The sequence below is a fragment of the Amblyomma mixtum genome, chromosome 7, assembly GCF_055824585.1.
Source record: "Amblyomma mixtum isolate Tamu chromosome 7, ASM5582458v1, whole genome shotgun sequence".
Taxonomy (NCBI): Eukaryota; Metazoa; Arthropoda; class Arachnida; order Ixodida; family Ixodidae; genus Amblyomma; species Amblyomma mixtum.
The window spans coordinates 85,625,700-85,734,526 of NC_143018.1; the positions used below are offsets into that span (position 1 = coordinate 85,625,700).

General features: G+C 46.7%; 1 protein-coding gene across 5 annotated transcripts; it reads left to right on the plus strand.

Moving 5' to 3' along the window:
- The first annotated feature begins 3,249 nt into the window (after window positions 1-3,249).
- On the plus strand, window positions 3,250-93,817 carry LOC149336700 (uncharacterized). Of its 5 annotated transcripts, none has more exons than XM_089553052.1 (28): window positions 3,253-3,695; window positions 20,447-20,496; window positions 22,368-22,524; window positions 24,283-24,414; window positions 25,647-25,690; window positions 27,053-27,200; window positions 31,047-31,184; window positions 33,220-33,275; window positions 35,504-35,669; window positions 43,293-43,424; window positions 48,026-48,075; window positions 49,614-49,761; window positions 51,822-51,953; window positions 56,001-56,050; window positions 57,586-57,733; window positions 58,813-58,938; window positions 60,848-60,897; window positions 62,462-62,609; window positions 64,517-64,566; window positions 67,150-67,297; window positions 68,532-68,581; window positions 70,644-70,782; window positions 73,478-73,545; window positions 75,690-75,866; window positions 77,385-77,631; window positions 79,614-79,782; window positions 86,514-86,624; window positions 92,615-93,817. In XM_089553052.1, exons 1-28 carry the CDS (start codon window positions 3,569-3,571, stop codon window positions 93,651-93,653), a joined length of 4,200 nt encoding a protein of 1,399 aa, XP_089409178.1. In that variant the 5' UTR covers window positions 3,253-3,568; the 3' UTR covers window positions 93,654-93,817. The 5 variants fall into 5 exon arrangements, with proteins under 5 accessions (XP_089409182.1, XP_089409178.1, XP_089409179.1 ...); XM_089553053.1 differs by having other exon boundaries at window positions 43,308-43,424; XM_089553054.1 differs by having other exon boundaries at window positions 22,383-22,524.
- The last annotated feature ends 15,010 nt before the right edge of the window (window positions 93,818-108,827 follow it).

Sequence of the window (108,827 nt, forward strand, 5' to 3'; positions counted from 1 at the left end):
GAGAAAGAGTGGCCGTAATGAAGAAACTGAAAATTTTATTTGAGGAACGGAGTAACTGTCTCACCTATCTTGATGGACACCCGTTAAAAATTCACGGGCCACTTGACGATCTGAAGTGCGCGAGGCGAAAGCCTTTCCAAGCCACTTTGGCCGCACGACCGTTGGCACACACGAGGCGGCTATGGGGAGACTTGGTTCGGCTAGCCACGACTAATTGGGTCATGACTAATTCCATGACTTACTAGTAATGATTGGTTGTTGACTAACTAGTCATCATTGGTTAATGACTAACTAGTCATCATTGGTTAATGACTAACTAGTCATGTCTGGTTCATGACTGGCTAGTCATGACTACCCATCCATGGCAAACCAGTCATGACTAACCAGTCATTAACCAGTCCTAACTACGCACGACTGGTTGATGCCTAACTGGTCATGAACTAGTCTTGACTGCTTAATGACTAAATAGTCATGACTACTCAGGCATTAGTCATGGTTAGTCATGACTAACGATTCATGATTCATGACTAACCATTCATGACTAACATTCATAATTAATTGGCTCATGACGGACCCATGACTTAGCAGTCATGATTGGTTATTGACTGACTCGTTATGATTGTCTAATGACTAACTAGTCATGACTAGTTAATTAACGATGACTGGTTAATGACTAGCTAGTCATAACTAATTAGTTGATGACTAACTAGTCATGACTAACCAGCCACGAAAAAACAGTAATGACTAGTCATGACTAACCAGTCAATAACCAGTCATAACTAGTCATGACTAGTTGGGGATTAACTAGTCATGACTAACCAATCATGGCTAACTAGTCATGACTCATGAGTGATTAATGACTAATGATTATCCACTCATGTCTGTTTAGTCATCACTAGTTAGTCATTAACCAGTCATGACTAACTGGTCATGTGTAGTGATGACTAACCAGTCATTAGTCATTAATCACTTATAACTAGTTAGTCATGATTAGTTAGTCATCACTAGTTAGACATTAACCAGTCATGACCAGTTATGACTGGTTAATGACTGGTTAGTCATGACTAGTCATGACTGTTTTCTCGTGGCTGGTTAGTCATGACTAGCTAGTCATTAACCAAACATGACTATTCCATCATTAACCAATCATGAGTAGTCAGTTATCAACTAATTAGTTATGACTAGCTAGTCATTAACCAGTCATAAATAAACTAGTCATTGTCTGGTTAATGACTAGCTAGTCATGACTAACTAGCCACGACGAACCAGCCATAGCTAGTCATGACTAAGCAGTCATAACTAGTCATGACTGGTTTATGACTAACTAGTCATCACTAACCAATCATGACTAACGTGTCATGAGTGATTAATGTCTAATGACTTACCAGGCATTAACCAGTCACAACTAGTCATGACTGGTTAATGTCTAACTAGTCATGACTAACCAATCATGACTAACTAGTCATGAGTGATTAATGTCTAATGACTAACCAGGCATTAACCAGTCATAACTAGTCATGACTGGTTCATGTCTAACTAGCCATGACTAACCAATCATGACTAACTAGTCATGAGTGATTGATTACTAATGACTAACCAGTCATGAGTGATTAATGACTAATTACTAACCAGTCATGACTGGTTAGTCATTAGTCATTAATCACTCATGACTAGTTAGTAATGGTTGGCTAGTCATGACTAGTTAGTCATTAACCAGTCATGGCTAGTTATGACTGGTTAATGCATGGTTAGTCATGACTGGTTTTTCGTGGCTGGTTAGTCATGACTAGCTAGTCATTAACCAAATATGACTAGTACAAATGCCAAATGAGTGGTTAATGGCTTCAAATGCCAAATCCCTGGTTCGATTAACAGCCTCGACACTGTTTTTTTAAGTAGTGACGCCGAAACGCGGACACATCTGCCGACATGGCTGCCGACACGCCTGCTAACGACAGTATTAGTCATTAAAGGCTTTCGCCTTAATGCTAATTAACTGCTAATTAATGACGCTTAAGCTTCGCCTTTAGGAGTGGAACGAGTCAGCGTGTTGTAGCGCTGCCAGGGAGTCCACGGAACGCCACCACACGTTCGGCGCGATGCATTGCCCTTTGAACGCCACGGTTTTTGATGAAAGGAAACGGAGCAGTAATTTTCTCTCATCTCGGTGGACACCCGAACCGCATCGTACAGAAAGGGAGGAAGTAGGAGTGAAAAAAGAAAAAGAAAGAGGGGGCCGTAAGAAACTGAAAATTCTATTCGAGGAAAGGAAGTTGAGCAGTAACTGTCTCACATATCTCGTGGACGCCCGTCAAAATGCGGACACATCTGCCGACAAGCTTGCTAATGGCAGTATGAGGCGTTAAAGGAGCTAGACTATAACTACATTAGAACTTTTATGCTGCACGAAGCGCTAAATCGCATGCCACCACCTCGAACAGTCTGGGACAAACGGCTGATCAGCAATGTTCATGTGAAGATTCGTAAAGGCGTGGAATGGTTGGTACATAGGTCGGCGGTTCGAATCCCTACCGCGAGCTACGCTGCAACTTAAATAGTAGGGTTATGCTGCACGAGACGCCGAACCGCATGACTCCATCCACAACATTATGCGGCAAATGGTTGGCCCACAAGTTTTACACGACTGTTAGGACTAAGCTGCCAGACTTAGAAACCTGCCACACACGCTCGCGCACGCACGCACGCACGCACGCACACACACACACACGGACGCGCACGCACACACACACACACACACACACACACACACGCACGCGCGCACGCACACACACACACACACACACACACACACACACACACACACACACACACACACACACACACACACACACACACACACACACACACACACACACACACACACACAATCGATGGAGGCGAAATTCTGGAGGCCCGTGTACTGCGACATGTCAGTGCACGCTAAGAACCCCAGGTGGTCAAAATTTCCGGAGCTCTGCACTACAGCGTCCTCCATAGTGAGTCGCTTTGGGACGTTAAAACTCTCCTAAACAAAACCAAACAACTTTCTATGGCTATGCAACGGAATCTACAAGCGTGAGACGCCGCCTTCCACAAGCACGCTCTTCGCACGTTTCCACGAGCCAAAGACGCGGGCCTGTTCGTTGTCGGCACACGCTCCCAACTTCATTGCATACCCACAGAAAGCTGTCCACGAGTTACAGTATACCTCCCCCCCCCACCCTCCCCCGACGGATTCATTGTGGTAGCGTCCAAGCTCCTCTCAAGCCAATGACCACGAGCGGACGCGCCCTCTTCTCTTTGCTGGCAAGCGGCGCGTTTTGGTGCGGAGCATTTTGACGAGGTATCAGCGTTCGCCTTGGAAACCGACAGCCTGTCACATCGCACGCGCTGCAACGCTTTGCGACTGGCGTATTGGTTCAGTGTGGACAAAGGAACTGGTGCGGTAAGCCAGCCGTGACGCCGAGCAGTTAGTGTGAGGCTTTTGGAGGGCGAGCTGGTACAGTGCGTGGGCGAAGAGCGAAGTTCAGTTTCGGACGGGGATTTCCCACCATTTCTGCTGTTCGAAATGAACATGCAAGGAATATTAGCGCAGCGGCCTGCGTACTTCTCTGAAGAAACGTGGCGCAGATTCTCACCGCACATGAAGAAGCGCTTCTTCAACGTCGAGAATTGCGTTCCGAGGGCAACAAATGGTGAGTCTGCGCATGTGTACTTGTAATTCTTACTGCGCGTTAGTTCAATATTACTGTTTCTCACGGTTGCAAGAAGGCGTGATTGTATAACTGCTTTGCAGGACGCCGTGCGGATAATTCCGTGTAGGCACCATCGGGAATCTAATTATTTTTTGCAAGCGTGAGTCCGCATAGGTCGCCCTCTAAACAAAACCTCATCGCGGGGTGTCGATCAGCGGTAACAAAATGCGATGTCTAAGCGCTCAGGATAACGAAAAAAAAAAGCGCCTTTCTTTTGTAGAACGGGTAATATTCTTTGCGCACACCTCGTCACTATATTACGCGGTGGGAAAATTTTTAAAAGAAACTTTTTAAAAATACAACGAATGCCCATACCTTAATGCGACGAATCTGAGCGCTAGCTGTTTTAAAGCGCACCTCTACGGCGCCCATTTCTGCGTTTCGCGGCGTCGCCGTCGCCTTCGCCGTTCCGTTGTAACCAGCAGTTGACACCGTAGTCGCGCTTTAAAGACCAATGGAGCGGGAGCTTGGATAGGAAAGGCGCATAACTGCCCTCTTGGAACAGGGGACACCTCAATCGTGCTTTAAGCTACGTGTCGGTAGTGACGTGCGCTCCGCCCGTTGGCATTGACAAAGTTGTGCCATTTTAAGGAAAGGAAGTGCACATAATTAGATCCTTGGGTCAGTGGACGACTGAATCACGCTTATTGGTACTCGCTGAAGGCATTGACAGCGTTGTGCAGAAACGCGGCGCTGCAGTCATAGGCCTTCGGCGTTAATTGTGTTCATTGGCGTTGGCGTTAACGTTTCCCGCTCCGATCATTTTAAGGAGAGGAAATGCACCTGAGAGGTACGTGGGGTGATGAGATAGAAATGTGACTGCAGGCATTGACAACGTTGAGCCAGAAACGCGGCGCTGAAGCCATAGGCCGTTCGCGTTCATCGTGTTCCGTGGCGTCGGTGTTAACGTTTTACACTCCCGATCATTTTAAGGTGAAAGCTTTTAATGCCTCATACTGTCGTTAGCAGCCGTGTCGGCAGATGTGTCCGCGTTTGGACGGGTGTTCACCGAGATATGTGAGACAATTACTGCGTAACATCCTTTCCTCAAATACAATTTTCATTTGCTTAAGGCTCCCTTTCTCTATCTTCTTTCACTCCCACTGCCTCCCTTCTTGTATGGTGTGGTTCAGGTGTCCACCGAGATCACAGAGAATTATTGCACCATTTCCTTTCCTCGAAAAGCGTTGCGTTCAAAGGGCAAGGTATCGCGCCGAACGCGTGGTGGCGTTCCGTGGACTCCCTGGCAGCGCTACAACACGCTGTCGCGTTCCACTCCTAAAGGCGAAGCTTAAGCGTCATTAATGAGCTGCTAATTAGGATTAATTATTAATCAGTGATTAGCCAATAATTAGCAATGTGTCATTAGTTCATCAATTGTGTGTGACGTCATGCAGCCTTGACGTCACCTGTGCCACATACTCAAAGTGGTGCGGAAAACGCTTTCGCCCCTATGCACTTTAGACGAAGTGCCCCCTGAATTTTAAGGCGAAAGCCTTTAATGCCTCATACTGTCGTTAGCAGCCGTCTCGACCGCCCTGTCGTCAGATGTGTCCGCGTTTTGACGGGTGTCCACCGAGATATGTGAGACAGTTACTGCGTAATTTCCTTTCCTGAAATACAATTTTCAGTTTCTTCATTACGGCCCCTCTTTCTTCTTTCACTCCCACTTCCTCCCTTCCTGTACGGTGCGGTTAAGGTGTCCACCCAGATGAGAGAGAATTACTGCGCCATTTCCTTTTCTCAAAAAGCTTTGTGTTCAAAGGGCAAGGCATCGCTCCGAACGCGTGGCGGCGTTCCGTGGACTCCCTGGCAGCGCTACAACACGCTGTGGCGTTCCACTCCTGAAGGCGAAGCTTAAGTCATTAATGAGCAGTCAATTAGTACTAATTATTTTTCAGTAATTACTCATTAATTAGTAATTTGTCATTACTTAAATTGTGTGTGACGTGATCCAGTGGTGACGTCACCAGTGCCACATAGGCAAAGTGGCGCGGAAGACGCGTTCGCCTCTGCGCACTTTAGACAGTCAAAGTGTCCCCTGAATTTTTTTATGGAAAGGAAGTGCGCACAACTGGCTCCATGGGTCAGTGGACGCTTGAATCGCTCATATAGTACGTGGGGTGATGAGAGATGTGGGCTCCATGCGTTAGCGCTGACAACGGTGAGCGAACTCTCGCGATCAACCATTAACTGCCACCTGCCTGGGTGGCAGGGTGGGTGGGGACTTGTGTCGATATAAAGACAAACAGGAATTTCTTACCACTTATACGGGCGAATATGCCGTTCCTCTCGCTCGTAACGCCTCCCAAAGCAGTGGCAAGCTCACGAAATAAGTGCTTAGAACTCGTATTTGTTTGTTTGTCTGTTTACTGGGGTTTAACGTCCCAAAGCAACTCAGGTTTATGAGGGACGCTGTAGTGAAGGGCTCCGGAAATTTCGACCACCTGGGGTTCTTTAACGTGCACTGACATCGCACAGTACACGAGCCTCTAGAATTTCGCCTTCATCGAAATTCGGCCGCCGCTGCCGGGATCGAACCGCGTTTGGTCCCGGCCGCGGCGGCCGAATTTCGATGGAGGCGAAATTCTAGAGGTCCGTGTGCTGTGCGATGTCAGTGCACGTTAAAGAACCCCAGGTGGTAGAAATTTCCGGAGCCCTTCACTACGGCGTCCCTAATAGCCTGAGTTGCTTCGAGACGTTAAACCCAGTAAACAAACAAACAAACAAACAAACAAACAAACAAACAAACAAACAAACAAACAAAGACGAGTTCTAAGCACTTATTTCGCGAGATTGCCACAGCCGTGGGAGGCAGAACCAATCACCGGTGTAGCAAGTCGGGCCATCCATTTATTTCTCCGACCACAAAGCTTCCTTCCTGACAACCAAGAACTGTTAGTGGAGTGTTTCTTGAAAAGGGAATATGCGCGAAAAATAAGTTGTCTGTAGTTGTGTACATGCATGCCTTGATCGAATTCTTTGCCTCGCATTATCGAGAAACTCAAACAGCTGATCAACTGCGCCTAAATTCCGCATTAGGAAGTAATGTAATCGTCGGCAATTTTTTGCATGCGGAGTTGTCCGTCTTTGTGAAATGCTGAATTTTATTGTATTGCATCATTTTTCCTTGATCGAACCTTGTGGTATTCACGCACCTACCTTCCTTGCTTTGCGTCTCAAGCATGTACTTCGAGGTCCTGGCGTACGTTTCCCAACGGAGCCGAGTTTGTTACTTTCCGCGCTTTGAACGCTGCAAGCCAACGGACCGCCTGTTAACCAACTGTCTTCGCAGAAACTCCAGCCTGTGTACGTTGCTTATGCGCAGCGTCCGGAGCTGAGGTCCTTGGAAAGTCTGTACGCTCGTTCCGTGAATTCAGTTCTAATCCACTTATTTCGTGCCACGCAGCAGCGCGCTCCGTACCATGCGCCGCTCTGCTGTTCACTCCGCCGGCACCTGTGACGGGCGTTAATACCTCGCGACGTCTCGATCCGGCCTCGGCTGTAATCTCCATGCCTTCTCTCCATGAATGCTAGCACCGGGGAGAGAAAACAGGGGGGAGTGCCACGTAGAGCGGTAAATTGGTTTTGAAGCGAAAAGCTTCACTGGGCTCGTCAACACCGTGTCTGGCGTGCGCAGTGATCAATTTTAGCCACAACTGCGCATGCGCGAAACCGAGCGACGTCATGCGGAGCGCAGGTGGCTGCTGCTGCCGCAGCCGTCGTAGCCGCCGCGCGCGGACTCCGTCGTCTGAGCGTCGCCGCTTCTCCTCGCCACCGCTTTAAGGCCGACCCACATGGAGCGAACAGACGCTGCGAATTTGATGCGGCGCGGCGGAACGCCGACGCGCTGGCGCCGTGCTGCTCCACATACGGGGAAAAACAGGCGACCGCCGCCAGACCGCAGCCGTCTCGATTTCAGTGTTGCTGACCACGGGATGGCCTTAATCTTAGTAAACTGCAACAAAAAACGATTTTTAAACGTACTATAAAGCCATTGTTTATTAGATGGCGGCAAAGGAAACAAATTATTTATATTTGTCTCAATTTTATCAATTTTATCTTCATTATCAGACCGTAGGCTAGAGTAGGCGCTCACACTTGTAGAGTAGGCGCTCACACGAGCGGATCCGAAGCGGATCCGCTCACCGCAAAAACTAGTACAGAGGGCAAAACGCTTGTCTAGAACGTTATTGGCGTGTTTCAGGTTAACGCTCGATATCTAGCGATAGTATTTGGTTAAAAGTTGTTTTGATGTAAGCATGTGCATTTAAACTCATACGATTTCACCGTCATTTTGTTCCTTCCTGGTCGCGGCGGCTTTGGGAGCTGCGGAGCACACAGTTCGGTCGTTCCAGACAAGCGTTTTGCCCTCTGTCATCATCATCATCATCATCAGCCTGACTACACCCACTGCAGGGCAAAGGCCTCTCCCATGTCTCTCCAATTAACCCTGTCCTTTGTCAGTTGCCGCCACTGTATCCCAGCAAACTTCTTAATCTCATCCGCCCACCTAACTTTCTGCCGTCCCCTGCTACGTTTGCCTTCTCTTGGAATCCACTCCGTTACCCTTAAGGACCAGCGGTTATCCTGCCTTCGCATTACATGCCCTGCCCAAGCCAATTTCTTCCTCTTGATTTCAACTAAGATGTCATTAGCCCGCGTTTGTTCCCTCACCCACTCCGCCCGCTTTCGATCTCTTAACGTTACGCCTATCATTTTCCTTTCCATAGCTCGCTGCGTTGTTCTTAACTTAAGCTGAACCCTTTTCGTTAGCCTCCACGTTTCTGCCACTCCACTCCACTCCAGACGGTCCAACACGCTTTCACGCAGTGGAGAGGGGCGTACCACAGGGAGCGGTGCTCAGCCCTCTCTTGTTCAATATTGTCCTTATTCACATAACAAGAAACCTTCCGCGAGGGGTCCGCATAACAATTTATGCTGATGATATCTGCATCTGGACCGCATCACGTTCGCGCTATATTACCCAGCAACGTCTTCAGCGAGCGCTATTGCACGTTTCGATGTACCTGGCTTCCAGAGGTCTCCGTCTATCGCCAGAAAAGAGTGTTGCAATGGCGTTTACAAGAAAAACGATGACCCGATATCCGCTGCTCCTAGGCGGACGATCGCTGCCATATCTACGATCTCAGCGATTCCTGGGTGTTGTAATCGACTACAATCTGTCATGGTCACCTCAGATCAAAAAACTCCGCCAGAGGATTACTGCAGCATCGCAAGTGTTCAGGTTCATGGCGGGAACAAGGTGGGGTAGCAACTGCCGATCAATGCTTCTGCTTGAAAAAGCCTACGTTGAAGGAACCTTGCGCTACTGTCTACCAGTGCTTCAAAGATTATCTACATCTAGCAATAAGACTCTCAATGCCGCACGGAACAACTGCCTGCGAATATGTCTTGGCCTCCCAAAAGGTTCCTCTGCGTCAGGAACAGTAGCGGAGGCAGGATGTCTCCCACTAGAGGTGATTTCCGCCCAGGAAACTATGCGTACCCATCTCCGCCATGTCCTGCAAGGGAAGAAACACTTCCTACACCGTGTCCATCTAACTCACAGCAACTCTAGCTTTGGCCAGGCAGTACATCTCCTGCCCGTCCCTACTATTAATCAGCCACAGAAACTACTACCTCTGGCCTTTCCTCCATGGACACTCTCTCCTCTAAAGGTGAAGATGTCTGTTCCAGGTGTGAATGCAAAGAGCCGCATGCCACAGGCAGCGCTTCTGCAAACTACTCTCGCCTACTTAACGGAGGAATATACGCAGCACATCCATATCTTCACCGATGGTTCAACTACTAAAGAAACCTCTTCTTGTGGCCTTTATGTGCCCTCAACAAACCATGCCCTTTCATACCGGCTGCAGCGGAGGACATCCTCTACGACAGCTGAGCTTCACGGCATTAAGGAAGCTGTTTCTTACATCCTGCGCCGAACCGCCGGCCGTTGGGTTATCTTCACCGATTCAAAAGCATCTCTGCAGATCCTGGCCAACCTGCTGAAGAAAACGAATCACCAGCCAGTTTCCCTCGACATCGGGTATATACATCATTTAGCTATTGCCGCAGGCCACTGCATAACATTTCAGTGGGTACCTGCTCACTGTGGCATTCTGGCTAATGAAAAAGCAGATGAAGCGGCCCGTAAGGGCCATCAACATCGGAGATACATTCGAACTTTTTTCACGAAATCGGATGCGTCCCAAATGGCTAAAAGTTTTGCTTACGAAGAAACGTATCGGCTTTAGAGTTTGCCGACAGATCAGTACCAATTTCTTCACTCAATCGACCCACATCTTAGATCAAGACTCTCACCCAGAATTCCTCGACAACTGGAAACACTTTATCACCGACTTCGTCTGAATTCTGCATATACAAACGGCTTGCGATACCGTTTTGGACAAACGAACAGTCCGCATTGTGACAATTGTGCCTCTATAGAAACTGTGGAACATATCCTACTTGTGTGCCCTGCGTATGCTAACGAGCGTGCGTACTATGAACATTGCATGCAGAAGCTCTGCCCAGTGCCCCTAACAATGGACAAAGTTTTAGGTCCCTTAGCCTGCTTCAGGCAACAGAGACTTGCAATGAACTTTCTTTTTACATATTTAAAAGACATTGGACATCTTGATAAGCTCTAAATTCACTTGCACGTTACCTTCATGCATTCTTCATGCAGTGAACTTCGTCAGCCCATTTGTCGGACTATGCGCTCCATCATTCCATAGGTTACATCAATGCTCGCCATTGCATCCTTAGTACCCATTTCATGGCCGCATTTTATCTTCGGTTTTTTTTTTACCTCTTCCACGCTGCTCTCCTTCTGTCCTTTTCTCCCAAATTCCCCTTCCTACGCAGAGTAGCATGCCAGCGATTTTTAAACGCCGGCTAAATTCTCTGCATTTCATTAAAGAGTCTCTCTCTCTCTCTCTCCGGTAGGATACAGCTGTTGTATACTTTTCTCTTCAGGGATATTGGTAAGCTACCATTCATGATCTGAAAGAACCTGCCATATGCGCTCCACCCCATTGTTATTCTTCTAGTTATTTCCCTCTCATTATCCGGATCTGCGGTCACTACCTGCTCTAAGTAGACATATTCTCTTACTACTTCCAGCACCTCGCTACCAATGGCGAACTGCTGTTCCCTTGCTAGGCTGTTGAACATTACTTTGGTTTTCTGCATGTTAATTCTTAGCCCCACCGTTCTGCTCTGCCTGTATAACTGATTGATCATGCTTTGCAGTTCTTGTCCTGCGTGGCTTAGCAAGGCAATGTCATCAGCGAATCGCAAATTACTCAGGTATTCTCCATTAACTCTTATCCCCAACTATTCCCATTCCAGTCTCCGGCATACCTCCTGTAAGCAGGCAGTGAAGAGCATTGGCGAGATCGTGTCTCCCTGCCTGACACCTTTCCGTATTGGAATTTTATTGCTGACTTTATGGAGAACTATAGTAGCTGTGCAATCGTTATAAATATCTTCCAATATTTTCACATAGCACTCTTCTACACCCTGATTCCGCAATGCCTGCATGACAGCTGAGGTTTCCACTGAGTCAAATGCTTTCTCGTAATCAATGAAGGCTATATGTAGGGGTTGGTTATATTCTGCGCATTTCTCTATCACCTGATTGATAGTGTGAATGTGATCTATTGTCGAGTATCCTTTACGAAAGCCAGCCTGATCATTTGGTTGACTAAAGTCCAAGGTTGTCCTGACTCTATTAGCGATTAGCTCTCTGTACCTGTTCTCATCTGTCGACGCGCGGGCGAGGCGGAATCGCCGCGCCGCTGCTGTTTCTCGCTTTTCTACACCACGTCGCCGCTTGCGGCGTACCGCAAGCGGCGTACACAGATACAGTGAGAAAAGAACATAAATTTACTGTGTCTACGTACCATAAGCGTATGCATGCTTACGTACGCTAAACGCAGGCGCAGTCCCACTTTTAGTTCAGCGTATGCTAGCAGAGACGCAAAAATAAACTCAGCATATAGTGGCGCCATCTGGTTCTCAGGACAGGAACCATTACTGTAAACAAACCGACTCTCCTCCTAGAAGTGGGAGAACTGTCACTCTAAATAAAAATAGAAACCAAATTTATCCCTTATACCTTTTCTTATAGGCAAGGTGAGACGAAGCGAAATACCGGTGCTCCATTTACGGCCACTGAACGCTCTGAAAAAGGCTGCAACAACGAGAATTCAGTCCAAAGCGAGGGGTCTGGCTCTGAGGGGCGCCGCCATGTTTGTTGCCGCGCGCGGGCGGAAGCTAGATGAGGGAAGAGAGCGCCCTCATTGGTCCGCGCTGACAGCTCGCATTCGCCGCTTTCGGTGAGCGGCTGACCGCCGGGCGAACATATCTAGCACTACTTGGTCGGCGGCGAACGGCCGCCGGCGGCCAAGCGGCCGCCGCCGGGCGGCCGTTCGCAGGTTTTTCGCGAGGAAATCGCTCCATGTGGGTCGGGATTTAAACCCTTCGCCGCTGCCGCGCGGTCGCCGCCGCCGTTGCAAGAGGAGAAGGTTCTTTCGCGAGGCGTTGCGAGAACACGTGAGCGGCGGCGGCGACCATAGAAGAGGTGGCCATCCTCGCCACCGTGCGCAGCCGCAGCCGTGCGCAGTGCACATTTGAAAGGCTGGGTATATAAGGCGGTGGTGGTGTAAAACATTTATTTGTACTATATACAAAGGTATTGCTTGGACCGTGCCTGAAGGGCCCGGCCCTCACAATCACTAGGAGGGATCCCTAGTCCGGGACCCCTGTGGCCTCCGCGGCGGCCCGGGCTCTTGTCAACAGGGCTCGTTGGTCCTGGAGAGTTGAGCAGGCGAGCAGTGCAGCCGAGCAGTGCAGCCTCCCAGTCCTCTCGGGTGGGGGTGGGGGTGGAGTGGGAAAGCAGGATTCGCCGGGCATGCCCACACCATGTGATACGTGCCCGCAAACACTTCCCCACAGTGTGGACACTCGCCCGAAAAGGCCGAATTGAAATGTTTGAGCACTGCCGGGCACAGTACCGTGTTGGTGTAGAGGCGAAGTAGCCAACGCTCCTCTGACTTATTGAGGCCTTTACAGGGGGGTGGGCATCGGCCGTGAGCGTTTTGATACAGGAGAGAGATCTCCCGAAAAGTAATAGCCGGATTAAAATCAGTAGCCGGATCAGGCGGCGAGAGAGGCGATCTTAACCTTAGAAGAGGCGCGACGAATCGCAGCCACGGCCGCTTATGTTTTTATTGCAAAAACAATACTACTCGCACTTTCAAGCCTTCCCGTGACCCGGCCGCAGTTACGTTTCACCTTTAGCGGAGTGAATATGGGCGACCAATTCGCTCCTTTACATAGCCAGGCTGCAGTTACGCCGCGCCGCGCACCTGTGGCGCTACTGCCGCTGTGACGTCATACCAGCTGTAGATTATGGGCGACCAACTCGCTCCTTCAGAGAGCCCGGCTGCAGTTATGGTGTGTGTTTGCCGCGCTGCGCACCTGTGGCGCTACTTCCGCTGTGACGTCATACTAGCTGTAGATTATAATAGGTTTTCTTTCTCTCAGTCGCAATAACATCAAAAACAAAATACAAAAAATTACGAGGAACTTTAGCGGCTAAAGTGGTGAAAGGCGAAAACCTGAGGGCTGCATTCTGCTACGCGATTGTTCACTGCACATTTTGTTTGTGCATTAATTAACTGCCAATTAATGACGCTTAAGCTTCGCCTTTAGGAGTGGAACGCGACAGCGTGTTGTAGCGCTGCCAGGGAGTCCACGGAACGCCACCACCCGTTCGGCGCGATGCGCAGCCCTTTGAACGCAACTCTTTTTGAGGAAAGGAAATTACGCTGTACTTCTCTGTCATCTCGGTGGACACCCGAACCACACCGTACAGGAAGGGAGGAAGTGGGAGTGAAAGAAGAGGGGCCGTAATGAAGGAAATGAAAATTGTATTTGAGGAAAGGAAATTACGCATTAACTGTCTCACATATCTCAGTAGACACTAGTCGAAAATTGTATTTGAGGTAAGGAAGTTGCGCAGTAACTGTCTCACATATTTCGGCGGACAGCCGTCAAAATTCGGGCGCGGTGACGTCACAATTTGGACCAATCTTAAACGCGGACAAATACGCTTTGCTCGTCGGTAAATTGGTTTTGGAGGAAAGGAAATGTATCTGTCTCTTATATCCCAGTGGACACCAAAACCTCGCCGTAACGGGAAGGGAGGAAGATGGGAGTGAACGAAGACACCGTATTCACTAGACGCACCTTTGTTCATTCCAAACCATCGAGCTGGCATGGCGGAGTGGTAGCGTGCTCGATTCGCACTCCGGAGACCGGGGTTCGATTCCCAAGCTCGGCCAATTTCTTACTCGGTTTTATTTATTTATCTGGTCTGACTAGAAAGGTTAGACTAATTGGTTAAGTAAGAAGTTAACTAAACTCAGTCAAACTTACTTCGAGCATCACTATACGATCCCTTTAATTGGTTGCATGGTTAGTAATTTAATGGTTTAATTAGTAATGGTTAGTAAGTAAAATTGGCTAGTAGCCAAAGTACAATTGGCCCCGTTTGAAATTCGCGCACGGTGACGCCACGACCGTTTCGACCAATTGAAAAGCGTGACATTTCTGTCGACAGCTCCTGCTTACAACGATGAGGCATTAAAGGCTTTGGCCTTAAAAAAATTACCGAAGACGCTTTGAGTCGTCGCGTAACCTGTAGACGCGGCTGACGCGGCGCACCGCGTTCAAAGACGCTTTCAGTCGTCACGCAGCGGCGGCCGGTAGCCACGCGTGACCTGTAGACGCGGCGCACTGCGTTCTTTCAGTTGGAGGCGCTGCGCTTTTGTTTTCGCAACCTACCAGGCTTAACCAAAGCTAAGCCCCTGCCAATTTCTATCTTTTATCTCTCAACGCTTTTCTATCTGCACGTGGCAACGGTGCTGGCTCGGCTTGAGCCAGTCGGCAGGCCCGTGCACTTTCCTTTTCATCCTTCTCTCAGCAAAAACAACGACACAACAGCACCATTTCGCAGAATAACTAATCGCTATCATCGTGATCAGTCAAATTAGTTTTGAAACACTAAAAATAGAAACATAAAAATAAAACAAGGTGTAAGTAAATTACAACCACCAAAGCGTCCGACTTCTGCGAGCAATTTTATGAGCATACACCCACTGGTACAACCGAAGCTGTCTAGGCGGCGCAGCACTCGCTAGCCGGAGCCCCAGAACCAGCGCGACAGCCCTGCCGCTCTACTGGTTGTTCGATGCTCTCTAGGCGGCGCAGCAGTCGCTACGCGGAGCCCCGGAACCAGCGCGACTGCTCTGCCGCTCTACCGGTTGTTCTACCAGCTTCGGTCGTTTCGCCGGCTGCACAGCGTCAGCTCCTGCCACATTTGCGGAGTGTTTTGTAGTTCACCGTGTCATATCGTTCGTCGTGTCATCATCGTTCGCCGTGTGATCATCGTTGCTGTGTCATCTCCTGTGTCGCCAGTCTCACCTCCTAACCGAACTCAGATATGGCCACGTTTCATAGCACAGAACAAGACCCCATTGTGCAGTGCCCGCTCGACCCTAGACACAAGTGCAGACTGAGCAGGTTATGCATTCACCTGTCCAAGTGTAAGAAGAACAAGCCTGCTAATGTCATCTCGCCCAACTCAGCGTTCCAGGTTGTGTTGTCTTCGGCGTTGCAGAGCCACACGCTCGAATGTCCAGGAAGGCCTGGACCCACGGTTTCCACACGCCCTGAGCACAACGACCCGCCGCCGCCACCACCGCCGCCACCATCGCGCACCGGGCCTGCGGAGCCAACCAGTCTTCTTGGCCTACAGAGAGAGAGAAACTGTATTGTGAGAGGAATTCGGGGCACGCCCCAGGGTCCCCGCACTACCCCACGGACTCCCGGCCAGTCTTCTGGGCTGCGGCTGCCCGCAGACGCCATTCTCAGCCTTGCGCAAAGGATCGCCATGCTGGGTCGTGGTAGGGCGACGCTGTAAATTGAAAAGGTCGGGGGGAACTACTTCATTAAAAACAATTTGTTTCTGGGCTACAATCGTTTATTCAAATGATTCGACGACGCACAATGTCTCCATTCCTGTACACTTAGTTTCTTCCATGCAATCTCGGCTGTGCGTGCCACATACAATTCTGAGGATGCTTCTGTTGGTTAATTAGACAGCTTCCAGGTATGACAAGATTGAATGCCATGGAAAGCGCGCGCTGTCATCCACTCTTCCTCTTTTAACTCGTAAGAAAAATTCAAGGGGCACTTCGCTGGCCTTAAAGTGCGGTGAGGCGAAAGCCTTAAGCGCGGTGTTGCTGCTTGTGTCACTGATGTTTGGTTAAACTCATTTTGTTGCAACCTTCACGCGTGAATAGGTTTATAGCGAAAGCAATACTACGCTCATGAACAACAGCCTTTCGCGCAGCGGCGGCCGGTAGCCACGTCCGACATTTAGAATCACCTCTGACGTCATACCAAGGTGAGAGATTGGCTACCAAAGTCGAGTCGTCGCGCAGCGGCGGCCGTTAGCCATGCGTGACATTTAGAATGACCTCTGACGTCATGCCATGCCTAGTGACGTCATACCAAGGTGAGAGATGGGCTATCAAGTCGAGTCGTCGGGCACCGGCGGCCGGTAGCCACGCGTGACCTGTAGACGCGGCGCACTGCGTTCCTTCTGTTTTGCTTTCGCAACCTACCAGGCTTAACCAAGGCTAAGCCCCGAAAAGTTTTCAGCCAGCGTCCGCTTCGGCGGACGCGGTTGGTGCTGAGAGGCGCGTCTTTCCTTTTCTTTTTCCTCTGATCTTTTAACTCTCCTCTATCTGCACGTGGCAGCGCTATTGGCTATTGGCTCGGCTGGAGCCAGTTGGATGCCCGTGCAATTTCCTTTTCATCCTTCTCTCAGTCGCAACAACAGGCGCAGACACTTGCCATGGAAGGAGAAGAAGCAACAGTCGGACTGCGCAGAAACAGCGATCCAGAGGTGGTAGCTTGGGAGTTGGCTGAAAAGCAGCGATAGCTTTTCGCTTATCCAGGCTTAACCTTCGCTAAGCCACAGCAAATTTTTAAGCATGAAATGCTTTTAGCTCCCATTGTCGGCAGTGTGGTGATGTCAGGCCGAGACCGAGAGCCAACATCCGGGCACTGAAACGAGAGCATCCGGGCACCGTACGAGATTTAACGAGACTCTCTAAGCCCTACGACAGCACCGGCATACAAGCGCCGGTAGCTTCGCGCCGAACGGGTGGAGGCGTTCCTCCCTTCCTGTACGGTGCGGTTCGGGTGTCCACCGAGATGACAGTACTACTGCTTAATTTCCTTTCCTCGAAAAGCGTCAAGCATTGTAAAGAGACGATGTAGCAACTAGGCGGGAACAACGCTTCTTTTAAATAGTCGCGTTCAAAGGGCAAGGCGTCGCGCCGAACGCGTGGTGGCGTTCCGTGGACTGCCCGGCAGCGCTGCTACACGCTGTCGCGTTCCACTCCTAAAGGCGAAACTTAAGCGTCATTAATTTGCAGTTAATTATTATCTAGTTATTGATTAGTAATTAGTCACTAATTAGTAATGTGTCATTACTTCGTCATCAATTAGGTGGGATGTGATGATGATGATGATAACTTTTATTTCCACCGATGTAGGAGGCCCCCTACTCCCCGTCCCTGGCACGCAGGTCTAGGGGACGGGGGACGGGACCTCCGCGACTAAAGACTGGCGAAGATACATTGTCTCTTCGCGGCTTCAGCCGCCAGGCGGAAAGCTCGTTTCTGGTCGGCGGGGACCTCGCTTCGCAGAAGGGCCTCCCAGGCTTCTCTACTCTTAATATTGTCCTCAGCACCCGGGGATCCAGGGCATTGCCAAATTATATGATCGAGGGTCCCCCTCGCTCCGCAGGTCTTACATTTGTCATCTTTTTTATCGCCTAAAGTGGTTTGAAATAACCAGACAGGGTTAACGAAATTTCCGGCCTGTAATCGTCGCCAGGCGATGGCCTCTGTATTGGTTAAGTTTGGATCTGGTGGTGGCATTAGACGCCTGCCTAACCTGTAGTGCACGGCGATTTCCGCGTATGTTTGCAAACGTTCGTCCATCCCCTGGGGGTCGGGTGGCTCTACAGTTACCCGGAAGTAGAGATCTCGGGCTAACATGTGGGCCGCCTCGTTACCGGGGACGGATGTGTGTGCTGGGACCCAAATTAAGGTGATCTTGCGATCAATTTTGGCTGCGGACAGAATTCGAGCCGTTTCTGGCGAGACCCTGCCCTTTCCGATGTTGCAGATTGCTGTTTTGCTGTCACTAAGAATCAAACTAGCCTTGGTTCCGGCGCAAGCAAGCGCTATTGCGACCTCCTCGGCCGTATCTATGTTTCTACTCCTAATAGAGGCGGCGGCGACTGGTGCACCTCGGCCGTCGACTACTGAGGCGACCGCCGCCCCCGACCTGCCACTCGCTGCGTCCACGTAGGCGACCTCATTTGCCCTGAAGTTCCCGGCCCTTTTAACCAGCGCCTCCGCCCTCTTTTCCCGTCTTTCCCTGTGATGTTCTCGGTGCATGTTGCGGGGGAGGGGGGGAACGATGATATTCTCGCGACATTGTGGCGGTAGGGCGACCTTGTCGCATATGCCCCTATCTACTTTTCGGCCGACCCACTCTAAGATGGTAAAAGCTTTCGCCTCTACGCATTTTAGACAGTTTCGAACGCTCTACATATACATTCTTGTCAGGCCTGCGTTTCGTCGTGTCCGCGTGCGCTTCGTGTTATGCCCGTAAACATTTCATGCTTACTCTACTCTCGGTTATGGGAGAGGCAGAGATTTTATTTTTTTGAGGAAAGGAAATGGCGCAGTATCTGTCTCGCATATCTCGGTGGACACCCGAACCGCGCCGTAAGGGAAAGGACGAAGGCGGGAATGAAAGAAGAAAGAGGTACCGTTGTAGAGGAAAGAGGTGCCGTAGTGGAAGCCTCCTTGGCTGGCATCGCCGAGCACACGGGCGCCTTTTGCGTTCCGCCTCCATCGAAACGCGGCCGCTGTTTTCAACTCGGCAGACGCTCCCTTCGCCTTAGCACTCGCTGTCAACAGAACGCGTCTGCGCTGCCCGCAGTAGTGTTGCCTGCACGTGGTTTTAAGGCGAAAGCCTTTCGTGCCCCATACTGTCGTTAGCAGCCGTGTCGGCTGATGAGTTCGCGTTTTGACGGGTGTCCACCGAGATATGCGAGACAATTACTACGCAATTTCCTTTCCTCAAATACAATTTTCAGTTTCTACATTACGGCCCCTCTTTCTTCTTTCACTCCTTCCGCCCTGCCGCGGTGGCTGAGTGGTTACGGCGCTCGGCTGCTGGCCCGAAAGACGCGGGTTCGATCCCGGCCGCGGCGGCTGAATTTCGATGAAGGCGAAATTCCAGAGGCCTGTGTGCTGTGCGATGTCAGTGCACGTTAAAGAACCCCAGGTGGTCGAAATTTCCCGAGCCCTCCACTACGGCGTCCCTCATAGCCTGAGTCACTTTGGGACATTAAACCCCACCAAATCAAATCAAACCACTCCCACTTCCTCCCTTCCTCTACAAATGAATGACGGGTGTCCACCGAGATGTGAGGCAGTTAGACAGTTACTGCGTCATTTGCTTGCCTCGAATACAATTTTCGGCTGGTGCCCACCGAGATATGCGAGACATTTACTGCGTGATTTCCTTTCCTCAAATACAATTTTCAGTTTCTACATTACAGCCCCTCTTTCTCTTTCTTCTTTCACTTCCACTTCATCTCTTCCTGTAAGGTGAGGTTCAGGTGTCCACCGAGATGTGTGAGAGAGTTAATGCGCCATTTCCTTTCCTCAAAAAGCGTTGCGTTCAAAGCATCGCACCGAACGGGTGGTGGCGTTCCGTGGACTCCTAAAGGCGAAGCTCAAGCGCAATTAATTAGCAATTAATTAGTATTTAGTCATTAATCACTAATTTGTCATTAATTAGTAATTTGACATTACTTCGTCGTGAATTGTGTGACGTCATACAGTGGTGACGTCACCAGTGCCACATAGGTAAAGTGGTTCGGAAAGCGCTTTCGCCTGTACGCACTTTAGGCAGTCAAAGTGCCCCCTGAATTTTTCAAGTCATACATTTGTCAAGAGCTGCGATAAATATGCTCCTATTGTTGACGACGTACTGTCCCTCTCTCGCGCATTAGACCACTCGGCCATCAAACAAGCGCAGAGCAACACGCCTTCCTTTATTTTTTCATGCCGACTACTTTCGTACCTTTCGCAGCGTTGCACTTTATGTACGAAACGAAGTATAGAAATGGACTTGAACGATTCCGTCGCTATGGTCGCGAAATAATTATTTTGTCTCAAAAAGCCTATTTCTTAAAATTGCTTAACGACTTCTAGTGAGCACACTCCATAGGCCAGCCTCTATCAAACATCATCTCTTCGGCCTATAACAGTTGAGCGTTTGGAAGGCTTCTGCGTAGTATCTGAGAAATACTCAGTTTTTCTCTTCTTGCATCACCTGTGCTGCCGTTGCGAGAGACCATGAATATCAGAGAGAAGAGCGGACTTTGTGCAAAGCTCTGCTTTGTGCAAAGTACTGTTGGGTTGGCCGGGCAGTGCTTGACTCCTAACTCTATAAATTCCACATTTAGAAAAGAGCGCCTGCTACTTTCATAAGTGTGCACTCACATTTTGTTTCAGAGTTGCTCATTCCAACCAGCCAGACATATGAGGAACTCAAGCCCTCTCAGGTACGCACCATGGTTTGCCCACGAGCGCTCGTATCGTCTTGTGCCTGTCACGCGTAGTGTTAACAATTAATAATAATTAGAGTCTAATAATGTTCTACTTTCCGAGGCAGCAGTGTGACCTGTTAAGACACGCTATGCGAGTGGGAGGAGATCCTGGTTTACATCAGTCGTTCGTCGTTATTGTCACGTAGAGAAATTTGAGAATGCTTGCAGTTCCCATATTACATGCATCCATATCTGGCGGTCACACCAGGACTCAATGGCGGCAACTTGCTCTCGGCATGTTGGCACCGCAGCGACTGTGGCACAGTTTCACTAGCGTTTTTTTTTATTGCAATTAATGAGCGGAATCCTACCATCTGCAGTTAAAGGTCGGCTTTCTTTTTATGGTGACAAAGTGACAGCGATGGCCAGTGCGTTCTCTGGACTAAGCTGCACTAGCGCCTGAGTCTTATACTGGACGTCAGACTTAGGAGGGAGGCGGCGTTTTCGAGAATAATCAGCTAGGCGACTGCGATGTGCGAAGGACACGAAAAGCTCACAGGCAAGGTGTGGTAATAAGTCATGCGTTATCGACGCTCTATATTTGCCCAAGCTTCCGTCACTTTCTGGGAGTATTTTTTTTTTGTACAAGGACCGTACTCTCTGAGTGAATCTTTCTTTATACTGTGAGGAATCGTCCGATCTTCCATTCGTGGTCTCATCATCATAATCAGCCTGACTACGCCCACTGCAGGGCAAAGGCCACTCCCATGTCTCTCCAATTAACCCTGTCCTTTGCCAGCTATGGCCACTGCGTCCCCAAGGGTGGCCTATTAGTCGTTATTTACACGGTTCATGCTCCAACCATATCAAGTATACTCTTTCAGTCGAAACGATAGGAAGAAAGCATCATGATCAAACTGAATTACTGTGCTATTTTATATTGTGCTGTAATTTACTATGGTCAGAGAGAAAGAAAGAGCTTCAAAGAAAGCACTAAGTGTTGAGGATAAACAGCGCGATAGTCACCAAGGCCAGGTTGTCCATCAGTTGGTCAGATAATAACCAGGCGTGCCTGGCATGGGGAGCGAACTACGGATAATACGGAAATTTCATGCATACAGGGCAGGATAAATGGAAGTGCTTCAGATTAACGTATGGTTGGGGAAAACTGGGACATGCGGGAGAAAGATTGGTCACTCAGATGCTCTCTTTGGCACCGAAGGTTATCGATGAACAAACACTAGGGTATGAAATTTTATTTTCATACAGTGCTACGTCGCGATTCCACCATAAAATGAAAAAAAAAAGTTATCAAGAATGGACTGTGAACTCAACGAAGGTAGAATAATCTAATGCATCTTTTTTTCAGCTCCGTGAAGCTTTCCGGTTTATGCGGAATGAAAACATGTTATCAGGCAATCGAGATATTGGCAGTACTTGTGCACTTAGCCCCCCCCCCCCCCCCCACCCTCCTCCTTCACTCTTATGAATACAATATATCCAAGATGTGTGTGAGAATGTTTTTGGGTGACTTGGGTAAAGAATGCCGTCAAGCATCACACTGAGTTCCTAGTGCTCCCCTCATTTTAAGCAGTCCAAATAACAGGTTTGCGTGTCGCTTCAAAGCCCCCTGGGCCCACTCAGAATTCATTTTCTCTCCCTGAACTTAAAACGGCGTAAAGACCTGGTACGAGGCCACAACCAGGAACTTGTCGGTACTTAGGGTCCAAAGCCATCTGCTCCGGAAAGCTTGGGAATGCGCTGGTGGCCAGACAACTTTCTGGAAGTTCATTAACGTTGCTGAGCTCGCTCCACTTATGGCATCGCACCACTTTGTAGGTTATCAGCTTTGAGCTGGAGCACTAACTTTCCCCCATTCTATGCAGACCCATCAATTCCAGGCGCTCAATGCTGCAGCGAAGAATCGCAGCGAAAGAGCCGCAGCACCTTTTGTGCCGCTGGTCCCGCGGGTGTGTCCTGGGAATGGAATCCCGTATCCGGCAATGGCACCATCCTCACGAGAAGCGTGGCGCATCGAGGAACGTGAGTATTTGCACGTGTTATGTTAGGCTGGGAGAGATGCGTGCGTTGTGCAGTGAATATTGGCGTTCGGAAGGCAGTCATTGGAAGAAGCAGTGCCTTTGGGGCTGTAGCTCTTTTCCCTAAAATTTCTTTTCAATGTTGAGGGCAAACACTTTCGTTCTTTCCATCAAAGATTTCGCGATGAACCCGCACTATGATGTCCGGCCATATGACGTTCTAATGCGAGATAACTGCGTAAAGCTGGCGCATTTAAAGTGATGATCCGCCGCGGTGGCTCAGGGGTTATGGTACTCGGCTGCTGACCCGAAAGACGCGGGTTAGATCCCGGCCGCGGCGGTTGAATTTATTTGGAGGAGAAATTCCTGAGACCCGTGTACTGGGAGATGTAAGTGCACGTTTAAGAACCCCAGGTGGTCGAAATTTTCGGAGCCCTTCACTACGGCGTCTCTCATAGCCTGAGTCGGTTTAGGACGTTAAACCCCATAAATCAAACCAAACCATTTAAAGTGATGAGCTTGCAGTGGCTGATAACCTGACTGAAGCAAAGTGGCTTGTTGAGTGGATAACCGTAGGAGGCTAACGCTTTCTTTAAGGTACACGAATCACGAGGAGATTTGCTTTTTTTAAAGAACTACATGTGACCAAGATTGGAATAAGCGGCACCAATCGTTGGTACAGATGTGATGTCCTTTTTATGTCCTGTGACTTATTGAAAGTGACCCACAACGGTACCTGCTGTTTTTTTTTATTGTTATTCCATGTATCTTTTCCGTTTGCGATATATACCAGTATGTATATATCGCCTAATACACGTGCTATCTGCTTACGCCTGCTTACGCCTAATACACGTGTCACAAGAACAAAACATGAAAAACATCTATCTGAATATGGATACCACAGTGATGCATTCAAATTTTCATACTTCCCGCATGTAATCCGTGAGTGGAATATGTTGCCTTCTGAAATTGTAAGCCAGCTCACTCCTGAAGCATTCGTGTCGAAGGTAGGAAACCACTTTCAAAACGGTTAACATTGTCACCATGTGTCATTTACCATGTTTCTTTCTATGAGAGTGAAAAGTTCCTTCTCTGCAGTCTTTTATTGTGTACTTTTTCATGCATATGTGCACCCAATCCTGTTACGGCCTCAAAGAGAGGCCAACAGTATGTAATAAATAAAATAAATAAATAAATGTAGCTGCCGCAGACGTCAGAGGAGAGATTTCGGTTGTGGATGTGCGCTTGGAATTTGGCTGCTTCAAATGCAGCAATAACCGCGGCAGGATGCTTCAGATGAGCGCCAATTTCGTTTCGAGGAAGTTTACAAAGGTAGAGCGCGGGCGAACAAAGGCGCGCTGAACACATATTGGCGAAGGCTACTTGTGGAATACTTTAAACCTGCAGGCTTCTGCCCCGAGAACCGCAACCTTCAAATTTCTCGCGCATTTCATAACTGCTAAATCCGTAATTCGGACTACAGAAACAGCAACAATGCCGAAACAATGAAAGCCTCACTAAGTAACATGATCTTCTAGAGGCCTATGTACTGTGCGACGTCAGTGCATGTTAAAGAACCCCGGTTGGTCGAAATTTCCGGACTACGGCGTACCTCATAGCCTGAGTCTCTTTGCGATGCTAAACACCCAAAACCACTAAACCAAAAAAATATTTTCGTTGAAAAGAAAACCACCCATGTACCTTGACCAGGCGAATTGCGAATGGGCCTCATTATTCCTCCTATCCTATCATCTGCTCCTAGGAGATGTCACCAATGGAAGAATCAAGAGAGAGCCACTCTATTTCACTGACGATGCGTATCGCACACTCCCACAAGACATGAAAAATCTGTGCTTGAACACCAATGGGCATTACGACCTAACAGAAGGCTCGGGTAAGCCTGGCCCCATGGTAAATGTTAGCAGCTATGAATTATTGCTAGTGGATACCGGACTCTCGAGTTGTGTAAGCGCAACTACTTCTTTGGGCATAGTTGCTAGATTTGCTGCATTTGGAGGCGAAAACTAGGCCTCAAGAACAAGCAACATTTTGGTGGTGCGCATTCTAGCGGCACATAACCACTCGTACACGGAAACAAAAGCAGGTACCCTAGACTTTATCATGGCTATTTTTGAAACGCAGTGTTATTGATTGCCTCTCTACGGGCGTTTTAGAACAGGATGTTTAGGCGCAGTGGGTTTCGTGAAGGAATGTTTATGGTGCGTTATGGCTAGTGGGCATGTGCAGTGATCAACTGTCCTTGAGGCATATCAGTAGTAAGCCGACGGAACGTGATCGCCTCCAGATCCCCTTTAGGCAGTGCACTTCGTCTCACGAGACGACTGTCGCATTTCGCAAACGGCGCATAGAAAGAGAAGTGGCAACACCAGTGTAATGTGCTTCCGCGATGATAATAACGAGGTGGTAATCAGAAAAGCTGGTTGAAAGACGAAGAATCTGGCAATAAACTGCTATTCACAAGAGACTGGTATACAAAGAGAAGGATTCTAGCCACGGTGCCTTTTCCTCAGCCCTTGGAATTTCTGGACGAACAACTCATGGCCCTTTCCTCAAACATGGGATGGGTTATCAATTGTGTGGAGTTGCCTTGATGTGTTTAGGCGAAAAAAAAAACGGGGATTGAGAGGCTGGTGGAGCAGCAGTATTTATAGTTTTGCCGCACAGAGCTCTGTGACTCGACTGCTGATGAAAAGGGGGGAGACAGGAATGTCGGTCGCTACTTGTGCTTGGTCGAGCTCTTTTATGTTGGGCTGTATTTGTGCACGAAGCCAAGAGGGAGACGGTGTGGAATATTCTCTGCTTTTATTTAATGCTGTTCCTACAGTTTCTTTCGCAAGTGTAGTTTCTGACGCCATTATCCGTGTTTAGCGTATTGATCAGCTTGCAGGATGCGAGGAAGAGAAAGTGTTTTCATTTATCCTTCATGCTACCCTGCTGTTGTGAGTGAACGCGAGGTTGACCGAGCCAAGCAGTGTTTGAGTAAGAGTCTGTTCGAGTTTGGCGGTAATTGGGTGGTTAAGAGCATGGAAGCATTCAAAATTAAAAAAAAAGAATGTGTCTTGTTTTCATCCCATAAGAGTCATATGCTTTCATATTTTGTTCCAGTGTCAGGTGCTGCTCACTTTCCGGAACACAGAAGACCCGGTCAGGTGAGTTTTACATTTACCTCTCACATTGCCTTGGTGCGGCACCGCATGTGCGATCTTTGTCATCCTAGTTTATGTTAATTACACAAACAGAATAATTACCAGCACCTGCATAATGAATGGTCAGTCTCGGCTGCGGCATACAGTGCCCTGGGCCCACTTTCCCTCTTTGCGCTGATTTCATGTACAGTGAAGTTTGTGCACAATCACTTGACATTTTTGCTGCATCGAATCATGGCCATGTCGGCCTGGGTTGATGATTTTCGGCCCTAGACGCAGTAGCCGCTCAGGCATCGTGGCGGGGACATGCGTTCTCTGCTGCAGTTGTATATTCCGGCTACTGAAAGCCAACGCCGAATCCTATTACAACGACGCATTAGCTCTGTAGGAACTTGGGGCAAAACAGCGCTCTTGACAGTGAATTATACCAACACTGAAGACACACGTGTTTGCTTGCTGTCAAAATAGCTTTTGTGTTCGCCTTAATTATGTAAAGGACGTGGCTCCGGAGGAGAGGTACGCATGATATGCCGTGCTTTACCAAAGTCTTACGAGGAACATGGCTCGCGTTTAACCGGCAGTGCAAAGGACTGCGGCACTGCATCGAGCAGTATTTTGACTAAAAATGGGCGGATATTTTCGAGCACATTTTTCTTCTCAGATAAGCGCTGTCTTCGTAGCCATGCTTCGATACACAGCTCTCATTCTGCGAGGTATCGTTCCCGCACATCACATGTGGTCTCCTAGGATCACAGTACTGCAAACAGGCATTTTCTCCGCCACCCCATAAAAAGCACACTGGTTTACAAAGTAGAGTGAGAGTAAACGAGGCTTACCGCGACAGTATATCTGTGGCTGACTCCGTATTCTTCTTATCGACAGAAGTTTTGTTTATAGCAAAAAGAGTTTGTTTTTACTCCTAAAATAATTTTAGTACAGCAGTTAGTAGATGAAATGCTAAACAAGATGCTGTAAATTTCTGGCCGCTATTTTTATTCATTGCTGAGAAAAATGCACCATAATAGGCCCCAGAATACAAGTGAAAGATGTGGTTTACCCTGTCCTCCAGTGTCCCCTCCATTTTTCCACTATGCCTCAACCTGAAACGCTGGTGCACGATCCCCTCCCTGGTATTCAAAGACAGCTGGGTAATAGGCTACGCGGCTGAAGAAACTTCGAAGAATACTTCAGATCATTTAGCAACTGAGATCTTCGACCATTTATCGTTTTGGTGACGAGGACCCTAGAAGAGCAGCATGCCTCGCTGTGAGCGTTCATCTTGAGCGATCGGTATTCTGGGTCCGTCGAAACAAGACCTCAGAAAATTGTTTCCCACTGCTCCCTGTACAAGTGCATCATTTTCAGGCCTTTCAAGCTGCTATGGGAAACTGGAGCAATATCCCGAACGGGGAATCCACCTCGTTTGTTCCGATCCCGTGGTTTGGTCCCGGAAACAGAGGACGTCATCAGCCTCAAGAGCCAGCCTGCCGAGGATTCTGGCAGGACGTGAAACGTGAGTTTATGTGCCACACCAACATGAATTTGGAACAACTACGCAAATTGTGAAGAAAATATTGCCACTGAGATCGCAGCTGTTCCAAAAATATACCTGCGTACATAAATGGCGCGGAACAACAAAAAACAAGACTGAGACCGGCGCTCAAAGTGTGCGCTAAAGTGAGAAAGATGTCACTGATTTCAACGCTTCAAGAGGCCTTATTCCTTTCCACTGGGCGCCGCTGCAGCGAGTAGGGGTCAGTGAAAAACGTCCTTCTACGGGAAAGCTGGAAAGATGGACGCCCTCTAAATTAGGCTATGACCCTCTTATGCAGCGTAATGTGGTTGCCTCTTCAAGCGCACATTTGACCAGGCTATGGTTGTGAATTCTGCAGATTCTTTCATTTACACTTGTCAGCTTTTGTTCGACCAAATTCTTACCCATCGCCTTTCATAACCACGGAAGGGGATGACACACTGACGTCCAATGCACAAATCTTTCTGTTGACACAGTAAATTTCTCTGTCGTGGCCAGTGGAAACAGCGAAGCTTGCAGCGGCAAGCGCGAACTTCGTGACAGGAACCAAACTCCTAAACACCTCTGAACACAGATAGAAGCGCGGTCACCCTCCAATACCAGATCACATTTGTTCTTGTGAAAAAACATTTAAATTAACGCCGCCGTGGTGTCTCAGTCGTTATGGTGTCAGTGGCGTGACGTGAAAATATTCGTCAGAAGGTGCTCATTACACGGCACATCTCAAAGCAAGTGCACTCAGTGCAGACCCTGTAGCTTTGTAGCATGTCACCCTGTGGTTATTAAGGCAAAAGCTTGTCGACAGAAGGCTATCAGCAGAAGCTTGTCAGTGCGCAGGTGTCACGATTTTGATGGGTGTCCACCGAGATATGTGAGACAGTTACTGTCTAATTTACTTTCCTCAAATACAGTTTTCATTTTCTTCATTAAGGCCCCACTTTCTCTCTCTTCTTTCACTTCCACTTCCTCCCTACCTCTACAAACCGATGTCCACCAAGTTATGTGAGACAGTTACTGCGTAATCTGCTTTCCTCAAGTACAATTTTCATTTTCTTCATTACGGCCCCTCTTCTTTCACTCGCACTTCCTCCCGGAAAGGAGGCCGCCAACCTTTTAGCCCGAGGTTCTTTAAACCGGGCTCAGGTGGCCTCGGATCGGGGATTCATGAAGGAGCGCATGCACTCATTCAGCGAGCTGGCGTGAGGCTCTTTAGGCCTGCGTCCTACAGACAGACTGCGAGCTGACGCAGGCCTACAGAGCCTCACGCCAGCTCTACCCCCCGCCGCACCCCTCTCTAGATAACAAACAAGCAACACTCTGGCGCAGACTACAGGCACACTCTCTCCCCTCACCCCTTATCCTAGCCCACTATCATCCCTCCTTCCCCAATCCGGCATGCGCGCTATGCCCAGAACCCTTCGCCTTCTCCCTCCACATCCTTTCCCTCTGCCCGGCGGACCCTCCCCCGCGGGACCTAGAGAACCTCAAGACCTGGGAGGACTGGGAGACCGTGCTGCGCTCGGAGGACCCGGCCGTGCAGACCATCGCCACCGGCCGGGCTGCCAGTGTTATGGACCTTAGGAACATAAACACTTGAGTGCAGTGGGGTCGTGCGGGGACCCTGGGCCGTGCCCCGATTTCCTTGTACAATAAAGTTTTTCCTCTCTCTCTCTCTCTCTCTCCGACTTCCTCCCTTCCGCTACAAACTGGTGACGGGTGTCCACCAAGATATGTGAGACAGTTACGGTATAATTTCCTTTCCTCAAATACAATTTTCATTTTCGTCATTACGGCCCCTCTTTCTTCTTTCACTCCCACTTCCTCCCTCCCTCTACAAACATATATGTGAGACAGTTACCGCTTAATTTCCTTTCCTCAAATACTGTTTTCATTTTCTTCATCACAGTCCCTCTTTCTCTTCTTGCACTCCAACTTCCTCCCCTCCCACTTTCTCCCTTCCTCTACAAACGGATGTCGAGACAGTTTCTACCTAATTTCCTTTCCTCAAAAAGATATGTGAGACAGTTACTGCATAACTTCCTTTCCTGAAATATAAGTTTCATAAGGGAGGAAGTGGGAGTTAGGGGTGTAATGGAGGAAATGTTTTGGTTTATTAGGGTTTAAAGTTCCAAAGCGACTCAGACTATGAGGGACGCCGTAGTGAAGGGCTTCGGAAATTTCGACCACCTGGGGTTCTTTACCGTGTACTGTGCGATGTCAGTGCACGTTAAAGAAACCCCAGGTGGTCGGAATTTCCGGAAGCCTTCACTACGGCGTCCCTCATAGTCTGAGTCGCGTAGGGACGTGAAACCCTAATAAACCATAAACCATTTTCTTCATTACGCCCCACTTTCTCTTTTTTTAACTCCCACTTCTGCCCTTCCTCTCCAAAGGATGATGGGTGTCCACCAAGATATGTGTGAGACAGTTACTGTGTAATTTCCTTTCCTCAAATACAATTTTCATTTTATTCACTAGGGCCCCTCTTTCTCTCTCTTCTTTCACTCCCACTTCCTCCCTTCCTGTACAAACAGATATGTGAGACAGTGCTTAATTTCCTTTCCTCAAATACAGTTTTCATTTTCTTCATTGCAGCCCATCTTTCTCTTCTTTCACTCCCACTTCCTCCCTTCCTCTAAAAACGGGTGATGGGTGTCCACCAAGATATGGGAGAGAGTTACTGTGTAATTTCCTTTTCTCAAATAAAATTTTCATTTTATTCATTACGGCCCCTCTTTCTTGTTTCACTCCCACTTACTTTGTTTTTTCCTTCCCCTCCCCTCCCAATTCCTCCTTTCCTCTACAAAGGGATGATGGGTGTTCACCGAGATATGTGTGACAGTTACTGCGTAGTTTGCTTTCCTCAAATACGGTTTTCATTTTCTCCATCACAGCCCCTCTTTTTCTTTTTTGACTCCCACTTCCTCCTGCTACAAACAGATGACAGGGCGAGATATGTGAGACAGTTGCTGCCTAATTTCCTTTCCTACAATACAGTTCTCATTTTCTTCATTACGTCCCCTCTTATTCTTTCTTCTTTCACTCCCACTTCCTGCCTCCCCCCTCCCAGTTCCTCCCTTACTCTACAACCGGATGACAGGTGTCCACCAAGATATGTGAGACAGTTACTGCATAATTTGCTTTCCACAAATACATTTTCATTTTCTTCATTAGGGCCCTACTTTCTCTTCCTTCTTCCACTCGCACTTCCTCCCTTCCTCTACAACCGGGTGCCGGGTGTCTACCAAGATATGTGAGACAGTTCCTGTGTAATTTCCTTTCCTCAAACGGAGTTTTCATTTTCTTCATTACATCCCCTTTTTCTCTTTCTTCTTTCGCTCCCACTTCTTCCCTTCCTGTATGGTGTGGACTCCCTGGCAGCACTACACCGTGCGGTCGCGGTCCACTGCTAGAGAAAAAGCTTAAGCGTCATGAATTAGCAGGTAATTGGTAATTAGTCATTGATTAGTAAATTGTAGTGATTGGTCAATAATTATGTGTGGAATCAGCAGTTAATTGGTAATTAGTCATTAATTTAGGTAATTTGTAGTAATTAGGCGTGACGTCATCCAGTGGGGACATCACCAGTGCCACAGAGGCAGTCAAAGTGGTACGCAAAACACTTTCGCCTCTATGCACCTTAGACAGTCAAGGCGCCCCCTGAATTTTTCCACGGTTCCACTCTTGCCACGTGCCCTCACTATTCAAAGCAGAGCTGGTTCGACCAGACGAGAGTGGCACTCTTTCATGTGGGCATTTCTGATTTGTAATGAAGCGCATGGTGCAGTGTGCCATAATGTTTCCTCGATGATCCGCCTTCTCTAGCACCTCTGCTGCCAGGAACAACGGCCGACGGAAAATTCTGCTGGAAGCCTACGTACGAGACGGGGAGCCAGCCCTCGAATGACATGAGGATGCGCTACTTGAACGCAACGGAACATGGCAACCTGACGGGAAACTCAGGCAAGTCCGCCCCTATGTATACTTTAGCACCTGTAAATGGTTACTTCGAATCGCTCAAATTCAGTAAGTGAAAACCGTGTGCCGGTTTTCATACGTTGAGGTTAAAATCAGCCGTCCAGCAAAACCACTATTTTTTTTCTGGGCTCTTGTGCTAGAGTGATTTTCACATGCTCAAAAATTCTCAAAAAAATTATTTTTGAGGGTGACACCCTTAGTGAAACAGATTTTACAGATAGTATAAGATTTCACTATATTGGCAGTCTTGCATTTTTTTTCTGTTAATGTTATTGCTATCATCAGAAGCCTTCCCCATCAGTTTTCTATGGCGGTTTTAAATTTTCGATGCGATCGATGGAAGCACTTTTTTTTGCTACGTATCAGAACAATGGATTATTACCTTCAATATTTTTGTAACAGTATTTTACAATTTTCTGAATTTTTGTCCGAGAATGTTGGACATGGTTGGGAACGCTGCGTTGGGAAGGTCGCTGCTACTCCAGCACTGACCACGCATAGAAGAATAACTATGTGTACTGCATTCCTGAGGTGATGCTAGATACAATGATGATATTGTTTCGAAGTCTGCGCAAAGTCAACACTTTTGTACCCGTGGTGAACTCTGCATGGCTGTGTAGTCAATGTTAGCAAGAAAGGAAATGGGCCTTTTTCTCCTGAGGACTGGAGAAGCAAAGTGCAGGTGCAGTCACTTGACAGAATACAGCCCTGAAGAAAACGGGGACGAGGCCATCAAGTGCACTCTAAAGAATTGACAGCTCTGTAGCGTTTATTATTGAACAACCCCGCAATAATAGGATTACGCGGCTGGAGAACAAGGGGCAGTAGAGGCACGGCGAGTGAAGGAGAAGAATGTTATATACAGGAATTCACCTGTACATTGTCGGCCCACTCCTAGTTTCCTGGCTGTACTACTTTAGCGCCGTGACGCTGCTCAGGGCAATGATCTGTCTCCTTCCCGTTTAGGCAATCCTTGGCTGCAGAGCCACAGAAAGTTGACCGCTGTTATAGAATGAAGTTCTGCGGTGTAACTTTCGCTACTTCCTTCGTTATGTTGGCTTAGTGTTCAAAGGACCTGATTCTTGGACGGGATTTTGTTTGGTGATATGGTGCGGTCACTGACCTCCGAGGACTCACAGTGACATGGCAGACCAAGCAATATGCATGAAACGAAAAGACTGAGCTCAAACGGGCAACGTCATTTTGTACAGTATGTTGTACCTGATGATATGTAGAGGTTCTCAACATTACCTAGAGGCAGAGGTCACACTACCGTTTGGTCTACGCGAGTTTCTTGAAGAGGTACTTTATTAACTGCAGGAATGCTGGGAAGACTAGGTTTCTTATCTGGCTTCGCGAGTGTTAGGCCGAAAACGTGCATTCTGCCTCGGATGCGGTATACATGTGGCAGCTTTGCTGCGATACTACCCCCTTGGGCACAGAAGAGATTTCTTCAAACGTGCCTTTTTCACTTTGATAAATTCAAAGCAAGTACTAGTTAGGTGTGAGACTGGTAAGGAAGCTTTCACAGCATTTATTTCAGGTTTTCTAAGAGAACAGTCGGATTGTCGCTGCTGAATCTACACTTCATGCCCAACAATAGCCAAGCTAAGTACGATACCTCATCTTCCCGGCATTACTGGGCCTCTCCGTGGTGAATGAAGTGTGCCACCAGCTTTCACTCTAGGTAATATCGAGAAACTCTGCGCTTAGAAGATCCCTACGACTTGCCTTGGTGCGTGCAAAATAGTACTAGATTAGCAAAGAAAATGCACATTAAGGAAATTATTTGCCATTCTAGAGGTACTGGCAACTGGGTCTGGACCTTTTTCACCCTAAAATCCCCTCTCGCCACTGTCAGAAAATTTGGGCTCTTCGATGTCGAGCGGAGCGATGTCGAGCGACTTCCGTCTAGCGTGCGGACAAGTTTATTACGCAGCTGGAGATCATTTTACTTCTTGTTAAGCGAATGCGCAGTTTTCATCGCTCCTGACTAAGCACACTCATTTTTTCCTTCCAGGACCCGGCACTATACGCAGAGAACTGGAGCCTATTATCGAACTCAAGCCAAGTCAGGTAAGGAACACATTTCATTCTTTATGGAAGTCCTTGCGCTGTTCTTATAAACGTGAATAAAATTCAGAGGCTATAGTCTATTTTCCTGCAAAAAGATCACAGTGGGCTTTGAGGTGCTGCACCAAACTAATTGGTATTTCTAGCTGTACGGAAGTTTGATTACACGCGCACTTTTCAAATCGCCTTCTTTGGAATGCGATCGCACCTTGTCGAGGTTATATTAAAGTGAGAGTGTAAGCTTTGAAAGGCACTTTCAATGGTCGCAAAGGTTGTGGTGTCAGAGCATTACATCGTAAATTTCAGATCTGAGGCTCTCCTGCTGGCTGGTCGATCTAATGGCATGCATTAGATTAAGCGCGGGTGTTTCCGAGGCAGTGGAATCTGTTGTTAAGCGATGAAGGCAGGCAAGGTCCACTTTGCCCAGAAAACTTTCATAACCGGCAAGCAGAGTTACTACATCACTACATGCTGTTGCAGCTACTCTGCACGCAATTGGTTAAAGCATGAGGGTATGTTTTGGTCACTTAGAAGTATGTTCACAGTATCTGTTCCCTACACCATTTTCTTATGTGGATAATGCACCATCTGTGGCAATTTCGTCTCATAACGCTGTTAACTTCGGTGGTGGATGAGGCTCCTGTGCCGCCTACGGTGCCATATCAGTTACACCAGTTACAGAGATGGAGATCAATAAAGCCAAGGCGACCCTTAGGGTAATGTGGATGCAGGCACATATTTCATGTGACATTCGAGGTTTGAAGAAATAGATATTCTGGAATTTGCAGGTTTTATGGTCTTCAACATGCATTCTTTCAAAACGAAGATCTAAATCGAGGTGAGGAAATAATTTTTCTCTCTGTCATAACTAGGGCCCGGAAATTTAGGCATTTGCCTAAAAATGCCTATAAATGCCTAAACGAGGGATTTTTGAACTTGCCTGCCTTTTTGTCATTTTTTAGGAAACTCTACTTATTTAACCGCAATTTTTGCCTATAAATGCCTTAATCCGGCACTTCAGTCCTCGGTGCCGTTTTTCAATAATGAGACATCTGTCCATGTATGGTGAAAGGCGCACGCCGATGCACGTACAAAAGGCGCGGGTCTCGCCGAACGTTTTTCTCGAATTGTAACTTGAACGTAGTGTTTATCTTGAAGTGTAGCAAGAGGCGAGTTTTGAAACAGACCTGACATACATTGATGCAATCTTCTCAACATTAACGGAAAGAATGACAAAGTTGGGAAAGGCTAGACTCTCAATGGATGAATCGTTGAAGGTAGTGACAGAAGTACCAGCAGCACTTCGGGGACTGGAAGGAAAGGGTGCTACTGCTTCTACGAATATGCAACAATTGGCAGAAAAAAATAGATGCCTAGAAACAATTTCCCAAATCAGAGTCTTTCTACGCGGAGACGATACGGCCACATCGCCTGAAGGCCTAAGCCTTTATCAACTATCATCTTCTAGGTTCGCGCCACTAAGTTCATGCGATGTCAAAAGAAGCCTTTTAAAGTACAAAACTATGCTTAGCGAAAACCCAAGGAGCTTGAAGTTCGAAAACCTGAGAATGCGCTTTATTGCTTCAGTTGAGGACTCCGTACGCTCCGTGCTTGACTTACAAATCCTGTACTTCTGAATAAAAAGTATTATTCAAAGCGCCTATTTTTGCTTTATAGAGCCTATTTTAATGTTTTTTAGAGCCTAGATGCCTGCCTATTTCGGGGTTCTTTTGTGCCTAAATTTCCGGGCCCTAGTCATAACTTCAGGTTGATTGTCCATAGATCGGCTGTATACCAGAGGAATAATTTTTTAGGATAGCGGTCTCGGTGTAGTTGCTGATACTGTTCCAGAACACTGCTATAAAGCCAGTGTGCCTAGGAACGCCTGTGTAACTTCAGATTGTTAAGAATAAACAACCTTATTCCGGAATCGAACGCTGCATAGGAAGCGGGCCGCGTTGTTCTTCTTTACATTGATTTTAAAATTTGGCCATGGGTATACCTGAGAGCAATTGCCTGCAGGAGATTTTAAGAAATTTTGGCTTTCATGCAAAATACCGGGCCACCTCAAGAAAATACCTCTTAGAAAAACAAGTGGGCAAAATGTCCTTGTTGCTTTGGGTATGGAATACTCTGCACCACCCTGTGAGCGTTAAGCTTACAGGAGTCGGTATCTACATATCTTGGAAAGAAAACAGGAGCCAATAATTTTCGGGTGTTTTTTTTTGCAGGAGCAATTATTCCAGGCAGCCCAAGCCTCCCCGAGGAGCTGGAGCAGTAGTGTATCGGGCATTTCCACTAGTCAGTTTTCTGAAGGGCAGCGCGTGGCTCCCGGAAACGAAAGTCCCGATGCGGAAGAAGAAACTTCCTGCCCGGGACGATCGCGCGAAGAGAGAGGTGAGTGCACTCGACATAATGACTCCGTACTTGTACAGATGAGCGTGTAGTGATGACAATGCTGTCTATTAAACGCTCGATAGTTGCATCAGGAAACGTTACGAGGCCCTGTATACAGCATCTGCTTTTTGTCAGGAAGTCATTGGGAAGACCCGTTCCCAGGAATTCGCCACAACAGTCTAGTTGCATTCATAATGAGCTGTATCCCCGAAAGTAACACCTGTAAACTGAGGCGCTACACACCCACTGTTGCTGTGTGATACACTGTAGTAACTGTTCGGTCAATTTCACCTTCATTTCAGACAGACGCGTCCTTGACATATGTAAGTAGTAAAAGCTACACTCTTAAAAGATTGCTTCAAAGTGCACAGCCTCTGTGTTCTAAGCATAACACATTACTTGGCACCTCGTATGCAGCGAAAGCACATGTCTTCAAAAGTATGTTCCCTTCCCGATGAAGAGTAGCTTGCCAGTGATATTTAAACGCCGGCTTAATTCTGTTTTGTAGTTATAGCTACACTATGCCAACCGTTCCGCCATCTGCGCGCATGCGCGGAGTGATGTCATAGCCCGCAGCTAGTATGCGCGCTACGCGCATCGCGGCTGCGCCGATAGTGGTGCAGACGCCGCCCGCCTCGTCAGTTGTGCGCATGCGCGGAGTGACGTCAGAGCACGCAGCTGGTGTGCGTGCCGCGCGCCTACCTTATGCTAGCATTTAGAGCCTTCAGCGTGGTGGCGCCGGCGAAACCGAGGGAGGGAGGAGTGGAGAGGGGGAGAGAGTGAATCCCATGTCCAGGTACAAACGCGGGTTCGATCCCGGCCGTGGCTGTCGAATTTCGATGGAAGCAAAATTCTAGAGGCCTGCGTACTGTACTGTGCGATGTCAGTGCACGTTAAAAACCCCAGGTCGGCGAAATTTCTGGAGCCCTTCACTACAGCATCCATCACAGCCTGAGTCTCTTTAGGACATTAAACCCCACAAACCTAAACCGGTATCTGCCTTGCACTTCTAACCAATATTTTTAGGGTGTCTGCAACTTTTAATGCAACATATACTTAAAAGTTACCCTTCTCGGGCTTTCAACATAATTTGCTTTTAAATATGGCACAGTGTCCCTCCTTTGACCCTTTTTAGTAAATGGAATGTATTACTTAGTTAGTTTTGAGCAGTATGTATATCCGTGAGCTCGTCTCATTGGTGATCATGCTGCGTTATTATCTGATCTCTCTGGTCTCTAATCATAACTCAACAATTTGGACGGGCTAATTTACAAAAGGTGTTTGTAAAGAAAAAGAGTATCACGAGACGTTCACCTGTGTGGTTATTCCGGCCACAGTGATAGTTTGCAATTATTACGAGCCGTAAAATGATGGTTTAGGTTTGGTTTATCAGGGTTTCAAGTCCCGAAGCAGCTCAGGCTATGAGGGACGCCGTAGTGAAGGGCTCCGGAATTTTCTACCACCTGGGGTTCTTTAAAGTGCACTCACATCGCACAGTACACAGACCTCTAGAATTTCGCCTTCATCGAAATACAGCCGCCGCGGCCAAGATCGAACCCGCGTCTTTCGGGTCAGGAGCCGAGCACCGTAACCACTGAGGCACCTCGGCGGAGCGAGCCGTAAGATGAGTCTTATAGCAGTGGGCAGATGGAGTGTTCATTGAGGTATATATACGGCTAATTTTTTCGATGCGCGCAAACTAACATCATGTTCGGGAATTCGTGCATGCGCGCTGTGGCCGCCGTACAGCTTGCACGGCCAATTTTTTTTTCATTTCATTTATTTGCCTTAAAGGCCCCTTTCGGGGTATTACATAAGGGGTGGGGTAATCAAAAATTGTTACATTTTTTCATGATGACATATGAAGTTCAATGTTGGCGTTGAAGAGTGATGGGCAGGTGATAGCAGCAGCGGAGTGGGAGAGGCCGTTCCAGTCTGACGCGGCTCGTGGAAAGGAGGTGGAAAAGGTTACGGTACGGGCACGTGGACGAGTAACTTGCAGGGGATGACCAGTGCGATGTGATATGCGCGGCGGAGGTGCGCAGATGTATGGTTCATGGCCAAGTGAGCTGTAATAAAATTTATGAAAAAGAGATAGGGTTGCGACGCGACGACGGCAAGAAAGACTTCGTAAGTTGGACAGTGATTTCAGGGATGACACACTGACTTCGTATGAATATTGGGAGTGAATGAAACGGGCGGCGCGATTTTGCACGGCTTCAAGTGCATCGGTTAGATATGCTTGATGGGGGCTCCAAAGGGGGGATGCGTATTCTAGTTTTGGTCTTACCAATGATGTGTAAGCGAGTAATTTGACCTCTTTTGTTGCGTGGCGTAAATGGCGCTTCAGGTATCCAAGGGTTCTGTTTGCAGATGAAATAACATTAGTAACATGTTCCCGCCAAGTTAAATCATGACACACAGTGATACCTAAGTATTTATATGAATGAATGTGCTCTATTGGATTGTTAGAAATTCTATAGGAAAAGGACAACGGATTAAGTCTGCGGTGAAACGAAATAAGCTTGCATTTGTTAGGGTTAAGTGTCATTAGCCAATCATCGCACCATTTTTCAATGCGGTTAAGATCATCCTGAAGGGCTTTTTGGTCGGAAGTGTTAGTTATTGAGTGGTAGATAACGCAATAGTCGGCAAATAAAGGGATATTGCGTGATAGATGTTCTGGCAAATCATTTATGTATATTAAGAAGAAAAGAGGACCTAGGACCGAGCCCTGAGGTACGCCTGAGGTTACGGGGGCAGAAGGAGATGACTGGTTGTTAACATCAACTGACTGAAAGCGACACGTTAGAAATGCTTCAATCCATTTTAAGATGTTAGGATGCAAGTTCAGCTGCGAAAGTTTTAGCATCAAACGTCGATGGGAAACTTTGTCGAATGCTTTAGCAAAGTCTAAAAAAATTGCGTCAGTCTGGATATTCAAGTCGAGGTTCGCATGCAGATCGTGAAGAAAGAGTGCTAATTGTGTGTTACAGGAATAGTTTTTGCGAAATCCATGTTGTGCAGGATGATAGAATTTGTTACCATCCAGGAACTGCATGATTTCAGAGTAGATGATATGCTCCATGATTTTACACGGTACACTTGTGAGCGAGATAGGACGATAATTTAATGGTGAATTTTTGTTACCGGATTTGTAGACTGGAACGACCTTTCCCTTCTTCCAATCATCAGGTATGGTGCCTGTGGAGAGTGACTGAGCAAACAGTAACAATAAATATTCGGCAGGAATGCACTTTGTGTTCTTTAAAAGTTTAGAATTTATTTCGTCAATGCCTGCTGCAGATGAATGTTTAATTTTATCTATTAAGAACATTATTCCATTAGCAGAAACATTGGTTACAGGCATGGTGTGCGGAATGGTTGTAGGCAGAATAGGTAAGGGCGCATCAGGCTCTCTTGTGAAGACAGAGGAAAAAGCAGCTGAAAAGATATTAGCACATTCAGTATCGCTTAATGGTTCCCCTGAATCTTTACTCAGGGTAACTGAATGCGTATTACTAGGGTTTATAATTTGCCAGAACTTTTTTGTGTTACTTTTTAGGATTCTCGACAAGTCGTCGTGATAAAAGTGTTGCTTAGCGTTTTTGACAGCTGATAAATACGAGCTCTCGGCGGCATAATATTTGTCCCATAAGCAGGTGCTGGGATTGGCTTTAGCTGCGCGGAATAGGCGTTTCTTTTTATTTTCGAGTTTTTTCAGTGATTTCGTGAACCAAGGCTGGTTTCGAGTGTCATGAAAAGTAGTCTTCGGGATGTATTTGGCAATACGGAAGTGAACAGAACACGTGCGCATCGCTAAGACGTTTGTTTAAGGCCTCTCCTTCTCCGCTCCTGACTCTCACTGTCGCAAACAAATCCGGCATATCGTGGGCTCTCGGAGAAAACGCGCACATGTCACTAGCACTGCATCATTATTCCCTTACTTTCTCCTCCGCTCTATGCTCCAGCCTCTTTCTACTCCTCCTAAAGCCTCAACTCCTTGCCCTCCTTCTACCGGTCACCATCGGGATGAATGATGCTTGCCTGATGTGAGGGCCAACACCTTGAGATTTGTAAACATAAATACCCCCGAAAGCAGAAGGTTTGACAGCCGTCGCCGTAGCTCAGCGGTAGAGCACCGGACGCGTAATTCGGAGGTCGTGGGTTCGGATCCCACCGGTGGCACGTGGTTGTTTTTTCTTCTTTTCTAATCAATTAGCTTTAAGCGACAACATATCCAGTAATATTCTAAATTGATGAACACCACAAAATAAAAAAAAGAATTAAAAATTCTCTCTGCCCCTTGGTTTCTGTGGCTGTTGGCTTCTCTCATATTTTTAACGAGCCCCTCATTCCCTTTTCCTTGTCTGCTTAATTGCTTAACGAGGGCCTCGCTTCTGGCAGCCTTTTGATGCCTTAGGAAGCATAAGAGGGTTCTCACACAGCTTCCACTCTCGCCGTTCGATGACGTTCTACGTCACATCAGCGGTAACTCAGGACGTGCTACTTCCGCCGCTTAAGAGCGTGGGTGGCGCTGGTGAACACTCTCAAGGTTAGGTTATTTGTAAACATAAATATCCCCGAAAGCAGAAGGTTTGGCAGCCGTCGCCGTAGCTCAGCGGTAGAGCACCGGACGCGTAATTCGGAGGTCGTGGGTTCGGATCCCACCGGTGGCACGTGGTTGTTTTTTCTTCTTTTCTAATCAATTAGCTTTAAGCGACAACATATCCAGTAATATTCTAAATTGATGAACACCACAAAATAAAAAAAGAATTAAAAATTCTCTCTGCCCCTTGGTTTCTGTGGCTGTTGGCTTCTCTCATATTTTTAACGAGCCCCTCATTCCCTTTTCCTTGTCTGCTTAATTGCTTAACGAGGGCCTCGCTTCTGGCAGCCTTTTGATGCCTTAGGAAGCATAAGAGGGTTCTCACACAGCTTCCACTCTCGCCGTTCGATGACGTTCTACGTCACATCAGCGGTAACTCAGGACGTGCTACTTCCGCCGCTTAAGAGCGTGGGTGGCGCTGGTGAACACTCTCAAGGTTAGGTTATTTGTAAACATAAATATCCCCGAAAGCAGAAGGTTTGGCAGCCGTCGCCGTAGCTCAGCGGTAGAGCACCGGACGCGTAATTCGGAGGTCGTGGGTTCGGATCCCACCGGTGGCACGTGGTTGTTTTTTCTTCTTTTCTAATCAATTAGCTTTAAGCGACAACATATCCAGTAATATTCTAAATTGATGAACACCACAAAATAAAAAAAGAATTAAAAATTCTCTCTGCCCCTTGGTTTCTGTGGCTGTTGGCTTCTCTCATATTTTTAACGAGCCCCTCATTCCCTTTTCCTTGTCTGCTTAATTGCTTAACGAGGGCCTCGCTTCTGGCAGCCTTTTGATGCCTTAGGAAGCATAAGAGGGTTCTCACACAGCTTCCACTCTCGCCGTTCGATGACGTTCTACGTCACATCAGCGGTAACTCAGGACGTGCTACTTCCGCCGCTTAAGAGCGTGGGTGGCGCTGGTGAACACTCTCAAGGTTAGGTTATTTGTAAACATAAATATCCCCGAAAGCAGAAGGTTTGGCAGCCGTCGCCGTAGCTCAGCGGTAGAGCACCGGACGCGTAATTCGGAGGTCGTGGGTTCGGATCCCACCGGTGGCACGTGGTTGTTTTTTCTTCTTTTCTAATCAATTAGCTTTAAGCGACAACATATCCAGTAATATTCTAAATTGATGAACACCACAAAATAAAAAAAGAATTAAAAATTCTCTCTGCCCCTTGGTTTCTGTGGCTGTTGGCTTCTCTCATATTTTTAACGAGCCCCTCATTCCCTTTTCCTTGTCTGCTTAATTGCTTAACGAGGGCCTCGCTTCTGGCAGCCTTTTGATGCCTTAGGAAGCATAAGAGGGTTCTCACACAGCTTCCACTCTCGCCGTTCGATGACGTTCTACGTCACATCAGCGGTAACTCAGGACGTGCTACTTCCGCCGCTTAAGAGCGTGGGTGGCGCTGGTGAACACTCCCAAGGTTAGGTTATTTGTAAACATAAATATCCCCGAAAGCAGAAGGTTTGGCAGCCGTCGCCGTAGCTCAGCGGTAGAGCACCGGACGCGTAATTCGGAGGTCGTGGGTTCGGATCCCACCGGCGGCATGTGGTTGTTTTTTCTGCTTTTCTAATCAATTAGCTTTAAGTGATAACATATCCAGTAATATTATAAATTGATCAACACCACAAAATAAAAAAAAGAATTAAAAATCCCCTGTGCCCCTTGGTTTCTGTGGCTGTTGGCTTCTCTCATATTTATAACGAGCCCCTCATTCCCTCTTCCTTGTCTGCTTAATCTCTGTCAGATCTCATTCTGAGCCTCTTTGCACAATAAATAATCCGGAACTATTCATCGTCAATGTCCGTCAGTACTATTATATTCGTGATATTTATGTATATATTCGTAAGCGTTGTAACCATCACCATCATCGCTGTTGGCTGCTTCCCAGAAAAACTGCCCCTAGCAGCTCGCGGTGTGAGCAAAAGGGGCTGAAGGACACTTACTTTCTCTCATCCTCTCCATACCTCCTCGCTTGGTTGCGTACGCCGTGAGCGCATGAGGATTGTTACGGACATGCAATACGCATTAGGTATGTAAAAGACTACACTCGGTTTCTATAAGCAGGGTAAGTGCTTGAGAGGTCGAGGTGAACAGATCCAGCACCAGGTTTCAACTCTATTTAATCTAAACTGCGAATGGCTCCAGAAGCCAGCACCAGCAATGTGGCGTAGAGCTAGTGGTGCCTTTGTGGCGCCGGTAGAGGTACCGCTTTAGTCAAAAATTTAGAGCTCATGGAATTCGCTTATAATATCTGCATAGGGGCTTTTGTAGCGTGCATGGAAGTTCTGATTTTCAGAAGAGGGAGGTTGAGAATTTCTCTTCGCTTCAACAGCTCTGGTGATGGATAACAATCAACAAGGCATGCATTAGAAACGAACTTCTTTAGCTGTACACAGCGCACAAATGGTATACTTTGCTTTATCTCTGAATGTTTGCATCGTTGCAGCTAGATCACATTCACGCCATTTACGCCCCACATTTTTGTGTTCGACAACAACAGCCTTACAGGTGATTGGTGTGAGCGTTACCAGGACATACGCCCTAGGGTGTGCATGATTTCGCGGTTCCCAGTTAAAGTGGTGCACCAATTTGCACCAGGCGTTCACTGGGTAGGATTTCCACAGCTGAAACGGCTGGCCTCCATTCGTAACCTCCTCTCCTCGGAGAATCCCTTACCATGCCGGTGTCGACCACATTAAGGGATCTGTCATGCGAACTGGTGCCTGTTCAAGCATTGGGTCCTTTCATGGTGATATATGCGCACACGCATGCCCTATGCGAACTATGCTGCGTTCGCATGGATATTCTACAAAGAGTCCGGTGGCTCGGACTCTGCACTGCTTCACTGGAACAGAATTGTCTCACTGTTGCCTGTGAAGCTGGGGCTGCCACGCAAAAACGGCATGACTTATCATGATGGCGCGTATCGCGCATGCATTTTTTGTAATTTAAGAAAATGCTTATTCGCGTGTATGACTTTCATCAATGCCTTACCTTTGCTATTCCTTTTGTTACCAGAAACGAGCACTGAAGAACACAGTCGCTGGAAGCCTGCGTACTTCTCGGACGAAACATGGCGTCAACTCTCGGATGACATGAAGATGCGCTACCTAAATGTCGAGAAGGATCGAATCTTAACAGAAAACAAAGGTAAACCTGTTCTCATTTTAAAAGTTAGCATGTGCTGATTATAATTTCCCATCGCTACTAAAAGCTCAGTTGCGTTAGCACGCAACTGATTCGTCAAGAGCTTTATCGAAATCTACGTATCAAATCTATGTAAAATCAGGCGTTCAATGGTAGCATCATTTTTCTTGTGGGATGGATAAACATCAAATTTCTTGCACGCCAGAACAAAAACTGTAGAGCAATTGACTGCGCTTATACCTCTTCAAATGCGTTGCTTGTGGTTTTGTATGCTTCTGCTGACGGGAAGCTAGGGCTGGGCACTCGGCTTGGAGAGGCTATGTGAGCAGGCATTGTATGCTCCGAAAACTGCTTATGCCGCAAAAGTGTGCAAGGATATCCGGCGACCCGAAATGGTTTGGTTTGGTTTATGGGGTTTAACGTCCCAAAGCAACTAAGGCTATGAGAGACGCCGTAGTGGAGGGCTCCGGAAATTTCGACCACCTGGGGTTCTTTAACGCCAGGTAGTCGAAATTTCCGGAGCCCTCCACTACGGCGTCTCTCATGCGGGCGCTGGCTGTGGCCCAGTGGCTCAGAATCTTGTGTGCTAAGGTTGTAAGCAGTATGACACGTTTCTCTGTCGTCACTCCTGCCAGCCAGGAATAGCAGTGATGTAGGAAGCATTAGGGAAAGTCCGAATTGTGGATTTGACATGCTCAAAATGCGGCGGGCAATGCCTTTCTACATTAATACATAGTTTTAGCTTTGGGCTTGTGTACTAGCTTGGACGTATACTGAACGAGCTTGATTCCTGGGTCGGCTTGCACGAAACAAATAAGGCCGGCTTATTTCCAGTCTAATCTTATTCGCGGTCTAAAAGCTCTCTCGGTTTTGAAGAAAGGAAAGGCGCGGTTCATTTTGTCAGTGGACACCTCAAATGCACCACGAACTCCGACTGAAAGTTCGGTAACTCAATGTTTTAGTCGGAGTTCGTGGTGCATTTGAGGTGTCCACTGACAAAATGAACCAGCTATGCGCCTTTCCTTTCTTCAAAACCGAGAGAGCTTTTAGACCGCGAATAAGATTAGACTGGAAATAAGCCGGTCTTATTTGTTTCGCGCAAGCCGACCCTGGTGCACACGCGAAATGAGCGGGTTGCGAGACGCATCTGCCACTGCTCAAACGTTGGTGGTACGTTTCTTAACTAGTATTGTGTGTACAGTCTCTATCAAAAGTAACCAGGCTGCATGATTTGCTTCTAGCTTGTACAGTGGAGCCCTTACAGCTTCCCCCAAGCTGAAATGGTCGTTAAAGGTAAAAACTGGGGGTCTCGTTACCTTCCAACACCTTTCGATCTTTAGGAAAGCCACAAGGGCTCCACTATACAAGTTAGAAGCAAACCATGCAGCCTGGTTACTTTTCGACAAAGACGGTACGTGCCTTTATTATACTATGCACATGCACGCTGGCTTCAGAGTGTCTTCATTTGTCTTCTGAAATGTGCTTACAGTGAGCGCGCTTTGCTTCTTTTAATTGGAACTTTTTATTGCTAAGCAAATCATTTATATGGGCAAGTTCTGTGTCGAAGTCCCATAAGGCAAATTTATTGCGCTTTGGCATGTCCGATCCAATGACTTCGTCATAACATAATTCTTAGTAATTAGGACGCTGGAAGCGCCGTATGAACACTGTAGGCAACGATGTAAAAGCCTTAATGGTTATTTGCTCTTTTCTTTCTTAATTAGTACCTCTTTCAAATTACACGCACTCATTAGCATACCTAAGGAGGCACACTGACTAGACCATGTGCAACGCCCGAAAACTCACAAGCTCTTCCCTTAAGCGAGTATAGTGAGCGTGCCTCAATTGCTTGGAGATAGCATATCTGACTCGCAATCTGTGGGGCATGAGTTCATTTTCTAGTATATTACCACAGTTTTATTAAGGCATAATCATTTTACTTGATATCCCAACGTGCCATGATGATTTTTCAGGAAAGCTAGCGCCTCATAGTCACAATTGAACGACGGTTTTCAATTGCGCAGTTTAGTGTATGGTGTTACAAAGGTGTGGACAAATCCTAAATTACTGTGACAGCACGCACAGTTTTTCTTCTGAATGTCCGCTCTAATGCTGTCGCTTTAATAGCTCCACTTTCCTTTATTTCTACTTGTTTAGTCTCAGCGGTATTCTAACTTGCTTATGCTCAAGTGACGAGAGTGACTTAGCAAGCACTAAAATGAGGTGCTTAAAAAGAGAAGGATAAGAAAAAACGTTAATACCAGGCCTTTCGCCTTAAAGACAGAAATGCATTCATATTTAGTTTAGAGCGAAAAGACCATGATATTCCGACCAAAGTGACTTGAGAACTCACCTTTCACGGCTCTCATGGCACCCTGACGGGATGGGGTGAGAGAGGTGCTATTCCCAGTGATAGAAGGCAGCCTTCAGATTTGTTTACATTACTTGGTGTTTGTGTATATGCCAAGGGTCTAAAATTTCTAGGTGCAGTGGGGTTGGGCTCGGCGTTGTGGCCCTCGAATTCTCAAAAGCTATGCACAACAAGCTTTATTTAGAGCAGCACTCTTGTGTTAGTGCGAGGATTAAATATCCTTGATGGAACCTTCTTCTATCTTTGTCTCGGTCTCAGACGTCGGAACTTTTCTCATCCTATCGCAAGAAGATCTGTAACTTTGCTGAAGTAATGCTCGCAGTCAAGGACAATGGTCGCGTGACTTTGTCCGCCGGAAGAATGATGTGTTCTCCGTCCGGAAATCTCGAAGAGCGCCAACCATTTTATGCGAAGCATACTACTTTAGCTACCACTTCAGCCCTTCACCGTGGTTATGCGCCTCCAAATCACGTGATACATGACGTCACACCGCGTGACACGATGACGTCACGGCAGTAGAGAAACGGGGGCCCACCTCGCGCCGTCGCTGTGGTTGTGCGCCTCCAAATTACGCGACACGATGATGCTTCGCATTCTCCAGGCTTAACCACGTTAAGCCTCAGCCATTTTGTTTTTCGTTACAAGCTATGTTCACAGCAGCGCGGTAATATTGATGCAACGCCAATCACAATCAGCCGCACTCGTCTCGTGAGCTACGTTCCTCCCTCCTACATGACTGCAACAATATACTGCAAGAGCGGCCACGTTCTGGTTATGTTGGAATCGTGGCCCTGGACCAAGACGGCAGTCTCTCAAGGCGAAATTTTTTTTCATACTAGGGTATTGCCAAGGCTAGTACGAATCTCGCAGAGTTTTGAGAAGCATTGAGCATCCCAGCACCACAAGCTGATTTGGCTAGACAATCAAGACAAGCCAAAATGCAGGAAGCTTCCTTCCTCATGAGCCAGCCACACATCTGTGGAGCAGTTACCTCGAATCCCTAACTTTTACTCTAATACAACGGTTTGAGGATTTGTGTGAATGCATGGGTGATTCCAAGCCTCTTATGTATGCTAGGCAGTGGGTAGCCATAATGTGCTAGCTTATGAGCACCCAATCATCTGCAAGAGAAAAAACAAGGAAATGACCCACAAAATTCTAGTTGTGAGGTATGCTGAACAGTTGGATGGTAGGTAGCCTGTTACTATCAAGCAGATAGCAGCTCTAGTCGACAGTTGACGTCATGCTAGCGCGCATATCCGCATTTTGCGTAATTACCTAAATCGGCAGAAATTTGAAAACGAAAGCCTTTAATGCCTCATACTGTCGTGACCAAGTCGTGTTAGCAAATGTGTTTCGGCGTCGCTACTTAAAATAACAACCAGTGTCGAGGCTGGGAATCTAGCCAGGGCCTTTGGCATTTGAAGTGGAGACGCTACCACTCCGTAACAAGGGCTCAGGGTTTCAACATGAATAAAGGCGCACCTAGTGAATGAATGGGTTTCATAAATAAAGTAACCGAAATGAAAAAAATAAAATCAAACAAAACTGGAAAAAATAAAAATAAAATAAAAAAAACCTACAATCCGTAAGGCAAGGCTTTCGCATTGCAGCACTTTAGACAGCCAAAGTGCCCTCTGAATTTTTTTTTTCTCTCGTCATAATGTCATTGGGGGTTTCAAAGAGTACTTTCCATGAACGCAGTAGAACGGCATTATTTCTGATATGAACACGAGGCGTTGAATTAGGTCTGCCATTTTAAAGGACGCCTTTGATTTGCCCGGCTCCTGTTGCGGGCTTGACGTATTTCATGGTATGCTCCGTTCGTAATAATTGTTAGACGCCAAAGCCAAGAAAGTACGAAGTACTTCAGAGCTCGTCCCTAAAAGGCAGCTTACAATGTGTCTCATCACGTCATCCCCCGACAAGCCTGTGAATTATAAGCTTTGTGAGGGGCCCTTCGGGTATCAGGCAAAGAACCTTTTTATGCTTGTTTCACCATTGTGCTGTCACTGAACCAAAGTGAAGGGAGCTTCAGCACAGGATTGCTAGCTTATCTTCTGTTAAGCGATTGATTCCCTATCTAGAAGCATTCGTGTGTCAACTTGTCTGTGCGCCAGCTTTGTGTACAGCTGCCATTTTCAGTCATGCGGTATGCAGCAAGGTTACCTTAGGAAAGCCATTTTCCTGTCTTCTCTGCCCACGTTTTATATGCACTCATACTTTGTTCTAGGTTTTCGCGCTGCAAACGGGCAACTTGCAGCTAGACTGAAGCCTTCTCAGGTGAGGACCTCACCCAATTCTTCTACTGCTTTGTGGCAATGTCACATATGCGATCTTTATCAAGGGCTAGCATTCCCTCTTTAAAGCGTTTTATGAGCCACACCAGCATCACTAACAGTCTGTGATTTATTAGCCGGCACAAAATTTTAGTAAATGGAAAGTTTAGTTCATCCTGCATCGAAACGCCGCTGCTAGTGTGTTCGTTGTTAGGCTCGACATCTGGATGTGTTAGGCACTGAGGCATCACCGCGGGTGCGTCAGCATGCGATACTTCACTGCAACAGCTCTACATTGTGACCATTTAAATCCAAACGGAAGGTGCTTTTGAGGGCGACAGACCTGCGAGGGAGTTTCTTAAAGTTCTTAAAGAAAAAACACTTTGCCGGCATATTAACTCGCCATGGATAACTCCTTCCTGCTCATGACACCCAAACATTCTTGTCACCTGAGCCTTAATGAGGGTTATGTGCTCGGGAAAGCTTGGCGCTGCCGCGAATATGCGTGTGATCTCCATTGAAGTGGTCAAGGTGCTTGGTGGACGGGGCCCGTTTATCAGAGGCAGGACATTGATCTTTGTGGGTGAATGCTATTCGCCCAGCTTTTATTTGCCTCATCTTAGGGTTGGTGTCTAGTGAGCTTAGCGATGGTGTCTTTTCTTCCCATGCAAGCCTCTTAGTTTCTCAGACATCCATTCTACACGTCATGTTTGAGTTGCAGACTTAGAATACTGTAAGTCGCGGTGATGGCTGCTGCTCGTCTATCGTTGCATATGAAACTGTTTATGAGCATAAGGAGAGCAAAAAAACGGCAACATCACTTCATTTTCAGCACGTGACTGGATTTATTTAACCAGGACTCATCTTACGGCTGTGTTATTTGAGATGAAAAGACCCCGTTACGAGAATACGTCAAGCTTAAAAACTGTATGTAAATATTCAGCGGGTAAAGAAATGTTTGCAGGCGGGTGCTGTCAAAAATAAATTATAAGCGTAGCCCTTGGTCTTTCCGCTGTACATAAACTTCCATATGTAAGTGCACACTTTCATGCAGGCATTCTCTATTCTTGTTTGTGCTGTATTTAAACAGATGACTTTGCAGACCGTAAACGTTAAAAGTATGTGGCGAATTCAGGGGTTGCTTTGCAGATAGGAGACCAGGTATTAATTCTGCGCATGATGCTCACACTCTACGAACTTTATACAGTCATAGGACTAGACCTTATCATGAGTGCAAAGCTGAGGTGTAAACTCGGCAAGCTCTGGTTTATCGCGGCCGTCTGTATTACCATGAGGTAGCGTGGAAAATAGCAGCTCAGAGGAATATAGAAAGTGTTGGTTACAAGTCATTTGACAGGAAAAGCTGCGAGAGGTACTGGTAACCTATTAAGAGTCTGAAATGTTGTAAGCTTTAGTGCAGTGACCACTGTAGTACTACATTTTCGTTCGAGACCGTGGTTTTCTGAGATCACATTTGTGCTTCTTGAATGCAAACCCTGGACGACAATGTCCACCAATTATCTGCATTTGAACGGCATTCAGGCACTCCAAGCTCCTGCAAAGCAGGAGCAGAAAATCGTGCCTGCCAGTGCAGCCTCCGGACATCCAGTATCGTGCAGTACTGACCAACATGGAAGCCGAGGTCATGCAGAAAAACCAACTTCCAAAAAAGAATGGCTTCAGAACGGAGGTGAGTAGCAGTGACCTGGGGAGCGTATAGGCTTTAACGATTTAACGTCACAAAGCGACTCGGGCTTCTACGGACGCTGTAGTGGAGGGCCGCGGAAATTTCGACCACCAGGTGTTTTTTAACTTGCACTGACATTGCACAGTACACGGGCCTCTAGAAGGTTGCCTCCATCGAAATCCGACTGCCGAGGCCGGGATCGAACCCCTTTAGGGGCTGATTCATGGGGGGACGCTTGCTTTGCTTTTCTTGTCCTCTCTTGTGTCTCCTCGCTTGCTTGTGTGCGGTGAAAGTGCATAAGGTATGTTACGGACATGCACTGTGCATAGGTATGCAAGGAGCTACAATTTGTTCCTATAAGTAGGGCGAGGGCCTTGACAGTAGAGGGGAACAAGCTCTGCACCCAATTCCACCTGCATTTAATTTGAAGAGGGGATGGCTCTAGGAGCCGATGCCAGCAATGCGGCGTAGAGCTAAGGGTGGCAATGTGGCACCGGTCGAAGAACAACCTTTGTCAAAAGTTTATAGCCTATGAGGTATGTTGACAATCTCTTTGAGGGGCTGTTGTAGAATCCATATAAGTCCTAATTTTCAGAAGAGTGACGTCGAGAATTCCTCTTACCTTCAAGAGCTGCGGTGATGCACAGCAATCCACACGACATGCATCAGAAGCGAACTTCTTTAGCTGTGCACATTGCACAAATGGTATACTTTATCTCAAAACTTTATCTCAGAATTTGTGCACCACTGCAACTATATCCAGTTGAGGTCATTTTTGCTCCACATTTTCGTGTTCCGACAGCAGCCACCTCAAAAAAGATGACTGGTGCGAGCATTAGCCGGATGTACACCCTAGGGTTTGCGTGGTTTCGGTGTTCGCAGATATTGTAGTGCTCCGATTTTCGCCTCCTTTTTGAAAACCAAACGTTGACACACTAGGTGCAGACTCCCGGGGTTTTCTGAAAAATTGGAGGTGACACTCAAGCTCTGTCTTGAGGGTATGACATGATAGCGTTCACCGGCACATCATTCTCAACAAACCTGATGCCAGGAACGCCAGCGTCGTACGAACGGCCAGCGAGCCCATTCGAACGGGCCGCAAGCTTCGTGGTGAATGCGCCTTGGATGTGCGCTGGATTGTTCGCCGCTCACCGCGTGATTCCTGCGTCCCAGCACGGCCCCACTGCGCCCGAACGAGACGAGCGGGAGGCGCTGCCGTCGCACGCTATCTTTTGGGGCAGTGGCGTCCATTGCGAGGAGGAGGAGGGAGTTGTTTTAATGGGCGCCGCCTTATGGCGCTACGTGTGCGCCAAGCGAAGAGGAAAAGTAGCGGAAATACACTTTGTTACTCCCTTAACTGCGACTTCCGTAATTTCCATGCTCATGATTACTAATATACACCACAATACATGTCTCTAAAGCGCCCTTCTAAGACAACACAGTATTCACTAGACGCGCCTTTGTTCATTCCAAACCATCGAGCTTTCGTGGGGGAGTGGTTAGTGCGCTCGTCTCGCACTCCGGAGGCCCTGGTTCGATTCCTCAACTCGACCAATTTCCTACTTGGTTTTATTTATTAATGCTTCTGGGATTTTTCACTCATGGCTAACGCCGCCAGTGACGACACCAACTTTTCTGCGACATTGGGCCCTCAACGCTATCACGGTCAAACGGCTCGCCTCCATTCATCATCTTCTCTCTTGGGAACCCCTTACGGTGGTGGCGTCGAAATCTCCATAGCAGGAACTGTCATGTGAGCTCGTGCCCTGCTCAAGCATTCTCTCCTTTAATGCCGACTTATGCGCACTCGCTATCTCACGCGAACAATGCTGCGCTCTCATGAATATTCTACGGAGACTCGCTCTCGGACTCTACACTGCTTCACTGCATGCAGCGGCATCGCTTCACTCTTGCCTGGCAGCACTCGCTTCTCAGGCAACAGTGGCACGGGCTGTCATCAGGGCTGCCATTGCACGTGCATTTTTTGTAATGTAAGAAAATACTTATTCTCATGTGTGACTGTTTTCCCATTGCCCTACCTTTTCTGTTCGTTTTGTTGCCAGAAATGGCTGCCGACGGATACTATCCCCGGAAGCCTGCATTCTTCTCAGAGGAAACATGGCGTCAACTCTCGGATGACATGAAGATGCGCTACATAAACCTCGTGAAGAATGGAGTCTTAACAGAAAACAAAGGTAAACCTGTCTTATGATAAAAGTTAGCATGGGCTAATTATAATTTTTCATCGCTGCTAAAAGCTCAGTTGTGTTAGCACGTAACTGATTCGTCAAGAGCTTTATCCAGATCTATGTACCAAATCTATGTAAAATCAGGCGTCCAATGGTAGCATCATTTTTCTTGCAGGATGGATTAACACCTAATTTCTTGCACTCCGTAAGAAAAACTGTACAGCAGTTGACTGCGTTTATACCTCTTGGAATGCGTTCCGTTTGGTTCTGTATGCCTGTGCTGACAGGAAGCTTGTGCGACGCACTCGGCTTGGAGATGCTATGCGAGCAGGCATTGTATGCTCCGAAAACTGCTTACGCCACAAATTGCGCAAGGAGATCTGGTAACCTGAATTGCTGGTGCTAGTTGCGGCTGGGTGGCTCGGAATCTTGTGTGCTAAGGTTGTAAGCAGGATGAAATGTCTCTCTGTCATCACTTCTGCCTACCATGAGTAGCGGTGATGTAGGAAGCATTAGTGGCAGTACGAATCGAAGTGGGGAGCAAGAGGTGGCAGAGGAAGGAGACTGGGGTATTGAACATGCTCGAAGCACAGCGGGCAATCGCCTTTCTCTATTAATACAGAGTTTTAGCATTGGGCTGGCGTACTCTATATCGGGCGAGCTGGATGCCTGCTTCACATGCGAAATACATGGGTACTTCCATGGGCGTCTCGTGAGTTACGACCTTCCCGTTGGTTTCCCTCCTAAACGGCTGCAACAACGCGCTGCAAGGGCGGCCACATTCTGGTTACGGTGAAATTGCGGCCCTGGACCAGGATGGCAGTCTCGCAAGGAACGAATTCTTTTCATGTAGGGTATTGACAAAACTAGTAAGAATCTCGCAAAGTTTTAAGAAGCATTCAGCATCCCATCACCACAAGCTGATTTGTCAAGATAATCAAGACAAGCCAAAATGCAGCGAGCTTCCTTCCTTATGAGCCAGCCACACAGCTGCGGAGCAGTTGTCTCGAACCCATAAGTTTCATTGAAATACAATATTTTTGAGATGGAGCTGTGTGATTGCGCGCGTGATTCCAGGCCACTTATGCTAGGCAGTGGGTAGCCATAATGTGCTAGTTTATGAGCACCCAATCATGTGCAACAGAAAAAACAAGGAAATGACCCACAAAATACTAGTTTTTAGGTATTCTGAACAGTTGCTTGCAGGCTTGCATCTACATGTCGTGAATACTGGCGCTTTTACTTCGCGTTCTACTACCACATAGACCGACGGTAGCGACTTCGGACTTCTGCATTAAGTGAATACCGCCTTCAGATCACGGTCAACGTTTTTTCATAGTATGTCACTCTCTGTCATTACTAGTGGCTTTGAGATAAGGATTGCTCGTACTTTTTTGCATTCAAGTTGCATATTCACAATTGCTATTGATGATCCCTGGAGAGGCTCGTCAATCTTTTGGTACCGTTAACACTAGGAGCGACATAACTCGTGAACGGCCGAGTTTATAGTGGCCGAGTTCGAAGCCCTACCGTGTGAGGCCACCACACATAAAAAGCACCGCTCTTCACGATTGTCGCTTATCAAAGACCGTGTGTGCAGCAGCGGAACAAGAAAGTGACGGCGAAATCACATTCACAGGGGCAATGGAAAAGTGATCATACAAAAACCAAAATGTACAACCACAATTGCTAATGCAGAGTTGTGCTCTCACCACGTATGATCACGCGCGAGGCTTTATTTTACATTTATCTATGACATGAAACTCGCCACAAGGGCCCTAAGTGAAAGAGCTGCTTCAACAACGTCTAGCCGCTCATTGCATCGAGTCGGCAGTGGCCTCTATACGCTGGACAAGATCCCAGGATCTGGAGCTCACGAGGTTTCATTATAAGTAAGACCACAAGAAGACTGCACATTTTTTTAAGGCCACTGACTTCTGTACTGGCAACTCGTCGATTATCTATATTATTATTTTTTTCCGTGCAGCTTCTTTGATAAGAGCAGTAAATTACGGAGGACATTTCTCTCTACTTGCGTCCTTTGAAGACATAAGACAACGCATACACTAAGCTGATCGCTATTCGCTAAAAAGCAGCGCAGTTTTGAGCCCTATGAGTTATATGCTGCCCTCGTAATTCAAAAAGTCCTTGGTTCAGTACCCCGCACCTTCGAAAGAATTGTTAAGTGCACTAGCACTTATAGTGGCCATTTTGTGCATTAAGCCATTACGTGTTTATTGGTTTGTCTGTCTGTCTGGAGCCGGTTTTGTGACAGGCTGCTCACCTGCCCAGCGGGTGGCAGGCAGCATGCCCACTGTGTCAGATGGCAGCCCGTTTATTCGTGAGAGGCGGCTCAGGAAGAGCCCAGCAAGCCAAAAACCTCTCAGAGACGTCTAGCTAGACGTCTCTGAGAGGTTTTTGGTTTGTGGGACCAACCTGGGTCACAATCCAAACCGAAGGGCCCAAACTCCCACAGATGGCAACACCTGCCATAGCACCTGCCCACCGGATAACTTACTTGCAAAGGTGTAGCTGTACGTAACCAGGCTAGAACATCAGACACTAATTAGGCGGCACGGCCCTTAAGCGCACCGGGCTAACCGCAATGAGCACCAGCGGCTAGGAGGAAAACGTGATTCGAATTATGCTTGCACAGTAGCGAAACAGAAGAAGTTAGGGTTGTAATTAAGTGGTACCCTGTTCTATACCGAGTAGGTCGTAGCTCCAATCGAGAATTAACATCATGCTGGTGCACATATCCACATTTGGCCTAATTACTTAAATCGACTGGCATTTTTTTGCTTTGCTGATGATGTCGTTGGGGATTTCGTGAGCCACTTTCCCTGAGCGCAGACGACGAAGCTGTGTTTCGTTGTTTCCAAAGGTATGAAATACAGTCGCCGCATGTGACTTGGCCAATGCCCCGCAGTGGGTATCCGCCATAATCTTGAGGACAACAGCAATTTCATAGCTTGCAGGTCTTGACCATTGTACTACTATTGTCAACACTCGATATACTGACACTTGGTCTCTACCACAGTTTAAGACCAATTGCAGACTACAATCCTTGGCTCATAACCTTCCGTTTTTTCTTAACAAATATTAGGACATTACAAGATTTACTCCAAAACAATTGAAAAGTTACCTTGTGCAAATTCAAATCTGTATCCCTCCATGAGTAGTTACTTTAGATAATAGGTTATTATCCAAATCTTAACGAACTGTTTCATATTACAGAACTGTATCTACTGTGTTTAATATTGACAAACCCTTTCTTAGCTTCTTTCTATTGTGTTCTACTGGTGTATGCATATATAAGCTTTTTTTGATGTCCGCTTTTATATTCATGAATTATTCATTCGTTTCTGTTTGCTGCTGCCATGCCATTCTTTGGTTTCTTGGGCCTTTGTCAAGCTGTTTGTACACCTTTTAGCCGAGGCAACCATCCAGTGGGAAGAAAATAAATTTGATTTGATTTGATTTTATTTGAAGAAGTCATGTAAGGCTTTCGCCCTAAAAGAACTTCGTGTCTATGGGCAGTGGCACAGGATTATTTCTGGTTTGAACACGACGCATTGCGTTTAGTCTGCCACTTTAAAAGGACACCTTTTAATTTGCCCGACTGTTGTTGCTGGCTTGACGTATTACATGGCATCCTCCATTTGTAATTAATGCTGGTCACTAAAGCGGATAAAGTACGGAGAACACCAGCGCTCTTCTCTAAAGGGCCTCTTAGCCCTCAACAGGCCTGTAATTAAAAGCTTTATAGGGGCCCTTCGGGTGCCAGGCAAACCCTTTTTTATGCTTGTTTTGCCGTTGTAATCTTACTGAACCAAAGTGAACGGAGCTTGAGCGCGACATATCTAGCTCATCTTCTGTTAAGCGATTGATTCCCTATCTAGAAGCATTCGTGTGTCGACTTGTCTGTGTGCCAATTTTGTGTTGCGTTGCCGTTCTTAGTCATGAGTGACCAACTATCCTGCAAGCTTACCTTCGGAAAGAGATTTGCCATCTTCTCTGCCACATTTCATATGCGCTCACACTTTGTTCTAGGTTTTCGCGCTGCAGACAGGCAACTTGCAGCTAGACTGAAGCACTCTCAGGTGAGGACCCCATCCAATTCTCCAATTGCTTTGTGGCAACGTCGCATATGCATTCCTTATTACAGTGGTTAGCATTCACGGTTTATATATTTCCCTGAGCAACAACAACATAACTAACCGTTTGTGATTCATTAGTCAGCAGAAAATTTTAGTAAATAGAAAATTTATATTCATCCTGCATAGAAGTGCTGCTGCTAGTATGTTCGTTGTTAGGGTCGACATCTGGATGTGTTAGGCGATGAGGCATCACCACGTGTGTGTCAGCACGCGATCAATCACTCCCGCAGCTCTACACTGCGGCCACTGAAACCGCATGGAAGGTGCTTTTGAGAGCGACGGGTCTGTGAGAGGCTTTCCTAAAAAGAAAACGCTTTGTCGGCATTTCAACTCGCGGCGGATAACTCGCTCATAGTGTCCAAACATTACTGTTCTTGTCGCCTGAACGTTGTGATGGTCATGTGATCAGGAGGGCTTCGCATTTCCGTGAATATGTGTGTTATCTTGTTGAAGTGACAAAGGTGTCTGGTGCCCGAGGCTCACTCCTCAGAGGCAAGACACTGATCTTTTTGAGTGCATGCTACTGCTATAGCTTTTATTTGCTCCACGATGGGGGAGCCTGAAGCCCTTTTCCTTTTGTGAGGAGCTTTGTGTTGGTGTCCTTTCTTCCCATGCAACCTTACTTTGTGAGCCATCCATGCTACGCATCATATCTGTTTAGGGGGCTTAGCATACTGTAAACGTTACGTGATAGATGTTGTTCGTTTATTCTTAAGTGTGAAGCACACACTTTAAGAGCACAAGAGAAGCAAGACAACCGCTATACCACCCAGTTTCCTCCTGGTGACAGAATTAATGTAGCAAAGACTAATGTAGGGACGGTACTTGAGAAGAAAACTTTCCCGTTTATATGCTACTTCAAGATTAAAAACTATGTAAGTATCCTGCAAAAAAGAAATTGTGGTGAGCACTGGCATGGAAATTAACTTAGTCCTTCTTCTTCCTGCTCTAGGTGGACTTTAGTATATTACTACTAGCAGCTGCATTCCAGCATTCACTTCCTAGTTGCTGCTGTATTTAAACAGAACATTTAGAGAGAGCATCAAAGTTAAAAGTAGATGATCGCTTTACAGGATGGTTCGCGCATAGCCGCCAACTTTACCGAGACCTGGGATTCGTTCTTTGCGTGATGCTCATGCTCTAGGCGTTTTATTCATTGAAGGGACCAGGAGCTACCATCAGTGCCAAGCGAAGGTGTAAACTCTGAAAGTTCTTGTTTATCGCGGGCATCTCTATCACCATGAGGTATCGTAAACATAGCCGCGCAGAGGGATGCAGAAAATGACGTGACGAGACAAGGTGCGATAGGCACTGCGAACCGATTAAGAGTCTGCAATGTTGTTAGCTTCAGAGCAGTAGCCCCTGTAGTACTACATTCTTATTCGAGAGCCCGATTTTCAGCACTCATATTTCGGTTCCTTGGTTGCAAGCTTCGCTCAGTAATATTCACCTAATATCTGTATTTAAACTGCATTCAGGAATTCCAAGCTGCTCCAGAGAAGGGGCAGAAAAACGTTCTTGCCAGTGCAGCCAATGGACATCCAGTATCGTGCAGCGCTGGCCAACGCGGAATGCCAGGTCATGCGGAAGAACCAACCTGCAAAAAAGAATGGCGCGACGAAACAGGTGAGTCGCAGTGACCTGAGAAGGTATAGGTTTTGTGAAGTTTAATGTCCCAAACGGGCTCGGTCTTCGAGGGACGTCGTAGTGGAGGGCTCTGGTAATTTTGACCCTCGGGTTCTTAACGTGCTCTGACGTCTTACAGTACATGGTCCTCTAAAAATTCGCCTTAATCGAAATTCGACCGCCGGAGCCGGGATCGAACCCGCGCCTTTCGGGTCAGCAGCCGTGCGCTATAACATGTGAATCACCGCAGCGGCGGAAAAAGTGGTCCATTCATGGGGCACTTGCTTTCTCTTGTCTTTTCTGCGTCTCCTAGCTTGGTTGTGTGCAGAAAAAGTGCAATAGAGTGTTATGGACATGTACCTCGCATTAGGTATGTAGAAGGTTACACTCTGTTCTATAAGTAGGGCAAGTACCCCAACCCGACGGTAGGGGGGAACAAGCCCTGTGGCGAATTCCACCCGCATTTAATCTGAAGGACGAATGGCTCAAGGAGCCGGTGTCAGCAATACAGTGCACAGCTAAGGGTGGCGATGTGGTGCCGGTAGAAGTACAGCCTTTATCAAAAGTTGAGTCCATGAGGTTTGCTAGTAATCTCTTTAGAGGGGCTTTTGTAGCATCCGTAGGGGTACTAATTTTCAGAAGGGTGATGCCGATCATTCCTCTTACCTTCAAGAGCTCAGGTAATACATAACAATCTGCACAGCATGCACGCTCACGGGAACCCCTTACGGTACTCGCGTCGAAATCTCCATAGCGGGAACTATCATGTGAGCTCGTGCCCTGTTCATGCATTGTTTCCTTTCATAGCTATATATGCACACAAGCGTATCCCATGTCAACAATGCCGCGTTCGCACGGATATTCTACGGAGACTCGCGCTCAGACTCTACATTGCTTTACTACACCACCATTGCTTCACTCTTGCCTGGCAGCCCCAGCCTCTCAGGCAACAGCGGCATGGCTTATCATCGGGGCCGCCATTGTGCGCGTAATTTTTGTAATGCAAGAAAATACTTATTCTCAAGTTTGACAGTTTTTTCACTTTCTACCTTTTCTGTTACTTTTGTTACCCCAAACAGCCACCAAAGAAAACTGTCCCCGGAAGCCTGCATACTTCTCAGAAGAAACATGCCGTCAACTCTCGGATGACACAAACAAGCGCTGCGTGAACGTGGAGAACGATGGAGTACTAAAGGAAAACAAAGGTAAGCCTGTACTCATGTTAAAAGTCAGCATGTCTCAGTTTTAATTATTGACCGCTACTGAGAGATAAGTTCCGTTAGCCTGCAGCTGATTCATTGAGAGCTGCATCCAAATTTATGTACCTCGTGTTTGAAAATCAAGCGTCATGTGGAAGCACCATTTTTCTTGTGAGAGTACACCAGCATAATATTTCTTGCAGGTGAGAACAAAATTGTAAGGGCAAATGACTGCGTTTCGTCCTTTTGAAATGCGTTTGATTTGGTATTGTTTGCTTATGAAGATGAGAAGCCAGGGCATGCAATCGGCTTGGCGATCCTTTGTGACCAGTCATGTGCATAGTCCAAAAACTGGCCATGCTATAAATGTGTGTATGGAGACCCGGGGACGTGAGTTGCTAACACTGGCTGTGCCTTGGTGGCTTGGCATCTCGTTGGCTAAACTAAGCAGGACAAAATGTCTTCCGGCCACCATAGCTGCCAGCCGAGAATTTCTTTGAAGTGGGAAGCACTAAGGAAGGTCCGGAGCGGATAGGCGAGGAGAGCAAGAGAAGGCAGAGGGGGGGGGGGGGGGGGGGGAGTTAGAGATTTTGCCTGCTTTAATACTAACGAGTAATCGCCTTCCTCCGCGAGTGCAGAATTTATCATTTCGGAAGGCGTACTAGCTTTGAAGTATACCGAAAGGTCTGGGTGCCTGGTGCCCATGCAAAATGTGTTCGGACATGCATCTTGTTGGACATGCTTGTTCTCAATCACTTTTGATGATCCCTGGATAGGCTCAATAATCTTTTTACATCAGTAGCAGTAGGAGCGACATAATTGGTAAACAGCAGCTTGTGAAGCGTCAGCATGTAGAACGTCGGCGAAGCCTCCACGCTTCAGAAGCAACACAAACCTACCCCCACCAGGAGGCCTCCACCAACCAAAGCCCATACAGCAGCTGAAAAGAAAAGCGATGGCGAAAGCAATGCCAAACACAGAATGGGAAGTGATCACCGAAAAAGTGAAATTCACAGCCACAACTGGTAGCCTAGATTTGTGCCGTTATGTCGCATGGTCACCCGGCAGGCATTTTTATACTTATGAAATTAATTTCACCGCTCTGCACCTCAAACATTACAGCTACTCGAACCAGGTCTCGCCGTTCAGTATACCATGGTACCGAGACAGCAATGGTATCTGTGTGCTGGGCAAGATCCCAGGATCGATGGCTGACCAGGTTGCATAACGGTTTTGACCAGAAATAGGCTGTTATTTTTTCTAATGCCCGTGATTTCTATGTGACCAACTTTCCACACTCTCCTGGTCGATTAGATATGTTATCAGTTTCTCGTTGTAGCTTTCGCAGACAAGGGCAGAAAAATTAACTCCGTGGGCAGTGGAAGGGCATTACTTGTCTGGAATACAAGTTGCCGCATTTTGTTTGCTGCTGAAAAAGGGTACCTGTTGATTTGCCCTGTTGTAATTACTGGTTGGAGGTATTTGATGGCGTGCTCCGTGTGTAATTAATCTGGACGCCAGCGCGGAGAAAGTCCCAGGTGCTCCAGAGCTCTTGCCTAAAGGGCAGACTACAATTTTGCTCATAACTTCATCACCCAACAGCCCTGTGAATTCTAAGCTTTATGAGGAGCTTTTCGGATGCTAGGCCAACAACCTTCTTTGTGCTTTTTTTCGCTGCTGCGCTGTCACTGAGCCGTGCCGGGTGGTGGTGGAGCTCTGCTGCACTGCTAGCTTATGTGTTAAGCGGTTGATTCCCTATCTAGAAGCATTCATGTGTCAATTTATCTGTGTCGTTTTTGCGTTGCGCTGCACTTTTTAATTGCACATAATCAACTCTCCGGCAAGCTTTCCAGAACAAAAATAGCTTTCCTATTTGTACTGCCCACGTTTTATATGCGCTCAAACTTTGTTCTAGGCTCGGGCACTGCAGACAGGCGACTTACAGCGACAGTGAGGCCTTTTCAGGTGAGCGCCTATTCCCTTGTCATGATGTCGCATATGCAATCCTTATCATGATTGGTTGCATTCGCTGTTTAAATATTTATTTTGAGCTACACCGGTGCCATTGGGTGTAAGGAACAACAGCATATTGGAGAACCCCACATTTAGACTAACCGCCTGTCATTCATTACACGTCACGAAATATTAATAGTACAGGTGAAATTGCTACTCATCCTCCATCGAAATGACATTGCTAGCACCACAGCGGTTGTGTCAGAATGCTTTAATTCACAGTCACAGCGCTCCACTCTGGCCACTGAAACCAGATCGAAGGGGAATTTGAGAGCGACAGACTTGCAAGGGATGTTCCTAAAGCGAAAACGCATTGTCAGCATATTAACTCACCATGGATGACTCAGGCCTGCTCATGGAGGCCAAAGATTACTGTTCTTGTCGCTTGAGCGTTATGAGGGTCATATGCTCAGGAGGGCTTGTTGCTTCTGCGAATGTGTGTGATTTCTGTCAAAATGATCTAGGTGTTTGAATAACGGGGTCCGCTTATCAGAGGAATGACACAGATCTTTGTGAGCGCACGCTATTGCCAGAAGCCTGTATTTGCCCCATGGCGAGTGAAGTTCGAAGCACATTTCTCTGTTTGAGGAACTTAGTGTTGGTGTCCTTTCTTCCCATGGAACCTTCTTAGTTTCTGAGGCACCCATCCTACACCCCATATTTGTGTTGCAGGCTCAGAATACTGCAAATGGCGGTGAAAACTGCTGTTTTGTTGGTTTACCTTCGCATGTGAAGCACACTGTTTGATAGCATAAGGAGAGCAAAAGAACCGCAATACCAATTTGCGTCCTGCTGGTGATGAAATTTGTTTAACGAGGACACATGTCGCGGCTGTGTTACTTAAGAAGAAAACGTCCCCGTTTTGTGAATTCTTCAACCTTCAAAAATATACAAGTGTCCTTCGAAGAAAAAAAAATTTCCCGAGAGCACTGGCGAGGAGCATCATCAACTTAATCCTTCCTCTTCCAGCTTTAGGTGGACTTTAATATATCACTACAAATACCTATATGCAGGCGTTATCTTTCTAGTTTCTGCTGTGTTTAAACAGAACACCTAGAGCATAAACTTTAAAAGTACGTGAGTAGCTTACAGAGTGCTTTCCGCATAGCCACTAAATCTGACGAGACCCGGGATTCGTTCTTTGCTTGATGCTCCCGCTCTAGGTGCTTTATTTTATACATTGAGGAGACCAGACCTCGCCATCAGTGCCAAGAGGAAGTGCAAACTCCGAAAGCTCTTGTTTATCGTGGGCGCCTGTATCGCCATGAAGTACTGTGGAAAATAGTCGCACAGAGGTATATAGAAAGTGTTGGGTACAAGTCACGTGACGGGAAAAGCTGCTGGAGGTACTGGAAACCAATTACTCGTCTGAAATGTTGTAAACCTTAGTGCAGCGATCCCTGTAGTAGTACAGTTTCATTCGAGATCGTGGTTTTATGCGATCGTGTTTTCGTTCCTTGAATGCAAACCACGGAAAATAATGTCCACCAATTATGTGCATTTGAACTGCATTCAGGCATTCCAAGGCCCTGCAAAGCAGGAGCAGAAAAGCGTGCCCGCCAGTGCAGCCAGCAAACGTTCAGGATCACGGAGAACTCGCAAACACAGACGCTCTGGGCAAAAGAAAGAACCAACCTCAAAAAATGAATGGCGTCACGAGGCAGGTGAGTCGTAGTGTCTTGGGAAGCATATATGTTTTATGAGGTTTAACGTCTGAAAGCGACTCGGGCTTCAAGGGACGCCGTAGTGGAGGGCTCAGGTAATTTCAACCCCCTGGGGTTCTTTAACGGGCACGAGCCTCTAGCATTTCAGTCCCATTGAAATGTGACCGCCGCAGCTGAGATCGAACACGCGTCTTTCGAGCCAGCACACCGTGAATAAGTTTTAGGCCTTAAACACCACCCTTGTATTACTTCACGAAACCTCACACTCATTGCATCTTATTAACCTGAGTTGACCGTTAACCTTGTGTTTGGCGCTGTTTGCCCTGAAGTGCCATTGGGCCATTAAAACCCACCATCATCATCAGCCAAGCACAATAACCACGGAGCCACCACGGCGGCTTGGAAAGCGGATAGCTGGGTAGGTAGGAACGTTAATAGTTTTTTAGACGGCGGTTATGAGAGCAGGAGTGGCGTACGGAGATGTGAGTGCTGCATTTTTGTTTTGGAGCGTCAGCTCTAAACAAAAGCGTTAGCACTGACAACGTTGTGGCAGACACGCGACCCTGCAGCAATAGGTCGCAGTGTTCATTGGGTGAGCAAACTCGTGATCAACCATAAATTTGCCACATGCCAGGGTGTCAAGGTGGGCGCACTGACTATACAGTGTCTCACTAGCTTTCACTTGCATAGCCAGCCAGGGTTAGCTGAGCTAAGCCGCAGCCATTTTTCTGTTTTCACATGTAAGCAGTAATGATATTGGCTTCACAAGCGTCAAATTTGGTAAGCTTATCTGCTGTATGGGAAGCCGTGCGATGAAATAATGGCCTGTGTGGCCGAAAACTAATCATTGAGAGGAAATGCCATTCCCTTGAGGTGAAACTCCGTGGCAGGAAACCGTTCTGCAACAAAAGAAGACGACATGCACATGTCACTCATAGATTCTCACTGAAACGAGATAGCAGTTTTTTTCTTCACGCTGCAGAGAGACACACGTCGTAGAAGCTGGTGTCGTAGAAGATGACCCGTCCTTACTCTTACGTCTCTTCGCCTGAAGGTGCCATTGCTGTAGCATTAATCATTACAATGCTAAAATGTATTGTTTTTATAACTATTCATACGCACTTTCAATTTGCAATGAGGCGTTCAAAAGCGGTAACAGGTGTCTAAGATTTACTACAAGTTCTTGCGAGCTTTTTGCTCAAGTGACGCATTCGAAGACGACGGGCGGTGTTGTTTGCCCTGTTTTGGAGCAAGGGAATGAGCCCAGTTGAAAAAACGCCTACGTCCTCGTAGTGGAAACGGCCCGAATATGGTCCCTAGTGTTCATTAGCATGCGCTGGCATCGCTTAGCACATGAAAAACATGCGGTGGTGACAGCGATAGAAAAGGAGCTAGGGTGCGTGCTCCTCTTCATTTACACGAAGACACTGCACCAGTAATGCATGTTTGTTCTCTGTGTTCATGAGGTCCCCCTTCTGCAACATTAGGCTCCACAGTTCTTGAGTATGCAAGTGTACTATATTATGCCTGCCTTACCTCCAGCACCACCTCCACCTGCTTCTCATAGCATCTGTAAGCGTCCCCGGTGGCTCAGTGTACTGCATTCCGATGTAGAATACGAGGACGCGGCAATAAATCTGCACTACTAGAACACCGGGGAAAACCGAACAATTTTATCCCATCCTCAGCTGTCACTAGACACTGGACGGGCGGACGGACGGTAGAAGCGTCCTCTTTGGAATGGGGGGTGTTTCTACCAGATTTTATGGGCGTGGCGTTTGAGAGAGGTTCTGCCCGCTTGGTTGGTCACTGGTTGATACTGTACCTGGAAGGATTCAGCATTTTTAGGATGACAGTCTCCTCTTTTCGTTGAACCTCATTCATGTGCATTCATACTATTGTTCCAGATGTGCCCAATGACAAGCCAGAGACTGTGGCGCAGGATGACAGCAGTTCGGTAAGGACTACAGTCTACCCTCCTATCGCCTTGCTGTGGCATTATGTTGCAGGCGCATGCCTGGCCATCAGAGATAATGGGTAATTGGTAAATAATTTTGCGGTTGAGAAAAGCAGAAAACGCACGTCTTAAGTTTCCTTAAGACGCGTGAATAAAAACTGAGAGAGTATTTTCGGTATAAAGCGCTGCCACGGGGACAAACATATCACTTCCTCCGTTTAGACTGTAAACTAGGCCTCAATTGTAAGCTTAGTGACTTTGTGCTCAAGGAGGCGGTTTCCGTAATAGTTGCTTATATACCATATTTACTGGTATAATAGACCCATTTTTTCCCATATAAATATTTGAAAATTTTGGGGGTGCGTTTATTACATGGGGCAAAATATTCTGAAAAAAACAATAAAAGCAATAAAAGGTGATTGAAGCTTTCTCATTATGTTGCAGGCGCATTCCTAGCCGTCAGAGATAATGGGTAATTAGTAAAGTTAAATCATTTTTGGGTTGAGAAAGCAAAAAGCTATGAGGCACGATACGTGAGTTGAATAATACGACAAAGAATGCCTAAGTAACTACCGTCCAATAACTATATTGCCTTTCTTTAGTAAAATAATAGAAAAGTTAATTGTTAATCGCATAATGAACTACCTCATTAAATTCCAGCTGTTAGCAGATCAGCAATTTGGATTCCGGCCTAATTACTCCACAGAACTAGCTTTAATCGAATTCACAGACAGTATTAAGCAATATATTGATAATGGGTTGTTTGCCGGTGCTGTTTTCTTAGATTTCACCAAAGCATTTGACACAATTAACCACACTATACTGTACACTAAATTAGAATCTCTAGGCATCTGTGGGCCTGCTTTAGCTCTTTTACGCAGTTATCTCACTAACCGTATACAAGTTGTCCAGCTACAAGAAACATTGTCTTCCCCTTTAACTATTAATTTAGGAGTGCCACAAGGTTCCATTTTAGGTCCGCTTCTTTTTCTCATTTTCATCAATGACTTACCTTTGTACTTAATTAACACAAGATGTATACTTTACGCGGATGATACGACATTATTCACTCAGGATAGCAATTTCACAAGCCTAATAAACAAATTAAACATGGACTTACAGAATATTGTTTTATGGTGTGAAAATAACTTACTACAACTTAATCCTACAAAAACCACTTTCATGATATTCCGCTCTCATCAAAAGCATGTCATCCCGAGCCCAGCCATTTATCTGGGACATCATATTATCACTGCCTCCGAATCCGTTACATTTCTCGGCATCACGCTTGACTGTCATCTAAAATTTCATCTACACACCAAATCTATCAGTAAAAAAATTTCATTTGGAATAAGGGTGTTAATAAAAACTAGACTTTTCTTTCAACGCCATGTTCTCTTATCCCTGTACTATGCTTTCATTAACAGTCACCTTAATTATTGCCTATCATCATGGGGTAATACCTATTCATGCCATATGTCATGTATTTCTCATCTTCAAAATCAAGCGCTTCGAATTTTATCTTTCAGCCCATACACAGCCACTGCTTCACCTCTTTACTCTGACCTAAACATTCTGCCATTGAAATGCCTCCTTAATCTTAGGTTAGGTCTTCTAATCTACCGCGCTCGCAATAATAGCAATCAACTTCTCTGTTTTTCCGTATCTTTCCTTTCTAATAGCAATAACACTAGATTCTCTGAACAAAATAATATGCTTCTACCAAAAGTGAACACAAATTATGGAAAACAAACTGCTTTTTTCTCCGCCATCAAAACCTGGAATTCATTACCACTAGCAATCAAATCCGCACGTTCGCAGCCCGCTTTCTACACTTTACTAAAAAAACATCTCCTATCAACCCATTCAGCTTCATGCCATGCTTAAGGTTGCCTTCATCTTATTTTATGTTCCCCACTCTGACAGCAAACGGTCATATTGTTAATCTTCTGGAACCTCTTTTTTTTTTCTCTCTCTTTCTCCGCCTGTGTATTATATCTGCATTTATTCAATGCCCATTGTTATCTGATGTCTTTTTGTGTTCTTTCTATTGCTCTTATGTTTTGCTATTTTATGCCTTTTTTGTTAAATTATGCCCGCTAACTATTGTATAACTTTTTCATTGCCGCAAATTACACTAATAGGTTTTAACTTGATTGTATACTTTTATAGCTCCTCTGCCAAACTTATGCACTTTCGTCATGTATTCCTGATGGGAGGTCCCCCAGACAGTTTTCACTTTGGGACCTCCTACTGTACTAACTTTTTTATGAAACTTACAACTAATTTGTATTTCGTTTTAATAAACCTTCAAACCTTCACCTATGACCTACAGGAAAGCACCAAGGAAAAGCTACAGCACTCCAGGAAATCACTACAAAACAACAGAAAAATCGGTCGCTATGATTGAACTACAAACCAGTTTGATGTATTTTTCACCAGTTCCGACGTTGTTTCTTTTTTTACTGGGTTGGACTGTCGCCTCCAAAAGTATTTTGCCGCACTTGTCAATCTTCATGAATCGGTGAAAGGAATCCTCACCAAATTGCTTGTTGCTACTTTCTGCGTGCGCATCTAACGCAGTCATGCTACGTCGTCTCGGAGCACCTGAACGAGAGTCCACCTCAGAGTCCCGACTCGGTAATTCTAGTCTCGTGGGAGGGTCCCGCAACCCCCAGTACGGGCCTAGAGGAGGAGCATGAAGCCTCACAACAACTGCGCTTCAAGAAACGTGAGTATAGTGTGCCTCCCATTGGCACAGTACTTGAAGAGGCTCAGGGTCAATCACACTTAGAGGCAACACGGCTACGCGCGGCCGCGTACAGCCTTTGTCAAAAGTAACCAGGCTGCATGGTTGGCTTCTAGCTCGTACAGTGGATCCCTTACAGCTTCCCTGAAGCTGGAATAGTCGTTAAAGGTAAGGACTGAGGGTCTTCTTACCTCCCAACACGTTTTCATCTTCAGGAAAGCCACAATTAAGGGCTCCACCACACAATCTAGAAGCTTACTATGCAGCCTGGTTACTTTTGACAAAGACTGTACCTGGTGAGTGCCACTGCATCTAACCCGTTCACGAACGAATGCACAGTGGCGCACGAGAAGAGGGACCTCGTTGTGGTGCTTCGTGTCATCTGCCCCTTTGCACGGGTTTGCCACCGGCTTGGTCGCAATAGTTTTCCGCGTGTGCGCATCCACGCGAAGCCGTGTTTCCTTTATATAATGCTGTTATATTTGCATATTTGCTGTTATATTTGCATATACCTGGCTCACTTTGTCAGTGGACACCTCAACCACGCTATAAAACAGGAAGCTTGCTATATATTTGCAATATATTTGCCGAGGTTCCATACCGCAAAACAGCGAAGGGACGGGACACAAGTGCTTCTGTCCCGTCCCTTCGTTCTTTCGCGGTATGGAAGTTTACACAAAATTACGTACTAGTCCGAACCATGACCCTTCTGAATCATGCGTAAAACCCCTGGGTTAAACTGCTGCATGCCCGGAACGGTTTCTATAGCGGGGCAAACCATTTAACTTCCCAGAACTTGATTCACCTTGTTGCCTTTATATAAGCCGTGTTTCCTTTATATATTCCCTGACGTTCTCAGCTAAGTGTGGTAGACCCTGTACGCACAGTGGAAGGTGCATTTTTTCTGCGATGAAACTTCTATTGTTATCACATTGAAAATTGCCCCAGGAACACGTGCTTAGGCAACTAAAAAATCCCACTCAAAGCCCGCTATGTAAGAACCATAGGTATGGCTCGGTAAACTTGCAACGACCTGGGCCCAATAAGGGATGGTGCGCCTGCCGTGTGTATAACACGGACGAATTTTGTCATTTGAGCCGAGAAGTGCACGGGGTGCGTGTTGTGCAAAGCGACTTCGTCTAAGCATATGAAGTTTAGAATATGCATCTGCAGTTTTCGCCACTCCTGATTCTTGTCCTCGTACATTTTATTGAAGGTTCTCCTCTTAGAGAAGAGGAACTTACTACGGATGTGGAGCCCAGTGAGGTGAGAACAACATTCAGCGTTCACATTGCCCTTTTCCTTTGATGTGCGTCGCATGGTCAAACCTGATGGTCTGGGCTGGCGTTTGGTGCGTAATAAATTGTGTCGGTGAAATCAATAAGATCAGGTCTGAAGACCTCCGGTTTGAACCTTCCGACTTAGGTTGAACAGGTTTTATATGGTGCACGGTTTTATACAGTCAGGTTTTTATATGGTGCACGAAAGTTTTAGAGGATAGCGTTTTGAACTTCATCTTTCTTAACGCAGTACGCGCAGCATGCAGTACCCCGGGATCTTTCGTCAGCCTTCTGCTACGTGCCTAACGAATGTGTCGAAGCGGCAGGTGCATCGCGAAGTATCTGCTGATGCGGCTGCACATTCTGCAAGCGAATACTGAATGGCTAGCCTTTATTAGATAGTCAGAGTGACTGGTGTGCCAGCGACCTTCTTCGTGTGTTCCGGCCTGCATATTTGTGCGCAACGAACTTGTGCAACGATGAAAACTGCCGGTCGGCACAGCAGATGAGAGGAGAGACCAAACTACCGCTCACTACAGGGTACCGTTTCAAGGGAAAACCAAAAATGAGTCTTTGACAGCAGCTTGTGTCGACCAAAACACCTTGTGACGAAAGGAGAGCATTGGCCAAAGCTGCCCTTGCACAAAAAAGATTAATCGTTATCAGTTCTGCTTGAAACGGATGCCTGTTATGAGCGTTCTTGCTGTTCTTTTTTATTTTTCATGTTTTGTTTTTATTTTACCTTTTGTTTCTTTTCGTATCTTTATTTTATTTTTATTTTTGTTTCTTTTCGTATGTTTATTTACTTTTTATTTTTTATTTTCTTATTTTAATGTTTTTACTTATTTTACTTTATTTCTGAAATTCATGCATTCCCTAGATGCGCCTTCATTCATGCTCGAACCCTGAGCCTTCGTGGCGGACTGGTAGCGTCTCCACTTCAAATGCCAAAGACCCTGGCTCGATTCCTGTTTTGTGAGATGAAGTGATCGCTCCTACGTGCTCATTCCAGCGACGTTGGTGCATACTATAAAACTAGTGGAATAAACTAATAACTGGTGTTCTAACTAAATTTTCCTAATTGTTTTTAAGTTTATCCTGTAGCCGTTAATTGTAATTATCATTAGTGCGGCCTCGTTCCATCGCACATTTCTCACTAATAGAGGTGCGCGAATGTCCGAAATTTTTAGATGGCTGATCGGACATTCTTCTATTGAATTCGCTGAGTGAATCAAATCGTACATTTTCAAGATGATTCCTAACAAATAGAACGCGAGTGCTCAGGTGGCCTCGCCCACGTGCAGTTTGTTCGTGATCCCTTCATATCCGGATGTCATATTGTCGGACGTTAGCTATTGGATGCGCACACTGTGTACTGCTTTCAGCAATATTTTATGATTTTCTTCGCTTGTTTGCAGATGTCTCCGATTAGGTAGCTTCTACATGCTGTTTCAGAAACGGTACAAATTTTGGTGAGGGTTTGGGTTTAGTGGCTCTCTCTGATCGCCAAAGCGACCGACACTTCCTCTCTCTCCTGGGTAGTGCTTTTGGTGATTGTTAGGGAGTCCCTAAGTTTATCGTTTCTGTGAACGCGGACTGCTGTGGATGTTCTGAGTTTATTTGTAGTCGCATCTGTGAATCTTGCCATAATCTGAAATGCAAGGAGTCGTCGACAGGCGCGTCCTGAACATTAATCGAACACGAGGTTCCATACCGCAGAACAACGAAGGGACGGGACACAAGTGCTTTTGTCCCGTGCCTTCGTTCTTTCGCGGTATGGACGTTCACGAAAATTACCCACTAGTCCGAACCATGACTCTTCTGAATCATTCATAGAACCCCTGAGTAAAACGCTACCTGTCCGAAGTGGTTTCTATAGTAGGGCAAACCATTTAACATCCCAGAACTTGATTCACCTTGTTGCAGATGCCTCAACTTTGAAACCGCGCTGCCCCCTTAAATTACAGCTGCCAGTCATCACCTTACTTGGTTTCTCCTTTATAGAAAACATTACTTCTTGCCATTCTCTGCTTGCGCGTCTCATGCAGACATTCGACGACGCCTATCCGGAGAGTGTGACTACTGTGACTCTCAGCGACAGTACGGCTACGAGTCCTGCCTACGTACCTCCGAACACCTGGAAAGAGCCAGCCTCATGGAAAGAGCCGCGCGAAGAGGAACGTAAAGGTACACTTTGCGATTGACACGACACTGGAACGGAGGCCTGCCTTGCGAAGCACATGTAGTTATGGACACCGCAGTAATTAGAAAAGGAAAGGTGGAAAGGGCTCTAGCTACTTGCTTCACTAATATGTGATACGCAACAAGGGAGCAGTGTTCATCCTTTGTCGCTCACGCCACTGCTTTGAAGGGCGTGAAGGATGTTCTTTGACGTATTCACATAGAAGGGAATTCCTTCCCTGTGTAGTAGCAAGAGCAAATCACGTGACCTACGTTCCTAGACGGTGGCGCGGTGTCATGACACAGTTTAGTAGAGGGGGCGTGGTTGGGAGCGGGATGCTCACTTTTCTCTGCAGAGCGACGGAAGGTTCCTTTTAGTATGAAGAATGGTTGTGGTGCATGGCTAGAACATATCGGCGGAAGAAGTTTACGAGATGCATGCGTTCGAAAAAGAGATTTGTAGAGCGTAAGCTCTACCATGCCATGTCTCCCAAGGTCATTCGTCTGAAGCCGAACGACCTTGAGCTGGCTCGGAGCGGGGTTGTGTTCGTGACGTTGCGCTGTCATGTGAACCTCGTCTTCGTCGCCGCACCCACACAGTTTCTTACTGTATTCTGTACCATGGGTGCCCAAGGCATGCCGGGAAGACAGCACACCAGACTGATCTAGTGGCTTGTTGACTTTGCTATGGATTGAATTTTAGTTGGTTGTTCAGTTTCGTTTTCACCAATGTAGTTTTCGTGGATGTTTTTTGTGCTTTGTGGTTGTGCAGTGCAGCTATGCACGCAGTTCATTTGAGATCCGAAGCATCCCAAAGGGATTGACTCGAAGTGATCTGAGCACAGTGTCTGGTACCTGCTAGGACAAAATTCCGTTTCCACCACACTGCCAACCATTAACGCAGCAAGCTGATCTTTGCTAGCGGGAACCTGTGTGCTATCTGTGCACGGAAATGTGAAAGAAGGCAAGAAGTTTTTTTTTTTTTGTGTGTGAACTGAGAACTCAGTGGTCTGCTGCTGTGATCATTCTGCACATTGTTCGTAGGAGTCTCGGAGACATTTTAAAAGCACAAAATACTTCGACAAGCGCAACTCACGTTAACCGTACTCGCCAAAGATTGCGTTTGGTTTATTTCGAAGACTGGCGGTGGCCACGCATGCAATGCTGGAACAACTTCCACTACATGAATTAATTCACGCAAATACCCGCATGTTGCACTTTTCAGCATGAACACGGTCGTCACTTACTTGTGGTAGGACAGGTTTGCGCTTCCTAATTCATGTTTTTCTTGGCAAAATCTGTAAACGCAGTGCCAGGACATGCCGAGAGCCGGCACTTAGCGCACTCAAACTAGTTCCTCATAGAAAAGCGGGGTTCAGGCAAGTTCCTCACGGCACGAACATAGGGCATGTCCGGCAATAGCAGACTACACCAGTGAAACGTTTGTTTTTCATGATGTGAAAACTGAAGCTTCTGAAGTGTAGTATTTTAACAACATTTTTTAATTCAAGATTATTTTCTCTAAAAAGTGTGTCTGTTAAAAGCAAAAAATTATTTCTCATGGTTCGCTACATATGGTGGTACGAAAAAAAGCTCTCTCTCGCTGTCGGCCAATTTGGTGGTCCTTTACGCTTATTCTGCTGATTTACTGCGATGTACGGTTACCATATTCTATGAAAGGACATGCCGGTTGCAAAACAGCGCTTTCTTGCAGCATATAATTTGCGAAAATTTGTATTTCGGCAGTCGTAGTCATGCTTTAGAGCCAAACCTAGTTCGCCATGCTGTCTTCCCAGCATTCCCACGACGGATGAAGTGCCCTTTTAAGAAACTTGCATAGACGGTGCCGCCAACTCCCCCTCTAGGTAATATTTAGAAACTCTATGGCCGCAGCAGCTGCTCCGCAGCGCTGGGTCTCGCCTCCACCAGCATGGATGTTACGCCGGTGGCTGGGCCGTCTATGTGCTCACTTCGGGGTAAGTGCGAGGCCAAATCCGATGATCCGGCGGATGTACCTCGCCGGCGCTAGCCACAGAGAACGCAGCCATGCCAGACAGGCTGCTGAACCAAGCACAACATAGCTTACGCTCCATCGACTCGGTTCAAGAATAGTTGAGCCCCACCATTTTTTTTTGTAGCATGCCTTGCCACTCATATTAAGTTCGTATAAGCGGATGAAGCATGTACTATTGGCCACAACAGGTTACGGGTTGCGGCTGCCCAGGAAAAGTGTATTTGAAGCTGGTGACGCAGTAGGCTAATCAGGTGAAATGCCTGAAGGTGTACTCGAATGATCACCCGTCATTAACTAATGCCATTACCGGGCGGCTGGCTCGGCAGGCAGCGCAACAGTTCTTTTTTCCGCGAACACGCCTGCAGAAAAACTGTTTGCCAACAGTACATACATCCCCAACACCTCTAGTCATGCGTTCGCGTCTGGACATGCCTAGACCAAAATACAATTTTTCTCAAACCCGCATCCCGTAATTTTTTTTTTTTTTTTGCTGTCGATAGCGGATTTCAGGATTTTTGAGGTGCGTATTATTTAGCGCCGCGTGAGTAACACAGTTGTGTGGTTTTAACTATCTTCTTTTTACACATATCTGGCTTTTTTATTGCCAAGATAAGTAATTCACGAAGACTACTGCTACAATTTCAATCTTTAACCATCTAAAATTGTGCCTAAAATCATTTCTTCCAGGTTGCGACGGAAGCGCCACGGTTCAGCATGCTGACTCTACCAGCAACAAGGTCGAAGTGAAAAGCGAGGTAAGGGAAGCATGCACGCACGTTTACCATGGCTTTCTAAAGTGCTTTGACAGGTACTGTCTATTTCTAAATGACACTGTCGTGGCCTAGAATGAGCTAACCTAGCACTAAAGCACTGGCATCGTACGGCTGATGTTGGCATTCGTTTCTAAATGAAGTATATGCTCCAGAATTTTAATGTGAGAGCATGAATTCACGTTAGGAGTAAAATCCGCCGCAGATGTCATAAAGTTCACTGATTGCTCGAGATTGACCACGTGACCTTGTGACGTCTTCACAGCAGGCCCACTGGGTGGTGAGCACAGCAACTGTAGCTTGCAGTCCGAATAAGGCTACTGATGTACCGATAATTCCTAAGAAAGTTCACAAATCCACACTCACAAGTTAGACCAAAAGCTGTGACACTTTACAATCTGATGGTCACTGAAGCGTCTCCGTAGCTTTTTGTTTCCCTATTCTAAGACTGCTTTTGCATTTACTAAATGTTTGTCGCATAGCAGAACTCGATAATACTGTATTGCGGATTCTTTACTACTATGCTTGATCGGCTGATAAGAAATTCAGCGGCAGCGACAGCTGCAGTAAAATTTTCCCTTCGACACCTTTAACATATAGTCACACTAGGTAGACAGCTGTCGATGCCGTCTTTCCTAACTGTAGGGAGTGTTTTTCTTAAGGTATGTTATGCTTGCTTTTCTGTGATAGGCATGATGTCAATCGGAACAAGCATAGACTTTCTGTATATTTCAAAACTCTTCACTGCCTGCTTAAATGCCCTGCCCAACCCAAGAGTGCTTGGTTTATAGTTTATGGATGTTCAATGTCCCAAAGCTATTCAGGCTGAGGGACGCCGTAGTGAAGGGCTCCGGAAATTTCGACCACCTGGGGTTCTTTAACATGCACCGACATCGCACAGTGCATGGGCCTCTAGCATTTCGCCTCTATTGAAACACGACCGCTACGGCAGGATCGAGCGCGTATCTTTTGGGTCAGCAACCGAGCGCCATAGGCACTGAGCCACCGCGGTGGCTAACCTAAGGGTGCATCACCTCATATGCGTGCAAAATCACCAACCAAATGAGAGCCATAGAGCCCACCCATTTAAGTAGATTAAAACATGTACTTCATCACCACGCCCTGCAGACGTTTTCTTGCGTTTTTGGTGGGTACAAACTTTGGCCAGTTCTATCTGCATCACTTCACAAACGCAAGCTTAGCTTCGCACATCTGGCGGGCTGCACTAGTTAACTTGTTTCAAGCGTACGTTGTTTTGGGGTCCTACCAGTTACTGAATCACAAACAAGCCCCGGGACGACGATGACGACGGCGCGAAAACAGCAGTCCTGGCACTAACCACTGTAAAATCTAATGTGGATGCGAGCCGACAGTTTGTAGCACAGCGTCTGGTGAACATGACGGAATGGAGCACTTTGTTGACCTAAAGTGCAGTGAGGCGAAAGCCTTAAGCGCGGTGTTGCTGCTTGTATTACTGGTGTGTTCTTAAGATGTTAGGCTTCGCCTATAAGAGTGAAACGCGACAGCGTCTTGCAGCGCTGCCAGGGAGTCCATAGAACGCCTTCGCCCGTCGCCTTGCTCGTCGGTAAAGTGGTTTTTGAGGAAAGGAAATGTACCTGTCTCGCATAGCTGGGTGGACACCTAAAGCTCGCCGAAATGGGAAGGGATGAAGATGGGAGTGAACAGAAGACAGCGTATTCACTAGACGCGCCTTTGTTCATTCCAAACCATCGAGCTGGCATGGCGGTGCAATAGAGACAAAAAAAAAGAGCTGGCATGGCGGTGTGGTTAGCATGCTCGTCTCGCACTCTGGAGACCGGGGTTCGATTCCCGAACTCGACCGATTTCGTACTCGGTTTTATTTGTTTATTTGGCCTGTCTAGAAGGGTTAATTAGGCTAATTTGGTAATTAAGCAATTAACTAAACACAGTCCCACTTAATTTTGAGCATCACTATACCATCCCTTTAATTAGCTGCATGGTTACTAGCCAAAGTACAATTGGCCCCGTTTGAAATTCGCGCACTGTGACGTCACCACCGTCTCGACCAATTAAAAGCATGACATTTCTGTCGACAACTCCTGCTTGCAACAATGAGGCATTAAAGGCTTCCGCCTTAATATACGCAGGAGGAATTGGAACTGGTCACGAAGGGCTTGTTTGAGGCTCTGGCCCTGGGCGATTCCACAGTCGAGGGCAACCCGCACGGCGTGTTCACAGTGAAGGCGTTGCCCAAGGGACTGCGCTTTGGCCCGCATCACGGCGTTAAGGTGGACAACATCGAAGATGGCGGGTGCTCTTGGCCGGTAAGCTTGCGGGGCCGATGTGTAGAACACTCAGACTCCCATTGTTGAGGTTGTTATAGACAACATTCCAAACACTTGGGGCTGTAATTGCTCTCCGATGCTCGCATTGTTACTCTGTGCCTTACCTGCGAGTGCATTCAAGGTGACGGTTATTTTCGTGTGGACTGATTATGCTGGAATACATGCCTTGTTCTGTGAGAGGGAAAGATTGCAGCAGTAGATTACAGCTGCAAACCGCATATGTAGTACCCAACGACCACACGTTCTTTCCAAAGTCATTTTATAATACTGTACGGCTACACTGACAGGCCGGGTTATTATAATTCTAGAGGAAAAACAGAAAAATTGTAACGAGTCTCACCTATGAGGCTCACCAATCGTCGACAGTGCCTCAGCATTTCGCCAAACTCCTTTGGCGTGCACAACATGTAAGGCGAGGCAACCGCCATCTCGGGCAAGGACGTTGGCGCGCTTGCTTCGAAGGTGCAGATCGTCTGCTCGACAGATGGCGCACCATGTCAACGCAGCTTCTCGACTCGCTTCTGCGAAAATTGTGCACGCCGCAGAGAGCAGTTTTCCATCCATTCCAGAAAATCTAGGCAACTACCGATGTTGAATCACTTATCAGATAACGTAGACCACATTTTGCTACTTTGTGAATGTTATTTCATCTCGAATGGGGTAGTAGATTTTGCACAGGAATTTTTTAAAACCCGGCCCCCAAATATTCAAGACCCCGTATACACAAAATACTGGCCCGTTGCCAGACACTTAAAATTCACTGCCACGTTCTTTGCGCCCATTGTTTCAGAGGGGTACGGTAGCGAGACAATTTTACCAGAGGAGGAGGAGGAAATAACTTTTATAATCTAACAGAAATGGTACTGCCCAACTCCCCTCGGCACTAGGCCACGGAGGCAGGAGGCACCGCTTTAGATGCTGGTCGGGAGGTCCTGCGTCCGGCGGCCTCTTCAGCGAGTCGGATGATGCGGAGTTGGAGCTCAGGGTCCTAACTACGCAGCAGTGCCTCCTAGGGTTCTTTAGAATTGATAGCTAGCATCCTGACAGGAGAATATCGGCATTCTCAGATTATATGGTCAAGGGAACCTCTCAGCTTGCACTGTGTACACACGTGTGATCTTACCTCCAGGAACGTGTGGTTCACCAGGATCGGGTGCGGGTACCTGTATGTTTGGAGTTGTCTCCATGCGACTGCCTCTGTATTATTTCATGACTGGTCTGGGGGGGGTACCAGCCTATGTTCGAATCTGCAATGTTGAGTAATTTTCCTCTATTTTGCCATGCGTTCACCGTTTCATTGCCCGAGGGTGTCCTCACCACCCCGGTAAGAAATGCATTGAGCTAGCTTGTGAGCCGCCTCGTTGCCGGGACCGGCTGCAGCCGCCGGTATCCAGATCAACGTAATCTTCCTCGCAGCTTGTCGCTGGTCGAGATCTCGACCGGAAGTCCGAATAATTTTACCAGAGCATTGGGCGATGGGGCCCTTTCGTTGTGCAGGTGCGCCGATGTGGAGAGTTCTTCGTGGTAGACGGCCGCCCGATAAGGCGCCCCAACTGGATGGACTGCGTGAACTACTCGCCGAGCAAGCGCAGACGAAACCTGGTGGCCTTCCTTTCCGACGGAGACATCTACTACCGCACACTGAGGAAAGTCGGCGTCGACGAAGAACTGCTTGTTGGATATACAAAGTCGTTCTCCAGGAGCTTGCTCGGGAAGCGACGAACACCAGGGGTGGTGAAAGAAGGTGAGGAGAAGCTTATCCTGCACTGCTCAGCTGGTAGATGATAAAATTTAGGGGGGCACTTTGTTGACCTAAAGTGCGGTGAGACGAAAACCTTAAGCGCGGTGTTGCTGCTTGTGTCGCTGATGTGCTAAGATGTTAAGCTTCGCCTCTAAGAGTTAAACGCGACAGCGTCTTGCAGGGAGTCCACAGAACGCCATCACCCGCTCGGTTCTACGCCTTGCTGGTCGGTAAATTGGTTTTTGAGGAAAGGAAATGTCTCGCATACCTCGATGGACACCTGAACCTCTCCGTAACGAGAGAGGAGGAAGATGGGAGTGAACGAAGACACCGTATTCACTAGACGCGCCTTTTTTCATTCTAAACCATCGAGCTGGCATGGCGGAGTGGTTAGCATGCTCGTCTCGCACTCCGGAGACCAGGGTTCGATTCTCCAACTCGACCAATTTCCTACTCGGTTGTATTTACTTATCTGGCCTGATTATAAAGGATAATTAGGCTAATTGGGTGATTAAGCAATTAAGTAAGTCATTCCCACTTACTCCGAGCATCACTATACCATCCCTTTAATTGGTTGCATGGTTACTAGCCAAAGTACAATTGGCCCCGTTTGAAATTCGCGCACTGTGACGTCACGACCGTTTCGACCAATTTAAAAGCGTGACATTTCTGTCGACAACTCCTGCTTACAACGATGAGGCATTAAAGGCTTCCTCGTTAATAGGATGATGGCATATGCAAACTGCGAACATGCCAGATTATGGACGCATTGAATGTCAGCAGGGACAGCGGCCCTCTTTCTATAAGGACACGACAGGTGAAGGAACAGTGACACGGTGGTGCGTGAATGACCCGAAGAATAAACTCCGGTTAAGAGATAATGGATGCTTGCTTTTTATGCATATAGCGCAAGTACATGAAAAACGACCTCAGCATTGTTAGAGAACTTCTCATTTGATGCATGTCTACTGGTATGGTTTAGTTTGATGCGTGCTGATGAGAAGCTGGTAGATAGCGCTTTGAGAAGGCATTGCCTTACTGATCGATGCGTGCTAGTGCTATGGCGCTGCCCTGTATGCGAGCATGTATAACATTGTTTCGTAGGGAAATATCCTTGTGGACGAGTCAAGGACGAAGCTCGACGCTCAGTAAGAACGGGCGGGAGAAAAATATGAGCCGAGCACTTCACCCTCTGAAATATTCATTGTACTCTTCAGCGCTGGAGGAATTAGCCCCCCCCCCCCCTCTCGTTTGGGAAGCATCGACTCGATGCTAAAGACTTACAGTGGCACAAGGCCAGTGCAGCCTAGCGTGATAAGGTTTGGGGTGGACCACGTGCACCACATCGGAACGCTCGAATCGACGGGGTCCGGTGTCTGGTGAGGAACAAACTCATTGCTGAGTTCACCGACATTATAAAGGACTATATAGGGACAGAAATAAAGGCGCAGGAGATTTTCGCTCGGCCCACGGTGTTGGATCCGGTACAAAACCCACACAAAGTCGCCTGACAGAAATTCTGCATCTGGTCGGGGCAGGTTGTAGTGGCGCGTATCCCGGTCTTGCTGATTTCGAATTCGCGTCCTTGATAGCTGGCGGGCATCTTCGGAACGTTGTAGAAAAGCGACAACGTCGTCACTTGTGTGGTGGTCTCAGTGGGGAAGCATGGTGTCGAGCGTTGTCGTCACGATGCGTCCATTAACTAGAGAGAACAGTGTCATGTTGGTAGTCTCTTGGACGGCAGTATTGAGCGGAACGTGACATAAGGTAAGGTGTCGTCCCAATATTCCTTATGACTTTACACTCTCTTACCACTTTCAGAAAACTACCATCGATACTACTGGAACTACGGTGAAAAACTACAACTGCTGTACTTTTCCATTTTTCCTCTCTCCAAATGTACACATTGAGGACACTTATTTCTCTGGACAGTTGTTCACTCTACATGTGCTCATGGGCTCCTCTCACTGGTTGGTTCTTTTCAGAGGACATCAATGGTGTGCCCGTGCAAAACGTGTTCCTCGCTTGCAAGAAGTGCGGCGACCTCTTCTCCACGCGGTACAACCTGGAAATGCATTCCAAGCGGAGACACTGCGGGCTTACGATGCAGGGAGTCTGCCAGTGCTTGCAGTGCTCCAACACGAGCAATCGCAGGTAGGCCTTAAACAGTCTACTCGCGCCGTTCCTTCCTTGACGCCATCGTAGCTAGAGTCTGCCAGTGCTTGCAGTGCTCCAACACGAGCAATCGCAGGTAGGCCTTAAACAGTCTACTCGCGCCGTTCCTTCCTTGACGCCATCGTAGCTAGTTAACTGCAGAAATGGCCTTTTCAATGAAGAGTTACTTTTAAAAGGTTTAGTTTGGTTTGGTTTGGTTAATGTAGTTTAACGTCCCAAAGCGACTCAGGCTATGAGAGGCGCCGTAGTGAAGGGCTCCGGAAATTTCGACCACCCGGCGATCTTTAGCACGCACTGACATCGCACAGTACGCGGGCCTCTAGAATTTCGCCTCCATCGAAATCAAACCGCCGCGGCCAGGATCGAACCCGCGTCGCGTAATTGTTACAAAAGCAAAAATCATGCAGTAGCCATAGAAATACCCAATGAATGCTTGAATGTCGCGAAGTGCAGACAGAGCACAACGCAGTCATCATAAGTAGCAGCAGGTGGACCCATGGTTGTGTCAAAGGCGAGGCAAAGCCATCTCGCAATGACTAGCAGTGTCACTATCCCATCCAAGAGGCGGTCGTCTTGCACCAGCATCTTTTTCTTATCCGGCCGCTAAACTCTGTTGAGCGCGTGTGTGAGAAAACATAAGCTTCCCTGGCTAAATTTCTTTCTTTCCTATGCAACAAACATATGTACCCAAAAAAGCAGAGGTTATCATCTATCATCGCGCTCCGCTACGAGCACCTCCGGCCGAAAGGGTTATTCTCTCGGAAAAGATGTCGATCGTATTTCCCGCTCGTGTTCCTCAGGGTAAAAACTAAGCGCAGTTTGTATACGCAATAGAATTACAGATAACGCTCGCCAGAAACCCGACCCAGCGGTGTCAGAAGAGAATTCCCATTCGTTTCCGACGATGTGACGCCACAACCACATGACCCTGTGACGGTATTTTCAACATCCCACAACCGCTTGTAAATACAACAGTGATGACATCATTATACAATTCCTCATTCATCTCCAGAGTCGTGAGGTCATACTACCACCCTCACTAGTGCCTCTGAAGAAAGAAAAGCATTTGCGCTGAAAAAAAAAAAGATGCAGTCAGGGCTCCAATGGCCGCTGCTTGGGTCGTTAGCTGGGTGCTCTGTAGCTTGGCCTCTGGGGAATTTTTTTTTCAACATGGCAATTATTACGATGATGCAATGTTTTATCTTCATGAGCTATCTACAAACATTAAAGGTGCACTGAAGAGGAATCTGAACTTGTCTTTTTGCCGCGGGAACTCGATCTACACGTTCCGCGCTTTCTTAGAAACTTCGGTTTATTGCCCTTGTGGCCGATTTCCGTAATTAAATGGAATTAACTTCCGGCTCCCCCCTTTTTTTTAATTCTCTCGCGTACGGTGGGCAGAGTCGACCAACGCGTGGAGCGCCTTTCACCCAGTCCCGTGGCGGCTTGCCGCTCTGCCATCGGTGGAGTAATACGTAGTAGTCCGTAGTAGCAAATAGTCCGCGCGTATTTTTATTTCTGCGGGCTTATTTTACGGCTATATTATCTGCGAATGAAACTATTTATTCACGGAAACCTAAAAAACAAAATAAAGCGAAAGCAAAGCCTCCACGGAGCTGGCTGAAAGGCACTTCACGCGTTGGTCGACTCCGCCCACCGTACGCGGAGAATTCAAAAAATAAAGGCGGGAGCCGGATGTTAATTCGATTTAATTAGGGAAATCGGCCACAGAGGGCAATAAGTCGCAGTTTCTACGAATGCTAGGAACGTGTAGATCGAGTTCCCGTGGCAAAAAGACAAGTTCAGAATCCTCTTCAGTGCATCTTTAAGAAAACACACACGAAAGGAAGCACGAGAAAAAAGTCAATTCAGCACATAGCTAATACAGCATAACACGACACATCTAATCAACAAAGAACTAAAGAACTAGAAAAAATTAAATTAACAACACGGCACTAAGAGTGAGCACCACTCTGGTTACTAGGCCTGGGCATACGATTCTTCTAGGTTTAGTCATTCTACAGAAACAGTCTTAAGTAAAAAGAACAAATTCACAATGTCGGTCAGTCATGCGTGTTTTCCACTGGCTGGATAATCCAATTAAAAATAACATATCTAAAGGTTCATAAACAAATTGTAGTGCAGTGACAAATAGTACAGAATTCGGCGTCAAATTAATTCTTTTTTTCAATGTACATCGCATAATGTCCCAGAAGATTATTGCATGTTTATAATTGCTGAAACAACACGCAATCATTTCAGAAGCACCACAAAGGTGACAGTTGACATTAAAATACCCTTTTCCTATAGCCATGTTTCAACTGGTAATGACTCAGTGTGTAGCTGAAGGAACATGTTTTGGTACATGGCAAGAGGGGCATTTTACGTAGTCTCTTGAGCATGTCACGTAGTGGTAAATCAAAATATACAGAGCAATACATTGACGGAGGAAAAAGCATGCAGATTAAATCCTTGTAGTAGGAAACGAACAGGCAAATACACGTCATACATGCATGAATCCCCACAAACACGGACGGAAGTATTAGAAGAAAGAACGATGCTTGGTAAAGCATGAACTAAATTCAGTTGCAGGAGTGCATGCATTATTGATGTGTAGTGTCCCGGACAAACATTAAACGTGAAACCACTCGTCAGACAGACAGGTGGACTAAACCGAGGCGGCCAGCACTTACAGGCCAGAAAAGGTTATCACGCCTCATTGATTCAGACAAAAGTTGCAGGAGCTGTGCGGAAACGCTGGATTTAAAGTCTAGTGCAATTAATAGTTTGCAGTACATAATAAATTTTAGTGGCGAGAAACAGATTGCATGCGGTTGCCTGTCCAAAACTCAAGAGACCATGGGGCACGAAAATGAGCAGAGCGCCGAGGAGTTGGCACGCGGCCTTTCCAGTGATGTGCACAGTGTTTACAGGCACTCAAAGGAAGGCCAAGGTACTTTGGTGGTGTGCCTGTTCATTGTATACCAGCATATTCGGCAGGTGTCCTTCCCCACATACGAAAGCAGACCACAACTCTTAGAACGATTAATTCGAGCTCTCCACACTGAACCGAAATATTCCGTTAAATGAATTCCCTCATTGATGTTTGGAGTATCAGAGCAGAAGAAATTGCCGACAATTACGTTACTTCATAATGCGAAATTTGAGCACAGCTCATCAGCTGTTTCAGCTTTTCGATAGATCGAGGCAAAGTATTCGACGGCGGCGACGGTAAGCTTTTGCTGTGGCGGCACACAGCTCTGGATTCTGGCGGCGACGGCACTGAGCCTCTGTTCTGGCAGCTCGTTTAGCAGCAGCGGCAGATGAAGGACTTCCACCGGTTGTCTCGTTCAGGGCTCAGAAAGAACTGACAGAGAATGAACTATTTATATAAGCAGGCGGTTCCCTGTTGCTAACGGCGGCGGGTATGGGTTTCGGCTCGGGCGGTGCACATATCAAGATCTGCTGCCACCGTTCCGGGGTTGTCATTGCCGCCGCACAGGGGTGGCGTTGGAGGAGGAGCGAAGAGAGCAATTAAGTTATCGGGAGGTCACGGGAGTTGGCGCCAGGAACGCTTGCAACTAGTGCAGCGTGCTTCCCCAGCTGCAGAGCTGGTCTCCAGGGACAAAGGCGACGGCGACTCCGCGAAACGCATGAACGGGGTCCAAAGAGCTGCGCTCTAAAACGAGAGGTCATCCGCATAGACTCATACGCTCAGTTCGTGACCAATAATACGAAAACCATTGACAGCTGCACTGCTTATAACACTTAAACAAAGTGGCTCCGAGTATAATACGAACAGACACTCAAGCGCGTTGAGCAGTTCTTGTAGCAAAGGTGTATCCCAGTAGAAAGAACTGAACCTAAATTGAGGCGATTTAGGAGATAAAAAAGAAATGAATGGGAGACCCAACCGCACGCCTTTGCCAGGTCAATTTGTAGCAGTGCTAATTGTTCACAAGCAACACTGCAACACTGTGCGTGCTATATGTAGATTGGATTGTATTGACAGACCCCTCAAGCCGTACGTTTGATGAGGCCCAATCAAAGTAGCCATTGCAAGCTGTAGCTGATTTGAGAGGACTTTAGCGAAGATGTTATAATCAATATTAGAAAGCGTTACAGGTCTGTAGACATCTACAAGTTGTAGTTTCTCCTTTTCGTCTGCCAGGTCAATTTGTAGCAGTGCTAATTGTTCACAAGCAACACTGCAACACTGTGCGTGCTATATGTAGATTGGATTGTATTGACAGACCCCTCAAGCCGTACGTTTGATGAGGCCCAATCAAAGTAGCCATTGCAAGCTGTAGCCGATTTGAGAGGACTTTAGCGAAGATGTTATAATCAATATTAGAAAGCGTTACAGGTCTGTAGACATCTACAAGTTGTAGTTTCTCCTTTTCGTCGGTTTTCGGTATTAAGACAATGCGACGTTTGGTAAATGACTGTGGCAAAAATTCAACATCAATAATCTGCTCAAAAATTTGGAGTAGGACGGAAGATAACCGAGATGTAAAGGTCCTATAAATTTCCCTGAGAGGTCAGCAGACCCCGGGGTTTTCGAAAGTGGCAATCGATCAATTGCATCTTCCAATTCACCCAAGGTTATAGGACCACTTATTATTGTGCTCTCACGCTGAGAAAGCGGCGAAACCATAGACACTCAGCGCGCCACATGAACATCGTCAGCAATGCTTGAAGGAGCAGCAAAAAAGCGAGGTGTAGTATTTCATCTGTGCTTGTGACCAGGGCGCCACCACAGTAGAGCTCAGAGTGCACTTTGGCACTATGTGGCGACGCTTATCTAGCAAGGCCTTTCTAGTTGGCTCCTCACAGTCCAAAGCACGATTGCTGTGGAATTGTACACGGGCTGCTCGAAGCCGTTCTGCATCGAACTTTTGAAGGCGACACTTTTCAGTTGCAGTTTCTTCTGTATGCAACCCTGAAGCTTCGCATTCAAGTTCGTGTAAATTATAAAGGCTCTGAAGCAGCAGTTTCTCCTCACCATGCTTAAAGTAAGACCTCATGGAGCCGAACTCAATAGCTACGCCACGAACTTCCGGCTTAAACATCTCTCAAGCTGCTAATAATGGTACCACTAAAGTCACAATTCGAAAGCGGTCCCCACTCACTGCTTGAATCCTCCTCATTTAGCAATGAAGAATTAAGCTTCCACAGTGACCACTGTGGCTTAAATCTGGGACGGGCACATTCTCCCATCTGCGCAATGACCACGGCAAGCTCAGAAAAAGAAACAGGCCTGACTTCACCCGAAATGCATCTTTTAAGGAGATCTCCGGTAACGTAAATCCGATCCAGACGTGAATGCGAGGCTCCTGTAATAAATGTGAAGGCTGATGAGAATCCGGCATCAATTAATCTGCGTTTTCTGCGAAAGCCAATAAAATTCAGCGCTCTTATAGGCAGTTTCACTTGGACCAGTGCAGCCGCGTGGGTCGCACATGCAGATCAAATTACCCATGAGTACGATCGACATACCGGTCACAGTCTAGAAGAGTTGCTATAACCTTAAACTGCTCGCTGCACCCGATTATTTGAAACATGCATGTTGATGAACCTCCAAAATTGGCCAAGCAGCCGAAAGTCACAACTTAACGCGCGCCCTTCTCTGCCGAACTGCTACATAAAGTCAGAAACAGAGAGACTCTTTTTGATGAACAGAAAGCAGTCCCCCAAAGGGCCTACCGAGTGCGAAACACGGACATTGTAATCTTGTTTTTATTTATTTCTTTATTTCAACATCAGACGAAACACAGAGCCTGATGCAGGGACAGAAGCTAAAGGGTAATGGTGCCTGACGAGGCCTCTGACCCTACACAGCTCACAGTGGTACAGATACAATACGTACCTTAGAAACAAGAGAATAAATTGTGCCTCCCAGCTGTAATCACAAAAGATAAAAAAACGCAACATTTGGCACTTGTACATAAACGTATTGCATATACTGTTGCACACACAAACAACAAGTCACACATAATAGGACGTTACACGAATAACATGAATAAATCAGCACAAATAGCTGCTGTACAAAATCATACAAAAATACATAATGCACTGTTTAAATTGTCAGTGAAACTTCATAATATGGTTTGAAACGACACAAAAGCAAGATAAAAGCAATTTATAAAGTCATTTTGAGTTATACAGTGTTTTTTGTTTCTTTTATGAGACGAGAGGAAAGCATGAAAAACAGTGCTCAATTATGACTATACTTAATCTGACAACATAACAATAGCTCCCTAAGTTGGCATTTAAATGCTTTTAACTTGCATTCAAAGTTTAGCCTGTCTTAAAATTTGTTTAAGATGGTAGGTATTTGATACGCCATTGTTTGCCTTCCATAATTAGTTCGGATTTTTGGTGCACGGTGTTTTCGGTGCCTCAAAAGGTATTCAGCGTTTTCGGAGGCAATAATTCCGTACAGTTTCTCCTGGTGTATTACTTTCAGTGGTTTGAAAGAATATAACTGGTCTGCCTTTAGGATGCCCGTGTTTTTTAAATAGAGGAGCAGTTCTTAAGTCCTGTGCATTGCCACGATAAGATTCGAAGCAGCGCAGGATTTTCTTCTGCAGAATACAAAGGGCCACCTTTTGTATCCAGTTTTTTTTTTATCTTAGTATCTTGAACAGCAACAATGTCTAGCTGAGTGCCCATTCACAATAGCCGCAACTGTACCTATTTCTGCCTAGACCGGAGCCCACCGATGATGAGCGTGGCGACGATCAGCTGCTGGACGTTCGCCATGATGACCAAGGTGCACAGAAGTCAACCACCAGCGACGTTGGGCCCCAAACCGGAAGGTAAGACCTCCCTAGAGATGGCACCCTGCACCGAGCAGATTTCTGGGTCTTGTGACGACGGTACTTGTGAGCCTTTCGTTCAGTGCGATAGTTTACGGGCGTTGTGTGACCACCTCATACTGCATAGTTAGCAAAGCTATCGCATTGCACCCTTAAGGCTGCTTAAGCGACCCCAGAATTTTTATGTCCATTCAATGGCCTCATAGTAGACGCCTAAACAGAAAATTTACCAACATGCTGCACATGTACTATCGGGGATAAAAGTGGTATACTCCACGCGGCGGGAGCCGGAGCAACGGAAAACTGCGGCATTTTGGCGAGCTAAAGCACGAAACATTGAAACGAGCCAAGCGACATGCCTGCTGGTAATAAAGGTCACGCATTGGCTGTCTTGATCCCAGATGCCGCCTGTAGATGGCGTTGCAGCGCAGTTTTTCGGTAAATAAATCTGCAGTGGAAGTTAGCAAAAAGCCATTGGAGGATTGGTGGCTGAAAAGCAGAGATGTGGCATAAGGTTAGAATTGTAGGAAACCGTAGGTAAAGATGATGGCGAATCTTAATGATTAATTGCCAACACAGTAAACAAAAAATAATAAATAAAAGCTGAACATGGTGGCAATTGCCACCACCCCGTTTCTGAGGGGGCGCTCCTATCTATCCATCCATCGTTGCTCCGGCTCCCGCTGCGTGGAGTGTACCACTTTTGACCACGATAGTACATCTCAGCCAATCACAGTGTTTGGAACTGTGTTGTACGTTATGTTACGGTCCTCTAAAATACCTCCCTCTACAGCATCGTCGACTTTTCCCGTTTCATCTTCCGTTCAGCAGGCACACACTGTTACCGCCCGCTACCACCCCAATACAGAATTCGCACGACAAGACAATGCACATGCAGACCTGGCGCGCGAACCTCAGAAACTGGTTTACTCCGGCCGGCTTCGGGGAATGCGCTTTTCTCATGTCTCGTTTGTCTATCGTGATATCCATCTCGCTACGTCGTACGCTCCTCAGAACTTTTTATCGTACATTTTTAATCACCACGTGTACTTTCAGGTGCCGACGTGACCTACTAAATTGCCCCGCTTGATTATCCGACGTCGTCTACCCACTCCGCGACCGACGTTCCTTCATTTCTTCTCAACCCATACCACGCAGGTCGTCTGCTTTCAGCAGGGAACCGGAAATGTGTTTTGTCGCTTGAAGGTTGCGTGCCGACGATAAGTGCTTACAAAGAGGAAGGCGAGTAGTGGCGTTCTTGCTGGAAGGAGGCGGAGAAAAAGAAGAAATACATTCAAAACAATATGCAGTGGAGTACGCGTGCTCTGCTTTGACTACACATCTACAGGAGTGCATGCCTACATACTGCGCAGTGTTTTGCTGTTTTTTGTCATGCTTCGACACCAAACGTTGTCAGTAAACAAACCATTATTTCCTGTTTCGTTGCTGTTGTCTTTAGTGCCGTTGCCCAGGACGGTGGCCAAGTAACCAACATCCGCTTCAAGCAAAACCTCGTTTACCGGTAAAGCTTCCAGTGAGGGTGGTTGTTCATGGGTGGCATGAAGGTCTAGCTGCACCCTATGCTGGAGACGCCCCTGCTTATATTCCTCCCGTGTCCTATTTCGTCAGCTGCTTCCGCAGAAGATCTTGCCGTCATTTTGCCGTGTTTTTGTCGTTTGCGGAGTTTTCCGCCTCCGAGCGCCGCTCTTCTTGAAGACAATGTTGTACAGTCCAGGAATTTACGGCACACCCTCTCTCATCTCCCTATCGAAGGAATCATCACATTTTCACCAGGCATGCATGATGTTCCCGTCTGACTCAGGCGCCGTTATCTTTTCGGCGTGACGCATGTCTTTCAGCACTTTGCTATCTACTCCCTGCTACCTCCAATTGTCAGTGATATTGCCCTATTTGGCGCCACTCAAAAAGACCAGTTTGTACTCCTTTTCTTTCTTCCCACTGCCACGTACTGAAAGCTTCATTTCTGTTCTGCACACTGCGTATTTAACATTGCGCATCTCTAGGTCCAAAAAAAGCCTATGGATCCTTACAAACAGAAAAATAAACACGAACATTGTCTAAAACTTCAGCTGTGGGCCATCGTTCACATTCTTCTTCTTTTTCGTGCGCATTCTTCGGGTGTTTTTTTATTATTCAATTAATTTAGAATACTATCAGTCCTCTTCAGGACTAAGATAGGAGTGGGGTGGTTACACAAACAGTAAACTCTGTTTAATAAACTAAAAAATTTTGCACATGAAATACAGTCACGACGAAACAAAAAAACATTTCATGAACAACATGTGTACAAGTGCTAATTCAGCATTCAATTAAGAGACAGGTGAATTCCTTACAATATTATTAAGCAGTTTATTCCAGTCTCGCGCTCTTTGGACGAAAAAGGAATACTTCATGCGGTACCTCTTTTCTTCTACATGCTTGGGATTATTATCGCGCGTTATTCGGGAAATGGACTCCTTTATGCACTGTTGTTTATTAATCAGGACTAGATTGTTCATGATGGAATAGAAAAGGGTTAAGCGCTTCTCCTCTCGCTTTAAAGAGACAGGATAAGCCCCATCTTTCCCATGTACTTTAAGGCGTATTGTGGTGCATATTTCTCAGCAAGTAATAAATAGCGGCCACATATTTACATAAGTTTTCTCAGCATTATATCTTCTAGCTGGCGTACCAAAATTATTATAAGGGACAAAAAAGCCAATTATTAGTAATTTTTTTTACCTCCTATGTATAAATAATTTGGACCAAATTTTGTACATGTTTTATAAAGAAATAAACAACATTACTCGCATGCCCATAATTTTGGTACAGTAAATTGCCACATATATATATACTGTGTGGACAGAAAAAATCAGCTCTATATCTACTGTCATTTCAAAAATGATGGTACCGGCAAAACAAAAGATCTTGTTTTTTTTATAGAACCGAGTTTAAAGTAAACAAAACCTTCAGTCCCAAGATTTTAACTTAGCCAACTCATTCTGACCTATTTATTCTGCAGTAGGCACCAGATGCATAGTCATCATCTAGGTCAGCTTGGCTCTTCTCTTCCTGCCATTTGGCTTCCCATGCCTGTTTTGTTACTTGCTGCTTAGCTCGACCAGCGAAATAAACTCGACGCCAGTCGACTTGCTCCAGCCAGCGGACAGTGTTATAGCCCGCACTTAATCCGCATGCGTCATGAACCTCAGTTCTTACTATATTACCATCATTGAAGGTCACAGCAGCATCTAATGTAGCGATCTTCAATCCATCAAGGCCCAGAAATACGTTTTTTGGAGCACGCTCACATACAGTGCTTTTGAAGGACTCGTTTGGGTTCTCTGTTCGTCCTTGCAGGCACTTTACTAGGAGCTCCGGCTGTGAAAGTTGTTGATAAATGGGTTTTAGGGCCTCTAAGACAAGTGGAGGAAGACTGTCTTTGTGCACAAATGGCTTACCTTCATGCACACTTTTGTTATATGCACACCAGACCCCTTTGGACAGAATCCGTGGCAAGAGTCCTTGTCAGACGATGAAATGTGAAAAATTGGGGCCCGAACGGCCTTAAGCATTTATTTCTTCCAAGTTTTCAATGTTTCTCCTTATAGCCAAGCCACAGTTACGTTTGAACCTTGCCTATAAAAGTGTCTGTTAGACCTCCTGGGTCGGAGAGTGCTTTCTATCAGACAACTTTTCTGTCCTCTTCTTTTTTTTTGTGTCGTCTCAATCTCGTTTTCTTCTGCAGGTATCCAATACATTCCAGCGATAATTAAGAACATTTCATGTTTTTCACAGTTTTACTAAAAAAAAGTTGAGAAAACACATTGTCCGTTACCAGGAGTGTTTGTGACGGAACAGCTGAAAACACCGGGACAAGAGACAAGCGCTGACTTACAACTAATTTTTATTTCGAAGAAACAGTGCTTCTTATACCTTATACCGGTGTTTTGCACTGTTCCGTCACAAATGAAGAACCAACATGCCCAAGCTGCTGTCCTGACCGGGAGTGTATCGTTAACAGTTTTGCTTCTCAGATCGCCTTTTCAGTTTTATATAAATTACTTCGAATGAATTGTGATACTTCAAAACATGCAGAAAAGGATGAGCTTACATTGTTTGAAAGAAACAAAAAATTCATTTTTTTTTTCAGATTTATTTCTTACCCTGTACTCTTAACTGAGGGGTTGCAAGTTTGCTTTGACGTAAAGCGGAGAAATTGAATCCTGTTTTTGATATACCGAGAAGATAAATCGGAGCGGACGTCTTTGGACAAATTCTGAATCTGATATCGAATACTGAATGTGCGGATCCCACAGCTCCTAGGCGTACTAAAACACTGGGCGCCCTGTCATCTCTTAAGCGATTAGCGTTGTCTCAGCTGAAGAAAACTTCAGCTCTTTTTATGTATCCTAATTTTTTTATTGGCGTTACTGATCATGTTTACAATCAGTGATTTCCAGCTCAGATACTTGTATTTTGTTACTCGGTTAAGTATGTTACCTTGTAGTGTGTAGTCAAAAACCAACGACTGGCGTTTGTGTGATATTGCTATGCAGACAGATTTCTCCGTGTTTATTGAGATTTAAATGAAATAATACTTAATTATTAAAATATTATTTATTATTATCATTAAACACTATGTTATTTATTATTAATCATATAAATTAAAGACATTTCTGGCCCTCCGACAGAGACAAAAGAGTCTCTTGAAGCTCTGCGAGCCAGAAGAAATTTCGCATTAAGAGCAAGCTGATCTAAATGAGCAAAAAGTTAAAGGAAATGCTTTCATGAGCATGTATCATTTTCTAACGGGGGCAAAAAAAGTTTTGGTTCGCAAAAGCTTGGCTTGAAACAGCTGAGCAATCGGATACTGCCAGTCATTGCGTGCTGTTTCTTCTGTCTACTAATTAAAATCTGTTACTTTTAATGAAATGATGGTCCTCTGAAGTTATGTGATTACATGTAGTAGTACTTGCTTCAAGCAAGATTTTGAAATACCTTTTCAACTTATCCCTCCCGCCGCATAAATATTCGCTTGCTCATGATGAGCACTTTCATAACTGACACCTCCTACAGGCGAAAACGGTCACACCCTGTGCTCATAAATACCCAGACAGCAGCACCATCGACACCAAGCTCCGGGTTGTTTACAGGGTGTGTCGTTTCTAGAACATATCTGTAGTGACCTTTCAGACCTCATCACACCTCATCACAGCTAATGCATTGAAAGGTCAGCTTAGGCAGCAGTCTTACTTTTCACTGCTGTTGAAATACAAAGTGTCCCTCTTTAACTGAGCAAAACTGTGAGCATCAAGGTGTCATATAGTAGCTGGTAAGCGTGTCAGAGGAACCACAGCCTCAGACCATCTCTGGAAGGATAGCCTGAGGCTGTGGTCTCTCCGCTGAATCCGTGTCTCTTTCAGTGGAAAGGTCTGGCAACGGTTCGTCGCTGCTGAATCCTGAACCATTGCAATAATCAGTTCCTTTAGCATCTGTGAGGCACGTACTCAACAGCAACGTCAACAGGAACGGAAATAGAGCAAGTGTGAGGTTTTCGCTCGCGGAGAATAGCTAGCGTCAAAAACAGGCATAGCTATAAGGGCTTGGGCAGGGCATGTAATGCGAAGGCAAGATAACCGCTGGTCCTTAAGGGTAACATAGTGGATTCCAAGAGAAAGCAAACGTAGCAGGGGACGGCAGAAAGTTAGGTGGGCGGATGAGATTAAGAAGTTTGCTGGGATACAGTGGCGGCAACTGACAAAGGACAGGGTTAATTGGAGAGACATGGGAGAGGCCTTTGCCCTGCAGTGGGTGTAGTCAGGCTGACGATGATGATGATGAATATTATAGCAGGAGCGGCAGTAATAGTAATGGGTGTTGCGAAACGTCGTAGACAAAATCATAATTTTTAGAGTGGTGCACACACAACTAACGCAGATTTTGCTGGTCGTGTGGTAATTTTTTATCCTCACCCTTCGTGTACGCAGGAATGATATCGCGAAGCCCAAGGGGACCCTCGGTGACAAGCGAGTCTTCGTGTGCTACTTGTGCGAGAAGCGCTTCTCCCGGCCGGACAATCTCAAGGTTCACTTCATGACTCACACAGGAGAGAAGCCCTACCCCTGCGGGCTGTGTGGCCAGAAGTTCAGGGAACGCGTCCACGCCAGGAGGCACGAGAGCGTGATACACCTCCGCAAGTACCCACTGCACTGCCCACGGTGCGGGGCTGGTGCCGAGGACGTCACCAAGCTCAGGCGTCACAACTGCAAGCCGCAGGACACTGCTGGAGACCAGGGCGCGACGGAAGGTACTCCGAAGAAGCAGGGCCGAGGACGGCCACGCATAGAGGCACGCGGAGGTGTGATAATTCCACGACCGAAGAAAATGCCGGTCAACGGAGGAGTGAAGCGGGGCCGAGGTCGACCACGTAAGGTAGCAGCCGAAGGTGTGTCAACGTTGAAACCCCAGAACCCTGCGGGTGTTCAAGTAGTAAAGCGTGGTCGCGGGCGGCCGCGTAAAGTAACGGCGGAAGGTGCGCCAACTGCAAGACCGCAGAACACTGCGGAAGTTACACCACCGCAGCAAGGAGCGAAGCGTGGTCGAGGGCGGCCGCGTAAAAAAGTAGCGGGAAGTGTTTCCATTGGAGGTGTGTCCACGGTGGAACAATGCGAAAAAATGAATGATGATGAGAAAATCATGCCCATTCAAGACTTTCCCACTGGAGGTGTGTCCACGGTGGAGAAATGCGAAAAAATGAATGAAGATGAGAAAATCATGCCCATTCAAGACTTTCCCACTGGAGGTGCGTCCACGGTGGAGAAATGCGAAAAAATGGATGAAGACGAGAAAGTCAAGCCCATTCAAGACTTTCCCACTGGAGGTGTGTCCACGGTGGAGAAATGCGAAAAAATGGATGAAGACGAGAAAGTCAAGCCCATTCAAGACTTTCCCACTGGAGGTGTGTCCACGGTGGTAAAATGCGAAAAAATGAATGAAGATGAGAAAATCAAGCCCATTCAAGACTGATTGAAAGCAGGGCCGAAATTCAGTGGTTCCATGAAGAAGACTAAGAGGTAGGGGCTGGTGTCCCTAAAGTCGACCAGCAGCATGAAGTACATGCATATTTTTTTTCAGGAAAGAAGGCCTTGTAGAATTCTCTGTTGAATAAATAACCTTTCTGTAAGATACAATTTACATCTCTTTCTTTTCCTAAAGGAAAATGACTGCAAAAGTCGAAGCCATGCAAGGCCCCGGAATGTTATTACACCCGATGACATTCTCTTGGCAGAGCCTCTGTAACGTGTCGCATCATCAAATAATTTGACCTCGGGACGATGCGCCTGGCCCGTTTCTCTCTGCATTTTTATGCACGGTAGGTACTGCCCTCGCTGGTGCTTCTTGCGTCATCTATCGAGCTTATAAAAAAACGCCGCCTAGAAAATTCATTTTCATCAAAAAAGCAGCTTTTTAAGTTTCTAGGTTGTCAGATCTGTTACAAATATGCTGTAATGAATGCTATCAGTATACTTTACGAGATTGCTAATAACTGCAGGAAGGAACTATATTCCACCATGCAGGAAGCAAGGGAGTGTTTTGGCTTCATAGCTTCTGCTCCGCAGGCAGAAAAAGCTGTGGCGAATCATACCGACAGGTCCGCAGACCTAGCCCCTGAAGGGAAAACTAGACAGGAAAGCGGCCTATGCATGCAGTTCATATCTGAACTTGATGTAGCTGAACCCAACCTATGACCAACACTGTTCCCACTTTAAGTTATTGATCAATTCGCTCTCGCCCTGCCATTAGCTTGCCGTCCTCAGTTGGTAGAGATATTGCTCCGATGAAGCAGTGGTCTTGGGTTTGAACCCGGAACTAAGGCAAATTTTTCTTTGACTGCGAAGTTTCTGAGAAAGCTGTATAGCCTTCCTTCATAGCTGCATGGATCCTCTCGCGTGGATGCCCATGAGTAATTACTCCCTTATTACCAGCCTAAGAGGAATGGAAATCTAGATTTTACGCCATGCATTGAACCGAATCGCAGTGTAAGAAGAAATTGGCAGTGGTTTAGCTCTTCTAAATCTTGTTAAAGCAAAAGCACTATTGCACTTAGCTACGCTTGGTTAGACACTTTAAACGGCGGAGGTCAGAGCAGTGGCGTGGTGGCTGCAGCTGCGGTGAGTCGCATGTTCTGACGTCAGGGCTGTGCCTCCGGCGCTCCTCCTGCTGAAGGTCAAACTGCAACACCCGATGACCTTGACGAAACATGGCGTAATGGAACTTTCGCTCCGGAAGGGGTTGCCACTCGAATTCTGACTTGGCAAGAATGGGGGCTAGCTCGTTGTTCAATGTACAAGGTAACTGTTTTGACAATACGAAAAACAATGAACGCCGATCGTTTACCGTTGAGTATTTTGTTTTTAACCAGTTTAGGAGGATGCCCTCTACAACGATGTGCATCCTTCTACGTGACCGCAAACTGCGACACCCGAATGAATGCTGCACACTCTTCCAGCCACGCAGTATGTGGTGGTATGCATTAGGAATCAGCGAGGGTACCCCTTTGTTAATTTCAGGGCGAAAAGAAACAGCAAAACTGCTTCTTCCTGCAGTACTCAGGCATAACAGTCGAAACCAAGACCAATAAAAGAATGGTATTTAAGAGAGAGCAAAATATATCTATTTTCATATAGACGAAAAGAAAAAAAGCAGTGAAGGCTCCTTTTACTCCAACAGACTGGGTTCTGCGCGAAAGCCAGAGCGAAAGCCAGACGTTAGGAAACGCGAATGTGCCTCGACAGACTCCTCCTGCGCGCATGCCGTCACACAAGGAACTGCCGTTGACTGTTTGCTACTGCCGCGCCTTTCCTCACACCTAACCTGTGTAACATGCAGGGGCAGCAAGTTTCAAGCAGGAACCCTTCTTCTGAGCCGATCGTGCACAAATACTTGACAAATTGCAGCGCCGTTCGCATGGTGCACCTTTTCCAGCGATTCCATTGGTAGATGACACGGCAAGGCACTAGCTGCAGCCAAATGATCAAAATCATTTCAGAATGATAGACTAAGATTATTTTTAATGGGATTGCACTGAAAGCCAGTCAATGCATTTCATCACATCACTGGAAAAATAGTTAAGTTTCATAACATGTGGCCTGCATCCTAAGAGCTTCCTGTTCAAACCGTGCATCTTGAACAACACACAGGGCATCTGCTATGAAGGAACTGCAATTTTCAAACAGCATGCTTCTTTAATTGTGTGCTCCATGCAAACCAGGCCCTGAAAAGTAACATCAGCGTCAGAGAGCCTTGAGGGATGCAGTCCTAATGCATCAGAAACTTGACAAGGATATTTATGAACGACTGAGTAAAGTAGCAGCAACATTCGATACGCTAGGAAACAATACCTAGGCCTTGTCCTACTTCAAGGAATCAGTTCAAAACTATGAAAACAGACTTGTCAAATGTCGCGGAAAAGCTTCACACAAAGGTTGGCTTTGTTGCTCTCGTAGATGACCTGAAAAACCGCTTTCTTCGTAAAAATTTTATACTAAAAGGCTCGCAAGAGAACCAAAAACTACGAAACCTCAAAATGTATAGTGATTAACTTATGAAGAAAGCAATTGTGGGTAGAACTTGCTGTCACTGAGCGCACCGATCGGTTAGGCTCACGAAAGAAAGACTATAACCACCCAATCTTCGCCAAAGTTTCCAGCTTTAAGCCAAAATCCAGCATTCTTGGTAGCGGTTACAAGCTGAAGGGCTTCAAGTATTCAGTGGTCAAGTTTGAGGCCACCAGCACCCATACGTTGAAACAGCGAGCGTTAGCTCGTCATAACGCTGCACTAAGTGCTTTCTAGTTTATTCTAGCTCCGCTTTACAGTAACGCATAAGGATGGAGAAACGATAGCAACAAAGATGTATTTCTCAGTTTTAATCCTGCGTTTTGCGTCGTGCACATTGCGGTGAAACTAATTACGCCGAAAATCTTTTCCTCTGTGCTGAGGTGACGCGTTATTCCTTCACTCGGCCTTGCGGCCTGGTGGGTCTCCCGTGTCTCCCGCTTCGCCTCCTTCTGCCGCGTGCACCGTGGCCCTGGCACGGGCCAGTGCTTCTGCCTGCTCCAGTGCCAGCCCGTCGACTAGACTGGAGATGAACCCCGTGTCACATTGTGGCTCCCAGGCACGGTACACCTCCATGTACGACCTGCGGCAGAGTACAGGGCAAGATCTATTAAAAGACTCCTTTGGCAAACTGTGTATCGTGTTACCGTTGCCGTTACCGGAGTACCGGGAACCCACGCGCCATCTTTTCGCAGGCGCACATCGCCTTCAGGATGCCAGATGGCGCTAGGTTCCCGGCGCCGGCAGGTCAGGATCAGGAAGGCAGATCAGCAAGGAATTGTTCAATGGTAATTCAAGACGCAGAGTGCCCTACTCTTCGCGGCTAGGTCGAGGTGTTTTAGGACGCGCAGCTACAAAAAAAAAGATCTAGCGAAGATGAAGACAGATGTGTGTGGGTTAGATATGTGGAAACAATTGAACATCTCATACTCAAATGGGATGGTATGCATCCAGATGTGAATGTAGGCACAGTCACTCTTTCTTAGGCCCTATGGTTTAGAGATAACAATGGTCATGTAAATAAATCCGCGGTGGAAGTTAGCAATAAGCGATTGGGAGATTGGTGGCTGAAAAGCAGAGAGGTGACAAAAGGTTAGAAGTGTAGGAAACCGTATTGAAAGAAAATGGCGAATTTTAATGACAATTTTTAACACAGCTAGACAAAAATAAAGAAAAAAAGCCGAGCTAGGTGGCAATTGCCACCACCCCGTTTCAAAGGGGAAGCTCCTACCTTGCATCTATTCATCCTGCGTGAGCAGCTGCCACATCAGGATCATCAGCGCATGCGCACTGGCGTTGGGCGGGCTCCTGGGACTCCTACACGGTATGCTAACGATGTCATACCGTCTAGCGAAAACTCGGAACAGCGAAAAATAGTGTTTTCAACCGAGAGTGGGCACTGGTTAACAGGTATCCAGAGCTATTTCGCTTGATCTCAGATGCTTGGCATCCAGTGTTACTAAAGCGAAAAATGCTGTAGCAATTGAAGCATTTCGAATCATCTCCAGTGTGGTCATTCGTGTACCGAACTCTTAAAGGGACTATGCAGTAAATTAACTGAGACAAAAGAGAGGTTGGCAATCCATCACTCGTCACCCCAGCGCAAGAATTTTTGAGCTAGCATCATTAACAACGAAGCTATAGGCGATTAAAAATCACGCTCCTCCTCTCCCCCCTCAACTCGTACGCGCGGGGCACCATAAAAAAGATAAAGAAAACAGCTCCGGGACTGGGCTCCGCCCATGAATACGTCATTCTCTGACGTTCGGTTTACGATTCCGGTTGTCGCACTGCCAAGGAGCAGCGTGCGTCGGCAGCGTCTCTCCGGTCTCTGCGCTTTCTTGGATTGCGGCCCGCGTCGGGATTCTTTGCTAGTTAGCAGAATGGACCCGGACCTCGAGGCGCGATTGCTCACTGTTATGGCCGCGATGGGCATCGAGCCTTATGCATTCACGTCGAACGAGAGCTGCGTTATAGTAGTAAGCGTCAGGTGCGGAGTGTCGACCGCTAAGGCGGATTCTTCGGCGGGCGTGCGACGCTCGGCGTGCGGGCAGTCGAAAAAGGCACTGCGAGTGGCTCCCGAACTCGCGGCAGAAAGACGTGGCAGAGGTAAATTAAAACCATATGCTCGAAGGCAATGCCCTGGCTCGCGCTTGCCCGAGGGGGTCGCGTGGCGGCTCGAGCAGACGATTTCCACCGCTACCGGAAGTGTGCCCGTGACGTCGTAGCTGCCGCGGCTCGAGCGAATGACAGCGTGTGGTGGCCTGCCGACGTCATGGGACTAGTGGCGTCTGTTTTCCCGATTTTGGTTTCAAAATGGGCCCCTACGAAGACACCAAACGGCTCGTGAATTTTAAAAAACACGATTTTTAAAAATTCATAATAAATTTCCGGCTCAGTTCCGAAGACTCATACTTGGTGTGAATGCTTCTGAGCATGACTTCTAACATTTACCAGCGGCTTTTAATTCTTTGCTTAGTCCCTTTAAGAAGTAGCTTGTCGCATACGACATGACGTCTCACACTCGTCTTCTGAGCCAGGTCAAGGTGGGGCCAACAAAAAAATGCAAAAATTGGGACTGCATAGGAACGCACCCCACGGAAAGAAGGTGGGGACAAACGACGCCTCGTACTGTCGCTTTTCATGGGGGCGGGAATCAACCTTCCGCTCTTTCACAATGAACCTTTACTCTCCAATCCCTTTACACCGACACAAAGAGTCCTGTTCGGAACGACAACGCAGGCCTTTGCCTTAGGATATTAATTTCAATTACGTATCTTCATCAGACCATGTTGTCTCGAAGACTGCTCTTTTAAGACCCAGTGCTCTCAACCTCAGCCTTGTGCAAGAAAGAGACGGAATCAGGCCCTCTAGTGAATGCTCTGCTTCGTGCAAGAAGAACCATCCCAAACGTCAAATTACAAGTTCACGGGGCGGAGATCCCTCAGGCTCAAAAAATCAGAATTCTAGGCATGATTATATAGACTATGATAGAAAACTAAGATAAAGAACTAAGATAGAGAACTGCGCACTACAAACGATGCATGTTATACACCAGATTGCCAACAGGAGATACAGCATGAAAGAGCGTAATCTCCTGCCATTTATACAGGCCTTTGTATTTACCCGTATCTCGAACTTAATGTGGCATAAAAGGGAAAGATGAAATTAAAAGACGGTGCGTGAAGCAAGCTTTAGGGTTGCCCACCCGTGCATCCACTGACCGCTTCCTAGAGCTAGGCATGCACAATAACCTGAAAAAAAAATTACGGAACCAGTAAGAACGTCCCAAATCGAATGCTTAGCCGGACCACAACCAGTACGGCCATTCTAGACAAACCGCATCTGAGTCGAGACCACAGAACAACCGCCAAATTCGACATGCTCAAAGAAGTTCAGAACAATGTAATTTTACCACCACTACCCAGGAATATGCATCCTATTTATCATTCCGTGCACCGGGCTAAACGGGCAGAAGCGCTTGAGAAACGCTTCCGCTCCTAGAAAGCCGAAGACGTGGTCTACGTGGATGCCGCTGGGTATGGTAACAACACGATCACCCCCGCGGTCGTCAATAATAAGCTGCTCCCAAAAATAAGTACCTCCATACTGTCGGGTAACCCAGAAACTACACAGGAAGCTACCATAGCACTGGCTTGTGTAGGCACAAAAACAAAGTATATCATCAGTGGCTCCAAAGCTGCCATACTATATTTCAGCAGGAGCCGGGTCTCAACCCTGATGGCCGAAGAGTTCGCCCGAGGCGTTTCCTTGCGGGCGGACCCGAGCGAGCACACACAGGGATCACATGGTGGGGTACAGACAACTTACACAGCACTCTCGTTTTCAAAGAGGTAGGCTTCCTCCAGCGGATAGATTCTTAACCAGATACCAAGTCATCAGCTGGCGCCGCTTAAAAACACACATTTCCCAACCCTGCCCTCTGGAGTGTTATGTACCCGGGGCAGTTTTCAGAAAAATGCGCAAACTGCGGAGTTAGGTCCACCTTAGACCACATACTATGGGAGTGTCCCCATGCCAACCGGGACGGATGACACAAAAAGTTGAAAGACCAATGCTGAAGACCAATGCTGCTGAGCTTCGACCCGGAGGCTCAACTACAATTCGTCCGACTGGCCGAAGCCGCCGCCGAGAGCCGAGACCTTTCGGCCCTCATCTAGGCGGGTAGCCCTCTACCTACCCTCTCTGTTGGACATGAAAGTATTCCTATCCTATCCTATTTTATTCTATCCTATCCTATCTTATCCTACCCTACTCTATCCTACCCTACCCTACCCTACCCTATCCTATCCTACCCTACTCTCTCTTATCCTATCCTATCCTACCCTACCCTACCCTACCCAACCCTATCCTATCCTATCCTGTCCTGTCCTGTCCTGTCCTATCCTGTCCTATCCTGTCCTATCCTGTCCTATCCTGTCCTATTCTACCCTACTCCATTCTATCCTATCCTATCCTACCCTACCCTATCCTATCCTATCTTATTCTCTCCTATCCTATCCTATCTTATCCTATCCTATCCTATATTGTCCTATCCGCAGTTATCGCATTCAAATTTTTCAAAAAATCGCTTTCACTGTGGCACTCAATCTGAGGCGTGAGAATGTGCCGGATATTTTCTTAACAGCCTTGTGGCCTGGAGAACCGCTTGTGTTATGTTAATGGGAAGCGCAGTGGTATAATACTAAGCCAACCCTCACCTCTTTGTCTTCAGACTATAAAACACTGCTGTTACGTATTTTAACCAAATCGCCGGTCTCAACTTGTCAAAAAGTGGGAATTATCGCTAATAAATTTTGCCCTAAAACTGAACGAAGATCAGATAATTAAATAAGTGCCGTACTGGCTCCAATATAGAAAGAGTAATCGGTGACGCATGTGGCATGTTTTTATTCTAATGTCGTGGCTCCAAGAAGTACGGCTCATAGAGCCGCCTGGAGAAACATTCATTGAGAGCCCTCAGAGTAGCTCAAAACCAGTCCCACTACGTTCGTTAATGACGGGAAGTTCTGCTTTGAACCCGCCATTAGTTAAATTTATTGCCGTTTGCATCTTGACACAAAGCCTCAAGCCGCAGGTTGTGAAGAATAACAAACATCGCTATCAATTTTCAGAGCGTTACCTCTAAAACTCCCATTATCCAAGTTGGCGTTACTATGAAACACAAGGCGCATTCAAGTGGGACCACTGGGTGGTACAATTGATGCACTGGTTGTGGACCACCTAATTGGCGTGGAATGTTCGGAGTCGGATAAAACGACTCATTGCGTTAGGAGCATGAGCCTACTAGTCGAATCAAGGCGAAGTATCAAAGGGATTCGAACCGACGGCCTTTGGTTTTCCACATCATGACTTTTTGAAACTGTGTACGTCTATTACGGCCAAACTAATTCGTAGCACATTCGAAGCGGTGTCAACAAATTTTATTCTTGGGCTGTAAGCGTTGGCGGCAAAAAAATACGATATCCGGATGTGGAGAAATATTTGTACCAAATATAGTGAAGATGGCTACTCACGCAATATTCGTTTGATATTGCTAACGCTCGAAACTTATACGGTGTCTCAGCGTTTTGCTCTTTTTTAGCGTTGCACAAATTTCTGCCGAGGCGCTCTCGTTGGCTGTCCTACCTTCCGGCACCGAGACCCAGGTGCAACCAGTAGTAGGTGTGCATCACCATCAGCAGTCCGAAAGTCAGAGTCATCAGCCAAGAGGTCTGCTGCATGATCGAGATAGCCTCAAGCCAGCCCAAAATCAGCGAAGTGGCCAGGCATGTCGGCAGCAGTACGACCAGAAGGATCTCCATGTAGTGCATCTGCGCCACGTTGGTCTTCAGCCACGCCAAAATAGACTGTCAAAAAAGAACAGAGAAGCCATTCAAAAAACTTCTAAGTATGGGTAAGTGAGGCGAGACGGAATGGCAAACAATCCTGCTCATGGGTTTGCATATCAAGGGAAACATATACGTCAAAGTCCAGCATTCTTGGAGAAAATTTCTGAACGTTGGAGCATTGTAACATATGTTTATGGAAATATTCAAGGTAATGGTCCATTCTTCCGATATGTAGCGAAATGTTTCTTTTAAAACGTTTCCAACGATCGCATAGAACAGTTAGGAGAGCTATATAAAATAAGGGCGAATGCTTTTCACAGTAGCAAATCCGTTAATAGAAAAAAAAGACTGCCAAGACTGCCGTCAGGTGATCTGCGGATATATTGGTTGCGTTAGTGAAATCCTACATTATATGAAAAAATTGCTCTCATAAGCGATTTCCCGTTGAAAAATGCGTTTGTCCAGAATTGCTGGGCATGCATGCGGTAAAATACGTGGCACAGGTTTCCTCTTTAGGCTAATACTGATCTGAGATTTACTCGTTTATATGCTTCAGAATGTGATGAAAAGGGGCTTAAGAGGCATTTGCGCTAGTTTTCGCGTTATTATTGCGTAGTACTAGCTTCAGAATTTATCGGCAACATGATACAGCACGCAGGCTAGACTTTAAGCAGTACCGACTACACAATGCCACATTAACCTTCGCGTAAAGCTTTTGATGGCAGCGTCGTCGTAAGAGCCTGCACTCCATGACCTTTCAGGTCACGAAGGGGTACGGCATCGCTCATGTTGTCCGTTTTCCCAACTGTTCGAATACATACATTGAGTACAGATAAGAGAGTTGGCTTATTACGATGACACAGCGAAACAGAGTACTTCTCGCGAATAAAAAAAAATTCTTCATGGTCACGAAGAAGCAAATGGTATTTTCTCCCCAAAACGGAAATCAGTACTAATGAAAGTGTCCTGCACATATGTTAATTTCTAAATAGAATACTTGTATACATTATCTCTCTCCTCCTATCCTTTCTCGCTGTCCCCTCACCTCTTTAGTTTCATTTCTCCAGTCTCCTTGCTATCTCTCTATTTCCACTGCACCAGAGCATGTGCTTCCCCTAGCGATGGCAGATGCCTGGGCTAGAAAAAACCTTTACCTTCCTTTTTAATATTATTTTTGAATAAACCCCTACTACTACTACTGTCATGGAAGATGCGTTGCTCTGAGGCCGGGAAAACATATTTTTGGGCTACTTCTCTTGAGAGCAAGCGCTGCTGCTTACATTACCACGATGCATTAGCCTTATAGTCTGAGCTCTGATACATACCTTTTGTGGCTTAAAATGGACGTCGAAATGAAAGCCACATTCCTCGCAAGAATAAGCCAGGCCCTCGAATCTCTGTCCACTGCAGCTCCCTGCACGCAGAAAGGGAGAGAGAAAGGACGAGGCAATTTAAACTCCGATTATATGGAAGAAAGTTTTTACTGCACGATGAGAAGCAAATTCTATACTCTCCTGAAAACTGACACCTTTAGACTGCTCCCCGCTTTTAAAGACACCACTTGCCTTCATGAAGTCGTCTGCTATGTTGATCAGCGAGAACGTGTCACAGAGGTCATAGGCCTTCCCAGAGGTTAGAAGATTAGATGTGGACTTACTTATTAGGTCCGTAATCATAACGTGAAGTGCTTCCTGAGGACTTTGAATGGAACGAGATGAAGAGTAGTCGTCAAATAAGAAGTTCAGGATCTTTGTACTGAGCCGCCAGTCAGCAGTTCATTGTTATCTGTGAATAAATAACGATGCTGTGCTTCGTAGCCCTGAGGCGTAGGTTCCTACAGACGCCCCTGAACTTAGCATGCGAAGTCAAGCATGAGTGACACCGCTGACAGTTAGGATGGCCTGTAATGGTGATGCACGGCACCGAGCAGATGCACTGTCCACTTTTTAGCAGCACCGTGAGCCAGGCAGCTTTCTGTAAAGGCCGCGTAAAAGATGTACAGTACTTTTGGCGACCTACCAGTGGTTAAACTAGTGTGACCAATGAGGAGCTACTCTTCAACTAGCCAATGTTGTCCTCTGTTTAGATGGAACCACCTTGACTCAATTTGAGAAACATAATGCGTCCTTAACTGGCTAGGGAAACTTCCTGGAAGCAATTCACTTTTGCTTCGAAGATATCGCTGCGGAAATGTAGGGCGCAAAACGATCCTTGCTATACCGAGTGGGAGTACCGGCCGAAAAGTGCACTATAGACAACGCCGAGGTCTTAAACCTCTGAAAAGTGGTGATTCTACGAAAGTCCGCAGGTGGCCATGCCAGCCATCTCCTCAGTGGCATCCCTGTAAATGCAGACATCACAGGAAGCAAAACCTGGAGACCACCAGCAACGTCATTACGCACGGTAGTACATTTACAGCGTTAAATCTGGGTCTTCCATCCAAGCGAAGTTCGGGCGATAGCCTTACGTCGCCACCATCGCTAATGTTTATTTCAAGGAGTCTCTTAACAACACTCGCCGCGTAGTCTGGTTATGGTGCTAGGATGGTGACCAGAAAGACGCGGGTTAGGTCCCGGTGGCGGAGGCGATGGATGCAAAATGCTGGAGTCCCGTGAGCGATGTCGTTCAGCGTTATCAGCGCGTGTTAAAGAACACCAGGTGGTTGAAATTATTCATAACCCTCCAATACGGCGTCTCTCATAGCCTGAGCTACTTTTGAACGCTAAACTCCATAAACCGACATACCGACCGACCATCTGAATAAGGCTGGTGTCATCTGGCATATTACCCGCGAAGGCATTACGCTTTTCAGTGACGAAACGATCGAAGCCCCACATAGCAGCTGCTCATTGCGGGCAATCCCGGTCCAGTCCTGCTATCATTAGAGTTCGACATTTTATACACCGGCCTGCGAAAATCGCAGCGACAGTATCAGGGCAGAGACAATAATTATCAATTTATGTCCTCTTTCTTAAACAACGCACATGTGTCTCTGCCAAAAAGCAGCAGCCGGAATGAAGTGGCTGCTTCGACGCTGATCATCGCTTCGACGTTGACGAGGATATTTACCCTCTTGCGTTTGCGCTAAAGGAACAAGAACACGACCTAAAATTATGCTTATTAAAACTTTGCAACCTATCTTGCTGCGACTTTCATTTATTCTATTATCTCTAAAGTTCATGTCTTAGTTTTCCACTTCCATCACCGCGCCTCCATGTTCTCGTCGCCGCCTTCGTCCTCTTCCCCATGTCTGCACTCTCGAAGAACACATCACGAGCCAGTTGGTTTTTCATCACACAAAAACAGTGCAAACTACACAAAGGACGCAGAAAGGGGAGACGAGACACAGGCACTCTCGACCACTGTGATGCTAATTTGCCGCATAACTGCATAGGGAAGGAGGCAAAAATGTGTGCAAAACTCCGATTGTCACCTGGTCCACCTTGTTCTTGTAAAGGCATCAATTTTCTTGTTGTTGCTGGGTGCGCCTTCGGGTATTCAGTTTCCTGCGATTGGTTAATTGATGCCACTCCTTGTATAAAAGTATGACCTGCTCCATTCAATAATGCCTTCGGTAGTAATAACCGCTTGCCAGCTCACTCCGCTGTTTTTTTTTCATCATCGCGTTTTTTTCGCGTCTTTTTTGTCCTGGCCCATCGCCAGTAACTGGGTAGCCAGTATTAAGACATCGTAATCTATGCACCGATTACGCATAAAATGCGCTAATGGTCAGCTATATGCACTATGGCAGCAGCCATAGTGCAGCAAGCAATAGTGCAGCAATAGTGCAGCAAGCAGCGAGCAATAATATTTCAACCTTCCTGACTGATGAAGCTTTACTCAATCAATATTCGCCCTTGCAGATCAAGGGACTACTCTTCAATTCTCACTGATTTCTTTCTGTAGTCCGATTCAATTCACAGACACTAGTTCTTCGCTGGCTATGACCTGAGGGCGGTTTCCCACCCTCCTTATTAGCGTACCTGCTGCAGGCGTTTCCTCCGGGATCATCAGCACCGGCATTCCAGGGCGTTCCCAGTCGGTGGTGTTCTTCTCGTCCCATTTGAATTCGGTGGCGTCTGAAGAAGCCAGAGCAGACGCATGCCCAGCAGTGCTCGAGGCTCCATGCGGAGGCTCGGCTGTAGCTGCATCCGAGGTGGCCGGTTGTGAAAGCAGTGGCCCGTCGCCCATCTGCATCAACAAAAGCGCCCGCGTGAAGCAGCGATCACGCGCAGGATAAACAGTGGCTGGTGCACTACGAACAGAAAACTGCAGCGTAGGAAGCTCTAAACTGGGCGGCGATGAAGAATGAACGCATCATGCAACTGAGGCGATTAACTTTTCTGCATCTTCTCGTTAGCGCAGTAACGCATGCTCAGTTGTGCGAACCTGAGCTCCTAAGACGAAATGCTTTTCCCTCCCACCCTCTCATCTACCAAATACTGGAAGATACTGAAGAATATTAAGTATTAAGAGCAGTAAAGGCATTGTAGGTATGGTTTGCATTCACACTGGAAGCTCCATGCAGCACAATGGCACCAAGTGGCTTGCCGAAATCATGAGCATGAATGTAGAAGGAAAATGCGGGCTGAAAGGCAGAACAAGTACGGTTTATATTCCTATACAGGAAGCTTTTTATATTCCTCTCTCTTGTTTGTGCCGCCCCTTACACGCCTAAGTACTCGTATGAGGCTCTAAGGAAGCCCCCAAGACACACCACGTGTTTGGAGGAAATGGAAAAATGACACAAGGACACATCTAAGCGCTTACCAAATTTCACGTTTACATTATCGGTGCGAGGGACAGAAAGTAAATTATTTGCCCGCAGTCCCCGATATTGCAATGAGAAAGCTTGCAAAAAAATTCGAGTATCGTTTCAGCTTCAAAGGATTCCACTGAAAATAGTCAACTAAACAAGCCACCTAGCACTCTTAGGTTTAGTTTCACAACGTTGGCATAACAATAATTGCCAGTGGGCCCATACCATCTATGAAATAAACATGGTAAACTTGTTCGAAAAGAACGCAGTCAAATAGGATGCGAGGCCAGTGCGACTTGTTGCGATGGTGACGTATAGTGGCTGGCGTCTTCTTTTCGTGCAAATTTACTGTGTCTCGTTAATTACATCAACAAGCCCGAAAACATGCCGCACATTCTATGAAGAAGGCTCGGAGGGCAATTGCTGTATCTAGCAAAAGTACACAACTGAAGAAAAAGAAAATATTTGTAAATACTTAAAACACATCACTTAATCCTGCAGTCCAGTCATATGCTTGCTGACTAATTATTAATTAAAACTAGAAACATAATGCACATTACGAATAGGAGTTGCTTTAAAGTGACAGATAAATGCGGTTGTGCGGTAGTGAATACAGCGTTGAATTCAAAAGACTGCACGACGCTTGTACATTACAATGTGTTGTCACGACTCCCTCGCAATAGAGTTTCTCACCAAGAAGGCTCAATAGCTTTCGTTTCAGATGGTAGCCGGCATACAGTTCGGTGTTCAACAAGCAACACGTACAGGCGCGGACAAAAGTAAAAGGATCACGCTACTGTCTTCGATTATTTTTCACGCGTCACCTAATTGAAATTTCCAGCAGTGGTGCGCGCATGCTGGTAGCGGAGGTTGGTGGGCTTTCTTGTAGACAAACAACGCTTCTTCATTACCAATGGAGAGAGCGTGATTGCACTTCGAACGCAATAGCGTGGCCCGTTCACTTATGGCCGCTCCTGTACGTAATTCCAGTGCAGACAGAGGTGGTCAAAAAACGTTAAATCTGCTCAGTTGAGTCTGGCTTCTGAAGGCAGCACGACATAGAAAAAAAGGTCTGAATTCTGTTCAAGACAGGTTAAACAATTACTTACCTGCCCTTACTGCACACACGGCATATTTCTAACACTATCACAAGAGAGGGGCACGCAATTTCAAGTAAATGGGAGGGGGGGGGGGGGGGTTCCACGTGCTTCCTTCTTTAGGGGCTTTTGTCATGGCCAAGCTTGTTCTTTATTAAACCAGCATGTCGCGGCTGAGTTGGAATCGACCTCTCAAACTGTATATCAGGGCTGTCAACGACAGAAAATTTGAGTTTAAAAGCAGACCTGAGGCATTCGTGTGGCAAAGCCGCGACACGTTGTCGCCGCGTCAGTTGCAGACGTGACATGAAATTCTGAGGTGAAATATTCTCTTGTTGAACACGGCGGAGCCTAGCAACAAGGACTGCACAAGGCAACATAAAAAACTCCAGAATTACGCTAGCGTTGTAGAGATTAATGGTCGTCGGATTTCCTGAGCGGCTATAGCATTTGACGATGTAATAGTACTTGCAAACACGACGCCTTTGCAGATACTTGCCATTGCTGTTTCCCATTGGGGCGCCATGTAGCCGCTTGCAGTCGCAGCGGTTGAAGACTGCGCACTTCCCACCGCCGTGGACGTCAGCCTGCGCCTTAGATCCTGCACTCAGTCGATCGAGTTCCGCTTAGTCGGTCTACGCCTAACGCTCGATTGCAGTGTTGTTGTTGTTGTTGTTGCCTTGGTGGCATCAACAAGCACCGAGAAAACAAAATGATGATGATGATGATGATGTCCTCGGGCTGAATGGCACATACCCACGGCGGGGGATTGGCCAGGGTACATAGCGGATACAAACGCACTCATGTACAGGGAATGGAGTATAATTAAATCTAAAATTTGGGACACAGAGCTAGAATTTGTACAATACAAAAAA

Coding starts and splice junctions, on each gene's coding strand:
- LOC149336700 (XM_089553052.1), top strand. CDS start 3,569: ATGAACATGCAAGGAATATTAGCGCAGCGGCCTGCGTACTTCTCTGAA. Junction 33,276..35,503: donor TCGAACTCAAGCCAAGTCAG/GTAAGGAACACA, acceptor TTTTTTTTGCAG/GAGCAATTATTCCAGGCAGC. Junction 77,632..79,613: donor ACCAGGGGTGGTGAAAGAAG/GTGAGGAGAAGC, acceptor GGTTCTTTTCAG/AGGACATCAATGGTGTGCCC.